This window comes from Oryx dammah, unplaced genomic scaffold (genome assembly GCF_014754425.2).
Source record: "Oryx dammah isolate SB20612 unplaced genomic scaffold, SCBI_Odam_1.1 HiC_scaffold_29, whole genome shotgun sequence".
Lineage (NCBI taxonomy): Eukaryota > Metazoa > Chordata > Mammalia > Artiodactyla > Bovidae > Oryx > Oryx dammah.
The window spans coordinates 54111118-54222557 of NW_024070213.1; the positions used below are offsets into that span (position 1 = coordinate 54111118).

Sequence of the window (111440 nt, forward strand, 5' to 3'; positions counted from 1 at the left end):
CAAAAATTTTAGAAAAAATTTTGAGGTTACATATTAATGTTTGCTTTCCCTAAAATGTTCCATCAAAAAATAGGGCAAACCAACAGTAAAATAAAGAGAAATTAACATAAAACACTGATGTACCAGCCCCTGGATTAAGATTGCCACCAGCCACCCAAGTCTGATAAGTCCCTTTCTAAGGGGGAGGCTTTTGTTGAGTCACTCAGTCCTGTCCCACTCAGCGACGTCATGGACTGCAGCACACCAGACTTCCCTACCCTTCACTATTTCCTGGAGTTTGCTCAAACACATGACCATTGGGAACAATGATCTCATTCTACGGTCAATGCTTTCTCATTTCAAGTCATTGCTGACTTGAATTTCCTGATCTCATTTCATTCTCACAACGGAGAATGAAAAATTAGAAATGGCAAAGTAGAATGACCAAACAGTTATTATCTCCGGGTAACACCAGACTGGTTCCAAATAGGAAAAGGAGTACGGCAAGGCTGTATATTGTCACCCTGCTTATTTAACTTCTATGCAGAGTACACCATGAGAAACTCTGGGCTGGAAGAAGCACAAGCTGGAATCAAGATTGCCAGGGGAAATATCAATAATCTCAGATATGCAGATGATACCACCCTTATGGCAGAAAGTAAAGAACTAAAGAGCCTCTTGATGAAAGTGAAAGAGGAGAGTGAAAAAGTTGGCTTAAAGCTCGACATTCAGAAAATGAAGATCATGGCATCCAGTCCCATCACTTCATGGGAAACAGATGGGAAAACAGTGGAAACAGTGGCTGACTTTATTTTTGGGGGCTCCAAAATCACTGCAGATGGTGACTGCAGCCATGAAATTAAAAGACGCTTACTCCTTGGAAGGAAAGTTATGATCAACTTAGACAGCATATTCAAAAGCAGAGACATTACTTTGCCAACAAATGTCTGTCTAGTCAAGGCTATGGTTTTTCCAGTGGTCATGTATGGATGTGAGAGTTGGACTATAAAGAAAGCTGAGCGCAGAAGAATTGATGCTTTTGAACTGTGGTGTTGGAGAAGACTTGAGAGTCCCTTGGACTGCAAGGAGATCCAACCAGTCCATCCTAAAGGAGATCAGTCCTGTGTGTTCACTGGAAGGACTGATGTTGAAGCGGAAACTCCAATACTTTGGCCACCTGATGCGAAGAACTGACTCATTGGAAAAGACTCTGATGCTGGGAAAGATTGAGGGCAGGAGGAGAAGGGGATGACAGAGGATGAGATGGTTGGATGGCATCACCAACTCAATGGACATGGGTTTGGGTGGACTCCGAGAGTTGGTGATGGACAGGGAGGCCTGGTGTGCTGCGGTTAATGGGGTCGCAAAGAGTGGGATACAACTGAGCTGAAACTGAGACCTATCAGGAAACTGAGGCGCAAACTCAAGAAGTTACATAGTCACATAGTTTTTGGTTACAAAGTTTTTTGGTGGAGCCAGTATTGAAACCAGTTGATTACAAATGCACTCATTTTATTATACAACACTGTTTCCAGTCCACAGTAAAGCACTGTTAGTGTCATTACATTCCAGTTCACTGTGAGCTGGGTACTGGAATTCAATTCATTTGTCTCTATATTCCTAGTAGGAACATAATTTTATGTCATTATTAAATAAATGTCTCTAAAATTCTTTGCAAACATAAGCCTGCATACATGGAATAGAAGCATATCAAGTTCTATTTTCAGTTCATCAATGTAACTGCTTAAATATTTTCCCCCAATTAATGAAAATTTAAATTTTTCCCAATTAATGGAAAGAATTTCCCCAATTTTTCCTATTAGTGAAATCTTTAAAGTCAAATAATCAAAATACAGAAATACAGGATGTCTTTACACAGCATGAAATGATTTTAGTATTTTGCATTTTTCATAAAAGAATTTATATAAATTTCTTTTATTTATGAAATACTTTAACTTCATTATTCACTGTTCCTTTGAGTTTATATCTACCTAGAGAAATAGGTTGGGCAGACCATTCTACTTTACTGTTGAAACCAACAGTCATGGAGAAGGCAAGTGATGTATTCAGTTCTTTTGTAGTTTGGAGCAGAATTGAAGATGAACTCATACCCATCTACTTATCTGCTGGCTGTCGTTAGCTGCCTTTAACAAATTATTAACCCTTCTATCTTGGAGAATCCCATTCCCATATCCCCTGGCACAAGACACTCAGTAATTTTTGAGTCTGTTCTCTTGCTATAGGCCCTGCTCTCCTCCAGGGGCTCTTCCTGACCCAGGGATATAAGCTGCGTCTTTGGGCTTCCCTTGTGGCTCATCTGGTAAAAGAATCCACCTGCAAGGCGGGAGACCCGAGTTTGATCCCTAGATTGGGAAGATCCCCTGGAGAAGGGAATGGCAAACCACTCCAGTATTCTTGCCTGGAGAATTCCATAAACTGTGTAGCCCACGGTGTCACAAACAGTTGGACATGACTGAGCAGCTTTCACTTTCTTTCTATAAAGATTATTTATTTTTCTTTAATGTGTTACTTCCTATTATATATTGGTATATATTGGCTTAGACAGTCTGAAATCCCTGCATCCAAGTAATGGGAAATACTGGTTCATTTCATCCAGTATCATTACAGTATGGGAAATATGTTCCAGTTTTGCTTTACATACCATGAAAACTGACTTAGAAAAGATTCAAGGATATCTTAGACGTTGTCCAAGATAGAACATGGAAAATTTGATAATAAATGCATTTGCATAATAATAAAAATGAAACCTGAAAATGTGAGAGGAAGTCAAGATCAGAGAGCATATTTTGGAGGATTTTTCACCACCTTAAGTTTTCTTGAAAGCACAAATGAAATCCAGTGTCCAGTTAACTTCAAAACACAAAGTGAAGAACAGGATTCATGTATCTAGGGCATTATGAATTACAATGGAACAAGCCTACACACCTTCAACAAGTATTTCCTGTGAGGTCCTATCCTCCTCATAGATTCAATTATGTAGGCTAGACATCAATCTGTCCCAGTGAGTGTTCAAATCTGTACCTGGAAAATAGTCAATGTCATGGACCATTATTTGGAAGACAGTGACATCTTCTGGTAGTTTATAGACTAAATTCAATTACGCCAGTCTTTTACCCCAGAAACCATCCAGTTTATTTTTTGGTTGTGCACCTTATGGGATCTTTGTTCCCTCACCAGGGATTGAACTCAGACCCCTGACGGTGAAAGCACCAAGTTCTAACCACTGGACTAACAGGGAATTCCCCAGTCACTGTTTTAAAGCAGATTTATCTATTCAGGGCTTCCCTGGTAGCTCAGACAGTAAAGCATCTGCCTACAATGCGGGAGACCCGGGTTTAATCCCTGGGTTGGGAAGATCCCCTGGAGAAGGAAATGGCAAGCCACTCTTGCCTGGAAAATCCCATGGACCGAGGAGCCTGGTAGGCTACAGTCCATGGAATCACAAAGAGTTGGACACGACTGAGCAACTTCACCTTCACCTATCTATTCAGTATATCTTTATTAAACTCACAAGTGTGGATTCTTAAATTTCTGAAATGTTCAATGAAGCATAAATATTAATTTAGAAAATAATAATATATCTCACTTATTTTACTCTCTGAGTTGGTGTTATCTGTGGCTTATTCAGCCAGCTTTAATTCCACTTTTCCTCGTGATCGAGTCATTTGACCAGACCTGCCTTAATTCAAGCAATTCTCATATAACTCAGAATTCAAAAGGGCCTTAGGAGTTACCTGCTATAATCCTCTCCCTCATATGTCGTTTAATTTGGGAAAATGTAATTCATAAGTAATCACTTGATAGCATCAAAAACAGTTTTATTTAAAAGACTGCCCGCAAGGTTGAGCTCAGGCCCCTTCTCCTCTGAAGAAGCCTTCCTCACTCCCCCAATCCAGGCTGGCTGTCCCTCTTTTAAGAGTTGTCACAGAATATATAGTATGTCCCCTACAGTAGCAACCTTCAAGTTGTGAACTTTCAAGGATGCAAAACAGGTGTTCACATGTTTGGTGTACATTGTCACATGCATGCATCCTCTACAAGTGGCTGTGCTTTTGTGTACTTTATAGTACTGCCTAGAGTGCAGTAGTATGACCTTTATTTCAAGACCAGGATGTCCGGAAGCCAGTGTAAAAGCAGTGGTGACGTAGCTGGTACTTCTGTACTATAAATTTTAATTAAAAATTTTTTTTAATGTATTATTTGTGTGAAAAGTATTATAAACCTATTACAGAACAGCACTACATAGTTAATTGTTAGCTGGATACCTAGGCTTGGACTATGAACAAATTTGACTTGACAAATGTGCTTTTGGAATGGAACTTGTTTGTATGTAGGGGACTTACTGTGTACCACACTGTCCTGTAACTGTCAACTTACTCAGCTACCTTTACAACCACAGTGCAAAATTCTTAATGACAAGGCCTATATCTCATTATGGGTTTCCCTGGTGGCTCAGTGGTAAAGAATCCATCCGCCCGCCAATGCAGGAGACAGAGGTTTGATCCTTCAGTCGGGAAGACCCCTGGAGGAGGAAATGGCAACCCAGTCCAGGATTCTTGCCTGGGAAATCCCATGGATGGAGAGGCCTGGTGGGCTACAGTTCATGCAAGTCAGAGACGACTTAGCGACCAAACAACATCTCATTACTACTTGTGTCCCAAGAACCTCACAGCCTATAACCTATTTTTGGCTTATATCCTGAAGAATAAATATATTCAAATATTGCTTGGTGAAGTATCTGTTGTTCATTATTTTAGAGGCTTATGTCCATCATAAACAATGTGGGGGTATCTACTGAACACTTACAGTATGTCAGGGGCCTTGTCGGACACTTCATATACATTGACTTCATTTAATCCTAAGAAGCCTATAAGACTTGATCCTCATTTTATAGCTGAGAAAACTTATCCCAGTGAGTTAGTGAAAGAGACAAGATTCATTCACTCCACATCTTTATTTATACTCTACCTTGTTTCAAAATAAGAATTTCCAAGAACATACTACAAAACTTTTTTTAAATAGAATTCAGAGCAAAGGAGCAGTAAGAATTTAAAAAATCAGATAAAGCCAGAAGGTAAGTACTGAACAATGCATACCATTAACATCCTATGGACTTGCTACAGGTGGACTGCAAATTTGGCTTAACTTCACATCTGTTAATATGTGACTTGTTCCGTTAGCCAGAGACTTTAAAAGATAGTTGCTTAGAAGCACATTTACTCCTAACTGAAACCTCAAGTTTCTCCTGTGGATTCTCAAAGCTATTGTATGTCAGAGTGACCCAGTGTCATCCTTGGCAAAGCTTCACAATACAGGCTAAATGGAAATTGATGTGTGGCTAATACAAGGCAAGTTGGGGACAAAGGTCTCCACAGTGAGTTTAATTTCATTTGGAATTTCTAAGGAAATGGATGAATTATTCAGCGTTTAGCCTCCTCCATAAAGCTTTCTCAAGAATGAGATTGTGAATGTTGGGCAATAAAGGTTATCTGACAAGTATCTGGGTAGAGAGATCATTACTGACTAAGCACAGGTCCATATGAACAGGGCTTCCCAGGTGGCTCAGTCGTCAAAGAATCCACCTGCTAATGCAGCAGACACAAGAGATTCGGGTTTGATCCCTGGGTTGGGAATATCTGCTAGAGGAGAAATGACAACCCACTCCAGTATGCTTGCCTGGGGAATCCCTTGGACAGAGAAGCCTGGCAGGCTACAGTTCATGGGTTCACAGTCAAACACAACTTAGCGACTGAGCGCGCACACACACACACCATATGATCAGTAGAGCTGGAGGTAGAAATACCAACTCCTTCTGACACTGGAGCAGTTTAATGAGGATCCCACTTCAGTGAAAGGCCTTTCCATCTCTTCTCAAAAGCAATCTTAAGAGCACCCAGTTAGAGACAAGATTTTCTCAAAAACTGTTTTGGATCTGTTCCAACTGAACAACTATGTGAAGAATCACATTCTGCCTGCAGAGTATGAATACTATAATTTTAGCCTGGAATTAAAAAATATATATATGCCCCCGCCGAGTCCCAACTTTATCTGGCTCCAAAGTACTCCTAATGTGCCCATGGACATGGCCCATATTTGACTTTGATCACATTTAGAATGACTGGCAGAAACCCAGAAGGGGCCTGTATGAATGTTGATTCCTACATTCAAACTTGGGACATTAGACTCTCAATCTCATTTACTTTTATATGAAAGCCAAACACAGGTTTTCGTCACAACCGAGGCCACCACAAAGACTGTATGTCTAAAAAACAGGAGGGAAAAAAAAGGTGGAACTGTATCAAATAGGTATAGAGTAGGTAAATCATATTTCCACTCACGGCACATTTCAAAAGCATGTTAAGAAAGTTTTAATATAGGCTATGTATATACAATTCCCTATAGCTTTTGTTACCACTAGTACATATCCTGTGGCCCCATTTTCAAATGGCTTAACAGATTGAGGGGTCTTATCAGTGAAGGTGAGGATAGGAGACAAAAGCAGACATTTAAACAGGGAAATTTTAATGAAATCATTGTTAATTAGTAGAAAGTGGCTATTTTAAGAGTTTAAAAAAAAGAACTCTTGAGTTCAAAAGTAGAAGTGGCAAAAAAAGGAACTACCTCTAGGCTGGGGAAAAGGAAAAAGAATTAAGGAACAAAAGACTAGGAAAGGCTTTCCTCCCCACTCCGACCATTCAAGCTGAGCACTCAAGCTGAGCCTAGGACTTCTTCAGTGAAGGCGTGGCTTCCACAGGAACATTCAGCAACCACCCCCGCCCCCACCTCCGGTAGTGAAGCAATTGCCAGAGGGCCAGAGTGGGAGACAGTTGCTTGAGGGAGGGGCTGAAAGCAGCCCACTGGAGCAACTCCAAAGTGGGACATGTGACTAAGGCACAGCTGGGGCTCTTCTGCTGGGGCTGCTGGGTTCCTGTGGTGACTACAAATGGAGAACAGGAATCCAGAAGGGACTTCATGCTGCTATTGCTTTGCAGCGCCACTTTAGGACAGGACCCTCATCAACGAAGCCTAACATTCTGCAAAGCTGGCAAAGGGAGACACGTTTATAGGGTCCAGTATCACAAAGCAGGGTAGAGAAGGATGGATTTGGAGCTGGGAGTTGATATCAACAGTAAGGTGATAATTGCTATAGTTCACTCTTTTGTCTTCTTACCTTCCATGTACTAACACAGGCACTACTAGTGACACGTGGTTACTAAGTACTCAAAATGTGACTAACCTGAATTGAGATGTCCTAAGTGTAAATATACACTGCCTCTCAAGACGAGGTACAAAAAAAGAATATATCATTTAATTTTCTATCGATTAAAATATTAAATTTTCTATCAATTCATGTTGAAAAGGTATTTTGGCTCTATTAAGTTAAACAAAATATATTACAATTAATTTCATCTATTTTTACTTTTTAATGTAGTTACTAGGAAATTTTACTTTACTTATGTGTTCTGCATTCCACAGAGTTAAATCCTCTCTGTGAGGCTGGAGCAGCTTGGCTGCTTTGGATAAAGCTTTCTATCAGTAATACCTGTGTGTGTGCTGTGCTCAGCTGTTTCCAACTCTTTGTGACCCCATGGACTATAGCCTGCCAGGCTCCTCTGTCCATGGGAGTATCCTAGCAAGAATACTGGAATGGGTTGCCATTTCCTCCACCATCAATAATATCTAACAAGCTCTAGTATGGTAAAATGGCTTTTTCCACCATACTGCTTCCTCCTCAACCAAAACTGTATGCTTTAATTTATTATTAATACATGTCTGGGTACTGCAAGCACTGCTGACCTGGCTCCCCCAACCATTCTCATCACAATTCAGAGAAAAAGCCCAAAGGTTGATTTTGAGCATTTCTATTCTATCACCTCCATTTTCCACTGCAACACCAATTTTTCCAACATAAATATATTTATGATACCAAGTAAGTCCTGAACACATAACACTCACCATATTTAACCATGTTGACAAAAGCAACTCCAGAATTCATATAATAAAGGATATAAAGGATGCCACTATGATAAAAAGCACTGGACTGCAGAATAGCAAAAAAAAGAAAATCTAGCCTTTATTTCTGGCCCTAACCTTCTTGGGTTAGGCCATGTAAATCTCTGATCCTCTGCTCCTACACCTGCTTGGAGAAAGAGAGCAATGAATTATTTCAGTTTTACCCAAACGACATAATCAAATCCTTTTAGGGATCATAACCAGATTTTTAAAAATTAATTAGGATAGAATAATAATAATATACTATATGTGTTAAAGGTTTTATGAAACTTTTGTTTCAGATATAAATCTCATATACTGAGTTTGTAATATAAGATATATTTCTTATTGTCACAGTAATAGTTTGAGAGCCAGCCACATAATCTCTTAAAATCCTATACTGTTTGAATTCATATAATTTGTTCTGTTCTAAAATTATTTCAAGACCAGTGAATAACAAAGCATGAAATTACAACTTAATATAGAAAGTTTTATAAAAGCTGAAATTTATTTGGTGCATACTCTGTGCTTGCTATCAGGTACTTTCACATATACCTTTTCCTTTAATATGTAAAAGCAACCATGTGAGGTATTTTACAGGTTGAAAAAAATAGCAAAAACCTATGTCCTTAACTTATTCACATGAAAGGTTATATGTGTCCCCAAATAAAAATAAAATTAAACAAACAAACCCCAACCAAGTACACAGTCTATTTCCATTTCCTTTTATGCATCCTCCAAATACACCACACACTTTAGCATTAGGAGAATAAAGAACCAATTCAAATAAAGGGAATCTTTCTTATAATTTTTGGAGACAGGTGCTTTTTAACTACCAATTTTCTGCTCTATGCACAGGGGACTTAAATGCTGTCGATATCTGAAATAATTTTAAGGTAATTCAATACTTCGAAAATTTTGTTCACATAGAAATACAAGCCTAAAAACAGCACTATTTTTAGAGGCAATTTCACAACAGAAAAAGGCAATGGTAACAGTTCAAGTGAGAGAAATGACTTAAACAAAATACCTTCAAGAAAGGAGGAAAAATGTATAGAAAATTTTCTAAAAATATAGCACCATTACCTCAATGAATGAACAAATTTCAAGATGTGGAAATTACCTAACAATCACAAATATTTCTCAAATAATCTGTTTTTATATTTAGACTTTCAAATTATATAGTTATAGTAAATTTTCTTATTAGGAGTTCAACACTGACAAAGTTATTTTACAAAATAAAAAGCAACTTCCTAAAGAACAGTGACTACTGAATTGTTACTAAGAAAAATTCTTCAACATTATGCAATTTTATTCCTTATGTAAACTTTTCTCAAGATAGATATTATGTTACAAATAAGACACAATCTGGTATGAATGCATTTGCCAAAAACATTTGATCTCCCTAGTGCTTTTCATTTCTTGGTAAGTTTCTTCAGCATTCCTGAGTCTTTTCCTAAAACCATGTAAAAGTACCACTTGAAGAAAAACCAGACATAAAGCTGACTTTTTATTTTTTTAAATACCTCCTTACTAAATGCTGCCAGCAATATTATCAAATTATATCTCATAATTAAGTAGTATATGTTCAATGTGAGGATATATATTTTTTCAATGAATAAATGTAGTGTCAGCACAGTAAAGTTCATAGGATTTATTTTAAATGATTGCTGGTTTCTGATAATTAAAATCCACAAGTCTATGGCAGCAGTTACAATATAATACATTATAGTTCTCTGAAAGATCAGTTTAAAGTTATAATGATGGAATACAACTTAACAGAATACAAATGACATCTATGGCATAAGACTCCACAGTTGACTGATGAGCTAATCAAAGAAAAACATCAGAGAAAGGCCTTGAAAAAGAAAGCATGTTTCCTGTTAGAAGAATTTATCCTTTTTTTTCCTAAAAATGGCTAATTATGAACATAGAATGTTTGAATGAAAGACCCTAAAATTCTGAGAAAAGAACTAAACTTCAGATGCATTAAGTGATGAGGTCAGACTTAAGCTGAAAATTGCAGCCAGAAGATGCAAGTGCTCATTTTTAGAGAAGTAAAGTTTATTACATTTGAAACAATACAGCAGAAATCTCAAAAGTTTACTCATTAAATATAGTTTAATTCTTACAAATCTCCTTTTGGAAATGCAATTCATATATGCTGCAACCTCTGAAGTTTCAATTCAAAATGAAGCATGAAGGCAGCAATCAGGAAAAAGCACAGAGACGGCTTTGTCAAATACCTGTACAAATCAGTACATACCTCTTCTGTCTGTGACAAAGGAGGAAAAAAAGTGACTCTAAACATATCCAAGTAAACGGAGAAAAATACATTACTACTTGAGGCAGATCATGCTAAAAATAATTTACAATGATCAGTTTGCATTTATGACAGTTAATAATGCCTTTAGTTTGAACCAATGAAATTAAGGTTAAATTAAATTTTGCCGTAGTTTCTCAGTCTTTTGTACTAAACATTAGTTCATCTGAGAATAAGATTGGAAAAGCAAATGACCTGATCCTTTTCATTATGCATTATCATTTTTTCAGTTGTGCTAAATGCAAACAAATCAATACAGCATCAAGATTTTTCACATATTTAAAATGAAGACTAATGACTTGTGAAGGCAGACTGTGTACCATGTAGTATTTAACAGATGAAACTTGCAATTACCATCAACTCAACTTTTAAAATAACACCAAGATATACAAGCCAAAATAAACATTTGACTTAAAAATTCTGCTATTCAAGATACTCAGGTGTCTTTTTTTTCTCATTGAGATTGATATGGGTTGGGTCTTTTAAAAACCTGAAGAGGAGTTGGTAAGAGGAAAAAAAATCCTCAATGCTTTAAAAACCTCAACTGTTAGGAGTCCATACAACTACTATGCTGGCACGAAAACAGTTTTGTTTTTTTTTTCCTATCACAGGACCACTCTCCCATAGAAGTACTTCTTCCAAGCCAGCTATATAAAGATGTAAATCAGCTTACCCATGATTAAAACTGAAGTAATCCTTTAAAAATAAGAGCATGACACCTCACCCAAAAAGATCTTTTAAATCATTGCTAGCTGAACTGCTACTGGTCATAGTGGTTGGTGGCTGTGCAAAGTTCTGTGGGTTAAAGAAAGGATTAGCCTGCATTCCAAAGGCAGATTGTCCCATCACGTTCACCTGTGTTCCCATTACTGAACTGCCCATACCTGGAGACCCTTGAGGAGGTACAAACTGATTAAGCCACTGATTTGGTTTCTGTTGTGATAACTGGTTCATGCTAACTTTGGGTTTCTGAGGGCCAAAGAGATTATTAAGAGCAGACATATCTGTGGGTCTTTGCTGAGTCTGCTTTCCACCTGCAGGAGGAACGCTCACAGCACTGAAGTTTGGCAAGGTGGAAGGTGTTCCCAGTGCCATCTTGGTCACTCCAGGTGTGCTTGGACTACTGAAGAAGTTCTGGTTTGTATTAACTGGCATGTTGAATCCTGAAGTCTGAAAGCCCATGTTAGCATTTAGGCCATTTGTTAAATTTCTCTTTGTATTGTCAATTGGTGTAGAAAACATCATGCCAAGGCCCGTGGAAGGAACAGAAGTGAAGGAACTTGAAGCAGAAATTTTAGGAGTGCTAACAGAAAGACTGGTCAAAGATGACATGTTATCCATCAACGTGTCTGTCAGGTCCTTAGTCTGAAAAATACAAGGAAATTACTTTATTCCAAATTACTTTAAAATTAGTAAAACACTTGATAAATGTTATTATAAAGGACAAGTTAAAATTAAGCTTGTCTACGTTGAGACAGCAAACTACACAGTTCATAGGCCAAACCCAGTTTGCCACATATTTAAGGCTCTTTAAAGATGAACATTTGCAACAATTTGATGACAGGGAACAAAACCCTGAACTCCAATTAAATGAAATGTTGTCTCCCCCATTGTGCCTCTACCAAAAAGCAGAAGTGCATTTTTCTCATTAGATCTGTACTATAGAAAAAGATGTTCTTGCTGTTTAGTCGCTAAGTTGTGTGCCTCTTTTGCGACCCCCCGGCCTGTAGCCTGCCAGGCTCTGTGGGATTTCTCAGGCAAGAACACTGGAGCGGGTTGCATTTCCTTCTCCATGGGATCTTCCCAACACAGGGATAGAACCTGGGTCTCCTGCATGGGCAGGCGGATTCTTTATCAGTGAGCAACCAGGGAAGTCCCACAGAAAGGATACTTCATTATTTTTGTATTTTCACTTTCATCACAATTGTGTGGAAATTTAGTTTTCTAAATTTCTTTATTCTTATATAAGTACATACAAAATACTTTATTTTGCCTCTTGGCCCAGAAAGATTTTTCCCAGAGGAAAAAGTTTAATGTTTAGGAGACAACAACAACAACAACAAAAATTTTAAGAAAGCTTTTAAGATAAAGTTATTTCTGAAACCAGTAAGAGTGTAAAGTTTCTCCAAGCAGAGAACTTAATCACTGTTCTAAAACCAGCACCTAAATCAGTGCCTAGAACACAGAAGGAAATAAATACTGGTCAAGACATATAGGTAAGAATCCCTAAATCAAGTTATAAACATGACTATAACAAAAAAGCCAAAAAATGAAAATTATTTCTTGCTCAAAAATACATAAATGCATGAACATAATATTCCTGATCAATTCAAAGTGAGCAGAGTTGAATCAGTATCACAGACCTAGTATTTTTAAAGAACTGTCCCATTAATCTAGCTTCTTCTATATTGGTAACAAGTACTATCACAAAACATGGTACATTTGGCAGGTTATTGAGGAGGTGCTGGAAAATCCTTTATGCCCATACTTCTTAGAAATTACATATTAAAGTATTTTTTGAAATACATTTTCATAAAACACTAGTAGGTAGACTAGGTTCTATACTACCTTACTCCTTAAGAGTAGTATAATTACACACAAAAAAATGAACTCTGACCTGCTTGACTGGTGCAATAGGTGTGTGAACTTGAGGTTTAAGAGGCTGCTGGCTTTTCAACTTCTGGGCCTGCTCCTGTTCTTTTGCTAATTTTTGTTTTTCTTCAAGTGTAAGTGATGCCTTAAAACAAAACAACAGCAAAAAAAAGTTAACTGACAACTTTCATAATTTCACTTGTAAAGCAGAACATTGCCTTTTTGTCTGTTTGACAATACCATTTGACAATACTTGACAATACCAAGTAGTTTACGAACTACTGTGTTGGTGACTGCCGCAGCAGTATAACTAAAGTCAGTTATACTTTAGGTTTGTGGGTTTTCTATTTGGTTTTTTTCCTTTTTTAATATATACCTTTCATTTATTTTTTTCTTTAATTTGAGGATAATTGCTTTATAATGTTGTATTCATTTCTGCTGTACAACATGACTTAGCTATAAAATTGGGAGATTCTTGTTCAACTGTTTTCTTCTTACTCCAAAAAATATTTTAAGAACTCATCAGAAGTTAAGTAAGAACTAAACAACTTAAAAAAAAATGAACAAACAATATTTTTGAGACTAACGTCTGCATCAAATTCAGCGTCTTTTTTCTTAGATCTGCTTTGCCAACCTTTAAGCCCACAGTATGTCCTCGTACAATTTAGTAAACCACAGTGTCTTGGTTCTACACATACAGGTACTCACACACGTTGAATGAACAGAAGAAAACTGCCCTTAGCGAAACTCAAAGTTGATATATTTTCTATATTGGATGCTAACCAATATTTCAGCTGGAAACTACAGTTTTATAGTTTATTATTCAAAATCAGGAGCAGAGAAGAGACACTGTAAAATTTATCAAGGGATGTGACTGGCAAAGTACAACAGAAAGGATAAGAAGTCAGGCAACCTAGAAACATTACCAATGTGGGAGAATGAATAAAAAAGGAAGTTAAAAATATTAAGCATGTTTATTCTCAACATGGGTTAGGTCATGACCCACTGATAACTTTTAAATTTCATAAAGATAACTAAAGAATGTTCCTATTAAGCTAAATAGTATTTCTCAACAAAAAAAATCAATGGTTTATAGAAGTCATATAATATAAATATGAATGTCAAAAGAACAGTAAAGAAACTCACTCTTTTTTGTTTGTTCTGTAACCCATCCTCTTTATTTTCTGATTCACCACCAGTCAGAAGGTCTGCTCCAATGTTGTTAAAGACTTTGTCAATCTGCTGAAACAGAAAAAAAATCAACCAGCTGAACAATGTGCAAAACTTTACTACTTAAAGATCAGAAGCTTCTGAAATGGAGTGCACTGCCAAGCACTTTTTCCTCCCTAGAATTAGAATGATCTAAATATCTTCTTACCTGAGACCCAACATTTGTAACTTTTGTCTCCTCAGAAGCATTCATTTGATTTCCTATATCCAAAGATCTGTAAGAAAGAGCTGAGTTATGACAAAGCTATAAAAAGAAATGTTTTTAAAATACTTGTCCTAAAAATAGTTCACCTACATAGAAGTTATTACTACCTAAACAAACTGCAACTTCGTTAAGGAGAGTCATAATCTTTTTCATTATTTACTACTATTAGTGTCTGCTTGCCCCTACAAGTAACATTTGTATACAAGTTTTCTTAAAAAAACTAAACATTTGAGATTTACTGGAGAATTTACTCAGGGTGTCATAAAATCATGCAAGGACAGTTCTTACCATATGAGAGTTCAGAGCTCACTGAGAGACAAGATACAATATGGGAAGTTAACATGATTAAGTTTAGAATCTATGATTCTAACAATAAATTCTATAATCACTGAATCAAAGATGTGGGCAAGATCTATGCCTTGAAAAACAGGTAACATTTATTTAGATAGAAAGAAAAAAAAGAGAAGGTTCATTTACACCTCAAGTATAAATACTAGATAGAAAATTTCTCTGTTGTAATTTTTAAAGATTTTCAGGGTTCCTATGCTAACATAGTCAAATCATTAATAGCATACATATATATACACATATATACATGTATGTATAGACATATATGCAGAAGGCAATGGCACCCCACTCCAGTACTCTTGCCTGGAAAATCCCATGGACGGAGGAGCCTGGTAGACTGCAGTCCATGGGGTCGCTAAGAGTCGGACACGACTGAGCGACTTCACTTTCATTTTTCACTTTCATGCATTGGAGAAGGAAATGGCAACCCACTCCAGTGTTGCCTGGAGAATCTCAAGGACAACGGAGCCTGGTGGGCTGCCGTGTATGGGGTCGCACAGAGTCGGACACGACTGAAGCGACTTAGCAGCAGCACAGATGTATGTATCTCACAGGATATTTAGCATATACAAATGGCTATTTCATGTCATTCTACACCTTGTGTACTTACTTCCATAAAGCCTTTACCTTACACTGGAACAAGACCAAAAAAGCTTCTTTTGGAGGATCTGGCTCGTGACTAGTATCAACTTTACTGATTTTCAGATGTCTTTGGCTCAGGGTTAAACATTAATGGGCATTCTAAACTTATGTCTTTTTCTTTGGAGCAAAGAATATAGTGAAGATTTGATCACAAAAACTGGCATTTTCTGTTGAATAATTTTCATCCTTCCCCTCATCCTTTGTATACTAATATTTTGCAGATAATTTAGAAAATCCTCTCTATAAGACACACACAAAAAAGAGGTGGATGCTGTGGTACTACATATGGAATGAATTCTCTGTAAATGTTTCAAAGTTTAGATAAAAGAGAAAAGGATAAATCAAAACACAAGGATTTCAAAGATTTGAAAAAAAAACTTTTAAGTGGTGCTCTTGGTGATCAGAACCCTGACTTTACAACACTGGTGGCTAATATGACAAGAGATTTTTCTCAGAAACAGAATTTTCTTTATGTAGAGAAAACATTAAGATTATATCATGTTATGCTTTTGTATTTGGAAATAACATCAGATTTTCAACAACATTCTATTTAAACTCAGTTTAACTTAATCTGCTGGAAAATTTTTACACGCTTTCAGTTCAGTTCAGTCGCTCAGTCGTGTCCGACTCTGCAACCCTGTGAATTGCAGCACGCCAGGCCTCCCTGTCCATCACCATCTCCGGGAGTTCACCCAAACTCATGTCCATCGAGTCGGTGATGCCATCCAGCCATCTCATCCTCTGTCATCCCCTTCTCCTCCTGCCCCCAATCCCTCCCAGAATCAGGGTCTTTTCCATATAGTCAAATTGAAATCCTTCAAATTTTCTCATCTATATTCTAGGAAATCAACCATGACATAACTTTAATGTCACTCCTGGACCATGTGCAATTCATATTCAACCTACTTACTTCTGCTGTTCTTGCATTATATGAAGTTGCTCCAGTTTAGTCTTATGTTCTGACTCCAATCTATTAAGCATCTCTTTTATGACGGAAATGAAAGAATTGAACTGGTATAATAAGAAATTGATAGGATGTTTCAAGTTAGCAACAAAGTAATAGAATAAAAAAATTCCACAAGTTATTCATAATATTCTCTATTTTTACCAGAATATGACCCATAGGTCTGATGACACAAGAATAGATTACACATATTTTAGCTCAGAATATCATAGCAAGCTTTTATAGTATCTTTGTACAGTGGTGATATTTTAAGTTCCAGAAAACATGTCTCAATAAGTTTTATATTCTGAGCTGTCTAACAGCTATTACTCAGCAGTCTTAAATAAATTCAACTCCACCAGTTATTATACATTGATGTTTTTTAGACTAATCCAAAACTGACCACCTAATATGTGCATAACTGAACACAATCTGTTTGCATGTGTGCGTGCCTGCTAAGTCACTTCAGTCATGTCCGACTCTTTGCAACTCCACAGACTGCACCTCGCCAGCTCCTCTGTCCATGGAATTCTATAGGCAAAAATACGGCAGTGTGTTCCCATGCCCTCCTTCAGGGCACCTTCCCAACCTAGGGATTAAACCCACATCTCTTGTATCTCCTGCTTGGCAAACGGGTTCTTTACCATTAGCACCACCTGGGAAGCCCACAATCTGTTTAATAATGCATAAAGAAAATCACTCTTTATTAGATCATTATAAAAATGACGTTTGGCTAAAATAAACCTTGTTTTCTAAAAAGCTAGTAGAAATATTAAATATACATAATCTAACTTTCAAATAATTAAAATTTATAAGAATACCCAACTCAATCTCAAAACATAGTTCAAGTTTTAGTTAAAATTTAGTTAATTCTTATGGTACTTCAGAAACAATTTATTTCAGTAATACCACATATTACAGGAAGACTCTAGAAACTTTCTTCCCTCTGCAAATCCAGTAGTCATATACAAATGTGAGAGTTGAACAATAAAGAAAGCTGAGAGCCAAAGAATTGATGTTTTTGAACTGTGGTGTTGGAAGAGACTCTTGAGAGTCCCGTGGACTGCAAGGAGATCCAACTAGTCCATCCTAAAGGAAATCAGTCCTGAATACTCACTGGAAGGGCTGATGTTGAAGCTGAAACTCCAATACCTTGGCCACCTGATGGAAAGAACTGACTCATTGGAAAAGACTCTGATGCTGGGAAAGATTGAGGGCAGGAGGAGAAGGGGATGACAGAGGATGAGATGGTTGGATGGCATCACCAACGCAATGGACATGGGTTTGGGTGGACTCCGAGAGTTGGTGATGGACAGGGAGGCCTGGCGTGCTGCAGTTCATGGGGTCACAAAGAGTTGGACATGACTGAGCGACTTAACTGACTGACTGAACAAGGCTTTCAATAATCCCTCTTTCTAACTCACCCACTCCTTACTTTGAATATAAAAAGCACTTTCTTCATATACCTCTTCAACATATTTTTCCTTGTTTTATCAATGTTTATATGTAATATATTTATACATTCAATGCCGAGAAAAGAGTAAGCTGAATAAATTGAATAAAGCACAAAAATATTCCTACCTGATTGAGATTAAGGTTGTTTTCAATACTCAGGGGAATCAGATGAGGCAATACTTTTCCAGCCAGCTGCTCTTTGGTGATTCCCAACTTCTTATGGGTAAATGTACATTTGTAAATACCTGATTTAAAAAAAAGAATAAATGTTGTAATTCAATACAAAATTAATAGAAATCAGAAAAACAATGTATCTATATAAAAGCTCTTGATAATCAGTATAGTTACAAATTTTTCCTTATAAATGCTTTGAAGAAGAATGTTCTTACATATGTATCAGAATGATTTCAGCTTTACTGTCGGTTTAGATTTAACATACCATGACACACTTATCCCATATTCTTTGGCTTAAAATAGTGTAACTGTAAAAGCCTGTATTTTTTTGGTAGATATACCCATCTGAATGTAGAATTCCAAAGCATAGCAAGGAGAGATAAGAAAGCCTTCCTAAGTGAACAATGCAAAGAAACAGAGGAAAACAATAGAATGGGAAAGACTAGAGCTCTCTTCAAGAAAATTAGAGATACCAAGGCAACATTTCATGCAAAGACGGGCACAATAAAGGACAGAAATGATATGGACCTAACAGAAGCAGAAGATATTAAGAAGAGGTGAAAAGAATACATAGAAGAACTATACAAAAGACCTTAATGACCCAGTAACCACAATGGTGTGATCACTCACCTAAAGCCAGACATCTTAAGAGTGCGAAGCCAAGTGGGCCTTTGGAAGCATTACTGCAAACAAAGCTAGTGGAGGTGTTGGAATTCCAGCTGAGCTATTTCAAATCCTATAAGACGAGGCTGTGAAAGTGCTGCACTCAATATGCCAGCAAATTTGGAAAGCTCAGTGGTGGCCACAGGGCTGGAAAAGGTCAGTTTTCATTCCAATCCCAAAGAATGTTCAAACTACCACACCAATGCACTCATTTCACAGGCTAGCAAAGTAACGCTCAGAATTCTCCAAGCCAGGCTTCAAAAGTACGTGAACCGAGAACTTCCAGATGTTCAAGCTAGATTTAGAAAAGGGAGAGGAACCAGAGATCAAGCTGCCAACATCCACTGGATCACAGAAAAAGCAAGAGAATTCCAGAAAAAATACTTCTGCTTCACTAACTATGCTAAAGCCTTTGACTGTGCGGATCACAATAAACTGTGGAAAATTCTTCAAGAGAATACCAGACCACCTTACCTGCCTCCTGAGAAATCTGCATGCAGGTCAAGAAGCAACAGTCAGAACTGGACATGGAACAACAGACCAGTTCAAGATTGGGAAAAGAGTATATCAAGGCTGTATATTGTTACCCTGCTCATTTAACTTCTATGCAGAGTACAATCACATGAAATGGCAGGCTGGATGAAGTACAAGCTGGGATCAAGACTGCCAGGAGAAATATCAATAAACTCTGCTAGGCAGATGAGACCACCCTATGGCAGAAAGTGAAGAAGAACTAAAGAACCTCTTGATGAAGGTGAAAGAGAGAGTGAAAAAGCTGGCTTAAAACTCAACATTCAAAAAATGAAGATCACAGCATCTGGTCCCATAATTTCATGGCAAATAGACAGGGAAACAATAGAAACAGTGACAGACTGTATTTTGGGGGGCTTCAAAATCACTGCAGATGGTGACTGCAGCCATGAAATTAAAAGAAACTTGCTCCTTGGAAGAAAAGCTGTGACAAACCTACACGGCGTATTAAAAAGCAGAGACATTACTTTGTCAACAAAGGTCCATTTAGTCAAAGCTATGGTTTTTCCTGTAGTCACGTATGGATGTGAGAGTTGGACATAAAGAAGGCTGAGCACTGAAGAACTGATGCTTTTGAACTGTGATGTTGGAAAAGACTCTTGAGAATCTCTTGGAGAGCAAGAAGATCAAACTAGTCAGTCCTAAAGGAAATAAATCCTGAATATTCATTGGAAGGACTGATGCTGAAGCTGAAGCTCCAATACTTTGGCCACCTAACACGAAGAGCTGCCTCATTAGAAAAGACCCTGATGCTGGGAAAGATTGAAGGCAAGAGGAGAAGGGGACAACAGAGGATGAGATGGTTGGATGTTGTCATCAACTCAATGGACATGAGGTTGAGCAAGGCCCGGGAGATGGTGAAGGATAGGGAGCCTGGTGTGCTGCAGTCCATGGGCCGCAAAGAGTCAGACACAACTGAGCGAGACTGAACAACAACAATGCTAATATCAGGAAAAGCCTATTCGAATCAGGTATAGTTCTTACAGTGTAGCAGTAAGGCTACAGAAATGTCTCTGTATTCTGAACACAACTAAATGTATATTTCATACTACTCACTCAAACTTAAAAGTGTCTACGCATAGGTCCTATACCTTTATTCACTTCAACCAATCAGACTCAACATTTCTGAACTTTAATAATTTAACTCCACACAATCCTTCCTTGTTGTCTTACATATTTACTCAACTTTCAAGACCCTGCTGTTATACCTATTTCACAAAGTCTTCATTTGGTAAACTGAGCACATTTGCTCCTCAATCTCTTAATGCTTTCATGGCATCAGAGTTTTGTATATAAGCTAAAGCTAGAGAACACACTGCCTCCTATTATTCTCCAATGAATGCACACTTCACTTATATATTCAAAGAACTCTGTATGCCCACTAAATGCTTGTTTGCAGAGCACTATGCTCATTACTTTCCCTTCAGTTGGTCTCACTGAACTCTCACAAAACTCCTTTAATGATATTATTTTACCCTTATGTGATAGATAAAGAAACTTTTCAAAGTCAGTCCAGGAACTGGCACAACCAGAACTGGGGTTAGGGCTCTTTTCATTGTGTCAGACTCCTTGTGAAGAAGACTAATTTCCTTGAGCTCAAAAGTTTCATAACATATCACAAAATTTCTATGTCCACAGAGGTCCACAACAGATTACTTACCATTCCTATAAATATTTACTGAGGATATTCTATAAATCAGGTGCTATAGTAGGTATTTAAGATACATGGCTGAATAACATAGATTTTCTTCAAAATTAACACAGAACTTCAAGTTTAGTAACTTGTTAATGTTTATGTAACTCTACAGCTAATAGTATAGCAGACCCCAGCATTTCCAGATTGGACTTCAACTATTTATAAACAATTTCAGAGCTTTTTTAATAGAGTGATTTATAACTAGCATGCTGACAACTAGAAGGTGCTATAAGGCTCATAATGCTTTATCAACACTTAGCATTGAAATATATATGCTCATATTTTGTTGTTGTTGCTTAGTTGATAAGTTGTCTCCAACTCTTTTGTGACTCCATGGGCTGTAACCCACCAGATTCCTCTCTCCATGGGATTTCCCAGGCAAGAATACTGGAGTGGGTTGCCATTTCCTTCTCCAGGGAATCTTTTCAACCCAGGGATTGAACCCATGTCTCCTGCATTGATAGGTAGGTTCTTTACTAGTGGGCCACCACGGAAGCCCTGTGTTCATATTTAAACATATCTAAATTAAGAGCCAACTCTACCACTTTTTAGCTGTATAATCTTGAATAACTTACTTCACTTAGCTAAACTTCATGGCCTTATTGTAAAACAGAAATAAAAGTACCAAATCTCATTAGATTTTAGAGAGGACAAAATAAGATAATGCAGAAAAGACTTAGCAGAGTGCCTCTTATAAATCAGTTAACAAATAAATATTAGGTATTACTATTATGATTGGTATCAGCATTTCAAGTAGCTTTGTTTGCCTCTCTTATTTAGTATCATTTTTTAGAGGGAAAACTACACGCTATTTGTGAAGCTGGGATTCCCAAATGTTTTTATCCCTTTGTAAATGTCAGGTACTACCACTTTTGCTAAAATTAACAAGAGAGAAAAGTTACATCATGACATTTACACTATCATTCTTCAGTTACTGAATGCTATATACATGAAAAGAGAGCAAAACGGTTTTACAGACTGAGAAGTTCACTTGCATGATTATAAAAGAGTAAAGTAGCATCAAATGACATTAAGTTTTCAGCTACCTAAAATTCCCATGAGGACCGCAGGTTCCTTGGATGGAATTTGTTGTAAGAAGGGTAGAATATCATCAAGTACAAACCATTTATCCAAGTATTCCAAAATCTTTCCTAGGCACACTAATGAATTTACACGTACCTATTAAAAGAGGTAAACTGAATTAGTCATTTAAAGTCTTCACAATCTAGACCAAAGTATTTTAAGCATGGGTCTAATCTTCATATAAGTATATGTTAAAATCTCAAAAATGAAAGAAAAGTTAAAAGCTCTCATCCTTTATTAATATAGAAAATTCACATATTTATAAATTCCTCTGATTTGTTTCAGAAAATTGATGATTGCTTTACCAGGATACTAAGTAGCTAAAGGCAAAGAATGATTTTACTTTCATGTTATTTTAAATAAAGTAATTAGGATTTGAGAAGCTTTACTATATATTTGCTTGCTAAGAATATTTTCTTGAGGTCATTTGAACTATAAAAAGGACTATATTCTCCCACCAAATAATTCATTTTACTGGGCCTCTAGTATATTTCTCTAATTCATGTTTAAGTCATTCTTAAATATTTTAACAATATGTGAAAATTCTATCTGCCATACCTGAAGTTTTATATTTTTTAATATATTTTTAATATAGTCACTAAAACCTGGTATTTAGGAGCTCTTTTATCAAAATTTTATCTATAGTCTCTTGACTATTTTGATAAACAATTCACACCCTACTTTCTTTGCTAGAGTTTTTTAAGATAGAATACTTTGAATCAGGATCATAATATTAATAAAATTATTTTTTTTAAGTAAACTAAGAAAAGCAGAAAACAATTTAGGTGGTTAAAAAAAATAAATTGTGGCTTAAAGTGAAAGAGGATTAAGAAAAAAATTACTTGAATTTTCTACTGAAGTACTAGCAGACAGAGTAATGTCAGGGATGGAATACTATAAAATAATATATCTGGGCAAACTACAGCTATTGCTCACTTTCACTGTACTATTTATAGGCTACTTAGAGCCAAGATGAAACATATGAACAAACTATAAAAAGATTACTAAACAATAAGAAAATTACTAAGCCAATGAAAAGTGAGAGACAAATAAAAATATGTAATTACTTACAGCAAGGGAAGATGTTTGCAGACATGCATTTTTAATTCTTGGTATCAGAGCATTTTTCATGGATGGGTAGTCTATAAGATTCGCAAAGGTTGGAATGATGTTTAGACAGAGTTCCTATTAATAAAATAAATTGGATCAATCTCAGAGAAACATATTAAAAAGCATTTTGTATTTGCATGGTTAATACTGTCACATAGTTTGAAATAAACTCTTACCTATCATTTGATCCTTTCAAAAGCTATTTGAAAGAAAAATACTTATTATCGATTTTCTACTTTACAGCCTGAGAAAACAGGCTCAGAAGACCTCACTCAAATTCATGCTAGGTCACACAACTAGCACATATACCAAAATTTCCTGATAACATTCCTAATTTCTTTCTCTGAAAACACAATTCTTCATTTAATTTTAAAAACAGGAACATCTTTAAAAAAGAAAGTAACATCTAAATTTTGCTCTCTCTCATGAGAGAAAAATCAAATATTATACCAATTCATGTAAAACTATTCCTCTTAAATAATGAATTTCTTAGCTGTTACAATATCCATATCATGGAATATAATACAAACATTTTAAAATACATGTTCAAAGGTTGTTTAATAATATTGAGGATAAATGTAATAAGACACTATTATATCATTCCAATTTTTAAAACATGTATCTGTCTACAGACTTAGGAAAAAGAACAGGAAGGATATATCTGGAAATGTTAACTGAACTGTGGGCACCTCTAAGAGAGGATTTAAATTTTCTTTATATTGATATTTTCAAGTATTTCTAAAATCTGAAACTAAAGCGAATATAACGGATAGAAACAGGAAAAGTCGTTTAAAACATTCTTGCTAACTAATGCTATGCCACAGTGTAAATGACTGGAACTGGGAACAGAGAGTATAACAGAGGGAAGGAAGGAAGATGGAGGATTGTATGAGATAAGAAAAAGAACAGGAAATGGCTTGAGAAAAAACTGGCTGGAGAACCCACATCTCAGATACCTTATAAGGCAGAATGATTCTTATAGAAAAGCACAAAAGAGATTACTGAAGAAAATGGAGGTATAAACGTGTATCAGAGGAGGAGTTATTGATGATATCTGGCAAACAAAGATATACTTATTTGTAGTTAGCAGACAGAAATGAATTAATCACTAAGAATCTGATATCAGAATTTTGGCAAATATTTTATCTACTTAAACTTATTCCTAGATTTCCAAAAGGCAGACAGAAAGAAAAGAGTTAATATTAATATCCATTTAGAAGTATTATAATTAAGCAGGTGACATAATTTGAAGAAATACAACCTACATTTAAGGGACAGTTGGTAGAGGAGAATGAGCAAGGCTGAGCAGTCAGTGAGACACTGTGCTCCTGTTACCAGAGGGGAACAGTAAAGTTCAGTCTTTAATTCATCTGAGACAGACTGGACTGAACATGCCATATATGCACTATGTCATACAATCTAGGAGCAGGTTATAAAGAGGCAAAGTCTAAATCACTTAGCTAAAGGAGGGGAGAGCTCTCTCTATACAAGGAGACCTAAGAACAGAGGACTGAAAAAATAAAACAAAAGGAAGTCCAATTAGCATGTTTGCAGTAACTTCTGCCTTTTACATTCTATTTTCTCTACAATTGGTGGTAGGGAGAGGAGAATGAACACAAGCACTCCATGTAATTTTTAAGGTAAATAATTTTTAAAACTGGTTCTCATTTATCAATGCCTCTAATGATCCTAACTTTTCTAAACCATCTTTTAATTTTCCAAATGTTTTTCTAAACTCTCTCTAGCCTCTTAAATGTTCATAGTTCCAATCAAACTTCACTTTAAAAATACCACTCCAAAAATGAATTTCACGAGTTACTTCCTAGCCTTCTTACTTGCATGAGGCGTGAGGAAAAAAGATTTTTGTTTCATGCTCTTGCTCTCTCTCCCAAAGCTTAGACAGTTTTTAACTTTTATCAGACTCTTACCAAGCAATGCTGATACTAGTTAATTGGACTGGTGACTAAACACTTCTAGTGAAATGACATCAGAAATGCTGGTTTCTAAAACTTGGCAAAGTTGCAAAAGTCCATTTGAATTATATATTAATTATTTTAGTAAAATACTGGATGATAACTTATTTGCTGACCTAACCCCCTTATGAAGAAAAGACTTCCTTGGTGGCTCAGACAGTAAAGCGTCTGCCTACAATGTGGGAAAGCCAGGTTCGATCCCTGGTTGGGGAAGATCCTCTGGAGAAGGAAATGGCAACCCACGCCAGTATTCTTGCCTGGAAAATCCCATGGATGGAGGAGCCTGGTAGACTACAGTCCACAGGGTCGCAAAGAGTAGGACACAACTGAGCAACTTCACTTCACTTCATTTTATGAAGAAAAATGACTTACACATCACTTTACCCTCCCTTTTCTCCCTAATCTCGCTGAATATATAATCAGGTTGGCTACACAGGGCCTGTGGGAATGTTTCAAGCTATAATTCACAATTCCTTTGGAAAGTGCCAAAAAGTAACAGTAAGTATACCTTTCCCAATCATTCCATGTCATTTGGACAAAGGAAGGAAGAAATGATGTTATAAGGAAAAATTTTAAATTCAACTTCACAACTTTGAGTAATATAGAAGACCTCAGATAAAGACTGAAGTGAATCAAAAGAGTGACCATATATGTATGGTATTAGGTTCACATTTGAAAAAAAAAAGCTTGGTCATCAACTTATAAAAACTAAACTTCTATGCTTTTCTTTACTAGAATCTCTACACTGGCAAAGAGAGTATACACTTTTAAATATGAAACCTTTATGCAATCAGATGTTCTTCCCACAGTAGGGGGGAAAAAAGCTCAAACTAAATTATACTTTTAATAGCAATCCAAACTTTTTTTTCCAGATATTCCATAGAACCAAAATTTTAGTAGCAAAGAACTAAAAGTATGGCAAAGTATGCGATGAACCAGAAGTTTGGCAAAGTATGCAATGTTTTAAAGCACTTCTGTGACATGAATGCATGACTTTTCATGCATTAGGGATGCTCACACTAAATTATTATCTGCTTTTCTACCTACCTGCTATACAAATTAACTTCAATTCAAAAGCAACAACATTTCTGAATAGAAGACTGAGTTACCAAGCATGAAAAAAACTTTGAGTATGGGGAGTACCTGCTTAATGCTTTCTTAAGAAAAAGGCACATGCATGTTTGTCATTTTCATTCATACGTTAATTACTCATTTAGGAAGAAGGTATATAGCAATCCAAACTACAGTAAATCAAACCTTCCAGAATAGTACATTTCTGAGAAGTAAAAAGAACAATAATCATTTTACTTTATTAATACCAGTATTCACAACTGATTCTTCAAATTAGTTAGGAGTGGATATAGGCAATGGCACCCCACTCCAGTACTCTTGCCTGGAAAATCCCATGGACAGAGGAGCCTGGTAGGCTTTAGTCCATGGGATTGCGAAGAGTTGGACACGACTGAGGGACTTCACTTTCACTTTTCACTTTCATGCACTGGAGAAGGAAATGGCAACCCACTCCAATATTCTTGCCTGGAGAATCCCAGGGATGGAGGAACCTGGTGGGCTGCCGTCTATGGGGTCGCACACAGTTGGACACGACTGAAGCGACTCAGCAGCAGCAGCAGTAGCATACTTTAAAAGTACATAATGAAATTCACTAACTCATTAATATGTATTATTGAGCTTTATATAAAAATTTTATGACAAACTTAAAATGTACTTTACTTCTTTCTTTTGCTTTACTAATCAAAATCATCATTAAAAGAAAAAAACTGAATATTATACCTGGATCTGAATGGAGGGAGCCTCTAGGGCTCTGTAAACCATTGGCAGGACACTGTTCTTTATCTCGTCAGGAGGAGTTTTGGTTAGTAGCAGATCCATTTTTTGGAGGAAGATTAATAAAATCTGTGTATACAAGGGGAACAATGTATCAAAGTCTAGACTTTTTATGCCACTTTACATATGCCAAAATTTAAAGTTGCTTCAAAAGAGTAAGTTATGTGTCTTGACACTTACCATGTTGCTAGCCTGAAGGCATGGAAGACAAAAACATATAAATCAAGTCTCTTATGTTTCTAGAAGCACAATATTTAACATCTGTTCTTGGTTTAAATATTTAAATAAAAGCTAATTTCCTAACTTTCACATATGTTCAGTAATACATCACTCACCCACAAGTACCAACTATCTAGAAAGCTACTGGGTAAAAAATAAAAGTCTGGGGCAGCAAAGTCAGACGTCACAAAGAAGTAAATTACATCACTTGGCTTCTATGAAGTTCAAAACAAGAAAAGGTACAGAAATGAAAAGGACTGTCAGGAAAAATTCTAGAAAGAAACATTTTCAGTTGTCCCTGATCATTTGTCTGCCACCACATAGCTAAGTGATAGGAACAAACCATCCCTTCTATTTATGCAGACTAGTTTTGTCAAGGCTCAGTTAAAATTTTTCAGAAGGGATTTTTAGCTAGACTAGTAAGGGGGAAAAAATGCAAAGAATGAAGGCAAATAAGTGCTCAGATGATAGATTCCTTAGGCTCCTATATGATGCACAGCTTGGTGGACATGCGACTCCATTGCTTTTCTTCTGGACACCTTGACCATGTTTGGAGAACTCTGCTTCAAACCCTACAGTTCCCTCACCTCCCCCTTTCTTAGGCAGAGGAACTCTTGCCTTACTACCACAGACTTCCTTTAGTTTCCCTCCCTTCAAGGGAAGGACCACAAACAGCCTGTCATTAAACTGTTAAATTAGGTAATCTACAGTTTATCAATAAGCTACTGCCATGTAGTATCAGAAATTTAGTAATATTTCCCATGTGCTAGAAAATTTCAATTAATTTCAACAACTCTTTTCACTTCAGAAATGATGAAAATAGAAGCTGTAAGAGAGTAATGACTTGTCCAAGGAGATGAAGGTGGCCAGATTCTAACTGAAGTAGGGGACCCTACTGTTCCCTTAAATCCAAGCCCACCTTGAATCTGGGGGATAAATATTTTAATAGAGTCTATATCAGATTCTAATTAAATTTCCTCTTAACAATACACATATTACTTCCACGGTGCTGGAAGTATTTTCCCTCTTCTAGTGAAACTATTTATTAGCAATAAAATAATGGGAACAACTGGCAAAAACCATCTACAAATTAAAGATTCAATAATAAAGCAGAAACACAGAAATATTTAAAAGTGCAGGAGAAAAATAAATATTTATTTTACTAAACCTGTAACATTCAGTAAGGTCAATGGGAACAATATAACACATGTAAAACCTCACTATAATTTCTTTTTTGAGACAGTAACTTGTGGAGAGCTATAGACATTTACTTGCAAAGTTCAAGTATAACTTTAGGAATGGTTTACTTCAAGCATATGAAAAATAGCTTCTGACTAATGGAAAAGCAAGTCTCTCACATTTACTCAATTTTTAAGAAGCCAGATATCCATTACTTTTCTTTTCAGTGATAGTTATCATTGATTGAGACTACTGACTAACCACAGATAAACAGGAAAAAATATCTACATACATACCTGGATTGGCTCCTGCTGTTTAAAGACAGGCCCAAGTTCAGGTAGAATTAACTTAACATATTCTTCTTTGGTACATTCTTCAGCAATGAGTAGTACATTGGGCAAAACAAAAGGTACCATGTCAGGGTTTACAAATTCTGAAGTCAAACAAGGCAAAATTCTCTGCACAATCACACGCTGAAAAGCAAAAATGTTTTCTTAAAATTAATCTTTATATCAGCTTTTTAGTATTAACATTGAAGTTAAGCGTCTAACACCTCCAATCCTTTTGGGTAAAGTGACTATATAATTGATAGCTGAAACTGGGACACTTTTGAGAATAAAATATTACTACTGCTAATTATGCCAGGACAAATGACATAACCTGGGAACATTACAGAGAAAGGGGGAAATATGGTCACTCTTTAGGAAAATTTTCCTAATTAGTCTTCATTAATATAGTTCTCCTCTTAATTTCTTCATTACTTATTATTCATATCCCATATTGTAAATTATAGTTTTATGCATGTTAACGCCATCTACATTTACTAAAACGGCCTGGAAAACAAGGACAATATTTTGTTTCCCATTTATTCTCCAGGGCGTCTAGGTAAAGGGCTAGACAAACAGTATATAACCAATGACTATCTGATAGATTAAACAATGGAATTATTTTTACAAAGGAATTAGCTAGTTTTCCAGACAGTGGCTTTTTCAGCATTCGTTAATATTTTTAGACTACGTTATCCTCACAATTTACTAAGCCAGGAAGAGAGAGTAGAACTGAGGAGACTAGTATCATACTGAAATAACCCCTTAATTGCTAGTAAGACAGTGATTTCCATAACAGTTTACAACTTCTCTTCTGATGTTTAATGTCCAAGCGCTGACAGAATGTGGTCCACTATAGAAGGGAATGGCAAACCACTTCAGTATTCTTGCCTTGAGAACCCCCTGAACAGTATGAAAAGGCAAAAAGATAGGACACTGAAAGATGAACTCCTCAGGTCGGTAGGTGCCCAATATGCTACTGGAGATCAGTGGAGAAATAACTCCAGAAAGAATGAAGGGATGCAGCCAAAGCAGAAACAACACCCAGCTGTGGATGTGACTGGTCATGGAAGCAAGGTCTGATGCTGTAAAAAGCAATACTGCATTGGAACCTGGAATGTTAGGTCCATGATTCAAGGCAAATTGGAAGTGGTCAAACAGGAGATGGCAAGAGTGAATGTTGACATTCTAGGAATCAGTGAACTAAGATGGACTGGAATGGGTGAATTTAACTCAGATGACCATTATATCTACTACTGAGGGCAGAAATCCCTTAGAAGAAATGGAGTAGCCATCACAGTCAACAAAAGAATCCAAAATGCAATACTTGGATGCAATCTCAAAATTGACAGAATGAACTCTGTTCGTTTCCAAGGCAAATCATTCAATATCACGGTAATCCAAGTCTATGCCCCAACCAGTAACACTGAAGAAGCTGAAGTTGGACGGTTCTATGAAGACCTACAAGACCTTTTAGAACTAACACCCAAAAAAGATGTCCTTTTCATTATAGGGGACTGGAATGCAAAAGTAGGAAGTCAAGAAATACCTGGAGTAACAAGCAAATTTGGCCTTGGAATACAAAATGAAGCAGGGCAATGACTAATAGAGTTTTCCCAAGAAAATGCACTGGTCATAGCAAACACCCTCTTCCAACAACACAAGAGAAGACTCTACTCATGGACATCCCCAGATGGTCAACAATGAAATCAGACTGATTATATTCTTTGCAGCCAAAGATGGAGAAGCTCTATACAGTCAGCAAAAACAAGACCAAGAGCTGACTGTGGCTCAGATCATGAACTCCTTATTGCCAAATTCAGACTTAAATTGAAGAAAGTGGGGAAAACCACTAGACCATTCAGGTATGACCTAAATCAAATCCCTTACAATTATACAGTGGAAGTGAGAAATAGATTTAAGGGATTAGATCTGATAGACAGAGTGCCTGATGAACTATGGATGGAGGTTCGTGACACTGTACAGGAGACAGGGATCAAGACCATCCCCAAGAAAAAGAAATGCAAAAATGCAAAATGGCTGTCTGAGGAGGCCTTACAAATAGTTGTGAAAAGAAGAGAAGCCAAAAGCAAAGGAGGAAAGAAAAGATATACCCATCTGAATGTAGAGTTCCAAAGAACAGCAAGGAGCGATAAGAAAGCCTTCCTCAGAGACCAATGCAAAGAAATAGAGGAAAACAATAGAATAGGAAAGACTAGTAAGAAAATTAGAGTTACCAAGGGAACATTTCATGCAAAGATGGGCACAATAAAGGACAGAAATGGAATGGACCTAACAGAAGCAGAAGATATTAAAAAGAGGTGGCAAGAATACACAGAAGAACTATACAAAAAAGATCTTCACGACCCAGATAATCACAATGGTGTGATCCTAGAGCCACACATCCTGGAATGTGAAGCCAAGTGGGCCTTAGGAAGTATCACTGTGAACAAAGCTAGTGGAGGTGATGGAATTCCAGTTGAGCTATTTCAAATCCTGAAAGATGATGCTGTGAAAGTGTTGCACTCAATATGTCAACAAATTTGGAAACCTCAGCAGTTGCCATGAGACTGGAAAAGGTCAGTTTTCATTCCAATCCCAAAGAAAGGCAATGCCAAAGAATGTTCAAACTACCACACAATTGTACTCATCTCACACGCTAGTAAAGTAATGCTCAAAATTCTCCAAGCCTGGCTTCAGCAATATGTGAACTGTGAACTTCCAGATGTTCAAGCTGGTTTCAGAAAAGGCAGAGGAACCAGAGATCAAATTGCCAACATTCACTGGATCATCGAAAAAGCAAGAGAGTTCCAGAAAAACATCTACGTCTGCTTTATTGACTATGCCAAAGCCTTTGATTGTGTGGATCACAGTAAACTGTGGAAAATTCTGAAAGAGATGGGAATACCAGACCACCTGACCTGCCTCTTGAGAAACTTGTATGCAGGTCAGGAAGCAACAGTTAGAACTGGACATGGAACAACAGACTAGTTCCAAATAGAAAAAGGAGTACGTCAAAGCTATATATTGTCACCCTGCTTATTTAACTTCTATGCAGAGTACATCATGAGAAACACTGGGCTGAATGAAGCGTAAGCTGGAATCAAGATTGACGGGAGAAATATCAATAACCTCAGATATGCAGATGACACCACCCTTATGGCAAAAAGTAAAGATCCTCTTGATGAAGGTGAAAGAGGAAGGTGAAAAAGTTGGCTTAAAGCTCAACATTCAGAAAACTAAGATCATGGCATCTGGTCCCATCATTTCATGCCAAATAGATGGGGAAACAGTGGAAACAGTGTCAGACTTTATTTTTGGGGGCTCCAAAATCACTGCAGATGGTGACTGCAGCCATGAAATTAAAAGATGCTTACTCCTTGAAAGGAAAGTTATGAAGCAACCTAGACAGCATATTAAAAAGCAGAGACATTACTTTGTCAACAAAGGTCTGTCTAGTTAATGCTGGTTTTTCCAGTGGTCATGTATGGATGTGAAGATTGGGCTATAAAGAAAGCTGAGCTCAGAAGAATTGATGCTTTTGAACTGTGGTGTTGGCGACGACTCTTGAGAGTCCCTTGGACTGCAAGGAGATCCATCCAGTCCATCCTAAAGATCAGTCCTGGGTTCATTGGAACCCAGGATGTTGAAGCTGAAACTCCAATATTTTGGCTACCTGATGTGAAGAGCTGACTCATTTGAAAAGACACTGATGTTGGGAAAGACTGAAGGCAGGAGGAGAAGGGGACAACAGAGGATGAGATGGTTAGATGGCATCATCAACTCAAAGGACATGAGTTTGGGTAGACACCCGGAGTTGGTGATGGACAGGAAGGCCTGGCGTGCTGTGGTTCATGGAGTCGCAAATAGTCGGACACCACTGAGCGACTCAGCTGAACTGAACCCTTCTAATTGTTTTATCCTATTTAATTATTTTTCCACCATGTAAAAAAGATCCACTAAACTTTTATGACTTCAGTCGGTAGCCTTTTAGACATTTATGTACCCTTGGCAAAAGTTACATTTTGAGGCTAAGTGTTATTATAGTGAAGTCAAAGTAAATTTTAAATGCTAAACTCCTGACTACAATAACAAACTGATCAACAACAAACCTTAGGCTTCCCTGGTGGCCCCAGTGGAAAAGAACCCACCTACCAAGGTAGGAGATATCAGTTCGATCCCTGATGCAGAAAGATCCCACATGCCACAGAGCAACTAAGGCCGTGCACCACATCTATTGAGCCTGTGCTCTGCAACAAGAGAAGCCACCGGAATGGGAAACCTGTGCATCACAACTAGAGAGCAGCCCCTGCTTGCTACAACTAGAGAAAAGCCCATGTAGCAACCAAGACCTAGCACAGCCAAAATACATACATACAACTCCTCTCTACAAACAAGTGGAAGGCCATTTGTTTAAAAAAACAACAAACCTTAGGCAGTTTTGGCAGAACCTTTGGCAGTCCTTTGAAAAACTGTGATTTCTGAAGGTTATCTCTTTGGAATAAGGAATCAAAATATTGCAGTGTTACTGCACCAACATCATCAAAGAAGGGAATCTAAAAACAGAAAAGTAAAATTATTTTAATAAATATTGAAATACTTCTCATATGTGAAATTGACACAGTATGGTGAAAAAAAATACTCAGAAACATTTAGCAAAATGCTTAAGACAACTTAATAAAATTCTAATTGTAAAAATCAGAATAAGAAGTAATAAATTACTTCTCTTTTTGAAGTCAATTTTTCAGAATCAGAATCTGTGAACTGACTACACAATAACATTTACTTTACATAACTAGTAAAATAGTGAAAGATTAACTAAAATATCTTGAGGCCATAAACAGTACCATTTATTAAAATCCATGCTTATATGAGTGAATTAAGAGGGTTATGAACTCTTAGCATGTCTAGAACTTCTGCATGCCCAATTATAACTATTATGTCTCTTTATTTGAAATCTTAACTTTATAGAAGAGCACTTATATCATAAATTGTTTAATTCCTTAAGATTAAAGGACACTGAATATTTAATATACTCATGAATACAGATGTTATCTAGGGACTATATATTAAATCTTCAGAAGCATTTAATCAACTTTAACTCATTTTTTGTCCCTCCATCTAAGGCAGGAATTAATACATACTCACCTTTGTCATTTGATCTGCATCTGGTCTTACAGTTGGAGTTACATTTAATAGTAGTTTTACATGTTCACGGACTTCCTCAGGTATATTTGTAAGTGAACTAGATGCTAAACGACTCAACTGTTCGAAAGTAATAATGTTAAATATGAATATAAAATATTCAAAAGATATACATTTATATTGTGAACAGTCCATTTAAGTCTTTTTGAAATTTACTAACTGTATTTTTAGATTGAACAAACTGCTGTTGCAAGATAACTAAAACATGTCTTTTAATACCTGAAATTGTCTCTATTCCTAAAGCAAAATGCCCATTATTTTAGGCCATATTTCAATTTTCACTCTAGTAAATAAATGCCATGATTAAAGTTGTAGTAACAAATATTAATCCTAAGAATTACTTTTGTTAAGTTGACTTTATGAAAACAAAATATGTGACACTCCTCCCAGTTTAGAGAATTTTCTGAACATATTTTAGAAAAAAATACTAAGAAACACTTAATACATTTTTAATGCAAGCAAATATTTAAAGGCAAATACCTGATCCAACTGTCTGCTGAAACTCTTGTAAATATCTTGCTTGTTAACTTCAAATACAGGTTTCCCTTTATTAAATACAGCATACATGACAGTTCCTAAAGAGTACATATCACTGGCTGTTTCACAGGTCACAGAAAGAATATATTCAGGAGCCAAATACTCAGGATTTGGAAGACACAATGATGGCAAATTTGGGTCCCATTCTTTACATGGAAACTTAGGCTATAAAAGGACAGAAAAATGATCACATGGATTAAATATGTCAAATTAAAGCAAACCACTGTCAATTGAGTTTTAAATTCATACTCAGTCATGCAAGTAAAAATGTCACCAAGACTTTCAATTCTAAATTTCCCCAAATCCCAAAACTACAACATGCATGAAACAAGCTAAGAGATAGAATAAGAACTCTTATATCTTTGAGATTATTGGCACTCTCTTCCAGAAAACAAATTATCAGTATACTATTTGATGCATTTTGAATGTGGGAAGGTATGGCCTATGTTTTCTGATACAGGCTTCAAACTTACGAGCTCAAGTAGATTAGGGTTGTTTGAAACCTTGTTCTTTCACTAATGAGCTATGTGATTTAATTAATGGGTTCAAAAGGCTGTTGTAAAATTAAATAAATGTATGGAAAACAGGCCCAGAACAATGCCTGACCCATAGTATATCTCAACCAATACTAATTCTTTCTGCTTCCCCTAAAAATGTTTACTTATATTACAAATATATCTTAGGTCAAATCATGGTTTCTTTAACAACTACATAGTAAAAATTTGAAATATTGCAGGGTTTTCCTAGGTATAAATAGGTAGGTTTCATAATCACTAAGTAACAGGTGCTTTTTAGCCAGAAAAACTGGATTCAAATCTTAGGTCTACAGCTTACCACCTGCCTAAACTTAAAGCAGGTTAGTTCATTCTATGAGTCTAACTTGGTCATCTGTATTATTCCTATACCTTACTGAGTTGTTGCAAGGATAATAAGTAAATACACAGGTAGTGTTTAGAAAGAGCTTCAGTAAACATTAGCCATGACTGTCACTGCTATTGTTGTTATCATGCTCCCTAAACAAGATTCTGTGGTTCAGTAAGTTGGGGAAACACTGCTAAATTCACAGTTTGTTCCTGTACCTGACATTCTGAGGGGGAAAAAACCTTCCTAACCCAAAAGTGCTCAAATTTGCTTAACTTTAGCACTTTCTTCTCAAGTAACATTACCATGGAATTAGTGTACTGAATATTTGTAGGTACAATGAACATTAGAAATTTTCTATAAAGCTATAAATTTAAACATACCATTGTACCACAAAGCCTATTTATACACATTTATCAGACTTCCCAGGTGACGCCAGTGGTAAAGAATCTGCCTGCCAATGTAGGAGACCCAAGAGACGCAGGTTAGATCCCTGGGTCGGGAAGATCCCCTGGAGGAGGAAATGGCAACCCACTCCAGTATTCTTTTCTGAAAAATCCCATGGATGGAGGAGCCTGGCATACAGTAGTCCATGGGGTCACAAAGAGTTAGACACAACTAGGCAACTATGCACAGGCTTCTCTGTCCTCTACTATCTATCTACTCTCAAACTCACGTCCACTGAGTTGGTGATGCCATCCAATCATCTCATCGTCGGACATATAAATTCTTTAATCTATTTCAGATGTAATTTAAAAATTTCCAGAGCTTTAAAAAAAATTAGAAGAATAAAACCTTTATTACCTCTTGTTCAGAAGGATTGGTTGATGATACACAAAAATCAAAGCCCATTATTTTCCAGGCTCCACTTTTATTCAAAATTATATTTTCAGGTGTAATATTTCCATGAACCATTTTCACACTGCTGTGCAAAAATGACAAACCTTCAGAAACCTGTAAATGGGAATAAAAGATATTTTTATATTCAAGTACATTAATAAATGTCTCATAATAATCAAATTTGCTGCTTCTCCTAATAAAAATATTTACATATCAGGTTATTAAATTTCATAAATGCAAAAGTGTAGAGAAAGTTGCCAGAGCATTCTAAGCATTAGTAAGAAAAACTCCCAAAACAGAGAGCAACTACTTATTTAAGTTCCTTTCTACATACACAAAAGCAAAAGAAAAGACTTTGTGTCTCAAATTTATTCAGTTCCTGAGTTTGAAAAGTGAGAGAATCTGGTTTCTGAGTTAACAGACAGTAAATATCAAGAAATACCTTTGTAAATTTGATTCTAATTCTTAATATTTTTTATACTTACACTCCACATTGAAATTAAGTTTTTCTTAGTATTGTGTTCAGTTTTCAAACTGATGTTCACTCATTCTTACTTTGGATTAATATTTGATAATTCTATATTGTGTCTGAGATCACCATGGTATTTATTAACAAAAAGTGAAGACTAGTTTTGGAAAGGTGAAAAAATATGTAACTTTTATACTGCAGTGGGAATGCAAAATGGTATTACCATTTCTAAAAACAGTTTTTCATTTTCTTAGAAGATGAACTATATACATACTGTTTGATTTAGTCACCCCACTCCCTGGTAATTAACCATGAGAAGTGAAATTAAATGTCCATCAAGAACATGTACATGAATATTCATAGCAGCTTTATTCACAATTGCCCAAAACTGTAAACAACCCAAATGACCATCAATGAGTGAATGGACAAGCAAACTATGGTAGAGCCATTCTATGGACTACTACTCAGCAATAAAAAGAAGTACTGATACGCACAACTATATGAATGAATATCAAAATAATTTGATTGACTGAAAGAAGCCCAGCCAAAAACACAGTACATACTGTATGATTTCATTTAGAAAACTCTAGAAAATATAAACTGATTCATAGTGACAGAAAGCAGGTCAGTGGTTTCCTGGGATGAGAGACAGAGGTAGCAAGGAGCAAGAGGTAAGGATTACAATAGGTATGAGGACACTCTGGAGGGTCATGGATACGTACATTATTTTGACTGCAGCGATGGTTCTACCTAGGAACTTAATAACTGTGTATTTTTAAATATGTGAAGTTTACTGTATGCTAATTAATTATACCTTAATAAAGCTGTTAAAAATAAAGAACAAAATTATCTCTGTCCTCCAAAACAAAGAATCTACTGTATAAATTTACTCTATAAAGCTGAAGATATTTTGGTTAGTAGGGGAAGGAAATCAGCGAAAGTGGAATGGACTTATGAGATGCATTCTGGAAGGTTTAAAACTCAAAAAAATAAAAAAGGAACCACACACCCACCAGTCAACAAGTGCTCTTCTCCAAAGGTTACTAATGTTATGTTTCATACATTAAAAATACAATTTAAGCCTAACAATAAACTGTAGAGAAATTCTAGAACATAGAAATGATTTTTAAATTACTAAAAAGATGCAAAGGTTTACATAAAGCAGTTTATATGGCTAAATTTGAAATGGCTATAAAAATACTTTTGAAGGAAAATATCCCATCCACACGAAGAATAAAAATACATACCTGAAGCAAACCATATTTGGTTTCTACATCATAAAGTTTATAATCCTTAATGTCTGGAGACACAGGGGAAGGTAGATTTTCCCAGTTACCCAGAACATTGGCTAAACTGGCAAAAACTGGTTCCGTGCAAAATGCCAAGCAGTCCCTGTTTTAAAAAAAGAAAAATATGAGTGGTCCTATTTAACTACCAAGAAGGTAGACAAGTTTAGATTTATTTTCACTATTACTATAACACACTTAGACTAACAGAGCAAAGTCAGGAAGCTCTGTATATGAATTACACTGGATAATTACCACTGTGCTTTTTAAATAATTGATATTCTTTATGGAAAACCAATAAATCAATTTAGAATTAATTTATTATTAAAATTATAAATTTATTTCTAAGGCTATAACTTTCAGAATATGCTCACAGGAAAACTACAGACTTCCCAGATGCCTCTGGAGCAAGAATCGTCAGGACATAGCTCGAGCTCACACAAGCCGGCCACATTTCTTTTTTTCACTGTTAAGAACAAATATCTGGATGGGGGGCAGCAGTCCCTGAGTTATGTCACTTGAGACCTTTGTGAGTTGTTGGAGTCCTGGGAGGGCACATTATTTTTGCATTTTTCGGACTGTCTTTTGCACCTAGAAACAATATGAATACCTTTTTGTTCTTGCTTGGGAAACATGGTATCCTGTGGGGACTACTCTGGTACTTTGCAAGCTCTGGTACTTATCCTCCATAGCACACTGCTAGGAGAGGTGTGCATGCTGAGTGCTGGCCAGGGGCTGGGGGGGGGCTGTCCTCTGGGTGGTGAGTGGGTGGGAGTGTCCAGGAGTCTCTGGCGTAGGCATAGGTCAGCAGTGGCCTGCTGCAGGGTTGGGAGCACTGAGCAGTGCCTGCATGGGACCTTTTGAAGAAAGTCACTTTTATCTTTATTATCTTCTAACTCCACCATAGTTTGGCCCCAGATAAGTAAGAGAGAGGGAACACAGCCCCACCCAAAACAGAAAATTAAAGATTTACTAAGAATAGCCCCACCCATCAGAATAAAACCGTTTTCCCCCTAAGTCAGTCTATCCCATCAGGAAGCTTCCATAAGCCTCTTATCCTTCTCCATCAGACTGAAAACCACAACCACAGAAAACTAACCAATCTGATGACATGGACCACAGCCTTGTCTAACTCAATGAAACTATGAGCCATGCCTTGAAGGGCCACCCAAGACAGACGGGTCATGGTGGAGAGTTCTGACAAAATATGGTCCACTGGAGAAGAGAATGGCAAACCACTTCAGTATTCTTGCCTTAAGAACCCCATGAACAGTATGAAAAGGCAAAAAGACAGGACACTGAAAGATAAACTCCCCAGGTCAGTAGGTGCCCAATATGCTACTGGAGGTCAGTGGAGAAATAACTCCAGAAAGAATGAAGAGATGGAGCCAAACCAAAAACACCCAGTTGTAGATGTGACTGGTGATGGAAGTAAAGTCCAATGCTGTAAAGAGCAATATTGTATAGGAACCTGGAATGTTAGGTCCATGAATCAAGGCAAATTAGAAGTGGTCAAACAGGAGATGGCAAGAGTGAACATCGACATTTTAGGAATCAGCGAACCAAAATGGACTAGAATGGGTGAATTTAACTCAGAAGACCATTATATCTAATAGTGTGGGCAAGAATTCCTTAGAAAAAAATGGAGTAGCCATCATAGTCAACAAAAGAGTCCGAAATGCAATACTTGGATGCAATCCCCAAAATGACAGAATGATCTCTGTTCACTTCCAAGGCAAATAATTCAATATCACAGTAATCCAAGAAAATGCCTCGACCAGTAATGCTGAAGAAGCTGAAAAGTTGAACGGTTCTACGAAGACGTACAAGACCTTCTAGAGCTAACACTCAAAAAAGATATCCTTTTCATTATAGGGGACTGGAATACAAAAGTACGAAGTCAAAAAATACCTGGAGTAACAAGCAAATTTGGCCTTGGAGTACAGAATGAAGCAGGGCAAAGGCTAATAGACTTTTGCCAAGAGAATGCACTGGTCATAGCAAACACCCTCTTCCAACAACACAGAGAAGACTACACATGGACATCACCAGATGGTCAATACTGAAATCAGATTGATTATATTCTTTGCAGCCAAAGATGGAGAAGCTCTATACAGTCAGCAAAAACAAGACTGGGAGCTGACTGTGGCTCAGATCATGAACTCCTTAGTGCCAAACTGAGACTTAAATTGAAGAAAGTAGGGAAAACCACTAGACCATTTGGATATGACCTAAATCAAATCCCTTACAATTATATAGTGGAAGTGAGAGTCAAGGGATTAGATCTGATAGACAGAGCACCTGATGAACTATGGATGGAGGTTCATGACACTGTACAGAAGGCAGGGATCAAGACCATCCCCAAGAAAAAGAAATGCAAAAAGGCAAAATGGTTGTCTGAGGAGGCCTTACAAACAGCTGTGAAAAGAAGAGAAGTTAAAGGCAAAGGAAAAAAGGAAAGATATACCCATTTGAATGCAGAGTTCCAAAGAATAGCAAGGAGAGATATAAGAAAGTCTTCCTCAGTAATCAATGCAAAGAAATACAGAAAAACAATAGAATGGGAAAGACTAGAGATCTCTTCAAGAAAATTAGAGATATCAAGGGAACATTTCATGCAAAGATGGGCACAATAAAGGACAGAAATGGAATGGACCTAATAGAAGCAGAAGATATTAAAAAGAGGTGGCAAGACTACACAGAAGAACTATACAAAAAAGATCTTCATGACTCAGATAACCACGATGGTGTGATCACTCACCTAGAGCCAGACATCCTGGAATGGGAAGTCATATGGGCCTTAGGAACCATCACTATGAACAAAGCTAGTGGAGGTGATGGAATTCCAGTGGAGCTATTTCAAATCCTAAAAGATGATGCTATGAAAGGGCTGCACTCAATATGTCAGCAAATTTGGAAACCTCAACAGTTGACACAGGACTGGAAAAGGTCAGTGTTCATTCCAATCCCAAAGAAAAACAATGCCAAAGAATGCTCAAACTACTGCACAATTGCACTCATCTCACACGCTAGTAAAGTAATGCTCAAAATTCTCCAAGCCAGGCTTCAATAGTATGTGTACGAAGAACTTCCAGATGTTCAGGCTGGATTTAGAAAAGGCAGAGGAATCAGAGATCAAATTGCCAACATCCGATGGATTATCAAAAAGGCAAGAGAGTTCCAGAAAAACATCTACCTGTGCTTTACCAAGTGGGCCAAAACCTCTGACTGTGTGGATCACAATAAACTGTGGAAAATTCTGAAAGAGAAACAATTCTGAAAGACCACCTGACCTGCTTCCAGAGATATCTATATGCAGCTCAGGAAGCAACAGTTAGAACTGGACACGGAACAATAGACTGGTTCCAAACAGGAAAAGGAGTATGTCAAGGCTGTATATTGTAATCCTGCTTACTTAACTTATATGCCAAGTACATCATGAGAAACACTGGGCTGGATGAAGCCCACACTGGAATCAAGATTGCGGGGAGAAGTATCAATAACCTCAGATATGCAGATGACACCACCCTTATGGCAGAAAGCAAAGAAGAACTCAAGGGCTTCTTAATGAAAGTGAAAGAGGAGAATGAAAAAGTTGGCTTAAAGCTCAACATTCAGAAAACTAAGATCATGGCACCTGGGCCCATCACTTCATGGCAAATAGATGGGGAAACAATGGAAACAGCGACAGACTTTATTTCTGGGGGCTCCATAATCACTGCAGATGGTGACTGCAGCCATGAAATTAAAAGAGGCTTGCTCCTTGGAAGGAAAGTTATGACTGACCTAGACAGCATATTAAAAAGCAGAGACATTACTTTGCCAACAAAGGTCTGTCTAGTCAAAGCTATGGTTTTTCCAGTAGTCATGTATGGATATGAGAATTGTACTATAAAGAAAGCTGAGCACTGAAGAATTGATGCTTTTGACTTGTGGTATTGGAGAAGGCTCTTGAGAGTCCCTTGGACTGCAAGGAGATCCAAACAGTCCATCCTAAAGGAAATCAGTCCTGAATATTCACTGGAAAGACTGATGCTGAAGCTGAAACTCCATACTTCGGCCACCTGATTGGAAGAACTGACTCATTGAATAGACCCTGATGCTGGGAAAGACTGAAAGCAGGAGGAGAAGGAGACGATGAGCATGAGATGGTTGGATGGCATCAACAACTCAATGGACACAAGTCTGAGTAGACTCTGGGAGTTGGCGATGGACAGGGAGGCCTGGCGTGCTGCAGTCCACTGGGTCGCAAAGAGTCGGACACGACTGAGTGACTGAACTGAGCTGAACTGACTGGAAGTGACTATGGAGCCCACATACAGAGGATCAACAAGGCTCCCCCAGGTTGCCGAGGGGCCAGGAGATACGATGTTCTGCTCAGAGCACGGCCCATGGACACACCTGGAGCTGAGGGAGCTCACTAGGAGGTTTGTGTGGAAGATTTCAGGGCCAGGCAGTTAGGTCCAGATGCTGGTCGGAGTGACTGGCCTCATGACAACCTCAATCTCAGAGCAGCTTTGTTTTTATCTATCATTTTTAAAGGTGTCACAAGTTTCCAATTTTTAAAATTAGCATTCTTGATTTGTTTTTTTTTTTTTGTATTGCTTTATGCATACTGCGCGGCTTACGGCATCTTAGTTCCCGGACCAGGGACTGAACTTGGGCCACCAGCATTAGAAGCTCAGAGTCTAACCACTGGAAGGCCAGGGATTTCTCTATTGTTTTTTGATTATAAGAATGTTTAGAAATTCAGAAAATGTTAGATACTAACATTCAATAAGCCTTGTAGACTAATGATCAAGAACTCAAGCTCTGAAGACAAATACTCAATTTCAAGTTCCAGCATCCTTATTCTTTGTTGGTCTCACTTAGACACTTTGAGTCTCACTTTGTCCATTTGTAAAATGGTGATGCAAGACCACCATGAAGGGTTACCATGAAGATCAAATGCATGTGAAATACATAACATACTGACTAAAATATAAGCTCAATAATTGCTTACAATTGCTACTGTAATTACCAAGCGTCTGAGACTTCAAGTCCTAACATTTCATGCCTTAGGGCTTTTAGGCTACGGTAAGTGACCCCAAGAACTGTAAGGCAGCGCAGTAACAAAGCTATCCCAAGCCTCTGAACCTAGACAGTGACTGCTAAATGGGAAACATGCCTTCTGCTATTCCATCTGTCAGTAGTACTGAGTAACTTTTCTTTTCACCTTGAACTATTTTTCAAATGAAAGCATATGCAGAAGTTCAGTATGTATAAGAGATAAAGACAGAGCTGCTTAGGTTGAAGGAGGAGCTTACACTGTCCTGCCAGCTCAGTTATCATGAAAGATAATGATCCTGATCTTGCTCTTCACTCCCTTGCTAAGTTTATTAACACATCGGACACCAGGCTTTCTTTCACTGAACTGTACTGGAGGAAAACTGCTCAAATACTCCTAGGGTTTGAATACAATTTTCAGTGATTCCCAGGACTCATTTATTTCAGCAACTCTAATTTTTTTCCTTTGCTGTCTTGTCCTCAGAATCATCCTTGGCCATATCAATATTCATGATTATTCAAGTTTGAAGCCCCTATTATCTTTCTTGAATATTTATTTCCATCATCATTACAAACAGTTACACACCAGAAGCACCATAGCCCATCTCAAGGACCATCTTACCCAACCACAGGTATTTACTAACCATTCATTTACTACCTTCTACTACCACCACCTAATCTAGCTTCCCAGAAACTTTATTCAACAAGTCTGAAGTATTCAGTCCTGACTACACTTTACCCCTTTCTCCCTACCGCCTCAACAATCATCCTTACTACTCTTTACTGAGCAAACACTTACTAACCCTGTAGTTACCATCACAGGTTTCTTTTACTCTTGCTTCTGTCAGAAGCTGAAGCAACAATACAAAATCCAAGACTTCATAAACTCATGTCTAAAGACATAATATACTTAATCTTACTCTTTTTATTTTTCAACATTCAAGAATATCCCTTCATAGCCCTCTTATAGTAACTCCTCATTCTTTTACCCACTACTCATCTGTGATCCACGTTCTACCTGAAAAAGAGTAAAGTTCATTTAACATGAATGATCTCATTTCCCTACCCTTTACCTCAGTATATTAGTGATTCATAACTATCCTCCTGAAATTTCCTTTTAGTTCCTTTTATGGGACTTGATTCACATAATGATGTCTTCTCTGCTGGGTTCCTTTCTAGCTTCCAAACTGCCATCCTACTGAAATAACTGAGTATCACTAATAACTTCTCCCTAGCCAAATGCAATGGTCCTTCTCAGCCTGTCTTTCCTTTTTATTAGGTGGGCTTCCCTGGTGGCTCAGAGGTTAAAGCGTCTGCCTGCAATGTGGGAGACCTGGGTTCGATCCCTGGGTGGGGAAGATCCCCTGGAGAAGGAAATGGCACCCCACTCCAGCATTCTTGCCTGGAAAATCCCATGGATGGAGGAGCCTGGTAGACTACAGTCCACGGGGTCGCAAAGAGGCGGACACGACTGAGCGATGTCACTCACTTTCACTTTCTCCAGTGTTAGGGAGTCCTTTCTTCCCTTATTTGGCTCCCATAACACACTGCCAATTTTCTCCTGCCATACAACACGTGTGGCATTTCTCCTCCAGTTTCTTTCCCTGGCCCTTCTTTCCCCTTTTCAAGTTCTGTCATCACTACTCTGCTCTTTCGACTCATGCTCCTGAAATTCATTTTTTTATGGTTTTAATTACTGCCTCTATGTTACTAGGGCTTCCCTTGTGGCTCAGCTGGTAAAGAATCCATCAGCAACGCGGGAGACCTGGGTCTGATCCCTGGGTTGGGAAGATCCCCTGGAGAAGGAAAGAGCTTCCCACTCCAGTATTCTGGACTGGAGAATTCCATGGACTGCATAGTCCATGGGGTAGCAAAGAGTCGGACACGACTGAGCGACTTTCACCACCACCACGTTATTCACCTCCATAGACATCACCAGCTCTGAACTTTTGTCTGGCTTACTGTTCTACAGCACATTTCTTTTGGATGATTCCAGTGCCATTTCCATATTATTAAGTCATTAAAAACTCGAAGTTACTTTTTTCCTCTGTAACGTGTTCCTATTTCCATCAATGCTACTGTAATTTTTACACCTAGCCATGAAAATGCCTTAAAGTAACCCCTAAATTCTCTCTCTTCATGAATGCCAATAAAGCCCAAGTTCTGCAATATTTAAATCAGTATAAGGGGAGCTGCAGGGTCAGAGATAGTGGAGTAACTGAGGGCTATGGGCTGACATACAGACCTAGTAAAAAGTTAAACACCCAGAACAGTACTACCTGGAACACACATAAAAACAACCTCTGAACAATGAATCAATGAAAAGGGCACAATGAATTCTAGTAAATTAACAAGAACCACTTCTTTCAGGCAGGGAGTTCTCTTGTAGCTTCCATTTGGAGTAATGTAGTCTTGAGCACAGAGTAAACACACACAGACTCATGGCAAATGTAGGGAAAACTCCTATTAATGCTTCAAAAAGAGATATACACATAGCACAAGCAAGTAAATTTTAAAGAAGTAATTAATCCATAAGAACTCAACACTCAAAGTTTATAAAAAATTTTTCACTGAAAGTATGTTGCATAGATAGAATGCAAATATAAAGGTATTTTTAAAAACTATTTTTTTAGGAAGTCTCTAATGTAAGTTTCATAAAAATTTACCTGGATTCTTCTAAAGGATGCTGGACAGTAAGAAGTCGAGGGTGTCGCAGTCGAGTTAACTGTTGGACTCCTCGTTTTAGAGAATCGATGATTTGATCCTTTTCAAATTTTTGATATTTGTCAATTAGCTTTTTATCAAAGACAAAAACAGCCACTTCCTAATAAAAGAAATGTGTAATTTTAATCAAGAATATATAAAAGTAATAAAATTTGAGCTATGCATTATCTACAAACGCATAATGCTATGCACATTTTAGCACCATTGTAATACTTTTCTGATATCAAAAAGCTGGTTTCTTCACGATTACTAAATTTAAAGATTTTTAAAGGTGTAAGAGTCAGGCTTCCCAGCTGGTGCAGTGGTAAAGAGTACACCTGCCAATGCAAGAGACACAAGAGACACGGGTTTAATGCCTGGGTTGGGAAGATTCCCTGGAGAAGGAAATGACAACCCACTCCAGTATTCTTGCCTGGGAAGTCCCATGGATAGAGGAGGTTGGTGGGCAACAGTCCACGGGGTCTCAAAAGAGTCAAACACAACTTAGTGACTAAATAACAATGAAACATGATATATGCCCAGGAAACTATTTGAGTGAGAGCTTCAAATAGCACTCACATATATACTGCCTTTATAAGTTAGCCTGGCATGCATGCATACACACACACACACACACACACACACAAATATTAGCTCTTTCGATTAGTTTGAGACACAGAACAAACAGGAGCTAAGAACCTTATGTAATATTATTTTGAACTAAAAACAAACGACCTAAAAGTTCAAGCTCCTATCTCACTATTCATGCGTATAATCTTATTTTAGTAAATGTTCTAACACATTTTGAAATGCATCTAATTTAAATGTGTTTATTTTTTCAAGATGTTTTAACTCTTTTAAAAAAAGATGTGATTTCTGAGCTCCTACGGATTTACCTTTCTGAAGGAAGAACACTACAGTTCATAAAGAAAAGAAACAACACACTCTCTGAGGCATCCATTTATTGTCTTAGGTCAAAGTTGAAAGATTTCAGATCAGAATAGGTTATCAACTATCTTAAAATATTTCCTTTGGTCCAAATAGTTAATTAAAATTAGCCAATGTCAACAAAGTAGTGACTAGTTAACTGAACTTTAGGCCTCATATTGATTTTCTAAAAGAAAACTTAGACTGTACCTCAAAACTTTCAACAGAATAGATTATCACCTAATCCCTAGTTTGTGTCTTGCTTCTACTGCTTCACTACACTACCCCCTCTGGTAACACATATCACCTGTATAAAATTCCTATCCTATCTATGTTTATATAACCATTTTAATCCTAAATATGCTACCCTGTAAAAAGACTAAGTCAGTTTCAAAGCTGTAAGAGAAATACAGCAGAATAAACTAAGCCCAGCAATTATCTACTAGACATAACAAGAGTTATTTTATAGCATCTCCAGAAAGAGACTGTAGAAAGACTAATGGTTAGGAAGTAAGTGCTGCTTTAAATAAACACTCAAAAAGGAAACTAAATAATACTTACGACTAAATAGTAGCTTCAAGTGCTAATAAACTATAATTGAAGATCTATCCATTTCCACATGTTTACATGTTGTATGTGGTTAAGTTTATCTAGATAATAACTTTTTAAAATCTCAATGCTCATTTTATATACAAAACTAGCCTAAGAACTTTATTTTACTACAAAATATACACTTGCCATGAAGATTCTCAGGAAATCTTAATTTCACTTTCCTAAATTATTCACTATGAGCTACTTCTTCAATGAATGTCCTTCAAAAATAATAAAGAGCAGCAGAAATTGGTTTTTGGAAGCATAAAGACAGAATAATAATACAGATGTCCAATCAGGTACAATGAAAGCACAAGTAACCGCACACAAGTTAACTTTATATTTACCAAGTCTTCTTATCTTGCTGTATTCCAGGTTTCATAAATGTTCTTTTTTCATCAGTTTTTAAGTGTTGTTCTAACAACTCTTCTCAGAGGGTTTCAAACATTTACGTTAAAAATTTTTAAGTTGTATGTAATCTGAAAATTTTAATTAATTATCTACTAATGTCAACTTGAAATAACCAATCCTAGGAAAAAATACATAGATATCCCTCAAAGGGCTATGTATACAAACCCTGAAAATACTAATATAAAGATTCTTTTTACTTGGAAATACTGCTGTGTTTTTTGTGGGTTTTTTTTTTAATACAATGTGAAATTATGATACTTTTTGAAAATCATGTAAAAACAGTAAAATGTGAGGAAATGGAGGAAAGAACAAGATGCAAACTTTAAATGCAATAGTTTGAATATCATAGTATTTATTTCACTGCCATGTAACAAGAGAAAACACTTTCCTATTTTTAACTATTAAAACCAGGTATAAGAATCTCCTAGCCCAAAGTATCTTACCTGATGTTTACCTCTAAGTCAAATTTAAGATCATATTTTGTGCTATAACGGAGAAGGCAATGGCAACCACTCCAGTACTCTTGCCTGGAAAATCCCATGGACGGAGGAGCCTGGTAGGCTGCAGTCCATGGGGTCGCAAAGAGTCGGATACGACTGAGGGTCTTCACTTTCACTTTTCACTTTCATGCACTGGAGAAGGAAATGGCAACCCACTCCAGTGTTCTTGCCTGGAGAATCCCAGGGACGGGGATTCTCATGGACGGGGCTGCCACCTATGGGGTCACACAGGGTCGGACACGACTGAAGCGACTTAGCAGCAGCATCAGCAGCAGCATTGTGCTATAAGGGCTGCCCTGGGGGCTCAGACGGTAAAGAATCTGTCTGCAATGTGGGAGACCCAAGTTCAATCCCTGGGTCAGGAAGATCCCCTGGAGAAGGGAATGGCTACCCACTCCAGTATTCTTGCCTGGGAATCCCATGGACAGAAAAGCCTTGCGGACTACAGTCCATGGGGTCACAAAGAGTTGGACACGACTGAGTGACTAACACTTTCACTTCACTTTCATTCTGCTATAAAACACAACTACAATCAAGTGCACTATATGCTAAGTGAAAAAAAGCTGAGATGGTAGGCAAGATTCCTTCAGCCTCAATGTCACTTTAAGGGGGAAGAAAAGGACAAAGAAGAGTATCCTTTTCCATTATTTTTCTAAAATAAGTTTCTCTAAAATCAGCACTGTTCAACAGAACTTTCTGTGATGATAGGAAGTTCTATACCTGCATTGTCCAATATGGTAATACTAGCCACAGGTGGCCATGCAGCATTTGAAATGTGATCAGTGCAACAACAGAAAAACTAAATTTAATCTTAATTTTAATTAATTGAAAAAGCCATACATATCATATGGCTACCAATATTGTATGAAGTACAGCTCTAGATTATCTATTTTCTCTGATTCTCTTTTAATAAATATGAGGCTACTGAAAAAAGAATTAACATTTTTCAATTAAGGGAGAAATTCAAATGAGGCTTCAGTGCCAAGCTAGTTAGACACTCAGCTCTTCCTTAAGCAACCAGTCAGCATTCCAAACAGGATACTCAGAGTTCTGACCTCTGAGGTTTGAAAGAGGCAAAGAAATAAAATTCAAAATCATATCCACAGAGACCAATGATATATTCTAAAACTACCTTTTTCCTCAAAGCAATAATTTTGTCAGAAAAAAAAAAAAAGGAGTACAGTATAGTTTCATAAGAGAACTCAGTTCTGAAAGTTAACCACTGAGAAATGCTATATTAGCGTGCAATATCTAAGCAATCATCTACTATTTGTGCCTGGTTCTCACGTTCTATGGCAAAAACAGAAGCTCCAATAGTAACAGAGGATTATAACGCAAAATTTAGTAAATGTGGTATTCTTTCACTTTTCCTTTATATAACTGATTATAAAAGCAATTTGTACTGGCATTAGAGGTTGGTCATTTACATAACTTCATGATCTCAATCATAGCTTTCTAAGTAGTCAATACTCAAGGAACCATTATTTTTTGGATGAACTGCTGGTGAAAGTGAAAACAATGTTCAAAAATGATGAATCAATATCTAAGGTACAGATCAACTTTGGACTTAAGGACCTCCAACCAAATGGCAATAAAAACAAGATTTAAGGTCAGGTACAAACCACATACCAGCAATCTATCACAGGACCAAGACTCCTCCTTCATAAAAGGATAACCAAAGCCAATTCAGTCTTTATTAATATACTTATTTGGGAATAATCTGATTTTGGAAAAGTCATAATGCATACCCACAATTATACAATTTTGATACTTACTGGAAAATATGTGTAATAAACCCCATATGTCTTAAAGTCTATATGTTTCACGTATACGGAAGTGAAGTACTTTTGGAAACTAATTTTTGTTTTTAAAGAATATATTTCCACACAGGTTTTAAACCTGGAGATTTTCCAATTCAACAGTTCCAAAAGAAAGTGGTTAGTAAATTTTAACAATCCTCCACATTTCTCAGAACTATCTGTTGGTTTCTTAACTTAATAAAAATACAACTCAAACCACTCTTCACTAAAAGAACAGTCTCCAAATAACTTTTAAATCAATATACCCCCAAACATACTACTGATTATATCCCACAAATGTATCACCCTTTGATGGTAAAGACTACCAGGTTAATAAACATGAAAAAATATTACAGAAGTCTATTTTCTAGAAGGCTGTAGAAGAAAAGAGGGAAGAGTGCTTAAAAAAAGAATGCATTTAACATTAGAAAAGTTTAACTGAGTAGTATGTCATAACTTCTTGATAAAGATAAAAGGAACATGGGAATTTTTATTCTAAAACATTTTGCTAAATATCTAATACACTCGCTCAACTGATATGTTTATGTTATTAAGTAAACAAAATTAAATCACAAGATGAGCTGATACATCAAATAATGTATTTGTAACTAGGACATTCCAGGGCATGTTTAAAAGCATTTGTTTTTCTATGACTTCCTTAGATGAATGAAATGACAACTAAAGAACCGATTACTTTCAGCATTTCTTAAAATAAAAGTGCATACATGCACAGTATGGTCATTATTAGCATGTGTGTTATTCTTCCAGCTGAACTCCAAATTAAAACTTACCTGCTTTGTTGACTTTTTTGTGCCATTAAAAATCTTCCAAGCTAGCCCATTGCCACCACTGGCAATGTGTCGACCAACATCAAATTCTCTAGTGACAGGATTTCCCATCACAGCACTAGTGACATCAGCTGTTACTTTTGTAACAGTACTCTTCAATTTATTTAGCATGGACTCCATGGCTGCAGTTCTGGGTAGTTATAGTTACCTAGAAACATAGAAGTATAGGAGAGCAGTGATCATTGGTTCTTCCTTCTTTAAGCACTTACTCATTACTTAGTTTAAAAGTTTAATATACCCCAAACAACAAGCAAAACAATCCTATAGAGACAGGTATATGTTAGTTTTGCCTTCAGAGAACCCAATATACTTGAGTCAAGGAGCCAAACCGTGCTTCAGCCTTAACTGTCGCAGACTAATAAGAGAAAAGACACAGCCACACTGGACACTACCGGGAACGGTGCTCAACCACGTAATCACGGTGCACACTGTAAGACCCTTTAAGACTTGATCGGTACAGAGGGCCTGAGTCTTTCTTCTCAGTAAAAATAACTATATAAAACCTGAAAGGCTCTACTGTTATACGAAACTATACCAGCTGGAAATCTGAATCTACAAAAGGAACGCTGCTGCTAAGTCGCTTCAGTCGTGTCCGACTCTGTGCGACCCCACAGACGGCAGCCCACCAGGCTCCGCCGTCCCTGGGATTCTCCAGGCAAGAACACTGGAGTGGGGTGCCATTTCCTTCTCCACAAAAGGAATGGAGGGCTCTAAAAATCATTCAGGTATATAAAAAACTTATCTTACCTTATCTCTAAAAGATAGCTAATCATTTAAAGCAAAAATAGCAAAAATGTATTGCACTTATATGTAAAAGTAAAAACATGACAAGACAAACCAAGGATAAGAGAGGGGAAGTGAAAGTATATTTTTGAAATATTCTTATATGTGAGGTAGTATAATATCATTTGAAGTTAGACTGTGGCACATTAAAGACATATTATAGACCCTAGAGCAATACCTGAAATAATAAAGAGACGAACCTAAACAGCCAATAGTAGAAATAAAATGGAACCCTTCAGTAAGTAGACTGAGTTAATTTTTTAAAAAATAGGAAAAGAAGAAAACAAAGAACAAACGTGAAAAATAGAAACAAAGTAACAAGACAGAGTTAAATCCAACCATATAAATAACTACATTAGATGTAAATGATTTAAAGCCCTGTTGAATGACTGAGACTATCAAACTATGTTAAAAAACCAAGACTCAATTATACACTGTTTACAAGAAACCTACTTTACAGGATGATTTAAAAGTTTAAAAATGGGGACTTCCCTGGTGGTTCACTGGTTAAGACTTTGGGCTTCCACTGGTCAGGGAGCTGGATCCCACAGGCTGCAACTAAGTTTAAAAATGTGAAAATAGGAGCTGGAGTGGCTATATTAATAACAGACAGAACAGGCTTCAAGACAAAGAGGGACACTTTACAGTGACAAAGTTGTCAATTCTCAAGAAGATATAACAATCCTAAATGTGTAAATATTAAACTAAGAGAGCTTCAAAATAAATGCAGCAAAAACTAACAGAACTGAAGGAAGAAATAGACAAATCTTCAAGTGTATCTGGGGACTTCACAGATTTGTTTTTAGTGGCTGATGGACAGAAAGACCAAAAAGACAGAAAATCAGAAAGGACGTAGAAGTCCTGAACACTGGAAATGTGGGTTCAGTCCCTGGGTCAGGAAGATATCTTGGAGAAAGTAAATGGCAACCCATTACAGTATTCTTGCCTGGGGAATCCCATGGACAGAGAAGCCTGGTGGGATATAGTTCATGAGGTCACAAAAGAGCAGGACACGACTTAGAGACTTAACAACAACAACAAATCAAGTAACCTAACCTAAAACACTCCACTCAACAAAAGCAGAATGCATTTTGTTTTCATATGTACATGGTATATTCACTAAGATAGACTATATGCTGGACCATAAAACAAGTCTCAAAATGAGTGAAATTACTGGAATTTTATATTATTCGACAAGGACAATGAAATTAAGCTAGAAGTCAGTGATAGATAAATATCTAGAAAAAATGCAAATACCTGGAAATTAAACAACACTTCTAAATACTCAAGGGTTAAAAAAGAAATCACAGAAAAACTTTAAATTATCTGGAAATGAACAAAATTGAGAAATCTGTGGTATGTAGACAAAGCATGCCTTGTAGGAAATTCATAGCTTTAAATGTTTATATTAGGGGAAAAAATTCCACAATCAATGGTATAAGCTTCCAACTTAAGAAGTTAGAAAAAAGAAGAGAATTAAACTCAAAATAAATTTTAAAAGTAGAAAGAAGAAAATAAAGAACAGACTTAAATGGAACAGACTGAATTTAATTTAAAAGAGAAATGAAAAAGAAAAGCAATGAAGCCACATACTTTTTTAAGATAAATCTCTAATTACATTAAGAAAACTTTTAAAAACACAAATGACCAGTATTGTACATAGAGGAAATCCTGCAGAGGCTAATCCCTTACAGATTCTATAGATTCTGAATCAATCAGGTATTATATTATGGATAATCTTATGCCAGCCAATTAATTCAACAACTTGGACAAAGTGAAACAATTCTTTGGAAGGTACAACTACCATAACTGAAGAGAAAGTCAGAATAACCCTATATTTCCTATAAGATGTTACAGAAAAAACCCGAATGAACTTTCTGGCCAACCCAGTAAAAGAAATGCATTTCATAACTACAACTCTTACCACAAACAGAACTCCAGGCTTAGATGCGTTGACTGCTGAGTATGGGGTGACTGCAGCCAAGAAATTAAAAGACATTCGATCCTTAGAAGAAAAGTTATGACAAACCTAAACAGCATATTAAAAAGCAGAGACATCACTATGTCGACAAAGCTCCATATAGTCAAAATTACGGCAGGAGTCATTTGTGGATGTGAGAGGTGGACCATAAAGAAGGCTGAGCACTAAAAAACTGATGCTTTCCAACTGTGGTGCTAGAGAAGACTCTTAAGAGTCCCTTGGACTGCAAGGAGATCAAACCAGCTAATCCTAAAGGAAATCAACCCTCAATATTCATTAGAAGGACTGAAGCTAAAGCTGAAGCTCCAGTACTCTGGCCACCATTTGTGAAGAGCAGACTCTCTGGAAAAGACCCTGATGCTGAGAAAGACTGAGGGCAGGAGAAGGGGGCAACAGAGGATGAGATAGTTGGATGCCATCATCGACTCAATGGACATGAGTTTGAACAAACTCGGTGAGATAGTGAAAGCACAGAAGCCTGGTGAGCTGCAGTCCATAGGGTTGCAAACATTTGGACACAACTGAGCTACTGAACAACAATAACTAGGTTAAGGCCGAAAAATACTCATTCATTATAAAAACTCTCAGCAAACTAAGAACAGAAAGGAGCTTCCTCAACCTGATAAATGGTATCTCTGAATATCTACAGGAAGGAAGAGAAGAAGTAAAATTCTTTATTCTCAATGACATGATCATACACACAGAAAGTCAGAAGTAATCCACAAAAACAGCTACTGGAATTAATATGTAAGTTAGCATGAAGGCAGAATATGAAAATACTTTTTTAAAAAGACTACTTTTATATTTTAGAAACAGACAACTGAACATGGAAATTTCAAAATTACCATTTTGAAGGGAGGAATGGCCAAGATGGTAGAATAGAAGGAACCTAAGCTCATCTCCTCTCTCGAGCACATCAAAACCAAAACAATCCACTGAAAAGGACTGAAATCTACCAGAAAAGATCCTCTACAACTAAGGACATAAAGACAGAACCACAAGACGAGTAAGAGGAGTGGACTCACGATATAATCAAATCTCATACTCCCCCAGGATACGAGATATTTCCCCACAAACTAGAGAAAAATTTTATTACAGAGGTTCTCTCACAGGAGTGAGTTCTGAGCCCCATATCAGGCTCCCCAGCCCAGAGCTATAGCACACTGGGAGGAGGAACCCCCAGAGCATTTGGCTTTGAAGGCCAGCTGGGCTTAGCCATGGGAGTTCCATAGACTTCACTCTTAAAGGATGTACACAAAATTCTCACAAGCACTGGAACCAAGGGTAAAAACAGTGATTTCATGGGAGCCTAGGCCTATGAGAAAGTATCCTGTAGTAACTTATAATGGAAGATGACCTGGAAAAGAAAATACATATATGTATGTATGTATGCATAACTGAATCACTTTGGTATATGCTTGAAACTGAACACTGTAAATCAAACATACTTCAATTTAAAAAATTAAGGAACTAAAGAAAAGTTGACATGCAAAGTAAAAAATTTAAAAGGCAAAGACTGATGCAAATAAATACAGCAAATGGAAAAAAATAGCATTTCAAGGACACAAAATACTTATGAATAAATTTAACAAGATACAAGGACTTAAAAAAGACACAAAGACTTGCATAATGAAAATAAAATTTTCTGTGAAAAATTGAGGATGACGTAAATGGAAAAAGTTGTACAGACAATATTGTCAATTTTCCCCATCAATCTACAGACTCAATGCAATCCAATCAGAATCCCAGAGGCTTTTGTAGAAAGAAACTGACAAGCTGTAAAAATGTTACTCTGAGAACAGGTCCATAGGCTTCACTAGATTGTTTAAGGGTCTACCGCACAGAAAGAGGTCTAAAGGCCTATCACTCATGCCGTGTGTTGTTGTTGTTTAGATGCTAAGTCCTGTTCCACTCTTCTGCAACTCCATGGACCCCATCAGGCTCCTCTGTCCATGGGATCTCCCAGACAAGAATACTGGAGTGGGTTGCCATTTCCTTCTCCAGGGGATCTTTTCAGTTCAGTGATTGAAACCCCATCTCCTGCACTGGCAGGTATACTCTACCAGTGAGCCATCAGGGAAGCCATGTGTATTCTTTCCTAAAATTGATTTGCCTGAGAACAAGTGTGTGTCTTGCAAATTTTCCTAACCAACTCTTTTTCACAATTTTCTCCCACTTGACCAAAGTAAAATGTTTTCTCAGCCATCCCAGTCTTATTATAGGGCATTTCTCTGGGTATACAAAACCTTAGCAGGCATGCCAAAAGGGAAAATGCAGTTCAAGAATACATTAATCCTGAAAGTCTCTGAAGAGTAAAGCCAAAAAAAGTTTGGTAAGAAATTCTGAAGGGGCTTGTGCTTTAGTTCTTAACGGCAAAATCCTATGCCTTATCTGTCATAGAACAACAATTAAGAAACAAGATAGTTATTACAGGAGTGTACAGAACAGGCTTATTTCAATTAATAAGCAAAAACTCCAAGGTTCTGATAAAAATAAAACATAATCTAAAAATTAGAAACTCTGTAACTATCTAAACCCTTGACAAAAAAAAATTCTAATGCTATCAACTTAAAGCACAAAAAGCACAATGTCTTACAAAATTAGAAAATACACAAGCAAAAATATCTAGAAGGCCACTGGACAAAGGTAGCATTAGTTTGTGTCCTGTTTTCTCAGTTAAATTATATTTATTTAGATATAACTTACTTTCTTCTGTTAAAGATTTGAACTGTCTATAAATAGAAATAAAATTCACTTTCCTTTTTCTATTTAATACTGCATTTCTGAAAGCAGTTGGAAAATGTTGCTACTGGAATTATGAAAACATTTATTGCCATGCCAAGTTGTTTTCTATGAACATCTGCTACTGATTTTGATGGGAAGGTGGAAGAGACATTAAAATCCTATTTAAAACCTACATATCCTTTCCTCTAAATCTGCCTAAGCTATGTATTACATGCCATGCACTTGTCATATGTTGGGAATCCAGATGTAAATGGAAACATTTCTGCTATTTAGGGACTCAGTTGAGTAGCAAACTCTGACCTGCAAAGACTTATACCAGTTAACTAGAGTATGAATGTAACATGCTTTGGGAACATGAAGATGGGCTCAAAAATGAAGTGTTTGTAAATCAGTAAAAAAAATTTAAAAGAAGTGTTTTTCAAGTAGGAGAAAAGTGAAGGAGTTTCCAGAAAAGACTGTGCCAAGACATGAAAGGGAGGAAGACTATATATGATGTGACTTGAAAACTATAAATAGTTGAGTATCAAAACAAAGGACATTTTCAGACTTAATGTTCAAATTTGAGTTGCCTATCCATTAGCCAAACAGAGTCAACACTGGTGTACCCAAGGTAGAAATAGACATGAAAATTCATCTGGTGAACTATTTAATATTTATTGAGCACCCACTATGTACCTGACATCACATAAGAAACTGGGGAAAAAAGAAGTAAAGAAAAAATAAGCCATGAAAGAGCTTACCATCAAAGTGGCAAGAGGTAGAGAAGTAAACCAACTACAGAATTTTTGAAATACTTTTTTTTTGGTAGGGGCTGCTTACAGATTTACTAAAGTTTTTAAAAAGATAAGAGTTAAAAAAAAATGGTTAAAAACATTCTTTGGCCTATACAGAAACCATGTTGTTTTACTCGGGAACAGAAACCATGTTTAGTTGTACTTGGGAAACAAATACTGTATCAGCTGAACACAATCATTCTCTTTATAACTATAAACAGTATATAATTATTATAAGTTGAGCTGGAACTGATTATTTCAAGAGACATCCCTGATTTAAGAAACAAAAAACTAAGAAGACTTAGCAATGTAGAGTGAAGCACACATCACTCAATAAACTACTGGGTACAGAAGAGGTGAAAAGCACCAGGCTAGGTACAGTAGGAGAAACAAGAAATAAAACATTGTTTTCACCATTAAGTTTTATACAGTAAGATTTTAAAAGCAGAATGAGAGGTTACAAGGCAACATATGCTAAAGTATCAAATAGCTAATCTGAACAATAAGTAAAATTTGAGGAAAAATTACATCCAACTCTTTGGAAGGAACTTCACAGTTTTTACTATAGAAAGTCAACCAGACATTTGGAAATTATTATAATTTTAAAAAAAAGCAACAGCACTGGGCTGGCAGCGTCTCACTGTTCAGCAACTCTGTTGTTCAGTCGCTGAGTAGTGTCTGACTCTTTGGGACCCCATGAACTGCAGCACGCCAGGCTTCCCTGTCCTTCACTATCTCCCAGAGTTTGCTCAAACTCATATCCATTGAGTCAATGCCATCCAACCATCTCATCCTCTGTTGTCCCTTTCTCCTCTTGTCCTCAATCTTTCCCAGTATCAGGGTCTTTTCTAGTGAGTCGGCTCTTCGCATTAGGTGGCCAAAGCACTGGAGCTTCAGCTTCAGTATCAGTCCTTCCAGTGAATATTTAGGGTTGATTTCCTTTAGGTTTGGCTGGTTGGATCTCCTTGCTGTTCAAGGGACTCTCAAGAGTCTTCTCCAACACCACAGTTCAAAAGCATCAATTCTTCTGCGCTCAGCCTTCTTTATGGTCCAACTCTCACATCCATACATGAATACTGGAAAAACCAGAGCTTTGACCATAAGGACCTCTGTCAGCGAAGTGACTTCTTTACTTTTACTTTAGCAACTCTAGCCAGAAGAAAAAGAATAACTGACTAGGAAATTAGACAAAATGATAACTAAGCGATTTCCTTAGGACTGTGATTATTCCTTAAGAAGACCTAAAATCTGAGATACAGTGCAATAAAACTGAAATGCGTGAAAACCAAAACTCATACAGCACAGAAGTGTTGTCGAAAAAAGTGTTTTTCAAACTTCAAAGCAATGATCTTCAAATTCTGGTGAACGTCTAAACTGTGGTGCTGGAGAAGACTCTTGAGAGTTCCCTGGACTGCAAAGAGCAAACCAGTCAATCCTAAAGGAAATCAGCCCTGAATATTAATTGGAAGGACTGATGCTGAAGCTGAAGCTCCAATACTCTGGCCACCTGATGGGAAGAGCTGACTCATTGGAAAAGACTCTGAAGCTAGGAAGACTGCAGGCAAAAGGAAAAGAGGGCAGCAGAGGATTAGATGGTTAGATAGCATCACCGACTCAAAAGACATGAATTTCACCAAACTCCAGGAGATGGTGAAGGACAAGGAAGCCTGGCATGCTGCAGTCCACGGGGTTGCAAAAAGTTGGATACAATTTAGTGACTAAACAATCACTACTTGTTAAAACATATAAATGCCAAGGTACCATCTCAAGCCTTTGGAGTCAGAATCCATAAACATGCAGTCAAGGCATTCATATTTTGAGCAGCTCCCCACGTGATTACAACGCACAGTATGAGAATTACATGATTAAATACAGTCTTCGGTGGCAGCAAAACCTGGGTTCAGATGCCAGGTTTCATAAAAGCACTATAACCACCAACTAGCCTCCCTAACACTATTTCCAGTCTTTAAAAAACAGAAATCGTCACCCGTGCCTCAAGTAACTGTTGTGAGGATTAAAGACATGATGCACACAAAATATTGAGAACAATTTCTGGCACATTTCGTAAGTAGTCAATGAATTCATACATTTAACAAACATTTATTAAGCACTTACACAGTATCAAGACATGAGGGAAGTCTCATTAATTTAATAAGTATTAATCAGTATGGCAATTCTGTAATAGCGTCATGAGAACATATAATTAGGGGAATGTATCCTAATTAAGAAAGTCTTCCCTGATGTAAGCTGAATGAAGAGCAGGCATTAACTGGATGAAAAGGAAAGGAAGAGCATTTCCAGGCAAAGGAAGCATCATAATCAAATGCCATACACCTGAAGCAGAACAGAAAGACAAAAGTGACTAGGAGAAGAAAAGGAGGCCGGAAGGTGCTGTGGAGATGAGGTTGCAAAGGCAATTAAGAGCTGCCCAAACAGCCTGTTAAGGATTTTAGTTTCTCTTTAAAAAAGTGAAGGGTTTCAAACATGAAGAGTATGTAATCAGATTTGCATTTTGAAAAAATCACTCAGTCTGGTGTGCAAAACTATAGAAGGAGCCAACAGTAAATGCAGGTAGACCCTATTTGTGCGCTCTGTGTGTGCCAAGTCACTTCAGTCGTGTCTGCCCTTTGTGACCCTATGGACTGTAGCCCGTCAGGCTCCTCTATCCATGGGATTCTCTAAGCAAGAATACTGGAGCGGGTTGCCATTTCCTACTCCAGGGATCTCCCCGATCCAGGGATCAAATCTGTGTCTCTTATGTCTCCTGCAGTGGCAGGTAGGTTCTTTACCGCTAGGGCCACCTGCTGCTGCTGCTGCTACTAAGTCGCTTCAGTCGTGTCTGACTCTCTACAACCCCCACAGACGGCAGCCCACCAGGCTCCCCCGTCCCTGGGATTCTCCAGGCAAGAATACTGGAGTGGGTTGCCATTTCCTTCTCCAATGCATGAAAGTGAAAAGTGAAACGGAAGTCGCTCAGTCGTTTCCAATCCTAGCGATCCCATGGACTGCAGCCTACCAGGTTCCTCTGTCCATGGGATTTTCCAGGCAAGAGTACTGGAGTGCATTGCCATTGCCTTCTCTGTAGGGCCACCTGCTGCTGCTGCTGCTAAAGGCCTTAATTAGGAGACCGTAAATAATTCAAATGAGAAATGATGATGGCTGGAACTAGAATATTAGTGTAAAGACCAGGAGTAAACAGACTCAAGAGATATTCAAATAAGACTCCAGGAGAGACTGGTATGAGACAGGAAATTGTCAAACTTGAACTCCTATAGAAAGGATGGATGATGAAAACTAGTCACTTGAGTCAAACACAGTAAGAGGACCTATTTTTCTTGGGAGATAAGTCATGACTTTCAAACATGTGAGTATGAGTAGTTTTTCCTTATTATGGGATTGGTTTTTATAGAAACATTTCAGTGTACATTGCGCTTGTATTTTATTGGGTGTTTTATTTTACTGGGTGTTTTTGGATATCAGAGAGAATAGAATAGGTTTCTGCATGTGTATAAAATGGATCTGAACAGAATGAAGGTCCTTACTTTCCTTTAGGTTCTTTCCTTTAAACACTCCCTCAAAATTGTCTTTTATGACTACAGTTTAATAGTATCTCAAGAATTCTACTTATACTCAGCTGATAAATTATTTTAAAACTTAAAAAAAATTAGTATTTAAATGAAAAAAAAAAGAGATAAGAAGCCAAACAAACAAAAAAATAACCTGTAAAGTCCAAAAGGAAGCTTCAACCACCTGACTTTCAGTCTGTTACTAGAACATGAAGGGGGTTTTATTGTGACAGGCTGGTTTGGAGCATTAACCTTAAACCATATTAATATTCCAGAATGAAGAGGCTTGAGAATGCGACTTAGGAAACTTCTTACCCATAGAATCCAATTTGTAAATTTTTTGACTCCAGACCTTGATCTATAAAAATACTAGTTTGCAGCTTAAAACTGTGTCACTACTGACTTGGTGCTTTTAAGTCGCTTGAGACTGGAGCCTCAGGAAGACTGTTATGGGAGCTGACTTGACAACACTGGTTCCCTTAATTACTGACCACAGATATGTACTCTATCGGATCCCAAGTTTTTGCAAGCTTCATGGGTCTCAACCTTCTTCCATCCTTTCTCTCCTACGTAGAAAAACAGGAGAGCAGGAGCCTCGGAGAGGGTATTTAACAAAACACCTGCCCCACCCACCTCACAAACAATAACCTTCCATTCCAGAACTAAAGCTCCTGTCAGAAAAGGACGCTGGGCCGGAGGGCCTCAGATGGTAACCCAGGTTATCAGAGGCGCACCTCAGCACTGAGGGGAGCTCTTCTCACCCAGTCCCGGAGTAGTGTCCTATTTCCCAAAAGGGAACCAAGATCTCCACCGCGGAAACCCGAGCTCCTGAGCCTGAGCAGGGGGCTCTCCCTCCAGCAGATGGCTCCAGCCCGGGGTCTCCAGTCGCTTCCAGGCCTCCGGGAGACTCGGGCCTCCCGGATCCGCTCCCCGCAGCTTGCCGCTACCCCAGCCCGGCTTCGCGCGAGGGCGCCTACCGCCCAGCCGGCCCCGCCTGCAGCCAGCAGGCCCGTCACCAGGCAACAGTCGCCAACCCCGGGGACCTTGGGAGGCCTACCCCCGGTGCAGGTCCTTCCCTATTCCTTCTCTCTGCCTGGGGAGCCCAGGCGGGTGCGCGATCGGTGAAGGAGGTCGTTCGGTACCCATGGGCGGTCACTCACCTCTTCCCCTTCTCCCTCAGGAGGGGCGGCGCTGGGGCTCTTCCTCTCCCGCCCCCCAAACGCCTCTCGGCTGCTCCTGCTCAGCTTCGGCGCCTGGCCGCTGCCTCCGGCTTACTCCATAGCCTCCTACACTCTTGCGGCCTCAAAGGCTGGAACCGGAGGAGGGGAAAAGGGAGGGGAGGGGCGGGAGTGGGGAAGAAAAGTAAAGGAGGGGGAAGAAGACCGAAAGACCAGTCGGTCCGGGCATGACGTCACTTCCGGCTTGTTCGGAAGGGGCGGGACCGGGACGTCTTTGGCCCCCGCCCCAAGAGAGCCAAGTAGGGGCGGGGTCACGGGCCGGAGGCGGAGCCCTGTGGACGAGTTTATGGCAATTCATTTGACTTCGCAGTTCCGTAGCCTTGCCTTGACGGCCAGATCCAGCTTCCCGACCCTGGGTGGAACGGATCGAGCTTCGTGAGCCCTAGAGGCTCCAGTAAAAGAGGGACAGGTAGCCCTTTAGAGCCTAGCCAAATGTGCCCTAAAGAGGGGCACGGCTGCGGAGAGCGAAGGTTTGGACTTTGAGCTCAGGCCTCTGGGGCCCGCCCCTTTCCTGGACCCGCCCCTTTCCCCGCCCACATGTCCTCTCAGTCTGACTGAGGACCGCCTCTGGGTCTTTTCAGAAGCTACTCTTGGGGAATCCTGCAAAGCAGTACTTCTCAGACTTCAATGTGAACACATGATTTGGGGATGTTGTTAAAATGCAGCTTGGATTCAAGAGTATGGTCTGCTGGTCTATGATTCTAAGACGTTCAATGCTGCAAGTCCTTGAGCTCGAGGACTGTTTCTTTAACCTGGCCTGCTTGTTTAATGACGCTTAGCGAGGCAGATGGTCCATGGAAAATAACCCTGTCTCCACCGCTCATAGACTCCTAGGCTTATCTATCCCACCCTACCCTAACCTCGACCCTACTTGCTCCTACTCCTCAAACCTTCCCCTTTTCCACTCTGCCCTCCGCCCCCTGCTTCTGTCTAAGCACTGTCCACAAGGTCTCGGGCTGTAATAGTTCAAGGACAGACAGCTTCTGGTACAGAGGGCATTTGAAGGTGACTGTTTCTTTGCTCTAAACATCACACAGTTATGTAAAATTGGCATCCAGTTTCCTGTTACTCACTTACTCCTTGGAAGAAAGTTATGACCAACCTAGACAGCATATTAAAAAGCAGAGACATTACTTTGCCAACAAAGGTCTGTCTAGTCAAAGCTATGGTTTTTCCAGCAGTCATGGAAAAACCATGTCTTTCACCATAAAGAAAGCTGAGCGCCGAAGAATTGATGCTTTCGAACTGTGGTGTTGGAGAAGACTCTTCAGAGTCCCTTGGACTGCAAGGAGATCCAACCAGTCCATCCTAAAGGAAATCAGTCCTGAATGTTCATTGGAAGGACTGATACTGAAGCTGAAACTCCAATACTTTGGCCATCTGATGCGAAGAGCTGACTCATTTGAAAAGACTCTGATGCTGGGAAAAATTGAAGACAAGAGGAGAAGGGGACAACAGAGGCTGAGATGGTTGGATGGCATCACCGACTCAATGGACATGAGTTCGGGTAAACTCCGGGAGTTGGTGATGGACAGGGAGGCCTGGCGTTCTGCGGTCCATGGGGTCGCAAAGAGTCGGACACGACTGAGCGACTGAACTGAATTGAATTGAACTTCCAGTTATTCATAGGCAAAGGAAGAAAGACCTTAAATTCTTGGATTCTAACAACAAAAATCTAGAGACAACGTTCTAGATGTTTCCATTTATTCCCTTATCTTACTAAAAATTTATTAAAAATTCCCTGGGGTAGGAGGGAATGAAGAGTGACTGCTAACTGTATGAAGTCTTCTTTTTGAAGTGATGAAATGGTCTGGAGTTAGATGAAAGAGATGGCTGCACAGAGCTGTGAATGAAAAGTCATTGAACTGTACACTTTAAAAGAGTGAATTTTGTGAAATGTAAATTATATCTAAATTTTTAAATTTTATTGTCTTCAGTTAATTGAAAAAGTTTATATATGTACTTTATAAACATCAGAAATATGTATGCTGAAAAGTGAACATGCTTTCATTATGTCTGTTTCCCAAAGGTTAGTTTGAATTTTATCCTTCCAGACCTTTCTTTCTGTTTTCATATATTTGTGTATAGGTTAGGAATTTACTTTTGCATAACTAGGATGATATTAATAGTATAAAAATTGTTCCGCCCAACTCTGTTTTTACTACTTAATGAAATCCTTCATGCCATAAATGTCATTCTTCCTAATGGTTTTTAATATTCTGTAATAAAGCTATACTATAATCTATTTAACTATTCCCCATGTGCTAGACATTTCACTGTCTTCAGGTTTTCATTATTCCTAAGTTTTCTTTTTCAACAAGAACAACTGACAGATAAATCAAATTTTTTCAGCTCCTTGCCCTAGATTTCTGTCATGCAAAGGTTGTCATTGTTCAAAAAGTCAAAAAGAAATGAAAACAGAGTCTGATGAAGCCACAGCTCTGTAATAAACAAGAGTTCAGTAAGTGTGTACATTCCTTTTGAATGTATCCTAAATTAATATTCTTCAAGACTATACATTCACATAATAGTATATGTTTTATCAGTAGAGCAAATTCCTAGGTTTACTCTGATTTTATTGGGAGGTGAACATGTGCAACCTTAGGAAACTTATTATAGTTTCCATAAGATGCGAGGAGAAGAAACTCAAGAAAGGCATTGGCAGCAGATATGACATAAAAAAGCATAAGGTTGCAAAAAAAACTTACATATTTTTGTGTAATCTAAACTTGCTAGAAACATATGTTTAAATTTTTTTTCATGATGCTCTGGTCCCTTTCGAGCTACTCAGCTATGGGATGGTATTATTTACTCCCTTCAGACTCAAGTGGAAATAAAGAAGGAAGCAGCATTTACAAACATAAAAGACTTTTACCGGTTCCTATGTTGTCAATGCAGTATTAAGTCATCTTAGGCAAAATATGTGCCTAAGTAGTAATGACATCTCTCGTCTTAAAGGAGTTGGTCTTTGCCAAGTTCTAATGAACCATAAAGTATTTGAACCAGTAGGAACGAAGCTATTCAAAAATGAAAAGGAATTGGAATTTGAAGGTTCAAACAATAGACTCTACAGGTTTCTAGGCAATAAATCATCTTATGTTTTTTGCAAAAGAAAAAAGAATTCTGAGACTGGGTTAACTGATGAAATAAAAGCAAAGAAACATTTAAGGTTAGTGTTAACCAAGATATTGTAGTATTTTGTGTTTAGATGCTGGCAGAACAGTCTTCATTGACCTTAAATATTCTACTTTCAAGTTTTTTCAGAAATTAATAAAAGAAATAGTCATATAAATTAATCTATTTCTGCATTTGCTCTAAAACGGTTATGAGGAAATGATCACATAAATACTTCAGAATTTATACCAGGAAAAACTTTATCTCCTCTGATGAATTGTGTGCTTCCTCGTTTTTGAAAAGTGACTTAACCAACGTAGATAAAGTCAAAGTTATGGAAACTAGAGCAAAAGTCTTCTACTCTGTTATAGAAACCATGATAACTTTAGAATTAACATATGTATTTTTCTGTTTATTTACAATCCTAACATCCTCTTTTGGTGATATTCTATTATCTAAAAATTTATTACTTGTATCTTTTACTGTAAGCTGCCTAACATCTTTTTGAAAATAGGAACTGTATAAGTAAGTTTTAATAAGTAAATTTAAATGCATATTTGAAATATTGGTCCTATATATAATAGAGAAATTCACATATTGTTTCTTTCAACTGACCAGAAGATGAAATGATTTCAAATCCTCTAGCACAAGAGATTGGTGAGGAAAGAACTGAGGAATTTATTGACACAATGAGTGGGAGTCTGGCTTTACCTATAAGCATCACAGTTGACAAACCTGTTCTCCCACTTTCAAAAGGTAATTTCAGTTTCCACTAGTTCTTTTCAGAACTTTTAAGGAAGAACTGACTTTTTAAAATAGACCTTACTTTTTTAGAACATTGTTAGGTTCACAGAAAAATTGAACAGAAAGTACAGGGAATTCCCATATATACACATCCTCCCCCACTATCAACACCCTACACCGGAGCGGTTGTTTGCTATAATCCATGCACTTACATTGACATATCATTATCACTCAAAGCCTATGATTTACATTAGTGTTCACTCTTGGTGGTGTATATTATGATGTGGGTTTTGACAAATGTCTGATGACTGTTCCACCATTACAGTATTATACAGAATAGTTTCACGGCTCTGTAAATGCTCTGTATGTTCAGTTGTTCAGTCATGTCCAACTCTTTGCAACACTACAGACTGTAGCCCCACCAAGCTCCTCTCTCCATGGGATTCTCCATGCAAGAATACTGGAGTAGGTTGCCATTGTCTCATTTAGAGAGCCTTCCCAACCCAGTGATCCAACCCAAATCTTCTGCACTGCAGGCAGATTTTTTTATGAGCCATCGAGGAATTTGTCCTTCCCTCCCCAATATTTCATCTATTTGTGGTTTTGTGCTAATAATGCCACTTAACAGTGGAAAGAAGAGCCCCATGCCCAGGGCAGTTAGGAGGGATGCAATCACAATTCACAGTGGTTACATACTATTCTGCGTGTGGTCAAACCATGACAGAAGCAAAACAAGCATGATTTGCACACTGGAGGAGCAAAAGTTATCAACAATACTAGGATGAGTGTGAGAAGAGAAATGCATGGTGCCCAAAGAAAGGGTGCAAATGAGAAGAGAAGAGGAACTAGAAGAAAACTCTGAGAAAGATGAATATTTAGAGGACAGGCTGAAAAAGAGGAGCCAACAAAAATTCGATTTTTACCTATTATGAGTGAAAAAGAAAAACTTGTCTCATCATTTTCCCATGAGGATATGGGATACCTTACCTGTCTCTGGAGAAACCTGTATGCAGGTCAAGAAGCATTAATATAAGTAACCTCAGATATGCACCATGACACCACCCTAATGGCAGAAAGCAAAGAGGAACTAAAGAGCCTCTTGATGAAGGTGAAAGAGGAGTGAAAACACTAGCTTAATACTTGACATTCAGAAACCAAAGATCATGGCATCAGATCCCATCACTTCATGGCAAACAGATGCGGGGAAAGTGGAAACTGACAGATTTCATTTTCTTGGGCTCCAAAATCACTGTGGATGGTGACTCAAGCCATGAAATTAAAGGACACTTGCTTCAAGGGAATCTATGACAAACCTAAATAATATATTGAAAAACAGAGACATCACCTGGCTGACAAAGGTCTGTACAGTCAAAGCTATGGTTTTTCCAGTAGTCATGTATGGATGTAAGAGTCGGACCATAAGGAAGGTTGAGTGCTGAAGCCTTGATGCTTTCAAATTGTGGTGCTGGAGAACTCTCAAGAGTCCGTTGGACAGCAAGGAGATCAAACCAGTCAATCCTAAAGTACATCAACCTTGAATATTCATTGGAAGGACTGATGCTGAAGCTGAAGCTTCAATCCTCTGACCACCTGATAGAAAGAGTTGACACATTTGAAAGGGTGTCACACACCCTGATGCTGGGAAAGATTGAAGGCAGCAGGAAAAGGGGATAACAGAGGATGCGATGGTTAGATAGCATCACCAATTCAGTGGACATGAGTTTGAGCAAACTCCAGGAGATAGTGAAGAACAGGGAAGCCTGACAAGCTGCAATCCATGGGATTGCAAAGAATCAGACACAGCTTAGTGACTAAACAAAAATAAAAAGAAATTCCTAACTAAAGATGGATATAATTTATCAGTGAAGATGCTTATAAAAGTAATTTTCATTTGTTGGGCCTTTCTCTGGGCCAAGTAACTTGTTAATCCATTTTATATTTGTTACCTATAATTTAACAATAGACCTGTAAAGTGAGGGTAGAACTTTCATTTTATAGTTGGGGAAACAGACTCAAAAGGATAAATAAATAAGACATGGTAAGGGAAAGAAAGATGACACTCTTATGTACTTTTAAAAACATTTTTATTTGTATCTTTGTTATACATATACATAATATAAAACATTAAAGTAGTCCTACAGATTTTCTCATCAAAAAATAAGTTTCCTACCCTTCTCCTCTCATGCATTTGCTGCTGCTGCTGCTGCTAAGTCGCTTCAGTCGTGTCCGACTCTGTGCGACCCCAAAGACAGCAGCCCACCAGGCTCCCCCATCCCTGGGATTCTTCAGGCAAGAATACTGGAGTGGGTTGCCATTTCCTTCTCCAATGCATGAAAGTGAAAGTGAAGTCGCTCAGTCGTGTCCGACTCTTTGCAACCCCATGGACTGCAGCCCACCAGGCTCCTCTGTCATTGGAGTAGGTTGTCATTGCCTTCTCCGTCTCACGCGTTTGCCCCTCTCCAAAGACAACCGTTTACAATTCTCTATATTGTAATCCATGTATGTTATAAATGTATCTCATGTCTCTAAATGTCATGCTTATACTGCTGCTTCATGTTTTTTTCAGTTTTACAGACATCTATTAATTTTCTAAAAAGGAAAATAGGGTTTATGTCTCTTCTTTTTCTTGCATTTGTCTCCCAAATACTTTAAATGGTTCACATGCATTTATATACTCTTCTATGAATAACATATTTAACAAAAAATGTTAGGTGAAAATAGAAATATCTTTAGTTTTAACATTTTGTGTTTAGCCAGATATTTGAAACATTGTTACAAAACAGTAATTATTAAGTTTTGCATTTTAAAAAAGGAGATATTTTTGGCTGTACTGTGTATCTTGTGGGATCTTACTTCCCCTACCAGGGATTGCACCTGGGTCATGGCTTACCTGGTGACTCAGCTGATAAAGAATCCACCTGCAGTGCGGGAGACCTGGGTTCGATCCCTGAGTTAGGAAGATTCCCTGGAGAAGGGAACGGCTACGTACTCCAGTATTTTGGCCTGGAGAATTCCATGGACTATCCATGCAAAAAGTCGGACACAACTGAGCGACTTTCACTTTCACGGCAGTAAAAGTTCTGAGTTCTGACCACTGAACTTCCAGGGAATCCCCTAAAAGAGGAGACTTTATGTTAAAACAAAAATCAGCCAAGTCTGGGAACCTCTATTTTAGTTTAGACTATTTATTTTGTAGACAAGGAAACTGAGTTAGATAACTTGCAAAGTTTCTCCAGTTAACTAATGGCATCAAGACTCAGACCTGGGAACTTCCCTGGTGGTTCAGTGGTTGAGAATCCACCTTGCACTTTAGGGGATGGGGGTTCAATCCCTTGTCGGGGAACTCGGATCTCACATGCCTTTGAGGAACTAAGCCTGTGGGCTGCATGGTGTACCAGAAGATCTGATGTGCTGCAACTAAGACTTGACACAGTAAAATAAATAAATTTTTAAAAAGGACTCACACCTAGATTTCCATACTTTTACCCAGTGTCTTATCATTATTGTTGCAACAAAGTATTGTAAACTATTAAATGGGTACAGCTGAAATATATGTAGATGGTATGTTTGCTCTTTGTCCCAACTGAACCTGTAAGCCTTCAGAATAGAGAAACAGAGAACCTATTTTAGTTGTTCTTTCTAATAAAACATAGTTTTGAAAGAAGTACTCTTTCATAAGTTACTAATAACAAGTGTCTTTATCTTTGAAAGTCTTAAATCTACTAAATCTCACTAAAGTAGGGTTTTTTTTTGTTTGTTTTTTTGTTTTGTAAAAGGGCTTGCAAAAGAGAACTAACTTTAAAATTGATTGTTCTTATATCTAATGAGTAAAAAAATTTCACTTTAAAAAATTTTCATACCAAAATTTTTGGAAAAATGCATTTGGAAGTTTCTCTAAATTCTAAGAAATCAGGCATGGTTGGAGCTTTTTTGTTGTTATTATCCACTGAAATCTGACTATTCTGTGATCCTCAAGCACAAAAACACCCCCTCAGATGTATCAACACATATAAAACTGTCTGGTTTTATAAAATTAAATAATTAGCTGGCCCACAAGAAAATCTAAGCTACTTTCTATTTGGAAAAATATGGCTGACTAAAGGTATGCAGTTGGCAATACACCTGTATAAATGTCAGCCGAGAAATAAAACTATCGAGTTCTTCTTTTCTTTGTTTTTGAAAAAGGTCATTTCTTAATTCCCCCAAAACTGAGAAACCTACTTCACTTGAATTGAGTCGAAAATTCTGCCAGCAGTGTTAAAGCCAGGACTGCAGGCTTCTTGCAAATTGCATTTGTGTGACTAGTAGAGTCAAGGTGAACCTTTGCTGAGATTTCTTTACTTTTTACAGGTGAGATGTGTTTCTTTACTGAGATTTGTTTATTTTTTACAGGTGTTTCTTTCTGATAACACCTGTAAAATGTATTAGAAATATAAAAAAATATAATGACTAATATTTTGAAGCTAATATACTAACATTTTTGAAATATATTTTAGAAATGTTAGGGATTCTAAAGATGCAGGCACTCACCCTCTCTCCTGAGGGGAATGTTCAGATCGGCTAGAGCAATTCCACTATTCATCAGTTTTACTTGACTTCCAGAAGAATAAATTGTACAAAGTTTTCCTCAGCCAAAGCGAAGTGTGATTCCTACTGAACACACTGTACTTCTCCCACCAAAACATTTACACACTGAATGAAATTGCCTGTTGACTTGTCTTTGTTTCCTACTGGAGTGTGAGGTACTTAGGGACAGTCTTCATCTTTGTTCACCATTTTATCTCCTGTTGAATGGCCCAGTGCTTAGCTGTTGGTACGTAACACTTAGTGAATGAATGGCTCATATACTGCCTCCTCATTTTATAAAAATTTTCTTTTTATTTATACATATATACACATACACTCATATGTACATATGTTTGTGTTTAGGCTATCCTAAATGCTGGATGGATTGTATGCTCTTCAAATGCAAAGTGTGTCCCCTTGTATCCCCTTCACCCAGCACAGAGATGATTGGATAAGAAATGCGCCATTAAGAATATGGTGGTGACTCTATGTGTTGCCACAACATCCTTCTTGAGTCTTAATTTCCTCACATGGAGCTAGCTATTCTGTTTATCAGCTCTGCACTTGGCTAGTATATCTAGACATGCACATTTCTCTGCTCCCTCTCCTTCAGGTCTTTGCTTAAATATCATCTTCCTGATGATAATTCCCAACCTCTTATTTAAAATCACAACACTAATCCCAGAGTGTAGTCTGATCTCCTTTTTCCCTTCATTTCTCTCCAGAGAACTTAATACAAACTGACACAGACGTATTTTACTTTTTGTTATTTATTGTCTGCCTCCCTCTTCCCTGTAGACTATAAGCTCCATTAAGGCAAGAATTTTGCGTGTTTTAGTTACCACTATGTACCTGGAACCTAGAAGAGTGTCTAATACAAAATAGGCCTCAAAATGTTTGTTGAATAAATGGATATTCTGTCTTGATGCTATTGCTGAATAGTCTTTTTTCTACTTTTGGATTTATTCGTAAGAATCTATTCATGCTTCTTGGCAACTTGATAAACTTTTCCTTCATCCATTTCATGTGTGGCTGTCCTTTCCTCCTCACCTATGGATGGCTGCTGAAGGGTCATTATTGTTATATATATCTTTTTCTAGCACTTGATTCAGTGCTATGCCCAAAGGTTGGTATTAACAAATATGGACTGATTGATTAGAGGCTATTTTTTTCCTGAAAAACCTGTATGTAGGACAAGAAGCAGCAGTTAGAACTAGACATGGAACAACAGACTGGTTCAAAATTGGGAAAGGATTACATCAAGGCTGTATATTGTCACTCTGCTTACTTAATTTATATGCAGAGTACATCATGCGAAATGCTGGGCTGAATAAATCATAAGCTGGACTCAAGATTGCCAGGAGAAATATCAACAACCTGAGATATGCAGATGATACCACTTTAGTGGCAGAAAGTGAAGAGGAACTAAAGAGCCTCTTGATGAAGGTGAAAGAGAAGAGTGAAAAAGCTGGCTTGAAACTCAACATTCAAAAAACTAAGATCTGGCATCTGGTTCTATCACTTCATGGCAAGTAGATGGGGAAATTGTGGAAACAGTGTCAGTTTTCATTCTCTTGGGCTCCAAAATCAATGCAGACAGTGACTATAGCCACGAAATTAAAAGGTGCTTGCTCCTTGGAAGAATAGCTATGACAAACCTAGACAGTGTATTAAAAAGCAGAGACATCATTTTGCTGACAAAGGTCCATCTAGTCAAAACTATGGTTTTTCCAGTAGTCATGTATGGATGTGAGAGTTGTACCATAAAGAAGGCTGAGCACTGACAAACTGATACTTTCCAACTGTGGTGCTGGAGAAGACTCTTGAGAGTCCTTTGGACAGCAAGGAGATCAAACCAGTCCACTCTAAAAGAAATCAAACCTTGAATATTCACTGGAAGGACAGTTGCTGAAGCTGAAGTGCCAATACTTTGGCCACCTGATGCTAAAGTTGACTCACTGGAAAAGACCCTGATGCTGGGAAAGTTTGAGGGCAAGAGGAGGTGGCAACAGAAGATGAGATGGTTGGATGGCATCACTGATTCAGTGGACATGAGTTTGAGCAAACTCTGGGAGATAGTGAAGGACAGGGAAGCCTGGCGTGCTGCAGTTCATGCGGTCACAAAGAGTCAGACACGACTTACAGCCTGAACAATAACAAATGACCTCAGGTCTTTACTTATTTTTGGTCAGTAACTCAGCAGTAGCAAACTCAGAGGCCTTTAGGAGCCAGGCAGATCAAAGAGTGTGTATTTCATTTTCAAACATGTAAGAAAGCTGTATATTGTCACTTTGCTTGAAATGCATAGCCCTTGTTGTTTAGTCTCTAAGTTGTGTCTGACTCTTTTGCGACCCCACTAGGCTCCTCTGTTCATGGGATTTGTCAAGCAATGGTCCCATTGGCTGTTTTTCCTTTTCCTGCTTAAGACAGAGATATAACTCTAGGGAAATTAATTTCTACTGTAGCAAAACCAATAGCATGATACCATGAAAATGGTGGCTGACAATCAACTTCACTGTTTGGGATACAGTAGGAAGTGGTGGGGTTTGTGGTGAGCTGGAAATGACATGTCAGTGCAAATAGGGTAGCCACTAATTTACATAAGCTAACTTTGGTCAGGTATTAATTCAAGCCCAGTGTTATGAGATCTTATGATACTTTAAAAGAGAAACCAAGAATTTTATATGAAATCTCCCATTTTTAAACAAGTTAATTCTATTCAAAATTCTGTTTAAAATAACCAGACAAATCATGGCTATGATCCAAATTTAATGCATAGGCTATTGGCAGTACCCTTTTATAGATAACAGCCTTGTCATGGCGAAGAGGCTTACATAACTCAATGAAGCTATGAGCCAGGCCATACAGGGCCACTCAGGATGGACAGGTTTATAGTGAAGAGTTCTGACAAAACATGGTCCAGTGGAGGAGGAAATGGCAAACCACTCCAGTATTCTTGCTACAAGAACCCCATGAACAGTATGAAAAGGCAAAAAGATATGGCACTGGAAGATGAACCCCCCAGGTTGGGAGATGTCCAGTATGCTACTGGGAAGAACAGAGGGCAACCATGGGGTCGCAAAGAGTCAGACATGACTTCCTGACTGAACAACAATGATTGGCAGTAAAGCTCTGCAAGAGATTTACTGTAGCTTTAGCTTCTGTAATTTTCTTTCATTTAAAGAAAAACATAATATTAATGATGATCCAATGCTTGAGATTTACTGTAGCTTTAGCTTCTGTAATTTTCTTTCATTTAAAGAAAAACATAATATTAATAATGATCCAATGCTTAGAATAATAAAAAAAAACTTTATTAACTCTTCACATAAATGACCAGAAACCCAAGTTAAAATTAACCTAATACTATATTTGAATTTAAAAACAATTTAACTACAACTATCCCTGCTTTAAATAAAATTGTAAATAATTAGTCATTTCATTCTCTCAGATGTGCAAAATAATTTATAAGCAAGACCAATAGCTTTTTATATCTGGAATTAACCTATTGATAATACTCCTTAAAAGCTAGATAATATCACTTTATAATTAACATAACCAGAAAAGAAAAGTAATATGACTAATAACCCTGATGTCTATTTAAAGGTCAATCTTGAAAAGAAAAACTGTAATTTAGCCAATTTAATTATCCCAGCATTAAATTTATCCATTATATTATGTTAATGCTTTTGTATTGCTGGAAATAGAATTTTATAATACTGGTTGAAATGTTATTTATTAGTCTGATAGTTATATTATTTTTCTTTCTCAGCTGTGGAAGATGTTTGAAAACAACACACATTGTTATGTATTCTTCAATTGATTCACTTTCCATTCTTGGAAAGTATTTTGGAACCTCTAGTTAAATTCAATTTCTTCAATTAAATAGAGAGGAAGATCTTGTTATCGCAAACACTTAACTAGACAGAGAGGTGATTCCAAACTTAAGTCCACATGAGTCAGTTCAGTTCAATCATTCAGTCGTGTCTGACTCTTTCTGACCCCATGAACCGCAGCACGCCAGGCCTCCCTGTCCATCACCAACTCCTGGAGTCTACTCAGACTTCTGTCCATTGAGTTAGTGATGCCATCCAACCATCTCAGCCTCTGTCATCCTCTTCTCCCACCCTCAATCTTTCCCAGCATCAGGGTCTTTTCAAATGAGTCCCTTGGACTGCAAGGAGATCCAACCAGTACATCCTAAAGGAGATCAGTCCTGGGTGTTCACTGGAAGGACTGATGCTAAAGCTGAAACTCCGATACTTTGGCCACCTCATGTGAAGAGTTGACTCATTGGAAAAGACTCTGATGCTGGGAGGAATTTGGGGAAAGAGGAGAAGGGGACGACCAAGGATGAGATGGCTGGATGGCATCACGGACTCGATGGACGTGAGTATGAGTGAACTCCGGGAGTTGGTGATGGACAGGGAGGCCTGGTGTGCTGCGATTCATGGGGTCGCAAAGAGTCGGACATGACTGAGCGACTGAACTGAACTGAACTGAACATATCTCAGCAAAATCTGGGGCTGGGAAGGTGGCAGATGCAGAGAAGGGGGAATTATAGGCCTTCCAAAGTCATCACTGAAGGGAGGGGGGAGTGAAAGAATCTTAAATTTCTTTTGTTTTATAAAGAAATACTGAATTCAGAGACTTTTAAATACATATATATGACTGTGCAGGATCTTAGCTGCAGCACAAGGGATGTTTGATATTTCTTGCAGCATGCACGATCTTTAGTTGCAGCATGTGGGATCTAGTTCCCTGACCAGGGATCCAAAGCAGTCCCCCTGCACTGGAAGTGAAGAATCTTAGCCACTGGACAATCACTGAAGTCTCCTAAATTTCTTATCTATTGGGGTTGGGAGATAAAAAGGGGAAAAGAGTGTGCAGTGGGATTTAAACAGTGCATCTTGATGGGAAAGCATTTAGTATCTTATTTTCAAATAATAATACAACCATATGCACCTAATGATCAGAGTGGGGAATAAGAGAGGAACCACCAATGGAATAGAACAGTACAAATGAACTCTTCTCCACAAAATCTAACAAAGGTAGAAACAAATGATGAAACAGTGGCCCCCAGATATTATAATTCCCTGAAAGTCAAGGTAGAGAAAAGTATGGTGGTATCTAGCAAGGAAAAATCTGTTCCTTCTCATTTACTCCCTCAGTCATCCAGCAAAAATTACTGAAAAGATTTTCTAGTTGTTTTTTTTTTAGATTGTTAATTATAAGCTAGATTTCATTATGCTTTATCAAAGAATGTTTTAGGTAGATAAATGACAATGTCAACCATTGATTTATTTTGTTTTTTTTACCTCCAGGATTGATAACTGGCTTAATTAATGCAGCAATTGAATGCTTGGAATATTTTCCTGATTAGTTAATAGTTACTGTTGGCCAGCAGTTAGTACAACACAGAAACGAAAAGACAAGACTGAATACACAGAAAAAGTTACTCTTTGATGTCATAGTAAAATATTATAATCAGGAGTTCAGGAGTTCAGTCACTCATTCATGACTGACTCTTTGCGACCCCATGAACTGCAGCCCGCCAGGCCTCCCTGTCCATCACCAACTCCTGGAGTCCACCCAAACTCATGTCCATAGAGTCAGTGATGCCATCCAACCATCTCAGCCTCTTTTGTCCTCTTCTCCTGCCCTCAATCTTTCCCAGAATCAGGGTCTTTTCAAATGAGTCAGTTCTTGGCATCAGGTGGCCAAAATATTGGAGTTTCAGCTTCAATATCAGTCCTTCCAATGAACACCCAGGACTGATTTCCTTTAGGATGGACTGGTTGGATCTCCCTGCAGTCCAAGGGACTCTCAAGAGTCTTCTCCAACCCCACAGTTCAAAAGCATCAATTCTTCGGCACTCAGCTTTCTTTATGTTCCAACTCTCACATCTATACATGACCACTGGAAAAATCATAGCCTTGGACCTTTGTTGGCAAAGTGATGTCTCTGGTTTTTAATATGCTGTCTAGGTTGGTCATAACTTTCCTTCCAAGGAGTAAGTGTCTTTTAATTTCATGGCTGCAATCATCATCTGCAGTGATTTTGGTGCCCCAAAAAATAGTCAGTCACTGTTTCCACTGTTTCCCCATCTATCTGCCATGAAGTGATGGGACTGGATGCCATGATCTTAGTTTTCTTTCTTTCTTTCTTTCTTTTTTTTTTAGTTTTCTGAATGTTGAGCTTCAAGCCAACTTTTTCACTCTCCTCTTTCATCAAGAGGCTCTTTAGTTTTTCACTTTCTGCCATAAGGGTGGTGTCATCTGCATATCTGAGGTTATTGATATTTCTCCTGGCAATCTTGATTCCAGCTTGTGCTTATTCTGAGAAAAGCCCAGCGTTTCTCATGATGTACTCTGCATATAAGTTAAATCAGCAGGGTGACAATATACAGCCTTGACGTACTCCTTTTCCTATTTGGAACCAGTCTGTTGTTCCATGTCCAGTTCTAACTGTTGCTTCCTGACCTGCATATAGGTTTCTGAGGAGGCAGGTCAGGTGGTCTGGTATTCCCATCTCTTTTAGAATTTTCCACAGTTTATTGTGATCCACACAGTCAAAGGCTTTGGCATAGTCAATAAAGCAGAAATAGATGTTTTTCTAGAACTCTCTTGCTTTTTCAATGATCCAGCAGATGTTGGCAATATGATCTCTGGTTCCTCTGTCTTTTCTAAAACCAGCTTGAACATCTGGAAGTTTATGGTTTACATATTGCTGAAGCCTGGCTTAGAGAATTTTGAGCATTACTTTACTAGCATGTGAGATGAGTGCAATTGTGGAGTAGTCTGAGCATTCTTTGGCATTGCCTTTCTTTGGGGTTGGAATGAAAACTGATCTTTTCCAGTCTTGTGGCCACTGCTGAGTTTTCCAAATCAGGAGAGAGGCTGCTTATTAACTGATGAGTATATTGGTATTTATTCAGGAATTATTGAACTTTTAGTTAAGTGATGTTTAAACTTCAGTTATTGCATAATAATAAAACCTGAAGATACGAGTTGTGGAAAATTATATGTATTATATGAGTATTGCTTTTTTTGGCTCTGGTCTGCAGCAGGTAGGATCTTAGTTCCCCAAGAAGGGACTGAACCCATGCACCTTGCAGTAGAAAAATGGATTCCTAACCACTGGACCACCATGGAATTCCCTGAATGTTGCATTTTAATATTTTTTTTCTATGGTATCAAATTACTTCATGGAGTCTTTTTTTCCCCAGAGACCATGGCTTATGTAATCTTAGTTTCCCCACCACAGACGAAACCAAGGGACCTGTCAGTGAGCACCGAGTCCTAACAACTAGATCACCAGCAAATTCCCTCATAGAGTTCTTTTTTCATTTTTTTTTCACTTTTTCCCTGTCATGTAAATTATAATGTCTAATGTAATAATGTAGTATAGGAATTAGATCTAAGGTAATTCTATCATAGGGACATTCTAAGAAATATTTTGATACACTATAGGACTAGAGAGGGGCTTCCCTTGTGGCTCACCTGGTAAAGAATCCACCTTCAATGCTGGAGACCTGGGTTCAATACCTGGGTTGGGAAGATCCCCTGGAGAAGGGAAAGGCTACCCACTCCAATATTCTGGCCTGGAGACTTCCATGGACTATACAGTCGCAAAGAGTTGGACATGACTGAGCAACTTTCACTTTCACTTTTCACTTTCACGGGACTAGAAAATTGAGGTGTCTATAAATATTAATTTCTGATGTACTAATTTGGTGACCTTTTAGTAAAATAAAAATTGAGTGACATATCATGTCTTTTTTTAGCTATCTAGGTGGCCATATAATTTCACATTAAAAACAAATTAAGGGGACTTCTCTGGTGGTCCAGTGATTAAGACTCCGCTTCCAGTGCAGAGGGTGCGGGTTTGATTCTGGTTGGGGAACTAAGATCCCACAGGCTGTGGCATGCAGCCAAAAAAAAAAAAAAGAAATTAATGTTTGACAGCGCTGGATATAATTATGCATGTGTTTGGCATATTATATAGATAATTTCCTATATGTTTGAAATATTTTATAATAAAAACTTTTCAAATGTAAAAATGAATCTGCAAACCAAATACAGCATCACAGCATTTTAATTGACTGCTAAGTAGTATAATCTGCATTTATTTTTTCCCCTTGCTTTGTCTTCTTTGTAAACCCATGTAACAGAGAATGAAAAAAGAACAGAAGCACTTGAAGCAACACAACTATATCTAAGATTGTTGTTGTCCCAACATTAGAGAAGAATTACAATGGCTATTACTTCCATGGCAATTGCATCAGAAACTAATGCCAACAAGTTACAAAAAAAGGTGAAAAAAATTGCAACAACAGTTTTAAAACCTTCTATTTATTTCGTTTAAAACCAATTCAAGCTAATGAATCTTTTTGTTTACAATTTGATAACAAAATGGTGGTCCTGAAAACTCTTGCCAAAGCAGTTTTGCAATCCAAGTCATTAGTAAAAGTACAGCCAGGACAATTAGTCTTGTTCCTACTGGAGCTCCACTATGAGCTCTTCAAGGTATGTCTGGCATTTTGCCTGCACACACTTATTACTAAGCTATTTGTGTCATATGAAAAAGCAAAGAATTCACTTAATAAATGATTTACTGAGTACCTATAATGGGCAAAGATTGAAGGAATGCTCTCTCCCCTCGCCCACTAAAGAGAAGGAAGCAGATTCAAAACAACGTTGGTATTTAGTTGATATTTACAAGTACACTGATTAATTTCTTCAACCTATTTCTGCTGCATTACTATGTGCCAGGCTCTGTCTTAGGTACTTGGAACACATTAGCAAAAAAAACACAAAGATGCAGGCTCTTTTTCACTTTTGCTTCAGGGACCCAGGTTCAGTCCTTGGATTCCACAGGCTATGTGGCGCAGACAAAAATAAAAACACACCTAATAATTTATCATCATACAGTTTGATCAAAAGCAACAAATGCTATAGGAAAAAAAAGAGCAGTTTTAGGGAATTTTGAGGTGCCAGGGTGGGGGTTAGTAGGAGCTTATGGTATTAAATGGTGTGGCCAAGGTTGGGCTCACTGGGAAAGTGAGATTTGAACATAGTGGCATGAGGACAGTCAATTAAATGGCCATGAGGGTTGGGGGGTTGGTTTGGGGCAGAAAAAAATGGTTCCTAGAGCAGAGGCCTTGGAGGTGATGCTTGCTGGGTGCTGAGGAACAAGAGCAAGGAAGTGGTAAGCAGAGGGGAGAGTAGTGTGAGATGAGGTCAGAGAGGAGGTGGGCTTTGTAGACCATTGGAGAGACTTTGCCTGTCCTTGGAATAAAGTGGGGAATCCTGAGAGGTTTTGAGCACAACAGTGGGCTCATCTGACTGATATTTATGAAGACAACTGGGTTTTGTGTTGTGGACAGATTATAAAGGGGGAAGGAAGGAAGCAGAAAAATCTTTTAGGATGCTATTGTAATAATCTGGGCAAGAAATGTGGTGAATTGAAACAAAGGAGTAGCAATAGAGTTAGTGAGCCATTGTCAAATTCTTGATATATTTTGAAAAAGATCTTTAAAAAGATTTTTTTCCTAACATAAGAAAAAAGATTACTTTTTTCTAAGGTAATCTTATAAAAAGATTACCTTTTAGCCTCACTACTATATTTTAGTACCAGACACTGGTACTTTTAGTGGCATTATTTCTCCAAAGTCTCTATAAAGAAATATTCCCTTCTCAACTGGATGGGAAGGGAGTTTGAGGGAGTGTGGATATATTTAAAACAAATTGTTCCCGTCTCAGTTTTTTTGTGTGTAAAAAATTTATCTCATGTCATTAGAAATACATTGGTTTGAGCTTTGTAACAGTTCTCTCACCCTTAACTGAAGTTTCTTTCCATCATTTCAGAGAAAAATGTGGTACTAAGTATATACAATAGAAGCAGTCCCGCTTTTATGACTTTTGAATGAAATATATTCTAAAGCTCATTTAAAAATCAGTTGTTACTCTGCACCTCATTTTTCATCATGCTGCTAAGTCACTTCAGTCGTGTCCGACTCTGTGCAACCCCACACACGGCAGCCTACCAGGCTCCGCTGTCCCTGGGATTCTCCAGGCAAGAACACTGGAGTGGGTTGTCATTTCCTTAGAGATTAGGGCAGTGGTTACATAAATGTTTAATTCTACAGTCACTAAACCATAATTCATGTTTATTCCTTACTTATAAAAAGATCCAACCAGGAATTTAGAAAGAATGTTTTCTCTCCTCCTCTTCCTTACCACTTAGCATCTCCACTTTCTTCTCACTCTGCCTCCTCCTCTAGGTAAATGAATTCTCCTCTTTGCTACATATGGTTGAGAAGTTAGAAAGGATTTTTTACCTCCCCCTCATGTCAGAACTAGCAATGTCATAAAGAAAGATACTAGTTCAAATTTTGTAGCAGGACTGAAAGGGAGAAGGAACTTGACATGGGCTGGAGGGTATGCTGGTACGGAATTCAGGAAGCAGGGAGAACTGACGTCAATGACTGGTTTCTGGAGATCAGGGGACGAAGTATTTCAGGGAAATGGAGATGGGGGTATTTATAATACGGGATCTCAAGCAAGCCAAGCTTTTCCCTGTTACAGGGCTTTACTTGTGCTGTCTTGGGTATGTCTGGGACATTTTCTCTTCAGTCTTTTTATGGTCTCACTCTTTCACATCACTTCAGCCCTCTGCTCAAAATGAAAGCCTCTCAGTAACTAAGAGGGGTATCTTTCTATCTTCTCTAACTAAGATAGCTACCCATCTTCTTCACTCTAGCTTTGTATCCTGCTTTATCTTTCTTAATGGCACTTATCACTACCTGAAATTATATATTTGCTGATTTTTGAAATTGTCTTTATCTCATGTGCTGTCATGTCTGAGACTGCAAATTCCATGAGTTCAGACTTGATGTGCTTATTTATCACCTAGAACTGTCCTGGCACATAGAAATCACTCACTAAATTTTTGTTGCATGACAGAATGAATTGATGGGGATGGCTTCATGTTTGAAAATTTTCAGGACAATAGAAGCTAATGGAAAGGTATCTACCTTGGGGCTCAAGATAAAGGAGCTATGTGGATATGAGGTTCAACATTGGTAGGTCTACCCTCTATAACAATGTTAGCTGAGGGATTTTTTTTTACCCCAGATACATGCTGTAATCCGGGATTTCCTTTGTGTGATAACTAAGACTGGAAAAAGAGTATATATCTATTTTAAGAGAATATTATTACGTATTTTAGAGCTACTATTTACATATAGATCGTGTGATTACAGTGCAAGATTATCTAGTCCAGTGCTGTTATGGAAGTACAAATAATTTTTATTATAGTAGAGCACTGTACTAATGATTGGTTAACCTAGTTTCAGATATACCACATATGTGGAAGTAGAAAATAGAATTTTAAGAATTCTAAAAAAGTTTCAAGTATTTATATACCCTTTATAACTCAGAGGCCTTCTGCTACCCACCCCCTTTCCCCATCTGTAATCCTCTTCCCCTACCCACTGGTCAAAAAAACTGAGATTTTTTTGCCAGTCCCTTCTCCAGAGAATCGTTCCAACCCAAGGATCAAACCCGGGTCTCTTGCATTGCAGGCTGATTCTTTACCGTCTGAGCCACCAGGGAAGCCCCCTGTATTAGATTACTGGCTAGAAAAATTCATATTAGAAACTTGAAAATATCTGTTTTTATGTAGACATCAGTTACTTTATTGGATATGGTTAGTAAGAAATTTAAGAAGCTTCTGCATGGAGAAGATCCAGATGCCATATCAGGTATTGACTCAGACTTATTCTTTCTGTATCATTAAGTGACTGTTAGAGTCACAAAAGCTGGAAGGGAACCAAGGGTGAGTATGTAATAAATGTATAATGCTATAAAAGGTGGTTACATTAAGGTTATTTTTTAATATCTCTAGAGTAAGTTCTTCTCTAGTTCTTTTTGGAAGCCCTCTGTTTGATTACCTTTCTTCTAAAAAGGTAAATACTTTCTGTATCTCATTGCTGCTTCCAGATGGGGGTATTTATAATATGGAATCTCAAACAAGCCAAGCTTTTTCCTATTATAGGGCTTTACCTGTGCTGTCTTGATTATAAAGACAGGGATAAATATTTGATATCAGAAACATTTAAAATCAACTGACTGAGAAAGTGGTTCAGATGATCAGATATGTCTCTGATGGAAAAAAGATGATGAACAAAGAAAAATGGCATGGCAGGTTTTCATGTTCTGAGATTGATGTGAGTTGTAACCGGGCAAAAGGCAGTATGGTATAGTATAGAGACTCCAAACCCTGGGAGTGGGGCGATCTCAGGTTCAGACCTTAGCTCAGCCATGTGGTCCAAGCTTTGTTTCTTTGATAAGGCAGGGATAATAATAATGCCAACAACTCTACACCTTAGAACATTGAAGATTTAGTGAGAAAAAGTACAAAAGGTTTGATATATGTAAACATTCATTGTAAGCTATTATTATATTATTATTTGAAGGACAGTAGATTCTGAACAGAGAGTTAGGTGTAAGATTTTAAGTTTTCAGAGGCAATGTAATTCCAGGGTGTCACCATGTGTGTTTAAGCAAAGGCCATTATAGTGAAAATAGAAAAAGAAAAAAAAAAACCCACAAAACTTAATATTAATGGGCTGTAGGATTTCAGAAGTTAACAGTGATTGAGAATTGCTTTGCTGTGTCTGGAGACTAAGGTGTCCCCACCTGTAGATCAGCATAGAGAGAGGCTTAGTTGACTGTACATGCTAAGACAGCTCACTGCCGCTGCTAAGTTGCTTCAGTCGTGCCCGACTCTATGTGACCCCGTAGACGGCAGCCCACCAGGCTCCACCATCCCTGGGATTCTCCAGGCAAGAACACTGGAGTGGGTTGCCGTTTCCTTCTGCAATGTGTGAAAGTGAAAAGTGAAAGAGAAGTCGCTCAGTCGTGTCCAACTCTTGGCAGCCCCATGGACTGCAGCCCACCAGGCTCCTCCATCCATGGGATTTTCCAGGCAAGAGTACTGGAGTGGGGTGCCATTGCCTTCTCCAGGACAGCTCACAGGGCCATGCTAAAAAGACTGCTCGCATTCATGAAATTCTTTGTTCATGTTTTTTACGTGCTTCTGATGGTTCAGGACACATTACCCCAAAACATGGCACATGACATTGAATATTTTAAGCTGAAAGAGTTTGAGAAAATGGCAGAAGCAGGAGGGTTGCTCTGACCTACTCCCCTCTTGCCATTTCCCCCTGAAATAGGCTGTAACACCTTCATATGAAAGATGCCCTCTCTACACCAGGAGCAAAGGACTATCCTTATCTCCTAAGGCAAAGAGAAGTCAAGAAGAATCTGAACAAACAGGCTTTGCTAACTTTTCCCAGTTTATTACAATTACCTCATACCTTACCCTGTCACATTCTTCTGGGACTGTGTATTCTTCATCAAAGAAAAGAAAGTGAAGTCGCTCAGTCATGTCTGGCTCTTTGCGACCCTGTGAACTGTAGCCATGGGATTTCCCAGGGGAAGAGTACAGGAGTGGGTTGCCATTTCCTTCTCCAGTTCTTCATCAAACCTAGCATAAAGTATGAAGGTCGGTTTCTTTGAGTCATTTCCTTATGAAGGCTTCTATGTCACATAAAACTTATTAAATACATTTGTATGCTTTTTCTCCAGTTTTTATATTTATCAGTTTACTTCTCAGACCTAGCCAGGGACCCTAAGAAAGTCAAGGAAAACTTTTTCCTCCCCTTCACCTTCAATTTGTGAGTCATGTCATTTAAATTCCAGTGTATTCCACTTGAAACTAGAATAGTAGGACATTGGTTCTCCTATGTCATGGACTTATTTTGGAAATAAAATCAAACGATGTATGTAAAATAAGACAAGGTATGTTTTGCTAAAGTATAGAGCACATGTAAAGAAACAGTATTACTCTGAAGCAAAGAAAATATAAGTAATGTCATCGACCATATTTGAGGAAAAAAGTCCAACCTAACACCAGTTTGAATAGGTACATTTTCATGATTTTCTTTTTTTAACTTGCTTTTCCAACTGTACTTGTTTTTTTTTTAGGTTTCACATCTTGCCAATGCTTGACATACAAGGAGTTTGAAAAACAAAAGGAAAGGACAAGCCAATATCTTCACCAGTCTGCTCTTGAGATTAATAGTAACCCTAGTATCTCTTTGAAATGAAAAACTAAATTAATTAAAGAATTCCAAAAACACCATTCAGAAGTTTTGCACTAATGTTTCTAGGAGAAGAAACTATAATTTGTTAATATAAAGAACTCTGGTAGTTTTCTCAAACTGCCAATACCCACATGAAGTGTAGAAAGGATAGCCTATAAGCATTTAAAGTGTAATTATGCTTAAACTTTATTAAGGAAGAGTCAAAAGGTATACATGTCCAGTCATAAAATACACTAGTCCTGGGATGTAATGTATAGCATAGCAACTATAGTTACCAATACTCTATTTAGTATTTGGAAGTTGCTAAGAGAGTAGATCTTAAAACTGTAAAGGATGTTTTTTATCTTTAAAAGGGAATGTAAGTTAAATTCTTGTATGCTTATGCATTTAATTACTATGCTGCTTATTAAATGTGGTGCTATTATTAGGGATCTGACAGTTAATTTCCTTAGAATTTTTTTTCCACAGAAAAAGAACATTTCATATATGAGTTCTCCAAAGAAAGCATGTATTTTCCTTAGTACATACCACTTTTAAGCTACCCCTTTAGGCTACTGTAACTTAAATGCTGTGAATCATCTAAGAAGCAAATACTTATTAAGCAGAAGACTAAAAGCCACAAATTTAAAATTCATGAATATCTAAAACCATGATTTTGCCTTCTGAATTTTAGTCCATCAAGCTATTTATGGTTTTCTTCTTTTCTCCCTGTTTTAAAATCGATTAGTTTACTCTATGGGATCATTCTCTCAATGTGACACAGGTTGAGGGTTCAGTCTGTTGCAGCTTACACAAAAGTACATTCTTCTGTGGTCTTAATTTATGCCTTGATCACAGGGAAGAGAAGTGTGGATCGTTAAGTACTTGAAACATATATAACTAATGTCATCAGTTTTGTCTTTTTGTGTAAAAACTGTACCAGTTGGGTTGAATTTGAATGCTTGGTCAACGTTCTCAACCAAGAGTCTATGAACAGGTTTCAGAGTGCTGAAGTACAGTGTACTTTCTGGGGTTGTATGCGACTGTGTGTGTGTATGTGCTTATTTCTCTAGGAAGAAGGTTCATAGCTTTCCACCAGATTCTCCAAGGGAATTATAAGTGAAGCACATTAAGAACCACTGGGTTAGAGAATCATTATTTATTCTGTTTTCAGAGAATACACTTAAGGCCCTTAATAACCTATATTTATATATTTTCCAAATTTTGCTCTTACTTTGTGGATAAACTCTTGGTCTAAATGTTAAAGTGTTACGTTAAAATAAGAGCATTAGCTAGATGAATTCTAAATTCCTGTGACTTTAAAACAAAGTAGAACAATTCTGACATTAGAAGATATTAACTGTCCTCATGTATATGGTTGTTTTGAATTGGGGAGGAAATTAGTATACCTCCAGTGCAAGAACTCAGAGGGTGATTCTAGACAGGAAAAAAGTGGAAACATGCAGCCCAACCCTCATTATTAGTCAGGGTGCAGGGGAACGTCTCCTTATTAGGAGTCTCCTTTTTAATGTTGCGTGTTGATCAGGTGGAGAATTGCTAGCTACCACTAAGAATGGATGGCACTTTTAGAAATGTGTTAAAGATACTACTGTGTCCTTCGGTCTGCTGCTCAGATTATTTATAACCTTGAACAGAGGTTTTGTTTTGTTTTTAATCTCTAGAATAAAAATATAAATGCATAATTTGTTTATGAGACTAGACCAGAAATATCAAAGGTCTGAGAGACAGTGTGGTAGGGAACAAGGGTCTGTGCTCTGGGATCAGAGATCTGGATTTACTACCTGACCTATTCGGGTTCATAAGGGAAAATGTTAGCAAGTGAGAACCCTGGGTTGAGATAAAATCCAATTTAGAAATAGTAGAATCACTAGTGCTTGAAATGTTTAATTTGAATGACATATCCTATAGCATTCCCTAATGGAGACTATTTTGAATATACTACCATTCAATTAAACTTGTTTACAAAGTAAAATGATTTTTACTGAATGGTTTTGAAGGTTCTGGGGCATTAATTCCTAAAGAGAAATTCCTATCCCAGCTACTCCACCTAGTGTCAGCTCCATACAGTTTATCAGGCTTAAAGCAAATTCCCAAGGGTACTGTCATTCAATTTTAAGCTAAACCTTTTTGAGCAATGTAGGGACAAAGTTTTTCTTCCCTGTATAAATAAAATCCATTTTCAATCACTGAAAAGCTTATCTCCTATTAGAATATTCAGTAAATTATTTTCATGACAATTAGCATCATGATTCACCCTGCTTAACAATTCTTATTCACATTTTTAGGCCCTATTCAGGTAAATATTATTTTAGTTCAGTTCAGTCGCTCAGTCGTGTCCGACTCTTTGCAACCCCGTGAACTGCAGCACACCAGGCCTCCCTGTCCATCACCAACTCCTGGAGTTCACCCAAACTCATGTCCATCGAGTTGGTGATGCCATCCAGCCATCTCATCCTCTGTCGTCCCCTTCTCTTCCTGCCCCCAATTCCTCCCAGCATCAGTCTTTTCCAATGAGTCAACTCTTCGCATGAGGTGGCCAAAGTATTGGAGTTTCAGCTTTAGCATCAGTCCTTCCAATGAACACCCAGGACTGATCTCTTTTAGAATGGACTGGCTGGATCTCCTTGCAGTCCAAGGGACTCTCAAGAGTCTTCTCCAACACCACAGTTCGGTGCTCAGCCTTCTTCACAGTCAACTCTCACATCCATACATGACCACAGGAAAAACCATAGCCTTGACTAGATGGACCTTTGTTGGCAAAGTAATGTCTCTGCTTTTCAATATGCTGTCTAGGTTGGTCATAACTTTTCTTCCAAGGAGTAAGCATCTTTTAATTTCATGGCTGCAATCACAATCTGCAGTGATTTTGGAGCCCCCAAAATAAAGTTTGACACTGTTTCCACTGTTTTCCCAACTATTTTCCATGCAGTGATGGGACCAGATGCCATGATCTTAGTTTTCTGAATGTTGAACTTTAAGCCAAATTTTTCACTCTGCTCTTTCACTTTCATCAAGAGGCTTTTTAGTTCCTCTTCACTTTCTGCCATAAGGGTGGTGTCATCTGCATATCTGAGGTTACTGATATTTCTTCCGGCAATCTTGATTCCAGCTTGTGCTTCTTCCAGCCCCGTGTTTCTCATGAGGTACTCTGCATAGATGTTAAATAAGCAGGGTGACAATATACAGCCTTGATGTACTCCTTTTCCTATTTGGAACCAGTCTGTTGTTCCATGTCCAGTTCTAACTGTTGCTTCCTGACCTGCATATAGGTTTCTCAAGAGGCAGGTTAGGTGGTCTGGTATTCCCATCTCTTTCACAATTTTCCACAGTTTATTATGATCCACACAGTCAAAGGCTTTGGCATAGTCAATAAAGCAGAAATAGATGTTGTTTAACTTGGATAAATAAATGTTGAGATAAAAATTCTATCTCATAGAATTTACATACATAATGTTCAGTGGACTTCTCTGGCAGTCCAGTGGTTAAGAATCTGCCTGCCAATGTAGGGGACATGGTTTCGATCCCTGGTCTGGGAAGATTCCACGTGTGGCGAGGCAGTTAAGCCTGTGAACCACAACTACTGAAGCCCATGCACCGTACAGCTGTGCTCTGCAGCAAGAGAAGCTTTGTAAAGCAGTTATCCACCAATTTGAAACAAATTAGAAAAAGAAAAATGAGAAGCCACCACAATGAGAAGTTCACACACTGCAACTAGAGAGTAGGCCCCGCTTGCCACAACTAGAGAAAGCCCATGTGCAGCAAAAAATACCCAGCACAGCCAAAAATAAAAATGTAATTAATTAATTAAAAAGAATGTTCAAGACTGAAAACCATTCTTTTCTAAATTTTTTTTAACTTTTTATTTTGTATTAGGGTATAGCTGATTAACAATGTTGTGATAGTTTCAGGTGAACAGCAAAGGGACTCAGCCATGTATGTCCATGTATCCATTCTCCCTCAAACTATCCTCCTATTCTGGCTGCCACGTAACACTGAGAAGAGTTCCATGTGCTATACAGTAGGTCTGTGTTGGTTATCCATTTAAAATATAGCTGTGTGTACATGTCTGTCCCAAACTCTTGAACTATCCCTTCCCCCAACTCCACAACTGTAAGTTCCTTCTCTGAGTCTGTTTGCTTTGTGAGTTCATTTGTAGCATTTTTTAGATTTCACATATAAAGGATGTCACACTGTATTTCTCCTTCTCTGTCCAACTTAGTCCAACTCAGTATGACAATCTCTAGGTTCATACACGTTGCTGCAAATGGCATTTCATTCTTTTTAATGTGAAAGCCATTCTTCAGACCTCTTTTCTGTGTAATTGTTTATGTGCTAAGAAGGTTTTTGAACATAAAAACAAAAACGCTGCTGTTGCAGATCAACTCTGTCACTTAACTCTGTGACCAGTGATACTATGAGGCAACTCTTTATTTATGGGTGTGATAGTTCAACTTTTAATCTTTGCCAGCACTCCACTTCTGGCTACTGCCAGCCATATCATGCATAATCTACTCATAAACTAGGCCTGAATTTTTTCTCTTTGGTCAGATGTGGGTTGAGAGAAAGGTGACCAGTACAGTAAGAATAAATGCTCTAAGTGAGAGCTCTAGTGATTAACTTGTCCATCCTGACTCCAGTCTAGTATAGAGCACTTCCATTTGACACAGCATGCCAGTGAACAAGCCTAACCTGCACTGGGGAAGGGAAATGATGCCAGAGCAGAACTGACAGCAGCATTTCCGGTTATTCAATTTGCATGAAGATATGGCTGGCGATGACGGCTCAGGTTTAAACTAGTGAATCAGAGACTTGAAAACTAATATAATGAATATCCATGTGCCCAAATGCTGCCCCACATCACAAGAAAGGAACATACCACATATCACTAGGTTGGGAAAAGATCAAAATTCAAAATTCCAAGAACAGGGCTTCCCTGGTGCTCTAGTGGTTAACAATCTATCTACTAACGCAGAGGGCACAGCTTCAATCCCTGGCCCAGCGAAATCCCACATGTGCAGAGCAACTAAAGCTGAGTGCCAAAACTGCTGAGTCCAAGTGTCACCTTCTGTAACCTGTGCACCTAGAGCCTGTGCTCTGCAACAAGCCACAGCAATCAGAAGTCCATGCACTGCAGTGAAGAGTAGCTCCTGCTTGCCAAAATCAGAGAAAGCCCATACAAAGCAACAAAGACCCAGTCCAGCCAAAAATAAATAAATAAATCTGCAAAATTTGAAGAACAGTCTCTACTAAATGCATACTGCTTTTGCACCATTGTAGAGTCAAAAAATCATTAAGTTGAACCACTGTTGAGTCAGGGACCATCCATATAATCCAAATGTAATTGTAATGGACAGTTCTTTCACCCTGCCCAGCATCTGTCTCTTTATCTTAATTTTCCTTTGGAAAACTACCTTCTTTCACTCTAGGCTGTTAAAGTCCCTGAAGCCATGGGGTAGGCACAAGATTTTAGTTAAGGTAGAGAGACTGGTAGTAATTTGATTCAGGAGCCCAATGACATAAGAATTTCATTCTGAAAAATGGTGTATAAGAAAAATAAACAAAAAATGGTATAGTGTTTTTATGAGTGAAATAATATACTTCTGAAACATGGTAGTGATCAAAAACACTCAACTAAATTGGTTTACAGTGTCATCTTTTCACACTTATGCCAAGTAAAAAAGAAACATGATGCAAACATAGATTAGTTTTTCCAACTTTAGTATATATAAATAAAAATGACAAATTGAAAATAAAATAGTTCTAAAAGAGAGAAATTGTATCCCCACTGGGGAAGGGAAATGATGAACACACACTGGTCAATTCTGAGTCAGTCACACAAAACTACCTTCTAAGGAAACCTGACCGGTGAGACAGTTAAGTTTGTGTTTTTGGCTATAAAGAATTAAACTTAAATTACACTCACTTTTTCATCTTTTAATGAAAGATAACTTACTCTCAGAAACAGCATAAGCATTGTTAGAATAAGTCTAGCTAAAATAATGAAAATATGGGGTGAGTTACAGTTTACTTACTAACCTAGCTAAGAAACCTTTGAAAACTAGCCAGGGATCAAAGTATTTAGATAAGTTCAAGATGTTATCTTGGGATGAAAGCTAACACAGGTCCTTAACTTCCTTTAAAAAGAACGCTGAAAATTAAACCTTTGTCATAGAAAGTCAGAACTTTCAGAAATGTTTCTTAAATATCAAATTTCTCTTCACAGATGCTATGTCCATTTTCTTCATAATCTTCTCTTGTTACCACCATATCTTCAAAATCGTCATTCTCTGATATCAATTTTCCACCTTCCCAGGCATAAGTAATAGGGCTAAAAATAAAGGTAAAATAAAAGAACCCAGATGATTTTACAGAACTGAAATGCCAGAAACATTAATTAGTAACTAAAACGTGGCAATCTTTACCCAACTTGATTTAACAGAAAATCATTTCAAGTGTGAAAATAAGTATAAACTTCAGAGGAGGGGCTTCCCTGGTGGCTCAAATGGTAAAGAATCTGCCTGTAATGCAGGAGATTGGGTTCAGTCCAATCTCTTGGAGAAGAAAATCCCCTGGAGAAGGAAATAGCAACCCACTCCAGTACTCTTGCCTGGAAAATTCTGTGAACAGGGGAGCCTGGAGGGCTATAGTCCATCAGGTTGCAAACAGTGATTAACTTTCACTTTTCACTTTCAAAGAAGTCAAGAAACTCATAAAGAAAGGAAACTTGGTTACCACTACAAATAGCTTTTCTTTACTTTTTCCCTGTGCTTTGAATTTACGGATCTTCTAAGAAAAATCAAGAATACAAACAAAAGATCAAAAATGCATAAAAAGAAAAACTGGAATATATCTGAGTCTAACTTTTTTATGCGGCAAAGATACATCATCTCATCAATTCACCCTACAACCGACGAACTGCTGTTAAAAACTCACTTTATATATCTGGAAAATGAGGTTCAAAGAGCTTAAGACTGAAACTAGGATTCAACTTGGAGTTGTTTTCACAGTCTGTGCTTTTGCTCCTATCCTTTGTTCCCTCTAATAAATGAGACATTTAGAAAACATAGTGCAGTGCAGGGGAGGGGGTAATAAGAGGAAGAAAAGAAAAAAAAGAGCACAGTGCATGACAAACCTGTTACACGGTCGGAAAGGGCACCAAGAAACAGAGCACATCAGACTTTCAATTTATGAACAACCAAGGTTATACTGGTTATACTTTGTGTAATTCTACCATTCCTCTCCCCTAGTTCAATTTTAAATCTGAAAAATGATACAGAAAAATTTCCTTATTGTATTTACTGCATTTCCTAAGCTTAAAAAAACTAAATCTGTATCTAGATCTATCTGTAAAGATGTGCAAAAAAGATCTGATGGATAAAAGAATAAAAACTATTTCTCTTTTCATATCCATGTGTGTTCATGACTTTCAATTTAAAATTCAGGATAAAAATTCAATATACTTCATATTCAAAAGAGTATATGAACATTAATGCTGATAAAAATCATTCCAACATCTAATGGTTGTTTATTCTTTTATCTGATGGCTATCAAATTAAGTGACCAGATGAGGGCCTTCTATTAACTGCTATTGATTTAAAAAAACTCCACTTTAGCTTTAAAATAAAATTCTAAAATTAAAAATCAGGTATCTGGGGGACTACCCTGGCAGTCCAGTGATTAAGATTCTCTGTGCTTCCGATGCAGGGGGATGTGGGTTCAATCCCTGGTTGGAGAACTAAGATCCCATGTGCCTTGAGGCCCACATCAGGTGTGTGGGGTCTTGTTTTCAACTCTGCTACAGTGGAGCAGTGAGGGGGGATTACTGGAATTTGGTGAGAACTCCTGCCTCCAACTAAAGAGAACTAAATTTTAGTCTGGTTACTGCAATTAACTTACCATAAGGCCTTTGTTAACTCACCAGCCCTTGTTTATTTAGAAAGTAAGTACATAGAACTAGACAGATTTGTAAGCCTTTCTGACAGCTCTAAAATTCTACCTTAATTATCTGCTTTTTCTCATAAAACAGGATAGGGGGGTACATGTGAAATAGCTTTGAATTTTTTTTAAAAAAAGACTACTTAAATTTAAAAGTTTATTATTTTAAATTATTTTAAAACAACTTATCAGTTGACATAATTTATCTTATTGGTTAAATCCTCTTATTTGTATTCTTGATAGAACTCTCAAAAAATGACAGCTCAGAAAAATCGAATAGATAATAACCTAACTGCTTTGTCTATAAAAATTTCTTAGGAATGAGGACTGATTGACTACAGGGAAGTGATCTTATATTAACTGAGCACCTGTTATTTACTAAATATGATGGTCAGTACTTTACATATTTCACCCCATTTTAATCCACTTAAATGTAAGGTTTGTCATTTCAATTTTCGAGAAAAGAAAAATGAGCATCCCAAAGGTGAAATAAACCTGCCAACATGGTACAACTAGGCTTTAAACTCAAGTCTGCCTATAGATCTCTTTTATCTACAAACTAACTTCCATGATTTGTTTCTATATAAGCCAAGACTTACTTTTCAGGCAGCACAACAGAAACATCGTAATCTGTTGGAGTGAGACATCGAACTTCTGAGTAAACTCGATCCCTAAATCCTGGGAAAAGGGAATTTCCTCCTGTCAAAACGATGTTCTTAAAAAAATGTGGCTGCATTTCTTTTAAAAGAGATAAAAAAGATAGAGAAAAGAGACATTAGAAAATCTGTTTACTTATCTTTCTGGAGAAATAGGGAGGTGGACTTAGGTAAAAGCAAGTAGGAATTCAAGTTACTAGTTGGGGAACCATTTATTTTTTTTAACAACCATACAAATTATAAGAAGTTGTAATGAGATTATCATTTATACAAATAAATACATTAAACAGAAATATGACCTCATAAATCTTTAAAAGCAAGGCAAAAGTGAAGGGGTTGAACTACTAGCAATTTATTACATATACACATAAGCTTTATGTGAATGAGTAAAATTCTAGTACCAGACATGAAAATTACAACTGTTCTTCCATAAAATGGAAGAGGTCTTTATGTAGGCTGAGATGGTTAGCTGGTGTAAAGATAACCAGGAGGTCCATTTTTAACTTGAGAATTCGTTTCCATGTTATCTCACTGAGACACACATACTTACTGTGTAACACAAATGATAGTGAAAAATCCTGTTTATATAAAATGAGAAATCAACATGAAATATTAATATGAAAATAGCTGTAAAATAGCTGTATTAAAACAACTGGCTAGTTATGGCTCAGATGGTAAAAAAATCTGCCTGCAATGCGGGGGACCTGGGTTTGATCCCTGGGTTGGAAAGATATCCTGGAGAAGCTATATTAAGGTGATGGCATTATTTTTCTTTTTCTTCTTCTTTTTTTTAATGAGAGGAAAGGGCATTGCATGTGTAAGATTTTCTACAATGCCTAAATTGTTCCTTAAGAAGAAGGGAGACATTTTCAAGGTATAAAAGTACTCTAAAACTCTAGAACATCATTTCATTAAATCATGCTTCAAGAGAACCCAGACAACACTGTGAAGCATTGTACTTTAATTTCAATAAAACTAACTTCTAAAACAAAAAACCCTAACTTCCAGTATAATCTAAATATAAGAGAAGGGATAAACCAATCTCATCAACAACTAAAAACCATTAAATTGTTAGATTATAAATTTCTATTCTGTGCAAATATGGCTTAAAACTTTTCTAAAAGGGATATAGCAATTTAATACTCTTAAAGAGATGAATTACTTTAAGTTTAAATACACCATAATTATTTATATCAAATTTATCATCTGGGACCAATAAAGAATCATTCAAGTACATTACTGGATCTGGAAGTCTCTGCAAATAAATTAGCCATTTGTTCGGATTATTCAAAAGGAACAGTTGACTTCTTAGGATTCAGAGAGGATTTTATAATTTTAAAAAAGTGTCATTGTGCGAAAGTCACTCAGTTGTGTCCAACTCTTAGCAACCCCATGGACTATACAGTCCATGGAATTCTCTAGGCCACAATACTGTAGTGGGTAGCCTTTCTGTTCTCCAGGGGATCTTCCCAACTCAGGGATCAAACCCAGGTCTCCCGCACTGCAGATGGATTCTTTACCAGCTGAGCAAGGATATCATTATTCCTCATTAATTTATTAATGTACCTTCAGGTAAGTTCTGAATTGAATAGACAATAGCTTCTGGAATCCCCATTTCTTGAATGCCTATATCAGAAGGATTGAAGAGTATTTCTGGAACAGCAAATCTCTCATTGGCCAAACGAAGAATTTGTTCTCCAGATTTGTATTTTCCACTTAACACCATCTCTTCTCTTGGCTTAAAGAAAAATAAGATGAAAAGTATGCTATGTTATCTAGCTCATATAATGAATAACATTTAGTAATCTTAATACTATGAAATACCAATATATTAACCATGTTCTTGGAAGTTTCAGGATTCTCAAAAGTTAGAAAAATGCAGTCTTCTCTCCTGTTACCTAAACCACACAATTAAAGTGATTATTTACTCTTAATGTAGCTATTCCCCCAAAGATGAGCTGGCTTTATTCCACACATTTTAAAACAAACAAAGAAAAGGATAATAGAGCAGAAGGAATTTCATAATCTATCTATAATAGCAGAGTGAATCTGCTTTCTAAAGAAAAAGAACATACTTAAATTTTTTTTTATTTTGCATTCAATCTCTATTCAAAAATCAGTTACCAAATGATTTAGGCAAATAAATGGACTTTATCACTGAAATTCTTCTGTTATTTATTTTCTGCTAACCCATTCAATTCTGTGAGCTGTAATTCCTGAAGGGCCCAGGAAAAAAATGATTTCCTTTTATAACATTCTACATCATTAAAATAATGGTTCCTCTCAACTGTACTAAGAATCATCAGCTGTTCTAGATGGTTAAGGACATAAACTTCATTTGACTCATCTATACATTTTTACCTGTAACTGACTATATCCAAATCCTTATATAAATATGAAATTATTTAAAATGTATGAAAAGAAATATTAATTTGTTGTTAGAAGTAAAGTAGATAAAGATTATAACAGATTCCTCACTGTAATCAGTCATCCATTCTCTGTTCAGTTTTCAGCTTCCTCAGAGAGGCTTTTTCTGACTCCCAAATAAAAGGCCCCTCCAGTAGTCATCCTCTATTATCCTTTGTTGTCCATATTGTTCACCATCACAAATCCGCTACCCAGTATAGCATGCAAGCCAACAATGTGGAATTTTCTTTAGGCGTTTTTCATACATTATCATTCTGAATTCTTATATAACCCAGTAAGGCAGGCATATTTTCCTTTTATTAATGATCCAACTGGGCTAGGCAAGGTTATGTGAATTGCTCAAGATCATTCAGCTAATAACCCCGAAATACACAGTATTTCCTCCTATTACATTCCATAGGAGACACAGGTTCGATCCCTGGGTCAGGAAGATCCCCTGAAGGAGGGCATGGCAACCCAACTCCAGTATTCTTGCCTGAAGAATCCCATGGACAGAGGAGCCTGGCAGGCTATAGTCCATGGGGTTGCAAAGAATCTGACACAATTGAAGCAACTTAGCATGCATGCACTACATTGCTACTCCTAATCTGGATATGAATGATTCTGATTGCTATCATTTGGAAGTTTCTCACTTGAAGCATTATTTTAAAATAAAAATATCCTAAAAACTACAATAAATTCACAATACTCTAGGAAGAACAAGGAAAATTACACATCATTTTTTACTCAGTTAAACTACTGCTGCACTGGCAAAGAGAAGAATATTATTTCTTTACAAAGTATTCTTCCTTCTCAAGAAGAATGGAAAATATTTCCTATAAATTTACAAATTCATTTAAAAATGATATTGGTTTGAGTGTACAGGATATAACTCATCTTGTCAACACTCAAAATAACTTGAGACAGATACAGATATGGAGAATTTCATTTGACAAAAAAGTTTTCTAGTCCACACCCCTAATTTTACCGAAGATCAAGTGACTGACCTAGGGTCAAATATCTAACTATGGGAAAGAGCCAGAAGTAGAAATCCTTGCTGAATGTTAGCTCTGAAGTCATTGTTAATATGTAATCTGGAACTACAAGCAGTTTCTGTTTCTAAGAGTACAATTCCAAAATGATTTTTGTTTTAGACATAGATGAAGAAATTTAAAAGGGCTGTTGGGAGTTGCTATTTTAGTTAATGCAGGCCATGACTGACTGTACAGTCCTCATAAATTTCATTCTGGTAGTATGAAAAAAATGTTTAAAAGTGGCAACTAGTAAGTATTAGGTAATTGTTAACTTAATTTTCTCAATTAAGGTCAGTAAAGCATTCATTACACTTTAGTAGGCATTTTCTTTCTGTTAAAGAATAAAACTGAAATTTCTATCAGCTGTAATCAGTAACAATATTACAGACCTCATCATATTGATGTCATCAATACTAGAAAATCAAGGTTGTAACTTTTTCCTGAGTATTTAAAAATGTTCTTGAATAAACAATCAAGGTCCAAGTTTTAACAATATTCTAAGTATAAAGACTCTGAAACAAATTCTTTCATTTTATGCAGTATGGCTTTTCTAATTTCAAACATATTTTATCAGCTTTCATCAAAGATTTTGATTATCAGGCAACAATGAAAACAAGTTAATCAAGTATTAAATTTAAAAAGACACATTTTAGGAGTAATCCTAACATATACAAAATATAGTCATTTCTAAACCTTAAAATTATTACGATGTACACAATTTAACATGTAGTGAAATATAAATTTTAATATTAACTGGCAAAGTAGAAATTAAACCGTTATTTTTAAAACAGATATTTGAGGTAACATTCCATCATCTGGTAAAAGTCCAGTCCAACTATGTCCACTCAACTGATATTAAAGTGTACATGTAACAAGGAGTCCACAGAAGTGCAGTCACACCAAGATTCTGATCACAAGGTCAAAAGTCAATAAAAGAGCTGCAAACAGTACAATGTGGCTTTTGCCTTTTTTCTCTGATGAGAAGCAATACAATAGTCAACTGATGGAACAACCACACCTCTACTAGCTCACTATGTACAGTGCAGTGCTGAGAAACCAAGGCTTATGGTTTGGGAAGGAAATTGGCAGGGTTCAGCAGATAATGTCCAATAAACTGGTAAGTTGTCATTTGCAGGGCAGGAGAGAAATACGTTTTACAAAAGAGAAGGATTTCCAAGCCCAGCTAATAGTCCAATCACCTGGAAGAGATTTTTTTCTCTTTTCTAGATTAAGTTTCCAAACTTAGGTCCTAAATATTTCCAGGGACAGGAACAAAGAACATGGATATCAATTGTTCTTCAAGTGGCCCAGGTGATTTTCAGTCAGGTTTAGAGACATAGGGTCCATCATTCAGGGTCCATCCTGGTAGAAATACCGATTACTTTATCATCATAAGTTCAGAGTGCTGTAAATTCTCTGTAAGGTGTTTATATCACTGGACTGCTTTAAACAGCTATAGTTGTATGAGGATGATCAAACATGCCTGATGAGAAAGATGCCTGCTATCTATATGTTTGGGGCAGTTTTCCTTGTCTTATAAATAAAAAATACATCTTCCATATTCTACGTGGGATTCAGGCTTCCAGTTCCTCTCCCCAGTTCATGTCCAGATAACCAGATTCCATAATCTGTCTTAATTCTCACTTCTTAAAGTCAGCCTTGGTCCTTCCACAGGGATCTATTTCTAAGGGGGTAACCTTCTCTGAATTCTTATTTGTATTTCACCTTAAAAATCTGGCCAAAGAAATTATTTTTTAAATTTCAGGCATAAAAATAAGTATAAGTAATTGTATAAAACCCATGTATCCATCAGTCAGTTTAACATACCTTCACAGATAACACTCCCATTTTAAATGTGGTGTTATTATTCACACACACAGTTTTTATACTTTTATTTCATTTTTATAAATGCCCACATACAAAGAATTATTCTACATATCCTGAAATGGTATATAGTCTTCTGAACAGATACATTTCTGAGATTTATCCATGATGATCACATACCTCTTACTATATTTTTACTGCTTATTTTATAACATGAGGATCTTTCCTGGTGGCTCAGATGGTAAAGCGTCTGCCTACAATGCCTAGCATGTGGGAACCTGGGTTCAATCCCTGGGTCGGGAAGATCTCCTGGAGAAGAAATGGCAACCAACTCCAGTATTCTTGCCTGGAAAATCCCATGGATGGTGGAACCTGGTAGGCTACAGTCCATGGGGTCGCAGAGTGACTGAGTGACTTCACACTTTCACTTATAACATGAATAAATAAAAATTTATTCTTCTTCCATTAGTGAGTATTTAGGCTCTTCCCAATTTTTCACTCAATATATACTGCAATGAATATTACCATAAATGTCTCCTTGTGAAAATATCTCTGTGTGCTTAGGTTTCTGACCAAAGTCTTTTAACTGCTAAAAGTCCTCACCAAGCCAGTAACTGTAAGGGCAAACTTCACATTTACCCAAACATAAAACTGAGCTGATCAAAGATAGGGAGAAATTATATTGTTTTGACATCTAAGATAAACCCTACTCAACATTTTCAAAATACACTGGATTTTGCCGTTTTCAACTACAATCTGATACCACAGCCCTGGGTCTACTGTGTCAATAACATTCACAACAGGCAAATAATCTAACTGGACTTACACTAATTCTTAAGAAAACAGAAATGGGTAAACCATAATATAGGTAAAGTTACTGTTTATCTCCAGATTTGTCCCATAAGCTATCACAGTGGATAGTTCTTTTTCTAAATAAATTTAATACAGATATTAATTAATCATTCATACTCTGGTGTCTACAGAAATGGCCGACAGGCAAGAAGGCTATCATCAACAACTCTGACATTCCATCAATCCCAGCTAGATGCTTTTCAAACCTGAGTGGTTGCTTGAAAAAAACTTAAAAATTACCTTATATCACAGACTTAGAAAACAAACTTATGGTTGTCAAAAGAGAAAGGTGGGGAGAAGGATAAATCAGGACATTGGGATTAACATACACTTCTATATAGGTGGCTCAGATCGTCAAGAATCCGCCTGCAACGTAAGATTCAGGTTCAATCCCTGGGTCACGAAGATCCCCTGGAGAAGGGAATGGCTACCCACTCCAATATTCTTCCCTAGAAAATTCCATGAACAGAGAAGCCTGGTGGGCTAGTCCATGGAGTTACTACGGGCTTCCCTGGTGGCTTAGACAGTATAGAGTTTGCCTGCAATGCAGGAGACTCAGGTTCAATCACTGGGTCGGGAAAATCCCTTGGAAAAGGGAATGGCTACCCATCCGAGTAGTCTTGCCTGGAGAATCCCAAGGACAGAGGAACCTAGCAGGCTACAGTCCTGGGGTCGCAAAGAGTTGGACATAGCTGAAGCAACTAAATATGCATCCATGCACAATATATTTAAAATAAATAATCAGTAAGAACCTACTGTATAGCACAGGGAACTCAACTTAATATTCTGTAATAACAGTGAGAAAACACTTGAAAAAGAATAATGTATAACTGAATCACTTATTACATACCTGAAACTAATACATTATAAATTAACTTCATGCTAATACAAAATAAAATTTTTTTAAAAATTACCTTACAAAAGCCCTTTTTAATTGTACTAAAGTCAGGCAAAACATAGTCTACCATTACTGTATTTTCTTCTCCTTTCAATCTGGAAAACAAAATAGAGACTTATGAAGTATTTTAACTATGCTTAACATTAGCCAAGAATCAACTTTCCAATTCTTAGGCTACCATTATACATACTTGGCAATATCCATGTCTCTATAAAAATCCTGAGACACATAGCATACATCTTCTTTCACTTGATTAATCACATGAGTTTCATCCATAACGTGTAACTGCCTAAACAGAAATAAAAATGGTAATGTGAAATGAAAAAATTTAATTGCAACTTATCATTGAAAGTATTTTTTTGGAATTAAACTTCCAGGTAACTGATCTTTAAAAACTATTAAATTTTTGAATGTGTAAAATATTTTTAACTTTATGGAATACCCATTCCATTATCTTATTTAAGTTGTGCTTAGTCATTCAGTCATGTTTAACTCTTTGCAATCCCATGGACAGTAGCCCATCGAGCTCCCCTGTCCATGGGGATTCTCCAGGCAAGAATACTGGAGTGGGTTGCTATGCCCTCCTTGGGAGGTGATTAAGTACACTAATTCCTAATCTTTTAATAGTGGACAGTCAACTAATATCGGCTAATCCAGAAACATATCTATCTATATATTTTTCTTTGGGGGGGGTATAGTTGCTTTACAATGTTGTGTTAGTTTCTGTTATATAACAAAGTGAACCAGCTATATGTATACATATAGACTCTTCCCCCTGGACCTCCCTCCCACACCCACCCCAACATCCTATCCCTCTAGGTCATTACAGAGCACTGAGCTGAGCTCCCTGTACTATACAGTAGATTCTTATAGCTATTGTTTTATACATGGCAGTGCACATTATTACGGCTTTTAGAGATTAAAAAAGGATAAAAGATAAATAAAGTTCAAGTATTATACTGTGTATGGAGAACTGACAAGAGAAATGGAAAAGGGAAGCAGAGATTTATTTTCTTTTTAGACCCTTATTTCCTTATATGCATTGTAAAATGTTTTACAAGGTATATGTACATTTGCAATTTTAAAATATTATTAATGTATTAAATTCCCAAGAAACTGGAAATATCTTTTTGGTGGACACTACCATTTCATATGTCAGAAAGCTTTTTAACTTGAACATCATTGGTATTTACTGAGTTGGTCAAAAAGTTCATTTAAGTTCTTCCATAAGGTGTTACAGAAAAACCCAAATGAACTTTTTGGTCAACCCAGTATCTATGTAATACAGTCTTTAAAGCAGTAATTCAGAACTGTCACCTGAAATTAGAACTAAAGGCAAGGAATAATTTTAAATTACTTTAAAAATTTCACCCCAGCATCTCATCTTACCATAGAATCAAAGCTAAGTATTACCTATAAGATATGATTTCTTTTAGATGATTGGTTAGGAGTTTTCCTCCCACATTTATCCTAAAAAGGAAGAATTCAAATTTAGTTCAGTTTACCACACATTTCATCCAGTTTTATTATAAGAAATAAGATGAAAATTGAATGCAACTCACCGAATAATCGCTTCTTTTTTCTTCTTACTTCTACAGTAAGGAACTATATGTGTAAAGGAATATCCACTATCTACAATGATACAGCATAACTCGGAAGGATTATCTCGGAAATACCTGTGTGCGCTGAGAGCCCCAGCTATTAAGAAAATAAAAGATAAAGAAAAAATAAACATAATGAATAAAAGTACAACTAATTTAAAACAATAAGTAAAGAAAAGCAGCAAACTAAAGCAAACAGAAAGACAGAAATTTTCCTTTGTAAAAAAAAAGTTAATCTAAAATAACATTCTTAATTCTGTCAGATATTTAAACATTAAAACATGATATTTTTGTGGAAAATGATAAAAATTTTGTGACCAACTTTGAAGGTAAATATTTACTTCACAACTTATAATAATTATTTTAATAGCAAATAATTTTGCTGAGCATTTATTACATGCTGGGCACTATTCTAAACTCCATGAATATGTGTGTTTTAATTCTCACAACAATCCCATTTTTACAGATGTAGAAACTGAAGCAGAGATGTTAATAATGTGCCCAAGGTCATATGATTAGAAAGTAACAGAGCCAGGAATCAAACGTAAGCAGTATGACTCTACAGCAGTTTTTCTCAACTTCAGAACTACTGACATTGTGGGTCAGATACTTCCCCAGCGTTGGGGGCTTTACTGTGCACTGTTTTAGCAGAATCTTGGTCCTCTATATACTAGATGCAGGAAGTACCATCCCAGTTGTGATAATGAAAAACATCTCCAGACATTGTTAAATGTCCCCAGGAGCAATATCACTCTTGGTTGAGAACACTGTTCTAGAGATTATGTTCCTAACCATTACAGTATATTGTTGTTTATACAGACTTAAATGCTACATGCTAAATAGGTGAATACTTTCTTTGTACAGTCATTTAATTCTAGCCTTTAAAAAACTAACTTCTAGATGATATGTATAGATTGTTTTTTCTCATATTGGCAGTCTGAGCTATTAACATTATTTCAAACAATAATAAGAATAGCAAACACATCAGTGATAGAAAAGACAACTATCTCAGAAAAAACAAACTTTCAGAGATTAGAAATATGTTGCTAGTTAACTTCATTAGGGAGAAATACTATATTAAAAAGATATAGCGAGAGAAGTCGGACCAATAAGCTTGAGGGCTTCATCTAATTTTAAATTTCATCAAATCTAAAAGAATGTCACTCAATATTCTTGGATTTAAAGTGTTTATTCATATTCACATAACTCAATTTCAATCAGAACTTTAACTCACCATTTACTCTTAATACTGCTTGAAACTGGTATTCTTCAAATAAGATTTCATTCATTGATTCTTGAATTGAAGTGAAGTTAAAATATGGTTCTGTGATAATAATATTAGTGTCTAAAAAGTCAACCTATAGAGGAAAAAATTCCGAGTTTTGCAGCTTTATAGTTATAATTATAAACATCTGCTTTATGTACGTACATCTATTTAATTCTCACAATAACTCTAGAAGACGTCTTACTATTATCCCCTTTTGAAAGGTGAGCAAACTGAGACACAGAAGAGCTGAATGAGTTACCGAGGTTCATATAACTAATTAATGACAAACTTAGGACTGAACTTGGGAAGTCTGGTTACAGCATTCATGGTTTTCAACTATTATTTAACTCTCCTAATGGTAGCACTGATAAAATGGTACCATCAAATTGTTTAAAGATAATTATGCAAAAGTAATGAATGATGCAACTACAAGCACTGGAACTGATATTTTGTTTTTAAAAGTTAAAAGGTAAAAAATAAAAGGGAAAAAGTGAGAAGCTTTGGGATATTTAATGTTTACACAATTCTCTCCCACATACTCTTAAAGAAGCATTAAAATTTGAACATTGTCTCAGGATACCTAAAGCCACCTAAAGATATTAAGAGCACAAAATTCTAACATTGTATCATTCACACATTCAGATATATGAGCAAAAAAATTTTATTGTGAAAGTGGTCTAAGAACAGTACATATCTGAAGTAAAATTTTAATCTTAAATTTCATATAGATTAGCTCTTCTCAACCTCAAATTTCACTTCACAATAGAAATTCTATGCACTTGTACTTATTTAGAAATCAAAGCTAAGCACAGTAGATTAAGTGACTTAAATACTGTAAGAAATATTCAAAAATTTATAAATCTTAAAATATAACTTCTGATTTTTCACTTGAATGAGACATGGAAATAGAAATTTGAATACATACTCCAACTTGTTACCTGATACATTTCTTTTCCAAAAAGGTAATCCCAAACTTGTCTTTGAACATCCCAATTCACCAAGTAGCCCTAAAAAATTTGTTTTGTGAATTAACTATCAAAAATATTTGCAGAATTTTTAAATAATCAGATCAATACATTATAAATCACTGATTACTCTCTTAATTACTTTCTCTTTACCAGTCTAATACTAGTTGAATCTCAACGCTATTACATTGGTATGTTTTTCTTCTTTTAATTCAAAACATTACAAATTAACAATAACCAAAACATAAAAGGGCTCAAAAGACACACCAATATGTAGAGATGCCCCCTATATTTATTTTCTTTAATGTTTGTATTTCATTTAGCTTTAACAAGTAAAATTCAGTACCCACAATCAGTAACTAAATTATAGTCATTTATTTTTATTTATTGAAGTATAGTTGATTCTTTTTAAGAGAGGTATAATTATTCATGGCTATTTTTTAACATGACAATTTAAATTCAATTTTTGATTTTAATAAGCTCTTGCTGCTGCTGCTGCTGCTGCTATGTCGCTTCAGTTGTGTCCGACTCTGTGCGACCCCATAGATGGCAGCCCACCAGGCTCTGTCGTCCCTGGGATTCTCCAGGCAAGAACACTGGAGTGGGTTGCCATTTCCTTCTCCAATGCATGAATGTGAAAAGTGAAAGTGAAGTCGCTCAGTCTTGTCCGACTCTTAGCGACCCTATGGACTGCAGCCTACCAGGCTCCTCTGTCCATGGGATTTTCCAGGCAAGAATAAGCTCTTAATTTAACTTTAAATAATGCTTTTTCAGAAATCTAAAAATATTTTCAAACACACAAAATCTTACAACACATTTCAAATTATCTTTAAATGTAGATCCTTAATGCTATAAATGTTATAGAGTTGGATTACCTTTTGAAAAGGAAGAATATAAAAGAGTCCAGAAGGGTCCTTTATTTCATCTATCTGGTTAGCAGTAAAAGTTTTAAGACGTGCTGTTTTTGATCTGAACTGACAGTTTGGAATAACTCTACAAAGAAACAAATAATGTAATTATTCCCTTAGTTAGTTAGTTAAATACTTAGTTCTTAAACATACAATTACTTAACAACCACTTTTACTTTCTAAAAGAAAGAACACGAAAATTTCCAGAACCAGTGTTTCTCATTCTGTCTTCAAAATATTTAAAAATGACTTTTTTTTTTTAATGTTCTGCCACATACCAGGGCTTCCCTGATAGCTCAGTTGGTAAAAAATCTGCCTGCAATGCAGGAGACTCTGGTTCCCATTCCTCCATTGGGAAGATCCGCTGGAGAAGGGATAGGCTACCCACTCCAGTATTCTTGGGCTTCCCTTGTGGCTCAGCTGGTAAAGCATCCGCCTGCAATGCAGGAGACCTGGGTTGGATCCCTGGGTTGGAAAGATCCCCTGGAGAAAGGAACAGCTACCACTCCAGTATTCTGGTGTGGAGAATTCCATGGACTGTATAGTCCACGGGGATGCAAAGAGTCAGACAGAACTGAGGGACTTTCACTTTCACCATATGTCAGGTTCTGCAGTGGACCCACTATCTTTCTCATATAATCCTCAACATATTATTACAGGTGGGCATTGATTCTGCCACTGCACACAGGTGAAGAGGGGCTGAAGTAAAGTTAAAGTTCCTGAAAAAAACTCTTAATACCAATCTAGTTTAAAAAAAAAAGCAAGTTCAAAACTCTGACCATAAAATTGTTTCCATGAAGTAAAAGATCTGCAGTTGCAAGATACTATAGGGTACAGAAGTAGAAGGTAGTTTTAAATATAGTTGCTGCCCACCATGAGCTTACAATCTGGTTAGGAAGACAAACTAGAGCTATTATCCATCATATATATCTACACTATATGTATTGTATGCATCTGTGTGTGCATACATATATATACATATATATATATACACACATACAGAGAAAGAGAGAGAGGGATAGAGAGAAAGTGAGGGGGAGCAGAATTTGCCACCCTCAAATATGCCACTATGGCCTGAGGATTACTTTGCACTAAAGTCAATCAAAATCCTTGCATTAATTGAGATAATACAGTGAAAGTGTATAATCTTAAAGGACATGATTTTTAAACCCTGCATTGTAGTCAATCTTATGGCTATATTACTTTAGTCAATGTACTATCCTTGATTATTTAACTTGCTTCTTCCCCTATGCCTTTTGTCACTATACCGAGGCTCCTCGGCCCATGGGATTTTCCAGGCAAGAGTACTGCAGTGGATTGCCATTTCCTTCTCCAGGGGATCTTCCTGACCCAGGGATCCAACAGAGGTCTCCCTCATTGCAGACAGATACTTTACTGTCTGAGCCCCAGGGGAGCCCGAGTATTCTGCACCTACTCTTATTAAGACTTTTAAATTAGTTCTTAAGTAAATGATAAGAGATTTGCTGTTAAAAGATAAGTACAATAATACACGCTGCAGAAATAAGACTGCAACAATTTACATTTTTACTCAGTTTGACTGTTCTCTTAAACAAAAAAAAAAAAAAGGAAAGCAGGAAGTAACAAAAGTCCCTGGGTCCCCTGTGAATACACTACAGCCTGACACTGTTTCCACTGTTTCCCCATCTATCTGCCATGATCTTCATTTTCTGAATGTTGAGCTTTAAGCCAACTTTTTCACTCTCCTCTTTCACTTTCATCAAGAGGCTTTTTAGTTCCTCTTCACTTTCTGCCATAAGGGTGGTGTCACCTGCATATCTGAAGTTATTATTTCTCCCGGCAATCTTGATTCCAGTTTGTGCTTCTTCCAGCCCAGCGTTTCTCATGATGTACTCTGCATAGAAGTTAAACAAGCAGGATGACAATATATAGCCTTGACGTACTCCTTTTCCTATTTGGAACCAGTCTGTTATTCCATATCCAGTTCCAACTGTTGCCTCCTGACCTACATATACGTTTCTCAAGAGGCAGGTCAGGTGGTCTGGTAGTCCCATCTCTTTCACAATTTTCCACAGTTTTTTGTGGTCCACACAATCAAAGACTTTGGCATAGTCAATAAAGCAGAAATAGATGTTTTTCTGGAACTCTTGCTTTTTCCATGATCCACTGGATGTTGGCAATTTGATCTCTGGTTCCTCTGCCTTTTCTAAAACTAGCTTGAACATCTGGAAGTTCACGGTTCACGTATTGCTGAAGCCTGGCTTGCAGAATTTTGAGCATTACTTTACTAGCGTGTGAGATGAGTGCAATTGTGTGGTAGTTTGAGCATTCTTTGGCACTGGCTTTCTTTGGGATTGGAATGAAAACTGACCTTTTCCAGTCCTGTGGCCACTGCTGAATTTTCCAAATTTGCTGGCACATTGAGTGCAGCACTTTCACAGCATCATCTTTCAGGATTTGAAATAGCTCAACTGGAATTCTATCACCTCCACTAGCTTTGTAGTGATGCTGTCTAAGGCCCACTTGGCTTCACAGTCCAGGATGTCTGGCTCTAGGTGAGTGATCACACCATCGTGATTATCTGGGTTGTGAAGCTCTTTTTTGTACAGTTCTTCTGTGTATTCTTACCACCTCTTTTTAATATCTTCTGCTTCTGTTAGGTCCATACCATTTCTGTCCTTTATCGAGCCCATCTTTGCATGAAATGTTCCCTTGGTATCTCTAATTTTCTTGAAGAGATCTATAGTCTTTCCCATTCTGTTGTTTTCCTCTATTTCTTTGCATTGATCACTGAAGAAGGCTTTCTTATCTTTCCTTGCTGTTCTTTGGAACTGTGCATTCAGATGCTTATATCTTTCCTTTTCTCCTCTCTTCTTTTCACAGCTATTTGTAAGGTCTCCTCAGATAGCCATTTTGCTTTTTTGCATTACTGTTTCTTGGATGGTCTTGATCCCCGTCTCCTGTACAATGTCATGAACCTCCGTCCATAGTTCATCAGGCCCTCTATCGATCGAATCCTGTCCCTTAAATCTATTTCTCACTTCCACTGTATAATCATAAAGGATTTGATTTAGGTTGTACCTGAATGGTCTAGTGGTTTTCCCCGTTTTCTTCAAGTCTGAATTTGGCAATAAGGGGTTCATGATCCGAGCCACAATCAGCTCCTGGTCTTGTTTTTGCTGACTGTATAGAGCTTCTCTGTCTTTGGCTGCAAAGAATATAATCAATCTGATTTCAGTGTTGACCATCTGGCGATGTCCATGCGTACAGTCTTCTCTTGTGTTGTTGGAAGAGGGTGTCTGCTATGACCAGTGCGTTCTCTTGGCAAAACTCTATTAGCCTTTGCCCTGCTTCATTCCATACTCCAAGGCCAAATTTGCCTGTTACTCCAGGTGTTTCTTGACTTCCTACTTTTCCATTCCGGTCCCCTATAATGAAAAGGACATCTTTTTTGGGTGTTAGTTCTAAAAGGTCTTGTAGGTCTTCATAGAACCGTTCAACTTCAGCTTCTTTAGCGTTACTGGTTGGGGCATAGGCTTGGATCACCGTGATACTGAATGGTTTGCCTTGCAAACGAAGAGAGATCATTGTGTCCTTTTTGAGATTGCATCCAAGTACTGCTTCGGACTCTTTTGTTGACCATGATGGCTTTGTGTAAACGAGTCTAAATCAACAAGGTCAGTCAGAGAGCACTTAGAAGGGCCTGAATACAAAGTCTTCAGTCACTGACACAGTGGTTTTTACACTTGCGGGGGGTGGGGGCGGGCGGGCATAGAGCACGCGGGGGATTTCACGGAAGCCATAACCGCTTCCCAGCAAAAATGCATGTACCGCAAAACGTTGCCCACGATTCCTGACGGCTCAGGAACCTGGTGTACAGGTCTCTCATTTGGGAACCTCTTCCTTAGAAGCCTACTTTCCTATTTCCTGTTACGAAACGAAACACACATCCCACTTCCGGGGGCCACAAAGTCCAAAATTAGTAACCCAAGTCCCACTTCAAAGCTTCCCAGCTACCCAGTTCCAAGCCGAGCATCCTTCAAACAGAGTGAGAGCTGTGCGGGGGCGTTTGCAGTTTACAGAGGTCCCAAAATGAAGCGTAACTACTAAGCATATATGCTTTGTCTCTCGCGGGCAGCGAACACTTACGAGACAGTTTCATGGCTGTAACCGATTTTGGCGTTGTAAGCTCCGTTATCCAGCACTAACGTCGTCATTTCAGCGGAAACCAAGTCGCCGAAGCCTTCTTCTCCGACCGCTCTGCTCACACTTTTCACAGCACTCTATGGTTACTGCTTCCGGCACTCCATGGTTACTGCTTCCGGCACTCTATGGGTGCATCCGCCGAACACATACGCGCTTCCGGTCTCCCTTAGCAACCGAGGACGCCGGAAACCAGAGGTTGCCCTGCCCCCTTATCTGCTCGCAAGAGTCATACCGTACTTCCTTCCTTTTCTAACCTTTTTACTTCTTGGCCAGATCCAATAAGAGAGAAAATGCTAAAGTTTTTTTTCTTTCAATTCGTTATTGTTCTTTACTTTTGTAGATTTGAGTTGCTCTTGGAAGTTTCTTATAACGCCTATAACGATACATCTCTGTGGGAGTGTTGGGAGGGAAGGTTGTGTGTTCGAATAGTATTATTCAGTGACGTCTTTTGAAAAATACATTGCAAAACCTTACGCAGCATGGAATTGGGTATGAAGACTCTTCAGCTTCATCATGCACCACTGCTCATCCGAATGTTGGATCCAGTCACCTTGTTACAAATACGCTGTTCCGTCAACCACCTCGCTGTTTTACTCACACTCTTCCCTGTCCACTTGCTCTTCTGGACCGAGCTTTGTGTCTTATCTAAAAAAGCTGCTCGACACCTGACACACTCCCTCTCCGTTCCCCTTCCTAAAATTAGGTATTCCTCCTGTGTGTTCCCATGATGACTTAGGCTCACTCCACAGTATCATAATGGTTAAGAGAATGAATTTTAAATTGGAATCCGGACCCTGCCACAAAATGGCTGTGTAACCTTGGGTGGTGAAGATAAGGGTTACTACTTACACAGCATTTAATGCATGTGGTTAAATTTTGGGTTTTGGATGTATTTCTTAATTTAATCTTTACAATTTTTGAAGTAGGTCTTATTATTGAAATCAAAGATAGTGGTTAAGAGTGCTATTTCTTCTTCCAAACTCCTGGGTCAAATCCTGACTCTGCCACTACACGTGTTGGACAGGTTAGTTAACCTCGCTACACCTTAGTTTCCTCATCTATAAAATGGAGTACTATAATAATTTCCCCTTGCAGAATTGTTTTATGAAGAGTAAATGATAAAAGTCAAGTACCTGGTAGTAGTTATCATTGTCATTGCCATCATTATCCTTTTATTTTATGATCATTCTACTGCCTTTGCCATGGCAAACTTCTCAAAGTCAGGCACTCTTAGTTCAGTTCAGTCGCTCAGTCGTGTCTGACTCTTTGCGACTCCATGAACTGCAGCACGCCAGGCCTCTCTGTCCACCACCAACTCCCGGAGTCCACCCAAACCCATGTCCATCAAGTCAGTTATGCCATCCAACCATCTCATCCTCTGTCCTCCCCTTCCACTCCTGCCCTCAATCTTTCCCAGCATCAGGGTCTTTTCCAATGAGTAAGCTCTTTGCATGAAGTGGCCAAAGTATTGGAGTTTCAGCCTCAACATCAGTCCCTCCAATGAACACCCAAGATTGATCTCCATTAGGATGGACTGGTTGGATCTCCTTGCAGTCCAAGGGACTCTCAGGAGTCTTCTTCAACACCTCAGGCACTCTAGATGTCTATAATTCTTTGTAAAAAAAAGCCATTGAAACTTCAAATTTAGTTATATCCAATTTTAGTAATCAATTTTCTAACAATATTAAATTGATAGGCTCCCTCATGTAAAAAATATTTTATCAATCTTACATCATAGAGTGGTCACCATTTCCATTCACCTATCATCTTTTAAGATATGCTCTTTCCATTCTATGTCTACTGGTTTTAAGCCCTTTCTCACTTAAGCTTCTCTTTTTGCTTTCCTTCATTTTTCCCTGATCCTGGATCAAGATTATTTTTGTTCTTGGCTTTAGCTATCCTTGAGTAAATCCTAAAGAAGAACTTCCACCCCCAATTGCAACCTGGATGTTTCTTTCCAGACAGCCTGAAATAACCTTAACGGTAACATTCAAAACAATTTTATCTCCAAAACTGCTTGTTCCACCTCTATTACTTGTCTCAATTAGTGGTATGCCCCAATATATATCTAGTGCCTCAAACTAGAAACCTCAATTACCTTCATCTGCAATCCTTCACTTAATCCTGGAATTTCTCCTTGACTTTTTTTTTTTGGTTGGTTGTTTGCCTCTACTGATACTGCTTCATCTTTCACCAGATATAGTAATGTTACAAGCTTCTCAAGGTTCCTATTTCCATTCTCTTCTCAATATGTTCTGTCCTCTATACTGCCAGTATGATTATCAGAAATATTTTTCTAAATCAGAGATCTCATCATATTTCCAAAATTCAATCACCATAGTTTTCCAAGGCTTGACTCTGCCTACAAAATAATATCCATGCATTTGGAATCTCATCTCCCTTTCACCCATTCTACATTGTCTGCTGATAAATATTTAACAACTGGATCTCCAGGGGAAAAAGTCCTGATTTGTAGTGTTTACCATTTTATGCGATGAAAATACTGTTACAATGGCTGATTACAAGCTTTCCTGAAGTTACCAAACACTGGAACACAGAGTTGGAAAGAGACGTGCACAACTGGTTCATGAGCCGGTATGAACTGGCTGAGTATGAAGTTAAGCCAACATCAGCCCAGACTGTTCAGTAAAAGCTCTGATTCCATTCACCTTCA

The 111440-nt window shown here is 37.5% G+C and overlaps 3 protein-coding genes across 5 annotated transcripts; 1 reads left to right on the plus strand and 2 right to left on the minus strand.

Moving 5' to 3' along the window:
• Nucleotides 1–8472: 8472 nt before the first annotated feature.
• SCYL2 (SCY1 like pseudokinase 2) lies at nt 8473–61814 on the minus strand. Of its 2 annotated transcripts, none has more exons than XM_040234910.1 (18): nt 61561–61814; nt 50496–50700; nt 45440–45597; nt 37689–37833; nt 35937–36086; nt 34215–34436; nt 33678–33794; nt 32960–33085; nt 28500–28676; nt 26752–26874; nt 22949–23062; nt 21841–21973; nt 17857–17975; nt 16243–16343; nt 14286–14352; nt 14054–14146; nt 12933–13052; nt 8473–11680 (listed from the first exon to the last, which is right to left on the minus strand). In XM_040234910.1, the coding sequence occupies exons 2-18, from the start codon at nt 50670–50672 to the stop codon at nt 11036–11038; spliced, it is 2787 nt and encodes a 928-aa protein (XP_040090844.1). In that variant the 5' UTR covers nt 50673–50700; nt 61561–61814; the 3' UTR covers nt 8473–11035. The 2 variants fall into 2 exon arrangements, with proteins under 2 accessions (XP_040090844.1, XP_040090843.1); XM_040234909.1 differs by having other exon boundaries at nt 14054–14149.
• Nucleotides 61815–65378: 3564 nt separating this feature from the next.
• On the plus strand, nt 65379–84292 carry DEPDC4 (DEP domain containing 4). Its single transcript, XM_040234911.1, is given in 11 exon segments — nt 65379–65508; nt 73835–73927; nt 73930–74020; nt 75387–75402; nt 75404–75563; nt 76961–77016; nt 77941; nt 78236–78374; nt 78461–78590; nt 81751–81829; nt 84117–84292. Coding segments are annotated over 11 exon segments (1071 nt in total).
• Nucleotides 84293–89798: 5506 nt separating this feature from the next.
• Nucleotides 89799–108957, minus strand: ACTR6 (actin related protein 6). Of its 2 annotated transcripts, XM_040234914.1 has the most exons (11): nt 108710–108957; nt 104549–104666; nt 103647–103715; nt 102676–102799; nt 101403–101538; nt 101254–101310; nt 100031–100129; nt 99857–99935; nt 94393–94564; nt 92770–92908; nt 89799–90563 (listed from the first exon to the last, which is right to left on the minus strand). In XM_040234914.1, exons 1-11 carry the CDS (start codon nt 108775–108777, stop codon nt 90434–90436), a joined length of 1191 nt encoding a protein of 396 aa, XP_040090848.1. In that variant the 5' UTR covers nt 108778–108957; the 3' UTR covers nt 89799–90433. The 2 variants fall into 2 exon arrangements, with proteins under 2 accessions (XP_040090848.1, XP_040090849.1); XM_040234915.1 differs by lacking the exon at nt 103647–103715 and having other exon boundaries at nt 108710–108859.
• Between the last annotated feature and the right edge of the window lie 2483 nt (nt 108958–111440).

Coding starts and splice junctions, on each gene's coding strand:
- SCYL2 (XM_040234909.1), bottom strand. CDS start 50,672: ATGGAGTCCATGCTAAATAAATTGAAGAGTACTGTTACAAAAGTAACA. Junction 37,834..45,439: donor CATCCTTTAGAAGAATCCAG/GTAAATTTTTAT, acceptor TTTTTAAAACAG/GGACTGCTTGGCATTTTGCA. Junction 26,875..28,499: donor AACAGCAGGAGCCAATCCAG/GTATGTATGTAG, acceptor TTGTATACACAG/ATTTTATTAATCTTCCTCCA.
- ACTR6 (XM_040234914.1), bottom strand. CDS start 108,777: ATGACGACGTTAGTGCTGGATAACGGAGCTTACAACGCCAAAATCGGT. Junction 100,130..101,253: donor AAAGAAATCATATCTTATAG/GTAATACTTAGC, acceptor ATTTCTGTTTAG/GCAGTTACACGTTATGGATG. Junction 94,565..99,856: donor TTAAAAAGGGCTTTTGTAAG/GTAATTTTTAAA, acceptor TTTTTCTTTAAG/CCAAGAGAAGAGATGGTGTT.